This window comes from Talpa europaea, assembly GCF_964194135.1.
Source record: "Talpa europaea genome assembly, chromosome: 16".
Lineage (NCBI taxonomy): Eukaryota > Metazoa > Chordata > Mammalia > Eulipotyphla > Talpidae > Talpa > Talpa europaea.
In genome coordinates this window covers 47,151,538-47,280,836 of record NC_140084.1, presented here as the reverse complement: position 1 = coordinate 47,280,836, position 129,299 = coordinate 47,151,538, and the positions used below count along the sequence as shown (strand labels likewise).

Sequence of the window (129,299 nt, the reverse complement as noted above, 5' to 3'; positions counted from 1 at the left end):
TTCTGCCTTTTCAGGGAACTTCTGCTGCACTTCCTCTGCTTCAGGCTGTTCTCCCCGCCCCCCCCCCGTCCCCCCGCCCCCCCCCCGTCCCCCCGCCCCCCCCCCCCCCCCCCCCCGCGCTGGTTGCCCAGCTGGATCTAGGGACCTTGGCGAAAGCCATTCCTAAAGATCACTGCGGGGGGAGGTGCAGCAGGTAGGGTTTTGCTGTTCTCCCCCTGCGCGCTGGTTGCCCAGCCGGACCAAGGGACGGTTAGCCCTAAAGGTCACTGCAGGGGGAGGTGCAGCAATCTTTATATGAAGAGGTTTTATTTTATTACGTGTATTTATTTGAATATATATATTTTTACGCTGTTGTTCATTTTTGTATAATTTTTTAAAGATTTATTTATTTATGCATACAAGAGCTGGGGTGTGGGCCAGAGATGCGGAGAGGTGAGAGGATTCACCAGAGACAGAGTGGGGAACAGAACAGGCAGATCGACGGAAATACACTGCTGAGGGGAGCAGCGGGCGCGGCAGGAGAGGTCTGTGTGCCATGTGGGAACCTCGCTGGCAGCCGGGGATCGAACTGGAGTTGCAGAGGCTGCTGGCAGCTTCACAGGCCAGTGCTCAACCACTGCACCACTGGGGAGGCCCCCCCTTTTTTTTTAATCATTTTGGAAGCAAGGAGCCGAGATTAAGTAAATCTTTGTCTGGGTTTTTGATTCTTGGCTGCCACCCCAGTAGGTTAAATTCTCTGAAGTCAAGGTCCCTGTGTGTCTTGTTGAACGCATGTTTAAGGGTCGGCTGGCAGTAGGGGAGTCTTATGTAAAATGTCAAGGGTTTGGAGGCAAAAATGACGGGGAAGAACATCATTCTCCCCTCCACCCCCTCCATCCTCATGTACACCTCACTCGAGTGAATGAAGCAAGAGGATGCACCAAGCTGAAAGCGTGGCCTGAGCAATGGAAGCCGCTGCAGGCGGCAGGCGCGGGAATGAGTGGCGCATGCGCGGCCCGAAGTCGCGGGGGAAGAGCTGCGCATGTGCAGATAGAAATGGCGGCATCCATGGGAGAGTGGGGGCGAGGGCGGGAAGGGCCGCGCCTGAGGAAGAGCAAGGAGCGTCGCGCGAGGCAACCCGAAGGGCCCGGAAGTGGTTCCTCCCCTTCTTCACCTTCGTGTTCACCTGCCTAACCCGATGGAAGAGCCCTGGCCTTGAAGGTAGGTGAAAATGACTTGGCCTGGGGATCCCCGAAACATTCCAAGATGCGGGGTGTGTGAGGCCTCGGGGCCCTCCCGAGGCCTGTGGTCACTGGAGTCGCCACAGGAAACTGGCTTCAGCCCCTTCGCTCGCCGAATCTCCTTTGCAACTAACCCTCGCCTGGGCCTGCGCTGCCTCGCCCCTCGGTCCCTGCCCATCGCATTCGCTTCATGCTTCCCGGCGGTGCCAACGGGTGCAGACTCATCCCCGGCCTGTTCGGGACCGTTTCGTGCTCTTTGAGCAACCTGGACAGCTGCTGGCTGCTTTTTGGAAGCTTGCAGCTCCAGGGACGGAAGTGGACTGAGGGGAACGAGCACTTCTGGGGGATCCTGGAATCCCCCAGAGGCCCTGAACCTAGGAGGGCAGTTGCTGGGCATCATGACACGGGGTGTCAGGCGCTGGGCTCCCGTCAGCGCCCTCCAACCTCGGGGTAGGGTCCGCCAGGGAACCTGGGGCAGGCAGCCTTAGAAAAGGTGTCCAGGATGGCCAGTTCACAGAATCTCGGTGGCCGGTGCCCAGAACTTCGTCACACTGGAGCATGCTGCATACCAATTTCCAGTAAATTAGTTTTCAGGAAGACACCCCTTAGTGTGTTCGTGAAGGCGGTTGTGTTCTCAAGATGGCTTTCCTTTTTTTTAAATTGACATTTAGTAGCTTTTTAATCAATATAACACGATTTTCCTTTTTTAAAAAATTGACAGGGTTTTTTTTTTTTTCTTCTTCAATTGCGGTAACAGGATTTTTCTCTTTTTAAAGTGAAACAGAGAGAGTTTGTGTTTCACAGTGAATTAGGCGACTTGGAAGTTCTCATTGTTTTGAGATTTTCTACGGCAGCGCCATTCGGTGGTGAGGTCCTGAAGATTGTGTGTCTGTTCTTCAGCTGAGTGTTTTATCACGTCTCTGTGACTTTTCTGATGTTGCAGTCTTTAATTTCCGGATATTTGGAGTTGCCTCCAATATCTCATCATGTTTTTAAGTTGTTTATATTGTCCTCAGAGAACAGACTCTGATTTTGTCACTGGAGAAGGGAGTGTGCCTGGACCACCTCAGTCCCATCCTGACCTCCCCTGAAAGATGGGTAGATCCACTGGCAGCTGCCAGCTGCTGTGCCCTGCTCCAGCTGCCGGGAGTCAGAGGGATGGGCTGAGGGCTCCTGCCCACAGGCCTGGAAATGGGCTCTTGAGACCCTTGGTCAGGATTGAAAAGGGGATGCTCTGGACTCCAGTGAGGGCAGGCAAGGAGTCAGGTTTATGGATGAGGGAAAGAGCCAAGAGAGGAGCTGGGGGACACCTGTCTGGTTCACCAAAGACTCATTAGTCCTCTGCCTCAGTTCCCCTCCCAGCCTGCCCAGACCCTTCCTCTTCTGGGGACTTCAGTACCCTGAAGCCCTTTCCCATCTCTCCACAGTCAAAGGAGGTGCTTTGGCAGTACCTGTCATGGGCGCCGCTCTTGGTCATTACACCTGTCCCCGTCCCCGTGTACCTCATATGTTGTCTCATTCATGGGATTCCCTTCTACCCACCTGTGGGCCTATGATGTCCTCCAGATGCCTTCCCATTGAAAACATCCCAAAGGAGAGGCGCCTAAATGGTCATGATGAAATTTGGCGATCAACGTATCTGTGACTTCGTAACCTCATTCATTTGGCCGCCATCACACATACTTCAAAGCCCACCTCATGGGCAACTCTCTATACCAACTTAAAAGTGTTGATGTCCCTGAACCCTAGACTGTGTCTCTTCCCAAGGCAGGGGGCACTATTTGAGGGGGCTTATGGAGCCCCCTGCCAGGCCCTGTGGGTCCTGGTTACCATTGCCACTGTGGTGGTGTTACAGAGCAACCCCAGTATAAAACGGGTTGCCTGACTGTGGGTCTGCACCTGCGCGCTTAAAGGGGACTTATTAATGCTAAACTGCATACATAACACAGAAGGTTGATAAAAGGTTTATTTACAAGGGAAGGAGAAATGAATGGCTCAGGGAGAAAAAGAAGGAGATAAGTTTGTAAATGCATCCTACCCGTTCCACTGACCTGGAATCCCAGTGACCCTCCGAGCTGGTGAAAAACCGAGTATGCCCTGTGGTCAGTTAAATACTCAAACAGAGAACAGTTGCTTAACTCCGCCCTCTGGTCCTTTCAACCTTCCCTTTGGGATCATGGGGTTTGTAGTTCCCCGTGTTTTGATGGAGTGGGGGTGCAGTCTACAAAGCCTGTATCGAGTTTGCTCAGGACATCCTTTCCCCCTAACAGTGGCACCCCTCTTCCCAGCATACGGGCTCTGTGCTAGTCGCGGGCAGCCATGCCCATTGGGCTACCGGCCCTGGGTGGGCTGGGAGAGTTTGCCGGCCGGGAAACCGCAGGGACTAGTGTGCCGTGTGGGCAGATCTCCCGTTCTGTCTTCCTCTGAGAAGTCCTCCATTTTTTTGAGAGTCAGAATTCCAGCTCTGGCTTTCCTGCCCTTTCCTTGCTGTGGCCAATTCAGATGGGAATCACCTCACTTCTCCTCCAAGGACCGGCCATCAGCCAAGAGAGGCCCAGGAAGTGGGTGCAGCAAAGTGGACAGGATATTAATGCACATGCGAATGGAACGTGGTGATCCAGGCATGGGCTGAACATTTTTCAAAAGAGATTCCAGGACCCAGGCAGACTTAAGTGCGCCTGCGATCCACACACAGCGGTTGGGGAACTCCAGGCTCGATTGCTGAGCACCCCACTCTCCTGTGTCCGCCTGTTTTTACCACAGGGCTAAAGCTGATGAATTTGCCTAGTGGACAATAACTGAGTGGGTCTCTCAGAACTGTGTGTTTGTGTGGTGTCTGTATGGGGGGTATGACTCCACAACTGAACAGAACTTGCCAAAAGGAGAGGGGTCAGTCTGTTGGCAGCTGGAGAGTAGGAGCTATGGATAAGAGGTGACTGGAATTCCTGAAGACCCAGAAATGGGTTTCCCTTAAATGCTCAAAGATCCCAGGATTTCGGATTGCTTAGGGCCCACAGGGAGACCTGCTTAGGTGTGCGACAAAGGAAGAAAAAGCAGGCATGCCCACCCTTTGGGCAGAGGTCCCAGAGATCTCGGGACCTGTGAAATTTCACGCTCCTCAGGTTTAAAGACTGGGGGACTGGAGGGGGCGGGGCCTGACGTCGCCCCTGTGGTGTGTGGCCCCGCCCCCACGGCCATCCTGCCAGCTCCCCTTCCAAACGCTCTGCCTCCCGACCCCCGCGCTGTTGAGTCCGGTAAGGTGGGACTGGGGGTGGGGGCGGGGGCGGGGGCGGGGGAGGCAGTTGCCTAAAAGATCTAATCATCTGGGTTTTCCACCTCCTTCCTTTTGGGAACCGGGTGCCCCTCCTCCTTTGTGTTCCCCGACCCCCATCGTAGTTCCGACTTTGGGTTTGGACCCTGCGGGAGGGGGTTTGAAAAGTAGGGTCTTACCGGACCAACCGGTGGGAGTGGAATGAAGATCTGGGTGTGTCTCCGCCGCCTACTCTGAACGTGCCCTCAGGCCCCTGTTGACAGTCCTTTGGCACCCAACGGGAGGTGGTTTGCATCGGAAAACTCACATTTCTCTGGGGGTTGCTGATGAGAGGTGGGAGAAGGAAGAGGAGTGTCTGTAGCTCCTTCTCCGCAGTAAGGACTCTGGGGTCCTTCGTGTCTGAAGTCGGGTTTCCGCAGCGCCCGGGTGTGTGGGGGCAGGTTTGCTTGGGACGGCTGTTGGCCACCTGGCGGTGCTGACAACACGGGCCGGCCCGCGGGAGGTGCCCCGCACTGGTCACTTCTGTTCCCCGAAAGTATGCTATGAGATGTAGGTACTGTCGTCCTCAGTTTCTCATCAGGAGACCGAAGAGTGAGTCAGATGTACAGCTCTTAACTTGTGGCTTCTGGCACTTTTATGTTGGAGAGTTTCAAACATATAGGAAAGGACAGCACAATGAATCGCTTTGTCCTCAGCACCCAGCTTGGGTCCTGAAGGACCGGCGACCTACCTGGTTTCATCCCCTCCTTCCCACACTGCATAAGTCCCCATTATTTTGAATCATGTGTCAAATTTACCAGTAAGTGTGTCCGTACACATGTCTAAAAAAAACCCATAAAACTATCATTACACCTAAACCACACAGCGGTAATCCTTTAATATCACCAGATGAGCAGCAATATCCAAGTTCTGTTGGTGGTCTCATCATTTTTTTCCTGAAACTTTTCTCTTAACAGCTTTCCTGAGATGTCATTCACGGTACTATACAATTCAAACATTTTAAAGAGTACAAGTCAATGACTTTTTTTTTTTTTTTAAAGATTTATTTATTTATTTCTACAAGCACTGGGTACAGTCAGAAGTACAGGAGGTGAGACAATTCACCAGAGCCAGAGCGGGGAGCAGAGCAGGCAGAAGGACCGAAGTACACTGCTGAGGGGAGCAGCGGGCGGCAGGAGAGGTCTGCATGCTATGTGGGACCCTCCTCCGGTGGCCGGGGAGCAGCCGGGGATCAAACCGGCGCTGCAGAGGCTGCAAGCACTCCCCAAGTCAGCGCTCAACTGCTGCGCTACCGGGGAGGCCCAAGTCAATGACTTTTAGTACTAAACTTGTTATAGTGTTATAGGACAGGGAGAGAGGCAGCCCAAATCCCGCAAACCTGCCTATTCTAAATGGGTTCTGCCATCCGCCGCATCAACACAAAACATAGGAGACTTTAATGGGAAGGAACTTTAATAAAACTAGGAAACAATACAGGTAAGGCCAAGAGTCTAGTTTCTAAATGAAGCACCCAAAGTTACCCGTCCCCTCGTGGGTAAAAGTCCATCCATATGGGATTGGCCCAGAGCAAGGCCCCAAGGCCTGCCACAAGTCTAAAGCATCTTCCAGTGAGGACCCACAGAAAAGGATCACAAACAACCAAACAAGCCTGGAAGGAAAAGAGCAAAATCAACATCAAGATAAAAGCTGCCATGGTCACCTCTCCACGGGTCTCATCCACATCTGTGTCACCCAGTCCACGACCAAAAGACAAGCGCAGTTTCTTTACGTGTCTCTAGGCTCCATGCGTCTCCTCCAGGTCTCCTGGCTCCATCCTGCTTCCTTCCTCAGTCTCTTCTTCAGCTTCTCCTCTTCCTGCTCAGCTCCACCCTCCCTTGGGTGGGGCAGGGAACCTCCCCCTTTCCTGGGGACCACCCTATTACAAACTTACAGAGAAGTCCATCTCTCACCATCATCAATTTCAGCACATTTTTTTTTAAGATTTATTTATTCATGCATACAAGAACTGGGGTACAGGCCAGATGTGCGGGAGGGTGAGGGGATTCACCAGAGACAGACGGGAAACAGAACAGGCAGACTGACGAAACACACTGCTGAGGGGAGCAGTGAGTGCGACAGGAGACGTCTGCTGTGCCATGTCGGACTCTCCCTGGGATCAAACCCGTGCTTCAGAGGCTGCAGACTGCTTCACAGAGCTGCACTCAACCGCCTGCCCCACCAGGGGAGGCCCTCAGCACATTTTAATTACCCCAAAAGAAACCCTGCACTCCATTGCCATAGCCCTAACTGCCCTGCTCCAATCCCAGCCTTGATATTCAACTGTCAATCTCCTTTTTTTTTTTTTCCAGATTTATTTTTTATTTATTTCTGCATAGAAGAACTGGGGTCTAGGCCAGAGGTACGGGGTGGGGGGGTGGGTGGGTGGGGTGAGAGGATTTAACAGAGACATAGTAGGGAGCAGAACAGGCAGATCAACTGAAATACACTGCTGAGGGGAGCAGCAGGGAGACTGGAGAGGTCTTGATAGTCCTCAGACTTTAACCCCTTCACCACCAGGGAGACCCCTCAATCTACTTTTTTGTTCTGTAGATTTTGCTATTAATACTGGACATGTCACATGAATGGAATCTTACAATATGTGTAGTCAGTGACCTCTACCATGTAGCATGATGTTTTCAGGATCCACCCTCATGCAACATGTGTAGTACTTCATTTCTTTTTATTGCTGAATAATATTCCATTATATGGATATACTATATTTTATTTATCCCGTTACCAGCTGATAGACATTTGGGTTTGTTCCCACTTTGGGGCTGTTACGAATAATGCTATTACATGCATTCATGTACAAGTTTTTTGAGTGGATGTGTTTTTATTTCTCTTGGCATATACTTAGGAGTAAAACTGCTGAATCATTTGCTAACTGTTGAACTATTTAAGGGACTGTCTCATAATTTTTTGAAAGGTTGTTTCAACTGTCATCCAGCCAAAACTCATATATTGCCAGCTGTTGCTATCCCTTAATCTTTTTTTTTTTTTTTTTTTTTTTTGTGGGACCCTAGCCGGAGGCCGGGGATCGAACTGGTGCTGCAGAGGCTGCGGGCAGCCTCGCAACCCAGCGCTCAACCGCTGCGCCACCAGGGGAGGCCCCTCCTTAAGAATCTTTGAATCTGTTGGTCGCCCACCCCTGCCACCTTTTTTCCCCTTTGCAATGTATTTGTTGTTAAAACTGGGTTATTTGTTCTGTAGTTTCCAACCATCTGAGATTTGCTGGTTGCTTCGCTCTGGTGTCATTTATTTCTTACAAATTGATAGTTAGGTTAAGAGATTGATTAGTTCCAGGTTCAATGTTCTGGCAAGAATATTTCATGAAGCTCTCCTGCCCACCAAGTCTATACAAGCATTTCTTTTTCCTCTTTCTCTTTTCCTTGACGGACTGAGCTGTATTTTGTTTCTCACAAACAAGACTATATTATTCATTCGAGGCCTTTTTGCTTTTTATGTACATTTTAGAATTAATTTGTCAGTTTCCATACAGATTCTGCTGTGATTTTGATAGGAATTGCATCAAATTGGGGAGACTTGACATACTATGCTATTGAAACCTCTGATTCATCACCATGTTCTACCTCTTTATTTAGGGATTCTTTATTTTCCCTCATTAATATTTTAATAGTTTCGTACACGTGTGTGTGTGTGTGTGTGTGTGTGTGTATAAAGGCCTTGCTGATCGTTTGTTGCAATTATTCCTAGGCATTTGATGTCTTGCTCTTATTGTATCTGATATTGTTTTTAAATTATTTTCTGAAAAAAAAAAAAATTTTCTGAAGGCAGGCATATTCTTGGAGTCTTTTCCAGGGTGGAGATTCCATGTTCTTATTTGAGTAAGGATAGGAGGGTTGGGGAGGCCTCAGGGGTTCTTGTAGGATTTATCTTTCCTTAATTCTTATGCCTGAAGTCTGCAGTTCTTGATGTCCTTAAGGTCAGCGAGGAAGGAGGCCCCATCCCTGCAGAAGCGGGAACTAGCGTCTACCCAGGATGAAGGCTGTTAGTAAAACCACGAAGGCCCGGGATGAGAAACTCCAGATGACTGAATGTTCAGATTCCAAGTCTTCTCCTTCCCCCATCTCAACCCCCCAGGCCTCAGAGCCTAAGCAACCCCAGATGGCTAACCCTTCGGCCTGTAAATCCCTGCATGCCGTCAGTTCAGCTTCCTCAGTCTTGAAATCCAAGATGGTACCTACTGAGGAGGTGGCTGAGGTGGGCCACTATTATGATGATGATGTCTTATCATACCTTTGGGCTGAGGAAGAGAGTAAAGGATCGGCTGTGTCAAAAAAGCATGAAGCCCCTCCTGACCGACCATCCTGGGCCAATAAGATGGAGTACTTTCTGGCCCAAGTGGCCTTCTCTGTGGGGCTCAGCACCATCTGGCGGTTTCCCTATCTGTGTTTTCACAATGGAAATGGTAAGCCCGGGCTCCGGGAGGCACAGGCCGAGAGAGGATGATAAGGGCCCTGGCTCTTCTGGGCCCTTAGAGACAGGTGGGAGCTGAGGATTAGCAACCTTGCCTGAGCCAGGAACCTGAGCACCCAGGCTCTTGGGAGGGTCAGAATAGGATGTCTGAATACTTAAGCTCATTAAAAATGGTGGGGTGCAGGCGTGGGTTAGGATTGCAGGTGGAAAATAAGGTTCTGGGGCTTCCAGGATTTGGGGGACAGGACACAAGACAGCAGTGAGGATGTGGCGACAGTTGAGCCCTGATACCTGTGGCCTTGTGGGAGGTCCCTGGTGGGAACGTATTTTCCTGGGCCCCCAAGGAAGTCTAGGCACTGAAAAGCTAGCTGGTTCTCAGACCTCCTCCCTGAACCCCCACACAGGCAGTTTTGTCATCATCTACATCCTCATGCTGTTCTTGGTCGGGGTTCCTCTCCTTTTCCTGGAGATGGCTGCTGGTCAGAGGATGCGGCAGGGCAGCATTGGTGTATGGAAGGTCGTCAGCCCCTGGCTTGGTGGTGTGGGGTACAGCAGCTTTATGGTGAGGAGCCCCAGCTTGCCTGGGCCTGCCCGGGCCTGCCCTTGCACCCTGCCCCCACCCCAGCCTTTGTCCTGGAATGGGCCCCATGATTCCACCTCCACGGGGCAAGTCCCTTCAGTTCCCCAATCAGTAGGTCAAGTTCCCTCCCTTCTGCTGGTCTGTCTTTCTTCCCCTGCCTCCAGAATTTCCCATGGTCCCTAGGTGTGCTTGATCATGGGTTCCTACTACAGTGTGCTCACGGCCTGGTGTCTCTACTATTTGATTCAGTCTTTCCAGTCTCCACTACCTTGGACACTGTGCCCCTCACTGGGGAACTCCAATAAAACCGGTGAGAAGAGAACGAGGCAAAGGGGGAGGGAAGGTTGAGGAAAGGACCAAGGAAGGACCAGGGCAGGACCATGGGGGGCCGGCGGTGACTGGAGGGAGGGTAGGTGTGAAGCGCGGGGAAGCACCTGCCCTCGCAGCCCCACCATGCCAGTTCGCTTCAGATCCCGAGTGCGCGCGGACAACGCCCACCACGTACTTCTGGTACCGGCATGTCTTGATGACCACAGACGAGATCGAGATGAGCGGGTTGCCCGTCAGGCATCTCAGTATGTCCCTCTTTGTCACCTGGTCAATCATCTGCATCTCCGTGATAAAAGGCCCCAAGTCCATTGGGAAGGTGAGCCCGCGCTAACCCACTAAGCTGGCAGACTCCCCGCCGAGGCCCTCACAGGCTCCCAACATAGAGGCCTGCGGCCCCCACCTGCTTACTCCTTCTGGTCTGACCTTTGGTGCCCAGTAACCTTTGCGCCCGCTGTCTCCAGTTTCTGCCCGATGAATCCTGTTCTAAATTCTGCTTCCTGCTCAGATGCTGTACATCTCCCTGCTCCTTCCCTACATCATCCTCTTCTGCCTCATTATCCGGAGTCTCCTAATGGAGGGGGCACGGTTTGGTCTCAAGACTTTGTTGGCTACTCAGGTGAGGTCTCCCCAGTCCTCTAATCCTCTTATCCCAAACCCAGGTGTCGGGGCACCCCTGCTCCCTCTTTCACCCCCTTCCTACAGTCTTCTGTCTCCGTCAGGGTCTCCTCTCTCTGCCCTTGATGGCCGACTCCACACGGTTCTTTTCCTCCTCAGGTGTCAGCCCTGTACTCTGTGGAAGTGTGGCGCCGCACAGGGAACCAGATCTTTCTGTCCTTGGGCCCTGGCCTTGGCAGCTTCACCGCCATCAGCTCTTACATCCCTCGGTCCAACAACTGCGTCATTGATGCCTTTGCCGTGGCCATCCTGAACCTGGCCGCCTCAGGGACTGCGGTGGTGCTTGTATTTGCCCTAATGGGCCACTTGGCCACAGAGAACACCATAAAATGTCAGCTGAAGTGAGCCCCATCTTTCATCTGGAGAGCATCAGAAAGACCAGAGCCCTAGAAATAGCCCACAGGGCTCTAGGCTGGGCCCCGGCCCTCGGGGGTATCAGTGTAGTTAGTTAATATGGGGCCCTCAAATCAGAACACCCTAAACGTTAGAAATACCTCAATGTCTCCAACTTTATCTCTTTCTGAATGGCTTTTCTAAACCAGGGAAGCCCCAAACTTGAAGGTTTTTGAAGGTGTTTACACCATTTTTAAGTGGGAACAGCCATGAAACAATTAGGGGATACCCATTTGAACCATTAGATTAAAAAAAGAAAAACAAATTTTAAAGCCCATAGCACCAGAATCTCCACAGCCTATTCCTCTCCTGTGACACTCGTTCAAAAGCTAAGCATCAGACCACTTATCAGACCTTTCTGTCCGCCAACCCCCATGTTGCGGTCCAGACACCCAACCAGGGGTAAAGTAAACCAGCCTGCCCTCAGGCCAGTCAGTCTACTGAGGAGGTAGATACTAAGCAGATCATCACAATCTATTTATTTATTATGATTTTATTTGTTTTTGCATAGAAGAACTGAGGTGTAGGCCAGAGGTGTGGGGGGTGAGAGGAGTCACCAGAGACAGAGCAGGGGAGCAGAACAGTCAGACTGACTGAAATCCATTGCTGAGGGGAGCAGCGGGGAGACAGGAGAGGTCTTGCTGCGCCATGTGGGTAGCTCCCTGGCTGGGGATCGAACTCAGGCCACTAAGGTAGTAGCCCTGAGACGTAACCCCTATAGGTGTCAGGGAGGCCCAGATAATCACAATTTAAGTGGAAATGGGGCTGGCGGGGGGCTCTCCTTACTTCCTGGGCAGTCAGAGAAGACATCCTAGTGGTGGTGACCCTGGGTGGAGCCTGACTCCCGCCAAGTGACTGCCGCGAGTGTTCTCTCGCAGCCCGTCCGCAGACCTGTGTATAAGAACACTTCAGAAATTGTATCTTACTGCGGTTCTGCTTTCCTGAGGCTTGTTGGTTTTCCCTATGAGAACAGATCTCGGACAGCTCTCCCTGGCGGGTCAGAGAGCGGAGTAAGGACTTATAGGAGTTGCTGTGTTGGAGATAGGCATGGGGTTTGGAGGGGGAGGATAGAAGAGGAGCGGGCAGAGACTTGTAAGTAAAGAGGCTGAAGAGGCCAGCAGGTGACAAAGCTGCAAAGCTTGACTGTTACCCTGAATTTGGCTATTAAGGAGGTAAGGGGCCTCAGGGAGACTGTAGGGAAGACCCCACTCAGGGGTCCACTTCAGTCAGAAGTCCTCTGGCCTCATGCCGACACCATTTTGATCGTGGATGGAGGTGTCAGGCAGCGTGAACTGGTCCTGGACACTTAGGTTTCAGCACAGGCTCGACTTTAACATGATCAAAACCTCTAGGCTAGTGGGTGCCCCTTTTATCTAGGAGATCAGGAGGAAGTTATCTTAAAGAGCCAACTGGTTTGACAGTTTTCTACCTGCTGTCCCCAGGAATGCTGAGACCCTGATGAATCTGGTCAGGACTGGGGTTCTGCCGCCTGAGGCCCAGCCCCCAGAGAGTGTGTATAATGACGCAGGCTCCATCTACCCCAGGTGGTTCGACAGCCTCCCAGATCAAGTCAAGGGAGCCGCCCTTCCCCATTTGCTCATTTGCAATTCATCTAGGGAATTGGAGGAGGTAGGTAGGGGTTGGGCATGGGGCCCTAGTGTGTCCCCTCAAGGCCTCCAGGACCCCAGAAACGCCCGGCTGTCCTTAGATGTCTGTAGAATCCAGAAACGCCATTCTCAGCAGCTCCCTGGACAGCACAGACCAAGGTTCTCGGTATCCTTGTGTGATCAGGCGACTTGCAGCCCCCACACCACACTAGCGTCCTACACGCCTGTCCATCCTGGCCCGGAGGTGGTCACACCAGCAGTGTAGGAGCAGGTCCCCGCCTCAAGACCAGACGGGAATGGAGCTGCTCCCAATAGCGCGCTGCAGTTTCCTAGGGAGGGGCCGGAGCGCTGGGGCTCCAGCGGAGCTCAGGCTGCACCTCATTCCTCCCTTCTTCAAGGTCATGGAGGGCCCAGGGGTGGCCATTGTGGCCTTGACTGAGATCACCTGTGGCTTCACTGGAGCCCCCTTCTGGGCCATCATCATCTTCTTGTTGCTCTCGAACCTGGGGCTGAGTGCCATGACAGGGATCATGCAGGGCATCATCACCCCTCTCCAGGACACCTTCTCTTCCCTCAGGAGACATAGGAAGCTGCTCACAGGTATCGTGACCTATGTATGACCCCACTCCCACGTCTGGCCGCCTGGGATTCTCACACAGCCCAGCGCTTAAACTCTGACCTTGATCCAATGCCGGTGTTTCCCTGCAGTGAGCGTCTGTGCGCTCATGTTCCTGGGCAGCCTCGCTTACATGAGGCCTTCGGGCAGCTACTTTGTGAACCTGCTGGACGATTACTGGACATCCCTGCCTTTCCTCTTCATTGTCATCTTGGAGAACGTGGCCATGGCCTGGATCTATGGGGCCAGGAGGTGACGTCCCCCTCTCAGGAGCTCCTCCCATACTCCCACAGTTACACCCGCACACACTCCCCAGGGACCGTGGCCCCTCCTGGTCTCATCACAGGAGGGTGGGGTGGAGGAAGGCCTGGGCCGGTTTCTGGAGAAAGAAGCTGTGAAATGAAAGTGGCGAGCGGTCTGTACCAAGTCCCCAGGGCCCTGAGCCTGCTCCCCGTCAGAGCAGTGTGGGCATCTGGGCCCTGGTCCTCGAGTGCTCTGTGCACAGCAGTGTGGGCATCAGCCAAAAGCTTACTATAAACACAGACCCTCTCGTGTGTGTTCGCGTTCTGACAAGACCAGGGGGCGCTGGAGTGCCGTGGCGAGGCGCCATCCAAGGGTGGGCTGCAGCGTTCCAGGTGCTAGTGGTCATTCAGCCCTTACTCCTCACCCCATTACTTTCTGGGGCCTCCTGTGCACGCACAGGCACTATGGTGAACCCTGGGGCTGAGGGGCACAGTGTGTTTAGTTCCTGCTCTCAGAGTCCCAGGAGGAGGTAGGCAGGCCCTTGGGCGTGGCGGTAGGTCTCGGGCACTCTGGGAGCACAGGTGGTCAGCACGAGGAGACGGGGCAGGGGGACATCCCACAGGAGCGCATGCGCCAACAGTCCAAACAGATCAAGGGGAGTTTGCCAAGGAGAGAGAACATTTTAGGTTGAAGGAGCCTGACTTGGGTGAAGAAGGTTCACTGGAGGGGCTTCCCTGGTAGCGCAAGGGGCTAAGTCTCAGCACTGTGAAGCTGTCCGCAGCCACTGCAGCGCGGATTCCATCCCCGGCCAGGGAGCTACCCACATGGCGCAGCAGACCTCTCCTGTCTCCCCGCTGCTCCCCTCAGCAGTGGATTTCAGTGTATCTGCCTGTTCTGCTCCCCACTCTGTCTCTGGGGACTCCTCTCACCCCCCGCACCTCTGGCCTGCACCTCAGCTCTTGTCTGCATAAATAAATCTTTTTTTAAAGAAAAGGGGTCACCGGAGAAAGGTGGTATAAGCACGTCAAGAAACTATTTAGGAACTTGGCTGTTATCCTGAGGGTGATGTGGACGGAAAATTTTTTAAAAAGTCCTGGGGCTGAGAGAAATCAGACTGAAGGCATGACTTGAGGCAAGAAGACTAGCTGTGGAGGGGAACGGAAAGGGTGAAGGAATGTCCGGGGCTCTCTCCCAGACTAGGTTTGGACTAACCCCTTCCCCAAGGCCGGGCGGGGCCTGACTGGGCCTCCCGCGGTCTCATGGCCCCTTCTCCCCAGGTTCCTCGCAGATCTGGTGACCATGATGGGCCGCCCCATCTCCCCGGTCTACCGCTGGCTGTGGTGCTGCCTGACCCCCGCAGTGCTGCTAGTCCTGTTTGTAGTCACGCTGCGTAATCTGTGTGTGAACCCCATCAGCTACATCGCGTGGAACTCAAGCATTGTGAGCTGCCCCCCCCAACCCCAGAACCTCCTCGGGAGTGGGGACAAGACTCTCCAACCCACTCTTAACCTCAGGGACTCAGTCTTGTTCTTGGGAGCGCGGCTCTCTGGCCTCTTGTCGTCGCTGGTCTCCTCCGTCAGAGGGCCTGGGCGTTCTATACCTTCTGCCCTTTCTCCACAGTCAGACGAGGTGAAGCAGACTTACCCCTCCTGGGCTGGAACCTTGCTCGCCCTCCTCATCATCGTCGCCATGTTGCCCATCCCCGCCTACTCCTTGTACACTCTCGTTCGGACGAAGCTCATGGTCTCCTTGAGCCACAGCAGGGACACATGTCTCATCAGATTTGAATCAGCAAAGACCTTTCAGAGCTCAGTCCGTCGCTTGAGGAAGAACCTCAAGATGAGTAAGACAGATAAGTAAGCAGAGGCGGACTTTCTGCCATGTGAGTCATTCATCTTGGAAATAAAGACTTGGCTCGAGTCGCGTAATGGTGCTTCCTTTTCAACGTGCCACTCCCTGGCTGTCCAGTTGAAGCGGCCAATCTCACTGGACCCAGAGGCCTTTTACTTTCCCAGGCTGGGGAGGGTTGACACAGCAGCCGTCCCCCGCCTGCCCCTCCAGGCCGGGCCCCGCCAGCCCCAGCCGGGTGTTCTCCGACTTAGAGCCTGCATGCGTGCGGTGGCTGGCGGCTGCGGACCCGCCTTCTGCGTCACCTTCCTCTAGGAATCGGGCCTTGTGCGGGCCGGTGTCTGTGAAACGAGGGCAGAAATGGTGTCGGCACACGAATTCATCCAGTAGATCTTTACTTTTGAGAAACAGAATTTATCATAAAAAATATGTCCAGCTTTGCTTTGCCTTCCATGGGCTGTTGGAGTCAAGCCGCCCCAGGCCATTCTGCCTGGCATTCTCTGTAAATAAACTCCGGTAGGTGGAGACAATTTGTGCTCAGAAAGTGGTGGCCTCGTTGGTAATGGCAAAGCTAACTGGTGACCTCACGTACGTCTTAAATTCTTGGAACAATCGATTGCCAAGCGTGCCCGTGGGCTTAAAACTTTACATGACGGCATGCACGCCAGTGGTCTAGGAGCCCGGGAAGAGGGCGCTTGGCAGGGAGTGAGGGGGAATGGAGGTTGACCCGGAGAGCCTGAGGGACATCCAGAGCCACAATCAGTGGATATCACTGTCGGGTTTCACCCCCACCTCTCTGACATGCTTCCCCTCCGCTGGGCGCTTGGAGGTGACTTCAGGTATGAGGGAGACTGAGTTGAGTTAGGGCACATAGGGTGTACATGCTAGCTTCCTCAGGCAGTGAGGTCACTGCTGACCCCCCTTGCCTGCTCATCCTGCAAAAGAACCCTGAGGTAGGAGCGCAGAAGTCAAGTCACGCTATGCCCATGTCTAGCACTGACCCCCGTCCCCAAATATGAGGGTCGGGAACTAGGAAAGCAGTGTGAAATGCAAGGAGCAGCAGCCAGCCTCTAGAACATTCTTCTAATCATCAGGTGTGTAAAATTTGAAACAGAGCACTTGGATACCCCTAAATGGCCGGTGACCGTCCTGGGCTGGGTTTTGGATGTCTCGTATGCCCAGTTATCTGTGGGGTTGTTGGTCCTGTTACGCATCTTTCAGAGGCCTTGGCACATTCCGGAAGTTAAATCCTCTGTTAGAGAATTTGAGATCGTCCACAAGTTTGATGCCTTTTAACCTGGTTGGTTTTCTTTTTATTTTGCCTTCTACACTGAGGTTTTACTTTTACATAGTCAAACTTATCAATATTTACTCTGTGCATCCTTGACAGCGAAGACAGCCCTCCCTTCCTCTGCCAAGAGCATGGAACTGCTCCCCTCGCCTCGACCCGCCCCTAGTGGACTGTTGTCCTTTTTTTCACCTTGTGATCATTGACCCACAACATGCAGTGTCATTTGATGCAAGGGGCATATTTTCTCCTAGGCGTGTTGCCAGTTGTCAGCCCAACCCCTGGAGGTGGGTGCTTTGCTCCCTGTGGGGGCTGCCACTTCAGTTCTACACCCCCCCAGTGCCCGGGGCGCCTTCTAGATGATCCACAGTGGGACCGCCCTGTTTTGGATATTGAAACTGCGCACCATGTCTGTCTGTAGCATGGTGGTTAAGGGTGTGCATCTGAAAGGGGCGGGGGTCCCTATCTTGACTCTCCCCTTATCTGGATCCACAGGTGTGCTACTCACCAAGTCTGCAAGCCACACTAGGTAGGTCTGCCACGCAACTGGCTGGGTCCGGGAGCTCCCCAAAGAATAAAATTGGAGAAAAGATGCTCCAAGGACTGGACGCTGGTAGCTTGAGTGTGGTCAGGCTTCAGAGCCAGGGAACCGAGAGGGAGGCTGCACCCTTCAAAGAAATGGGGCTCAGGTCCCCATAGGGTCTGAGCGCTGCGGTGTAGCCCGGGGGAGTGAGTCAGCAGGGCCCGGCGGCTTTGCTGGGCGTGAGCATGGGTGGGGGGGAGAAATGGCCTACCTCGGCCTCCCGCTGAGCCTGCCCCTCCCCCCCAGCTCCTTGTCGCGCGCCCACACCTTATCCCCACCCCCCGCCAGCGCCGGCCGCAGCCACTGGTCTCGACTCGCGCGACAGTGGCGGGTAAACGCGGGTGCCGACGTTCTGCCCCCCAGATCCTGACTTCTTTGGGACACAGGCGTCTGTTCCCCCAGCCACCACCCCTCCACCTCTGGACCCAGACCTCAGGGATGCCCCTCCCACATACCTGTCTTTTCGGGAATTTGGGGGTCGGGGAAGCCCTGAGTGTCGGGGCGGGGCCGGCGGGGTAGTAAAGGCCACCAGGGCTGGTGTCCACTGGCCCCCCCTCGCCTCCCGGCTCTCCCGGCTTCTCCTCCGCGCTCAGGTCGCTGACGGCCCCGCACCCCACGCCAGCCGGCGGGGGGCGGGGGCTGAGGTGGGGGCAGGGTCGGGGTGCTGTGGGGCGGGCTTCCCGACCAGCGCCGCTGCAGGCGGGCGCTCGCCGGCTGGGGTCCGCTCTCCGCTGGCCTTCGGGCGGGCGGTCGCTCGCGTCCTCCTCCGAGAGCCTGGCGGACAGCGACGCGGAGCGGGAGGCGCGGGGGGCGGGGGGCGCCCGTGGGCGCAGGCCGGGGAGAGGCTTTCCGGGGCGGGTGGAGCCGAGCGCGTCGGCTCCAGGTAGTAACCGTGGCGCGGCGGGGAGGAGCTGCAGCTGGCGGGGGAGGCGGAGCTCAGGGAGCGCTGGAGGGGCCGGGAGGGGCCGAATCACTGAGGCCGGTGGAGAGTTAAGCTCCGCCAGGTTTATGCAATGGATCTGGAATATTAAGTAGCCTTCAAAAAGCATGTTTTAAAAGAAAATACTCATGACATTATATACAAATATAGCTCCAATTTGTAGGAAATAACGTTTTTTCAGTATATATTAGTGTATATTTATATGCTATGTTAATATGATACAAGATATTCTACCATGTCCAATTTATAAGGATTCCATGTATGAAGTGTTCAGATACACATCTGACGCTACCTGATTTCTAAGCTTGACCTCCCTCCAAAATCTAAAGGGAGCAAACATTTAAGATCATGGTGTCTTTTAAAATTGTGCAGGATTTGCAGCTAAACTAAAGCCTCCAGTTTAAACCAAACAGACCCACTTTGCACATTTGCTCTCCGCGCCTCTCTCAGGCGCGAAGGCTGGCGTGCAGTGGACTGTGTGCTGCTTCATGCAGACGCCCAGCGCCGAGGCCGCTGCGGGCGGAAGGGGTAGAAAGGCACCTGCAGGGAGGGTGACTTGTCCATCTTGCTGTCAAATGGGGTGGGGGTGGGGGCGGTACTAGGCGAGGCCACACATCCCCAAACTGGAGCTGGACACTGGTTCCCTGCGACAGCCTGGAGAGCCCCGCTCCTTGCCCTGCTGGGTAGCAGAGGCGTGTCCAGGTGATCCAGGTCGCCTTTTGGAGGAAGTTAGATCCGAGGAGAGACATCACCGTTGTGTTGTTGGGTGAGAGTGATGAGGAGGGTGTCAGTGTGATCGTGCAGCCAGCGAAGACTTCTCTGCATTGACGCGCATCTGTGGGAACACTTGTGTGGGTCTTGTTTTACCTAGTGATACCCAGTATGTGCTGTTGTCTGACTCCCTACCTAGCAGTGTGTCTTGGGAGACTGTGATGTTACTGCGTACAGACATACCTTTACTTATTTTTCTATAAACTTTTTGAAAAAGATTTTATTTTTGCATAGAAGAGCTGGGGTATAGGAAAGAGATGTGGGGGCTGAGAGGGTTCGCCAGAGACAGAGTGGGAGGCAGAACAGGTGGATCTACTAAATAAACTGCTGAGGGGAGCAGCCGGGAGACAGGAGAGGTCCGCTGCGCCCTGTGGGTCAGCTCCCTAGCCGGGGATTGAACTCAGGCTGTCATGGTGATAGCGCTGAGACATGATCAATGGGCCACCGGGGACGCCCCATGCCTTTTTTTAAATTATAAAATATAACGTGTATTTTATTTTATTTATTTATTTTTTTTTTATAGAGGCATGTTTAATTTATTTATTTGTTTGTTTGTTTGTTTTGTTTATACAAGCACTGGGTACAGTCAGAAGCGCGGGAGGGTGAGAGAATTCACCAGAGCCAGAGCGGGGAGCAGAGCAGGCAGAAGGACCGAAGTACACTGCTGAGGGGAGCAGCGGGCGGCAGGAGAGGTCTGCGCGCCATGTGGGATCCTCCTCCGGTGGCCGGGGAGCAGCCGGGGATCGAACCGGCGCCGCAGAGGCTGCCGGCAGCTTCGCAACCCAGCGCTCAACCACTGCGCCACCGGGCAGGCCCTAACGTGTATTTTAAAGAGTGTACAAATCGGAAATGTTTGGCTTAATTGGGTTATTACAAAGGAAACACCTCAACCATCCTAGTCAATAAAGGGAAACGCTGCCTACACCCTAAAAACACTCCCTTGGACCTTGCTCAGCCTCTAGATCCTCTTTCCCTCTGACTCTATAGTTATCATTCCTTTGGTTTATTTAGGGTTTTTCCACTTCAATATGCACACCTAAACTTTTGAGGTCTGTTTTTTTTTTTTTAACTTTGATATAAACATCCACATGCTGCACATTCTTTAGAATATAGCTTCTTTCACACAATGTGATGTTTTTGACATTTGTCTATGCCTCTAAGTGTAGCTGTAGCTATTTTCTTTGCCGTGTAATATTTCTTTCTTCAGGTTATGCATACTGTATCCGTGCTGCTATGATGGACTTTGGTGAGGGGGCTGTTGCAAACGAAAATATCGCCAGTGTGCATGCATGTACACACATGTTGGTTGCAGTTTTACCTAGGCGTGAAATTGTTGTTCACCTGTGTATGCCTTCAGTCTTAATGGATCCTGGTGGATCCCACTCTCCAAACATGTTTTGTCAGTTTCCATTCCCACGCGCAGTGCCTGACATTGCTCAGCTCCTCTTCCCCGCCGGTGTCTGGTGTCCTCAGCCTTTTTGTTCTGGCCATTCTGGTGTGTAGTGGCACCTCATTAGGGTTTCCCTGCTGTTCAAAAGGCCAAGCACTTTTTCAAGTTAACTGGCCATTTGGGGAACCCCTGTGGTGAAAGGTCTCTGCAAATTAAAGTAGTTGATTACTTATATTTTCTTATTTAGTTGTAAGGCTTCTCACAGATTCTGAGTCCCTTACCAGGTGTGTGGCATTTTTCCTTTCTATTCTGTGGCTTGCTGTTGACTTTTTGAATGGTGTCTGTTGATGAACAAAATGTTCTGAATTTTAATGAACTCAGTCAAATACGCCTATTATGTCCCCTGTGGTTAGTGCTTTCTGCATCCTGTTTAGGAAATCTTTCCTAACCTCCAGTCATGAAGATAGTCTCCCATATTGACTTTTTTTTTTTTTAAAGATTTATTTATTTATTTATTCATTCAAGCACTGGATACAGTCAGAAGCGCGGGAGGGTAAGAGAATTCACCAGAGCCAGAGCAGAGAGCAGAGCAGGCAGAAGGACTGAAGTACACTGCTGAGGGGAGCAGCGGGCGGCAGGAGAGGTCTGTGCGCCATGTGGGACCCTCCTCTGGTGGCCTGGGAGCAGCCGGGGATCGAACCGGAACTGCAGAGGCTGCGGGCAGCTTTGCAACCCAGCGCTCAACCGCTGCGCCACCGGGGAGGCCCTCCCATATTGACTTTTATAGAAGTTTTATGAATTTGACTTTATCTTTAAATATGTAGTCCGTGGATTAACCTTTGTATGATGTGGGATAATTATTAGATTTCATTTTTTCATCTGAATATAAATTTTCCCATCCTAATTATTTAATGCTGTCATGATACTCCCTGTTGACACCTGGGCTGTCTCCACTTACTTAAAACTTTTCTTGAGCCTCCCTGGTGGCCTAGGGGTTAAGTATCAGCACTATCACTGCCGTCTGAGTTAGATCCCTGGCCAGGGGGCTGACCCACCAGGGTGCAGCAGACCTCTCCTGTCTCCCCGCTGCTCCCCTCAGCAGTGTGTTTCAGTAGATCACCTGTTCTGCCCACACGTCTGTCTCTGGTGAATCCTCTCACCCCCTGCACCTACCCCCTCCTCGTCTACGCATAAGTAAATAAAATTAAAAAAAAAAAAAACTCTGACTTTTCTTAATAATCATTCATAGGTTTTGGTATAGAGGTCTTAGCTTTCTCTTTCATTCCTCAGCACTTCAAACATCTTCATGTTATTATAAATGTTTTGATTTTTTCATTCATTTCTTGTTGATACGTAGAAATGCTATCGTGTGCCACAGCATTTGGAATCCAGCAAACTTGCTAAACTTACTTATTAATATAAATACTATGTGTTTGTGAATTCTTTTTTTATTTTTGACATGCACAACTGTATCTATAAATAATGACAGCTCTAATTCTTTTCCAAACTTAATACTTCTTTAAATTTTATTGCACTTCCTAGAACCTTTTATCAGTTATCACCCCCAAAATGCTATTGAATGACTTTCATCACTAGTTTTGTTCTTTTTGTTTTTTTTTTCAATTAATACAAACATTTAGAGCCTTATTAAATAGGACACGATTAAGAAGTAGCGCTTCCTCCCCTTTTATCCAAATGCTGCTCCCACCACCCCGCTTCAGCGGTGCAGCCTAAGTCTCTAGCCCTGTAGCGCTAGTCAGTCTCTTAGAAGGGATGTGGTCTCATTCAGAGTCTTCTTAGAACATTGTGGTTAGCAGAGCAATGGTCACGGCCCATGGGGGAGCTGCTTCACTTTTACGTGTGCGCTGCTGTGAGCCCAGAGGTGGCTTTTGTTGGAGAAGCTGTGCTTCCTTTTTGCCCCAGGTAGGGGTCATCTAATAGACACCAAAGCTGTCATCATCAGCTTCAAAAACGTTATCTGTGTGAATAAATTGTAATCATTTGTGGTCTCAGTGGCTTCTTCCTCAAAGCTGTGGGAGTTTGAGTCCACATCGTAAGGGCTTCATAGGCCTGGGTGTTGTCTGAGTACCCCCCAGTAGGGGTTATTCTTTCACCAGGGGGGGGTGGGGGTGGGGGGTGTGGGGTGGGGGGGGTCTGTCTGAGTCAATGGTGGACTCTACGTTATCACTGAAGATTGGGGTCAGTGGTTGACTTTTTTTTTTTTTTAAAAAGATTTATACAAGACAGTGGTTGACTTTAGGTCATCAGTACCTTGTGGGTCAGTGATGATTTTGGGGATATGTGTGGGGAAAACCACCATTAGAACCAGGCCCAAAAGATGAGTGTCTGGGGCCTCCCTGGTGGCACAAGGGGTTGAGACACAGCACTGTGAGGCTGTCCGCAGCCGCTGTAGCACGAGTTTGATCCCTGGCCAGGTTGCTACCCACATGGCGCAGCAGACCTCTCCTGTCTCCCCGCTGTTCCCCTCAGCAGTGTGTTTTAGTAGATGTGCCTAATCTGTTCCCCACTGTCTCTGGTGACTCCTTTTACCCCCCACACCTCTGGCTTGTACCCCAGTTGTTGTTTGCATATATAAATAAATGTTTAAGAAAAAAAGATGAGGTTCTTCTCCGCATGATGCCTGGTGGGATCGACTGGGAGCACAGGAGTTCAGAAGTTTCCTAAAGACAGAAGGCAGACTGTTTATTGCAAGTGTTTTGCAATTGATTTTTACATTTTTTTTTAAAGATTTATTTATTTATTTATACAAGCACAGGGTACAGTCAGAAGCGTGGGAGGGTGAGAGAATTCACCAGAGCCAGAGCAGGGAGCAGAGCAGGCAGAAGGACCGAAGGACACGGCTGAGGGGAGCAGCGGGCGGCAGGAGAGGTCTGCGCGCCATGTGGGACCCTCCTCCGGTGGCCGGGGAGCAGCCGGGGATCGGACCGGGGCTGCAGAGGTTCCAGGCAGCTTCACAGCCCAGCGCTCAACCGCTGCGCCACCAGGGGAGGCCCAATTTTTACATATTGATTGTGCGTTCTGTAACCTCACTGAACCTTTTTATGGATTTGTAATTTTCCATAGATTCCTTCTAATTTTCTATACTTAGGATCCTATCATGTGGGATAGTATTATTTGTTCCCTCAATCTTGATGATTTTTTTTTTTTATTTTTGTGTAGAAGAACTGGGGCACAAGCCAGAGGTGTGGGGGTGAGCGGATTCACCAGAGACAGAGTGGGGAACAGAACAGGCAGATCTACTGAAACACACTGCTGAGGGGAGCAGCGGGGAGACAGGAGAGGTCTGCTGCACCGAGTGGATCACCTCTCTGGCCGGGGATCAAACTCAGGCCAGGCCATAGAGGTGACAGCGCCAAAACTTAAACCCTAGGCCACTAGAAAGGCCCAGTCTTGATGACTTTTATTTCATTTTCTTCCCTCATTTCCCTGGCCAGAACCTCTAGTGCAGTATGAGTAGAAGTGGTGAGAGAAACATGTCTTGTTTCTGATCTTAGGGGAAAGATTAAGTCTTTCACAACTAAGTAGCATTCTAGCAGTGGATTTTTGTAGATGCATTTTATCGGGTGAAGAAAACGTCCTCCTGGCCTCTGGGTGAGTGCAGTGCTGTGAAGCTCTCCGCAGCCTCTGCAGTGTGGGTTCGATCCCGGCCAGCTGGAGAAGGTTCCACATGGCCTGGCAGACCTCTCCTGTCACGAATGTATTTCGTCAGTCTGCCTGTTCTGTTTCCCCCTCTGCCTCTGGTGAATCTTCTCACCCTCCCGTGCTTCTGGCCTATACCCTGGTTCTTGTATAAATAAATAAATAAATCTTTAAAAGAAAAAAAAAAAAAAGAAAACTTCCTCCTGTTTATTGAGTGTTTTTGTCATCAAGGGGTTTTGGGTTATGTCAGGCGCTCTTTCTGTGTCTGTGGACGTGGTCACATGACCTTCATCTTGTTGATGTCTGACAAATTCACTGATTTTCAGGTGTAGAGGCAACCTTGCGTTCCTGGGTAAAGTGCACTTTTTTGAGGTGTCACTCCTCACCTGGCACAGCCTTATGTGTGCACTGTCACCTTGGGGTGATGGTGGTTTTGGGCGGGCTCTTTTTCTCTGGCCCTGATCACACCCAGATTTTAGAATCCAGTAATCTCCGCTTATTGCTCTGTTCTCAGCACTGCTCTGAAGCTTGCGTTGCTCTCATTAGATTTGGACTCCTTCACGAGAGTGGTTGTTGAAGTCAGTGTTAGAGGTTTGTTTTGATCGCAGTAGGGACCTGCTTTACTGCTTTCCCTCACTCTCTCTGGGGGGCACTAGCTGGCTGTAGGGTGGCCCGTGTCTCTCTCACGGAGTTAGCAGCCCCTTCCTCGATACCTCCCAAACCTACACTGTTTGCTTAAAAACAGATTAATTGGCATTATTGATGCCTCACCAGTCAGGAAGCATCCCTTCCAGCAAGTAGGATGGTACTTTCAGAAATGGTACCAAGTGGGGCCTCCCTGGGGCTCAGGGGTTAGAGACACAGCTGTCTCCAGCTACTCAACATGGCTTTGACCCCGGCCAGGGAGCTACCCACATGGCACAGCAGACCTCTCCTGTCTCCCCGCTGCTCCCCTCAGCAGTGTGTTTCAGTGCTCCTCACTCTTGTCATGGAGTTCTGTGGCTGACCCCTGAGGCTGGCCCCTCAAAACCTGCTGTTCTTGACCCCCAGGTGCCCTCGGACTCCGCGGGCCTGTGAGAAGAAACATGGATTCCCTTGAAAACCTGACAGAGGAAGAGGAGCCCAGAGTGGCCCAGACCTTAAAGCGCTCGACCTGTGGGCCCACGGCCAAGGCGGTCCTGGCCAGCAAGGCCCAAAACTACTTGGTGAAGATCAAGAGAAGGGAGAGCGCCCTGACCCACGCGGCCTTCTCTGTGGGGCTGGGCAGCCTGTGGCGCTTCCCCCAGCTGTGTTACAGGAACGGAACGGGTAAGGGTGGGCCCTGCGCCCCGAGTCACCGCACGGTTTTAAGGCTGGGAGCCTGGATGTCTGGGTCCTGGGGCGAGACTATGGGGGGGCAAGGTGGAGTGGGCCCCCAGAGCGCCTGAGGAACAGAGAGGAAGGGCCAGTGTGCCAGATGCTGAGTACAGCTCCTGCCCCTTTTCCAGGGAACTTCATCCTGATATATGTCTGCATGGTGCTCTTGCTCGGGGTGCCCCTCTTGTACATGGAGATGCTTGTGGGGCACTGGCTGCGCTTGGACAGCATCCGGATCTGGAAACAGCTCGCCCCCTGGCTGGGCGGCATAGGCTACGCTAGCTTGCTGGTGAGTGGCGCCCCGCCCCCACCCCTGTGCTCCCCAGCCCTGGCTCCCCCTCCCCTTTCTCAGGCCCCCATGTCCACCCCAGGCCTGCATCATGGTGACCTTGTATAACAGCGTCATCGTCGCCTGGAGCCTCTCCTACCTGGTCAGCTCCTTTAATCACCCCCTGCCCTGGGACCACTGCCCGGAGATCATGAAGACCGTCAACAGCTCAGGTGGGGAGCAGTGCGCCTAGGGCAGGGCGGGGATCAGGGGCTGAGAAGTGGGGTGGGGCCGGGCGGGCAGTAGACAAGAGCAGGTGCTGAGGACCCAGGGCCCCCCAGACCTCTCTTGTCTACAGACCGTGCCCCACCAGCACTTCTGGTACACCACCATCCTGCGCGCCTCGGGCCGCATGGAGGAGAGCGCCGGCGTGCTGGTCCCGAGCCTGTCCCTGAGCCTGCTGGTGGCCTGGCTCCTCCTCCTCCTGGTCCTGGTCTCCGGGTTCAAGATCTCCACCTCTGTAAGTCGCCCTCGCCTGCACCTCACCTTGCAGGTAGTCCCTGCCCCGCCCGCTACCTGTGTGCCCCTACACGTCCCTCTTGCGCGAGCTCACAGGTGGGCATCTCCCTCCCTCGTGCACTGTACAAGAGAATTTTATTGTCTTTTATTTTAAAGATTTATTTAGGCATCCATGAGCTGGGGTACAGGCCAGAGATGCAGGGGGTGAGAGGATCCACCAGAGACAGAGCAGGGAGCGGAACAGGCAGACAGACTGAAGACACTGCTGAGGGGAGCAGCGGGGAGACAGGAGAGGTCTGCCGCACCATGTGGGTAGCCCCTGGCCGGGGTCGAACCTGCTGCAGAGGCTGCGGACAGCTTTGTAGTGCTGAGACTTAAGCCCTGCACCATCAGGGAGGCCCCTACAAGAGAATTTTTTTAAAAGCCCCAAGATGCCTGTTCAGAAATGATGAGGTTTTTGGAGTCTGGGTTTGGAGCGCGGGGTCCGTGGGGTCAGGCTGGGAAAGGGGTCCCCAGAGCTCCCATTTCAGCGACGTGTGGCGAGTTCCCAGGCGAGTTTCCCCATGAGGCAGAGATGTTACTTACAGTTGAAGGGCAGGTGTGTTAGGGCCAGGGCCAGAAGAGTGACAGACACTGGCGGAGACCCCAGTGGGCGGGAGGAGCGGCCCCAGAAGCGACAGGTTCACTGAGAGGCCTGCGTGGTCGCAGCGGGAGGCTTTGAGGAGAGCGGCCTCAGCTGTGGGGTGTCCATGAGGAGAAGCCCCTGCAGGTGCAGGGCCTGGGCAGGCAGGAGGCCGCTGCCCTGCAGGATAGAGAGTGGGTGAGAAGAGGCCCCCTGCACCGGCACAGGGGGCAGAGGGACAGCGGCCCGAGCCAGGCCGAGACTGCAGGGACACGGTCCTCTTCTGATTGGGGGGCGCCACTCCTTGTGCGCCTTCAGTTTGTTGCTGATGTGGGATAACCATGCAGAATCCCGAAGGGGCTGGAGACGCCAGGGTGGGCCCAATCTCCACATCTTTACCCTCATGCCAGTGCCCCACTCCCTGTAGCCTCTGAGCCCGCTTGGGCCTCACGCCTTGCGCTAAGGCACTGGCGCCTGAGAGCCCGGCCTCTGCAGCTGGGTTGGTGGTCACGTTATTTCCCTTGCCACCCCCCACCCCCCTCCCTGTGAGTCAGGTTCTGATCTTGGCGCCCCGCCTCTCCGTCTTCCTGTTCTTGTCCTCCATCAAGACAAGTTCTGAGACCGTAGGCCCTCAGCCTGGGCACAGCCCCCGGCTCAGACTCCCCCCCAGACTGCCAAGGTTCTCCCATCACTGCGCCAGCAGCCAGCACTGGGAGGGGCTGCTTCCTCCAGCGCAGGGGTTCCTGCAGGTGCAGGTGGGCTGGTCAGGGTCCCCTGGGAGGAAGGAAATACACTGGGACACAAGCTGACAAGCTGGCCTCCCTCCCCTGCCCTCGTTCCCGAGCTGCTCTTTCTCCCCGCGGATCAGGGGCCGCTTTAAAGGCAGCCCAGAAGCTGCAGCAGCCAAGAGAACCTTAGCGAGAGAAGCCGCGCTGGCACTGCCCCTTAGAGGTTCTGCCCACCCCACTCCCGGCCGTGTGGGGCGCAGGGGGGGAAGACTAGGACCTGCTTGCCAGGCCCCGGGCCAGCTTGGGGATGGAGTCTGTGTGCCTGAGCAGGCCGGGCCCGGGCAGGCAGAGCAGCGGGTGCTGGCATCAGGCCCAGGCCAGGGGGCAGAGGGCGAGGACCAGAAACGGGTCCTGAGAAGCAGCAGCCCGGCCCTTCGGTGTTCCTTTCCCTTTAGGGGGGACCCCGCGGCCTCACGCGGCTCACGGAGTGGAGGAAGGAACAGCCGGGGCCGGGAAGGGTCTGTTTTTTAAGAAATATAGAAACATGGTAATAGAGAGACAGACGCCAGCGCCCAGAACCTTCTGTTGTTAACAAGGGGGGGGGCAGGGGGTGGGCAGGGGGCGGGGCAGCACCGGGCAGGTGTGCACGGCCTCACCCTGGCTGCTCAGACAAGGGTGTCCGGGGTTGGCCAGGCCCCAGGCCTGCTGCTCCAGGCCCCCAGCGGCTGTCGGGGTGTGGGCGGGGATGGACGGGCACCCACACTCACACCCAGGCGCAGCAAGTCTCACAAAGGTAGGTCCTCCTGGTCACCCTCCCCTCCTTCCCCTACCCCTCTCCTCCCCCTAACTCCTCCCTCCCCCTTACCCGCCCCATCCCCGATCTCCCCCACACCCCCTACTCAAAGCCTCCCCAACTTCTCAGCCCCCAACTCCCCCCCAACTCCCACTCTGCCTCCACCAACTACACCCCTCCCCAGCCTTCCCTTTAACTGCTCCTCCCCATCCCTCTACCCCCCACCTCACTGCCCTCCTCCCTTCCCTCCAAGTCCAGCGCCCCACACCCCCCACACCCCCGCACCCCTTCAATCTCCCCAACTCCCCCCCACCCAACCCACCCAGACCCTAACACTGCCCATCTAGCTCTGCTTCCCTCCCTCCCTGACCAGCCACCTGGCACCTGCTTCCCTGCACCCCGACTCCCCCCCACCCCTCACCCACTGGGCCTACTCCTCCCTCCCTGCCCTGAGCCCAGCACCCTCCCTCTAACCCTTCCATGCCTTCCTCACCCCTGCCCTCTGTGGCCCCTCTAGACCCTGACTCCCCGTACTACTGTTATAGGACAGGGAGAGGCTCAGCTCCACCCTCCCTTGGGTGGGGCAGGGCACCTCCCCCTTTCCTGGGGACCACCCTGTTACACTACCTGCAAGTGCTGCCCCCCTCCTCCCTCCCAGCCTGCACAGAGCTCTCCCCAACCCCCTCTACCTCACCCCTACTCCCTCTATCTCTCCCAGACCCTCTACTCACCCCAGCCCTCCCTACTTCTGCTCTCCCCTCCCCCTCCTGCCCTCACCCCTCCCCAACCAGCCCTTCCCTACCCTTCTTACACTAATGTCTCCCGTCTCCATGGTTCCTACCCTCCACTGCTCCCCTGCCCAGCCCTGCACAACCCCTGCCCAATCCCCTCAGCCCTGCCCTCCCAACTCCTCATGCCCTGCAACCTTCCCTTTCCACCACTCCCAGCCCCTTACCCAGAGCCCTCCCCTCCCTACCCCTCCTCCCCTCTACCCATCCCCTCCCAGCCCCTCCTCCCCCTAAGCCCTCCCTCCCTACCCCTCCTACCCTCCCAGCCCCTCCTCCCCCTAAGCCCTCCCTCCCAACCCCTCCTCCCCTCTACCCATCCCTCCCAGCCCCACCTTCCCCTAAGCCCTCCCTCCCTACCCCTCCTCCCCTCTACCCATCCCTCCCAGCCCCTCCTCCCCCTAAGCCCTCCCTCCCTAACCCTCCTACCCTCTATTCCTCCCCCTAAGCCCTCCCCTCCCAGCCCCTCCTCCCCCTAAGCCCTCCCCTCCCTACCCCTCCTCCCCTCTACCCATCCCCTCCCAGCCCCTCCTCCCCCTAAGCACTCCCCTCCCTACCCCTCCTACCCTCTATTCCTCCCCCTAAGCCCTCCCCTCCTAGCTCCTCCTCCCCCTAAACCCTCCCCTCCCTACCCTCTACCCATCCCCTCCCAGCCCCTCCTCCCCCTAAGCCCTCCCCTCCCTACCCCTCCTACCCTCTACCCATCCCCTCCCAGCCCCTCCTCCCCCTAAGCCCTCCTCCCCCTAAGCCCTCCCCTCCCTACCTCTCCTACCCCCTACCCTCCCAGCCCCTCCTCCCCCTAAGCCCTCCCCCCGGAATCCCTCCTATCCTCTACCCCTTCCCATCCTCTCCTCCCCCTAAACCCTCCCCTCCCTACCCTTCCCTTTCCCAGCCCGTCCCAGCCCCTCCTCCCCCAAGCCCTTCTCCAACCCCTCCGCCCTTCTACACCAACCCACCTCAACCTCTCCTCCTGTCACCCCACCCATTTCCTCCTTTCCCCTCCCCTTCTGTCCTGTAACCAGGCTTCCTAAGGACAGGTGGACCTAAGGACCCTCCTAAGGTCCTCTCCCCTCCATTCTTCCTTAGCCTTCCTTCCCCCCATCCTGTCCTCACCCTAACCCTCTCCCCGCTGCTCCTGGGCTCTGCCCTCTGCTCCTCACTGTGCCTTCTATCCCAACCCTCCCCACAGATGCTGTTTTTTTCCATATGCTTCCCCTGTGTCTTCCTCTTCTGCTTCTTCATCCAAGGCCTCTTCTTGGAAGGTGCTGGAGCAGGCCTCAGCCACCTGACCACCTTGGAGGTGAGGCGGCTTGCTTACCCCTCTGCTCCCCTGCAGCCAGCTTCTCTGCCACTTTCATGGGTTCCCCCCTCCGACCCCTCCCACGTTCTCCTCTCCCTGCCACAGTTCTCTGCCTGGAAGTCCCTGGACCTGTGGCGGCAGGCAGGGGGCCATGTGCTCTACTCCCTGGGCCTGGGCCTGGGCACCATCATCAACCTGTCGTCCTGTGAGGCTGGGGTTAGCAGCAGGGTCCAGGAAGCCGTTCTGGTGGCCCTGGTCAGCTTTATCACCTCACTGCTGGCTACATGTATCATCCTTACCACGCTGAGTTTCTGGGCCACGACCAGCGGCCCCAACTGCGTTAAGAAGTGAGTAATGCTAGAGCGTGAGCTGCCCACGTGAGCACAGTGCCACTGGCGGTTTGCCTCTGGGGGTCCATTTGGGTGGAGCAGGCTTGTCAGAGATGGGGAGACTTTGTACAAGCGAGAAGGAACCAGGAGCTTAGTGGTGGTGTAGGCTGACAGCAGGCATTGGGAGCTGAAGAGCCCCTGACACCCAAACAAATTGCTTGGCCCAGGAATTGTCCTCACTCTATTCCCAGAGCTGTGTTGAGGGAGCGGTCGAAGCTGGTGTGGAGATGGGGTGCACATGTCCTTAGGGTCCTCAGATTTATGGGCCCCAAGGAATTCAATACAGAGGTGACAACGAAAGCACACAAAGCTGCCGTCCAACCCGCTGCAGCTAAAATGATATCCAAGAAATAGTTGCAGCTGGGGTGGGGGGTGCCAAAAGGTGGGGACACAGCTCAAGGGCAAAGTGAGCCCTCCTGATCCCATTTAAAGGCAGAAAAAAAAAATAACAAAATCTGTAACAGCCGCGGGCTCAACTCAGTCCTTCAAAATAATTCATCTTCATCCTTTTTGCCTGTTGGAACAAAAGGCTTAAATACATTGAGACTAAACAAAATAAAACAAATACCTTTCTTCGTTGTACTTCAGTGTATAAAGTCCAGTATATAATGAAAGATCTCAAGACATCCCCCAAGCTAGGAAAAGGTAACCCATTGCACGGGGAAAAAAGGCCAAAGACCTAACCGTCCAGATATTAAAATGAGCAGACAGGAGCTTTCCAGTGACCATGGTCAATACGCTAAGACATTTAACAAAAAGATGAAGATGCGACTATAATGGAGGTATTTTAGAAAGGATATACAGGCTGAGAAAGAGTCCCATGAAAATTCTAGAACTTCAAACGTAGGTAAAACCCAAGTTGCACTGGTTGTATTTAGTATGAGTGGGGACCAGAAGGGGAACAGGAGCCGTGCAGGTGCAGACAGCAAAGCAGACGTTACAGCAACTATGGAAGGAAAGAAAAAGTCATGTCTAAGGCTAATGTCTCACTGGAACAAAATGGGAAAAAAAAAAATAGTGGGAAGTTTCCCCCCAAAGTTTATTTAAAATGTCAACCCAGAGAGCCCAGAAGCTCAGACAATCCTAAGCAGGTTCAATGCAAAGGACATCACACTTTGGCTCATCAGAGACACATTTCTAGACTCCAAATATAAATTGAAAATGTTCAAATAGACTGTGGAGTCCATCGCGTGCTGAGGAAAAAAGGCAGGCGGGCCAGCTTTGAAAAACAGAGGACGTCAGGAGACCGCGGGAGCTAGAGAGTGCCGGAGTCAGCAGACATCCCCTTAAACAGCGACAGTGAAATGAAGACTTTTCAGGTAAAGATGACCATCCATCACCAGCAGATCCACCCCTGAGGGTGCTAAGGGAAGTTCCAGAAAGGCAGGTTCACTGTGTTTAGCGAGGAAGGGGAAGAACACATGCACCAGCACAGTGGGGCAGAGCGGCCTCTGCAAGGCATAGGCTTGTGCCTCGCCCAGGGCAGCGGTACCACCCCCCCCCCCCCCCCCCGCTGCCGCGCCCCGTGTTCTCCGTGGGAGGCGCCATTCCTTTGTGGAAATGTGACTTCCAGGGTGAGACTAGCTCGATTTGTAAGGACCAGTGGTTCTCTGCGAGGCCTCCATCTTGACCTCCTCACCTCAGGTCTGCACCCCAGGCACTTTCTCGCAGTCTGACTGGCTGTGGCAGTTGGCATCCAAGGATTTTTCATACCTGGAGCTGCTTGAACCCCTGTGAATCATGTCTGTCCCCACCTCCAGTTTCTGCTCTTGTGACACCTCCATCCTAAACTGTCTACCTTTAGCCCCCGTCCCTCCCCCACCCCCGACCATATCCGGCCCAGACGCTCTGGGGGAGCTGAAGGAAGGTCCTTCTGTAGTGGCTTCCTGCTGGAGCAGGACATAGCGCTGTTCCTACCTGCCAGGCCTGGGATATGGTCTCCCTGAGGAGACCCCTGACCTAGCTAGTGCCACTGGTTCTGGAAGGAGGTGAAGGGGCGCCCAAGGGGCGTGGCGTCTGGGCGGCCGTTTCTCCTGGAAGAGGCTTTGGAACTTGAGCGGCCTAGGAGGCTGCAGGGAACAAGTTGGGCAGAGATGGAGTATGCGAGGCCAGAGGGCCAGCGTGACCTTAGCGAAGGGCCCCCGGGAAAGGCAGGTCTGGGGGATTCCTCCCCTCCCCCGGGCGAGACTGCTCTTCTCAGGCTGCCGTGGGCAGCGCGCCCTGAGGAGGAGCTGAGTGGTGGCAAAGTGCAGGGGCTGCCCTGGCGGGGGAGGGGAGGGGGCAGGAGAGACTGAAGCCAGAGGAACTGGTGTGGCGGCCCAGCGGGGGACCCGGCTGCTCCTCACTCGGGTCCCTGCGGCCAGTCCCTTTGGTTGCGTGTGAAGCGAGGCCAGGGAGCTACACACACGGGCGCCGCGAGGATTCCTGTGCGGAGAGGACAGAAGCAGTGGACGCAGTAACAGGAAGCCCCTGTTTTAAGGATGAAGCTTAATATGGTCAACAGCTTGTTACCAAGCCCCAAGTCTTCCCCCCCAAGAGCTTAACCAGTTGTTTGAAAAGGGGGGGCCGGGGGGCAGCATCGATGGTGACTGGGCCTCAGGCTGTGTCTGGGCGGCCCGTGCAGCTACTGTGCCGGTGTCTGCCTGGCCCCAGGCCACACGCGCCCTCCTCGGGGCCGGCCGTCACGGGCCGGGGGCGCTAGCGAAGTGGGCAGCAGGCCCCCCAGAAAGCTGCAGGGTGGTGGCGTGGGCACGGGGCCCCAGCGAGGCGGCCGGCTCCTGAGCGCGCACGGGCGTCTGCTCCCGGGCACCGGAGGGCAACACCTGGCTTGTGTTCAGCGTCCGTGAAAGGCCCGCTGCGGAGCAGCTTCCCGGCCCGGCTGTGCCCAGGCGCCTCGCCCAGTCTCTGAATATCCGGTGTTTTCAAATTGAAAAGGATGAAAGTAAAATGAGGAATCCAGTTCCTCGGTCACTGCAGCCGCATTTCCCCGCTCACGCGGTGCCGAGTCCGTTCAGGGGCGCAGACCGGCCGGCACAGCCCCAGAGCGCCCCCTGCTCAGGCAGCAGAAAGCACGAAAACAAAGGTCCCTACATGGCAAACTCCAGACAAGGCAGAAAAGGGCGCGGAAGAGACAGAAATAGCGAGAAGGCAGGCGCGGGGCTCGTTCCACCGAACACGCCACGGAACGTTCTCATTAAAAGGAAGCCGTGGGCAGGCGAGGTTGGCGGGCCCGTCACTGAGGGAACCCTGTGCCCAGGTAAAGGACGGAAAGCCAGGCCAGGCCAGGCCAGGCACGCCGGCACAGCCGGGAGGCACGTGCCCATCAGGCTCCCGCGGACAGGGCCTGCGAGGGAAGGGCCGGGAGCCGCAGCTATGCTGAATGGAAGAAAGAAACCCACGCAGGCGATTCCAGCGAGCAGCCTAGATGGACACCCTTGTCTCCCTGGACGGCGCCATCCCCCACCTCTGTGAGGGGAAACCCCCAGACCCCACCAGCCCGGCGTGGCCTTGGGGCGCCTGGAACAGGGGAAGGAGCCCTGTAGGGCCTACCACCCGGGGAAGGAGTTTCCAGTTTCTGTGCTAGTGACTCTGCACTGCAATCATCACGGTGCCGTGTGGACCCTCTGCCCTGGGCTAGAAGGGGCTTCTAGAACTCCAGAAGGCCCGAAAAATCTAGGATCCCAATTTGGAGCACCAGGCGGTGGTGCGGGGCCGTGAGGACCAGCGGGCTGCGCCCCACGGCGTGGCCTCAGGTGCAGGCGGGCACGTGTGCGCGACCCCAGGCCCCAGCCCAGGAGGTCTCAGCCGGGCGTGGAGGGTCCTCGGCCTGGCCTTCCACGAGGAGGGGTCGCGGGGAAATCAAAGCCGGCCACGGACTGCGCAGCGCGGGGGGAGCCCTGACAGCCCCGCGGGGAGTACCTGCAGCCCGGGAGGCGCTGCGGAAAGAACTAAGACAACTCTCGTTGGAGCAGGACCCCCGGCCAGGAGCCGACAGTGACTCAGACACCCCCTGCAGAGACGGGCAGTCTGTCAAGGCCACATGTGTGGGCCCGGGCCGCCCCCTCCACGCTGACCTGCCTCACCCGACCGTGTCCAAGCAGGGCCGCGTCCTAGGGCCCTAGGGAGGACTCAGCGAGCGGCTCTGGGAGGAGCGGAGTGGAGGGAGCCCCTGGAGACAGCGGAGGGCCTGCGCCCCGAAGGGCCCACCACCTGCCCCCTCCACTTCCCCCAGGAGCGTCCGGCAGCTGCTGGCGCTTGTCCGCAGCGGGATGCTGCCCTCCGGGGCCACGCCCCCCGCCCACATCCAGCTGCAGCACCCCCTGGACTACCTGGACTGGATCAGAAGCCTCCCCCACAACCTGCAGCAGCAGATTATCGTGCGCTCCCCGCCCTGCAGCGTCCAGCAGCTGAGAGAAAAGGTAAATGGGGGGGGAGGAGGGGCCCCCCAAAGGGCCCAGTGGACACTGGGAAAGGCACCTCCTGGAAGGCTGGAGGCCCCTCAAGCATCTCCCAGGGCAAGTAACCCTGGGGATTGGGCCCCCCCCCCCCCCCGTGGCGTCCGCAGGGGGTCCTTTGCTGAGCCCGTGCCCCACTCTGCACCGCTTCCTAGAGGAGGAAGGGGGTCCAGGAGGGTGAAGCGGGGGGGGGGGGGGGCCTGCTTGGGAAAGCAGGAAGGGCTGACCCGTGCAGGAAGCAGGAAAGGGCTCCGCCGTGCACCCCCACCGTGTCCTCTGCCCCGGCCATCGTGAGTCCCCCGCTGCACCCCACGCCTCAGCACCCTCCCCTTCTCCCCGCAGTTCATGGAGGGCCCTGGGCTGGCGCTCGTGGCCTTCTCCCAGGCCATCTCCACGTTCCCCGGGGCCCCCTTCTGGGCCATCCTCTTCTTCCTCACCCTGGTCACCCTGGGGCTGAACACCCTGGTGGCCATCTTGGAAGGCGTCGTCCGCCCCCTCCAGAGCGCCTTCGCCTCCTGCAGGCAGCACCCCAGGCTGCTCTCAGGTACTGTGGCTTCCCTGCCCTGCGGACCCCCCAGGTCCCCCCCAGTCTCCAGGGCTCGCTCTGGCACCTGCCTGCGTCCTCCGCGGGGACTCAGCGTGACCAAACCCACCTCTGCCTTAGTGGTCGTCTGCCTGGGAGGCTTCCTGGGCAGCCTCGTCTTCGCCAGCAGGGCGGGCAGTTACATCGTGGCCATGCTGGATGACCTCCTGGCCCCGCTGGCCCTCGCCGCCGTCGTGGCCTTACAGAACGTGACCCTGGCCTGGGTCTACCGGGCAAGCAGGTGATGGCCAAGCCCTGGGCCCCGCCCCATGGACAGGCCCCATCCGGGTCTTTGGAGAGTTGGGGTGCAACCTGGCCCCACGGGCCACCCCTGCGAGGAGTCCCGCCCAGAGCGGGGGTGCAGGGGAGTGGTCCGAGGGCAGTTGGGGTGGGGGCGCCCTCAGAGAGGACTGAGGAGCTAAGAGACGCGGCTCCCCCTGCCAGGGGCACAGGCCTTGCGTGGAGACAGGGCAGGTGTGGTGCTCCCCGGGCACAGGGAGGCCGCGGCAGCCCCTGAGCACTAAACACGCTCTGGGTGCCGGGACCCGCTGGCCCGAGGGGGCGCTTCCCAGACGCCCCGGCCTGTCGCCCGCTGCCCCCACCAGGTTCAGGCACGAGCAGTTCCGGGAGCTGGGGAGCCAGCTGTGGCCCCAACTCCAGTGCTTCTGGCGCTTCGTGACCCTGCCCGGGGTGCTGGCCCTGCTCGCCGCCTGCCTCCTGGCGCTCTGCGGGAAGGACGCGCCCCGCTACGCCGCCTGGAACAGCACCGCGGTGAGCCCCGCCTGCCCCCCCCCCCCCCCGGGGCTGCCCCTCTCTCACCCGCCCCCAGCTGTGGGCTCCGCGCACCCCGGGACCCTCGGCCTCCGCCCCCAGGGAGCCGCGGTCCGCCCGGGGCTGAGACTGCGCCCGCCCGTGTCCCCAGGGCCGCGAGGGGGCGCTGCCCTACCCGGAGCCGGCGCTGGGCTGGGCCACCGTCCTCGGCTTCCTCGCCTTCCTGCCCGTCCCGGCCCACGCGCTGGGCCGCTGGTGGCGCCTGCAGGACCGCGAGGCCGCCCAGGGCCCCGAGCAGCCGCCGTCCAGGAAGATGCCGCGGGCGGCCCCCAGGCCCCCGCAGTGGCCCAAGCACCCCGTGGCCCAGGCCGGCTTCAGGGCGCCCAGAAGCACCGGGAAGCGCGCGGGCTCCTCCCCCAGGCCCAGCCGGGGCCGGGCCCGGGCGCCCCCCCAGGACGCGGCGCCCCCCCAGGACGCGCCGTGGCGGGCCAGCCTGTCGTCCTCGTGGCCCAGCCAGAGCTCCTGGTCCAGCCTGCCCTTCCCGGCCTCCCCCACCTCCCTGCTGTCCCTGCGCTCCTTCAGCCTGTCCTCCCGCGGCCCCAGCCCCGCCCGGCCGCCGGCCCCCGCCCAGGGCAGCCCGCCCCGGGACTCCGCTGGGTCCCCCGGGGCCCCCGGCAGCGCCCCGCCCCCCCAGGCGTCCGCGCCCACCTCGGTGTGGGAGTAAAGCGGCTGCTCGGAGAGGAGAGGGCGCCAATGGCCTCATTGCACCCCGGGACGCGGGGCCGCCCGCAGCACGCGCCCCTCCTGGGACGGGCTCCCCGCCGGGATGGGAGACCCCAGGAAGCACCCAACTGGGCTGCTCTCGGGCACCCTGTGGGAAGTGGGGGTGCCATGACGCCGGGGGGCCGGCCTCCCCAGTGCGCGCAGAGACCCCGCGTCCTCTGGCCTCGGCCTGGGGCCTCCGTCCCCGAGCGGCCTCCGGGGCCCACGCGCTCTGCGCCGCGGCCTCTGACGAGCCGAGGGTCCGGCCCGGGAACCGAACTCTTGGAGCCCGGCCGCGGGGGCCTGCGGCAGCCGGGATTTCCCGGCCTGGAGAGGGTGTGAGCCCCGCAGGCCCGCGGAATGCACCCCAGGGCCACCTGCCCTCCTGCTTCGGGAGCCAGGGGAGTTGGGGAACTAGGAGCCCCCGTCTGCCTGGAGGGCCCCCCACTCCCTAAGTTCATGACCGAGAGGCCCCTGCCAGCTCCCCCCGCCACCGCCCTGGTTCCCCGTCACTGCCCGAACTTCCCCGCCGGCCCCGCCCTCGGTCACACGCTGCCAATGACCTGCTGTTGAGAAAACACCCGCAATGGATCTAGAAAATGGGGGCCGCCGGGCATTCTGCACACGGCAGCAGCGGGAGCCCGTCCCGCCGCCTTGGCGTAAACACAGAGGAAGTAGGGGTCGTCTCGCACCCCCTCCACCTAGTGGCTCTGCGACACCGTCTCGGGATCCCCAAGAAGCTCAGAGCTGCCCCCCCAGACAGCACACAGCCTGGCCTCCTGCCCCCGCCCTGGACCTCTGCGACCAAGCTCCAGGGGTGCACAGAGCCCCCCCAAGGCGGCTTCCTGTGCAGAGCCAGGACCGCGGGCATCGCCAAGGGCTGGGGCGGGGGTGCAGGCGAGCGGCACGTCGAGCTCGGGCTTTAAGGCTGCTTCGTGCAAAGGGGGGGTGGTGAGCAGCCCGCCCGGGGGGCGCAGCCCAGGAGACGCCGCCCCTCCGGGAGCCCAGCCAGGGGGCAGCGAGGAGGCGGCGCAGGGGCGAACCGAAGCCACCGCCACAGCGGGTCACCCCGCGCTGATGGGCGCAGTGGGGCGCATTTCCCTCTGCGGGGAGCGGGGGCCGGGGGCCTGGCGGCTTCCACCGGCGGGATGTGGCGGCTCCGAGAGCCACGGGCGGGTCCCTGGCGGGCCCGAGGCTGGAGGCTGCGCGGCCAGCAGGGTCTGGCCTGGGCGGGGAAGCGCCTGTCCGCGCCCGGACGGTTCTGGGGGGCGACCTGGGGGGCCGCTGGCCGGGCGGGGGCGGTGGAGGACGCCCGGGGAAGCTGCGCCGCGGCGGGCAGACAGGACGGCCGCCTCGCTCCCCGCGCCCCCGGCTCCCCGCGCCCCCGGCGGCGCCGCGGCTGGTTTGTGCCCGGAGATCTGGGGCCGTCGTTGAAAACCCCCCCAGGCGCGGACGGCGGGGCGGGCGGGGGCGGCCTGGGAACGCGACGCGGCCGTCAGGAGGTGGCGCTTTGCCGCGGATGCCCACGGCTGTGCCCGGGACGGGGCCGGGGGCTCCCCTGTTGGCAGGACAGGAAACCCCGCGCTCAGCGGGGCGGCGGGTGCAGAGCGGAAGGGGCCGGGCCGGGGGCTGAAGCTGAGGGGACACGGCGGGGGGCGCGAGACGCCCTCCTGGGACCCGCAGTGCTGGGAAGTAACCTCGATGGAAAGACGGGGGGTTGGCAGAGCTGTTCCGTCCAGGGAGGAACAAGGGCCCCCGGGCGCACGGGCAGAAGTTCCCGTCATCACCCCGGGCACGGCCCGCCAAGCCGGGGAGCCGCGCTCAGCGGGAGCCGAGGGCAGGCGCGTCGCAGGGTCGGCGCCGGGGTGGGGCGCGGGGGGCGCCGGGGTGGGGCGCGGGGGGCGGCGGGCACGCTAAGGGCGCCGCGGAGGCCGCAGGGTGGGTCGGGGGCCCGGAGACAAAGCCCCGTCACCACGGGCTCCCCCTGGCCGGTCGCCCCGTCGAAGGGTGACACCCGGGCCCGAGGCCTGTGGGGGCCGCGCCGACCCGTCCCGCGCGCCCGCCCCTAGTTAGCGGCAGGGGGGCGCGCGCCCCACAGGGAGCCCCGGAGCCCCAGAGCGCGCGGGCGGCGGGTGAGCGCGGCCGCCTCGTCAGCGCCGGCACCTGTGGCCGCGGCCCGCCCGCCCGAGGCGCCCTCGCGGGCTCTGGGCGCCCCAGGCGGGGCTTGCCTGCTCCGTGGGTGTTCCCGGGGGGAAACTCGCCCCGGGGCCTCGGGTCAGCGGCACGGAGCCCGGAAAGCGGGGGGCGGGGGGGCGGGAAGGACCAGGGTCGGCTCAGAGAGGGGAAAAGCCGAGCGGGAGTCACGGCAGGAGTGGGGCGCCCCGGGGACGGGTTACCTCAACCTGGAGCGGAGAACGCCTGGAAAGGGGGCGGCGGGCACGTCGCGGGCGTTCGTGGGGGGCGCCTGCGGTCCGGGGGGGCCGGGGAAAGCTGGGAGCCGCAACTCACCGCGGCCACCGGAGAGAGCGGCCTCCCGCGCCGCGCCGCGCCGGGAGCAAATGGCCAGCACCTGCCGCTCCCTCCGGCGCGGGCCGCTCTCCAGCGCCGCCCGCGGGCCGAGCCCAGCCGGGGCCGGCGCGCGCCCGCCTCGCCTCCAGGGCGGGTCGCGCTCTAGCGCCGCCCGCGGGCCGAGCCCGGTAAGGCAGCTGGCCGGCGGGCCCCGCCGCGCCCCGCAGCCGAGCGCCCGCAGGGGGCCGCAGACGCGGAGCCGAGAAGGGGCGCGGTGAGCCCGCCCGCCGCGGAGTGCGCGCCTGGGGCCAGGCCGCTCCTGCCGCTTAGAAACACCAAGTGGAGCTTTACGCAGGTTCTGGGCCCAGATCGCCCAGGTTTCTATTCAAGCGCAGCCACTTTCTAGGTGTGGGACTCTCTGAGTCGCTTATCTGTGCCTCTTTTTTTTTTTAAGATTTTTATTTTTTTTTATACAAGAGCTGGGGTACAGCCAGAGGCGCGGGAGGGTGAGAGGATTCACCAGAGACAGAGTGGGGAGCAGAACAGGCAGAGGAAACACTGCTGAGGGGAGCAGCGGGCGAGGCAGGAGAGGTCTGCTGCGCCCCGTGGGAATCTCCCTGGCCAGCCGGGAATCGATCCCGCGGTGCAGAGGCTGCGGACAGCTTCGCAGCGCTGCGCTCAACCCGCTGGGCCACCGGGGAGGCCCTGTGCCTCTTTCTTACCTGCAAAACGGAGGCCATATGAGCACCCGCCTCCCCGATAGGGCGGACGTGAGGGGTCACTGATGCGTGCGGGAGGCCCTTGGCTCCCAGCCCGCCCTCACGGGCACACGTGACAGTCAGCGCTGCTCGCTGTGGCTGTAATTACCATCACCACTGTCACCACGTGTCACTGCCACTATTGTTTCCACGGGGGCTGGGGAGACCTAATCCCGCAGCTTCCAGAGAGATCTGGTTGCCACCCAACACTTGGCAAAGTTCCAGGGTGACTCCGCACCCGAAGTGGATTCCTCCAGCTGGAGGGAGGACGTTTGGGTTCTGCTGTCGGGCTGTGTCGCTGGCAGCGGCGTCCTCGCTATTTAGCTAATCGTCGCTGTCCCTTCAGCCTTGTCATTACCGGCTTAGCCTGTTAGGGCTTGTTTGGTTAAACTGCTCGCGGCAGGGGGCATGTTTGCCTCCCTTCGCGGGTATGTGGCCTGCAATTTCCCGCTAATTCGGCTCTTCAAGGCCACATGTGCAGTTCGCTGCTCGGATGCGCGTCCTCTGTTCCCCTGTTGCCAAAGCAGATGCACACGGCCACCCCCTCTCCCCGGGGTGATGGGCTCACCCTCACCGTGTTGTTTTCCCGAGAAAGTAGAACCTGGGGGGCGGGCTGCACGTGGATGAGGCTCTTCGCCCGCTGGAGGGGGTGGGCCGAGAGGAGGGGAGACCGCTGACACCCGAGGTGCGGCGGCCCATCAACCCAGGGCCCCGGCCACCCCCGCAAGGACCCACACACCCACCGGCTTCCCAAGAACCGAGCACCCAGCCCCGGCTCTTGTGAAAGGCTTTATTTCCCCAGTGTGGGGAGCTGTGAGCGGGTCCGCGCGTCTCTGCCCAGCCCCGCAGCGTCTGTGCGGGCTGTGGCGCGGCCTTCAGGCCCGGCGCCGGGCCGGGCGATTCTCCCCGACAGGGCCGGCCCGGGAGGAGTCGGGGCAGCTGCGTCGCACGGAGACTCTCCCAGCGGAGGCACCTTCTCAAGGTCAGGGCCCCCAGGGCCGGGTCTTTCTCTGCAGGCAACCCCCGTGCAGGGCGACTCCTGGCATCCGCCCACAGGCTCAGTCTGGGGGAAGAGAGAGCAGGTAAAGGGACTGAAAGGGGGACAGAAAAAAGGGAGACTGGCAAAAAGGGGGGAGCGTGACCAGCTCGACGGAGAGCAAGGGAGAGACGCAGGGGCCGAAGACGGGGCGGCCAGAGCGGGGGAAACAGGCGGCGCCGCAGGCACAGGACCCCGGAGAGCACGGACGCGGGGGGGGGGGGGGGGCGGCCGAGCTCACGGTGGACGCTCCACACTGACCTCTGGGCCCGCGCGGGGAGGGGGGCGGCGGCCCTCCCGGGGGCAGCAGCGCGGAGCGGCTCAGGGCGTCGGCCACCCAGCCCAGGACGCGGCTGCAGTGCTGGACCTGTGGGGCGGGGGCGGGGGAATCAGGGGCTGCCCCCCCCCCCCGCCCGGCCACATTTCCCCAGCCTGGCCCGACGTCCTCACCTCCTGTTCCAGCCCCTTCAGACGCTGCTCATACTCGCGGATCTGCTTCAGGTGCTTCAAGGCCGTGTCCACCCTGGGCACCGAGGCCGTGAGGGCGGGGCCTGCAGCCCGCTCGCCCCGCCCCCGGGAAGCCCCGCCCCCGGGGCGCCACCTTCCGGCCGGGACCCGCCCCTCCTGGCTCGCCCGGGCTCTCCCACCCGCCCTCACTTCTGCGAGGTGCGCTTCAGACGTTCAGAGTCGCTCTCCCGATTGTCCCGCGCACGGGCCAGCAGGAAATTCTCCTTCTGCACCGATTCCCACGTCAGCAGCATCCGCTCGGCTTCCTTGGAGAGATGAACCCCTGCGGGGCGGAGTCAGTCAGGTCCGCCCCTTGGCCACGCCCACCCTCCGACCACGACCCGCGGGCCTAGGCCACGCCCACCCTTGACCACGCCCCGCGGGCCTAGTCCACGCCCCAGCCTGGCAGCCTCGGCCCTGCCCACCAGCCCCCCCCTTCCGGGCCTCTCCAGGCCTCAACTTTCTCCCCAGGTCCTGCCCCCCCCCCCACCCCCCCTCGCGTTTATCTTTCAAAGGCCAAGCCAGGCTCTCACGAAAATGCGGGGAGGCCGGGGAGGGCGGTGCGCTGTGCCGGCTCCTCCGAAGCCGCCTGACCAGGAGGCGCACGTGGGAGACGACGATGAGGGGCGGGGCCAGCGCGGGCCGCGAGTGGAACTCCCGGATGAGGCTGTAGCGCTGCGCCTTCCAGTACAGGTCGCTGTTGCCCTGAACTTTGCTGAAGGTGTGGCTGGGGGAGCAGAGGTGAAGGGTCACGGGAGTCACAGGGGTCAGGACTAGGGGTTCACAGTTAAGTATCAGGCAGAGCTGCGTGAGGTCAGGATCAATAAAGTCAGATTATTTGTAAATGTGGCTCGAAATTGAGTTAGGAGGGCCGAGGGTCAGAGGTCACGTTGGGGATGGTGTCATCAGTTAGGGGAGATTTTGGAGTCGGCCTCAAGAATCAGCCTGCACACAGGTAACTAAAATTGGACGTGGGGGCCTCCCCTGGTGGCGCAGCGGTTGAGCGCTGGGTTACGAAGCTGCCCGCGGCCTCTGCGACGCCGGTTCGATCCCCGGCTGCTCCCCGGCCACCAGAGGAGGGTCCCACATGGCGCGCAGACCTCTCCTGCCGCCCGCTGCTCCCCTCAGCAGTGTACTTCGGTCCTTCTGCCTGTTCTGCTCCCTGCTCTGGCTCTGGTGAATTCTCTCGCCCTCCCGCGCTTCTGACTGTACCCAGTGCATGTATAAATAAATAAATAAATCTTTAAAAATAAATAAATAAAATTGGACATGGGATTGGGGCCATGCTATAATACTGGCCCTATAGAAATTAAAAGGATTATAAGAGAATACTATCAGGTATATTCCAACAAGTAAGATAACCTGGATAAAAGGGTCAAAATCCTAGAAACACACAAATTACCTGAACTGACTCAAGGAAAAATAGAAAAATCTCAAAAGACAAAAAGATTGTAACAAATAGATTGAGTCGCTCATCAAAATGTTCCAACAAAACCAGCCCAGGACTGAAAGGCTTGACTAATGAATTCTACCAAGAACTAACACCAATCCCTCTCAAACTCTTCCCCCAAAGTGAAAGAACATTTCCTGACTCATTCTATGAGGCCAGCAGGACCCTGATCCAAAGGCAGATACAGGTGTCGCAGGAAAAGGAAACAGCAGACCAATATCCGGTATGAATATACCGGCAAAAATCCTCAACAAAGTAGGAAGCCTGACTCAGCTGCATATTAAAAGATTATACACCACAACCCGGTGGGGCTTCTCCCAGTGATGCAGGTAGTTCAACATATAAAAATCAATGTGATTTAATAAAGGGGAAAAGACACACGATCAACTTGGATGACACAGACACAGAAAAGTTATTTAACAAAATGAAACACCCTTTCAGGGTTAAAAACAAAACAAACCTCCGAAAAGGAGGACTAGAAGGAAGCTCCCTCAATATGAGAAAAGGTACTTATGAGGAACACCTAGGGACATCGCACTCCATGAAAAACTGAAAGCTTCCCCCTAGGACCAGAAGCCTGGCCAGGAAGCCCACTTTCACCACTACTCTTCACTGTGGTACTAGAAGCTCTAGCCAGAGCAATTAAACAAGAGAAAGAAAGAAAAGGCATCCAAATTGGACCAGAAAGAGTAAAAGTATCCGTATTCACAGATGACACAATTTTATACATAGAAAATTCCAGAGAACCCTAAGAAAGCTACCAGAGCTTATAAATGGAGTCAGCAAAATTGCAGGACACAAAATCAGCCAACAAAGTCAATTGTGTTTCTACACGATTGTAATGAGCAATCCAAAAAAAAAAAAGGGGGGGGGGTGGAGCTAAGAAAGCACTTCCACCTCTAACAGAATTTAAAAGAAAAAAGGACCCCAGGAATAAATTTAGTCAACAAGTTGAAAGACTTATTCATTGAAATTATAAAACAAAGAGAAACTCAAGACTCCTGAATAGATGGAAGGATATCCTGTATCGAGGAATACAGAGTTAATATCAAGATGTCAATACTAGCCACAGCAATCCACTGGTCTGACCCTGTTCCTGTCAACATTCCAATCAACTCTTTAGTAGAAATGGAAAAGAAATGGAAAAACACCCCAAATTCCTATGGGGTAGCCAAAATAATCTTGAAAAAGAGCAAATTGGAAACCTCACACTTTCCAGTTTCAGAATTTACTAGCAAATCAAGATGGCGTGGTGCTGGTGTCAAAGCAGACATATCACACAATGGCACAGAATTGAGAGTCCAGAAATAAAAGCATCCATCTATGAGTGTTCAAGGTTCAACTCTGTCCCCTCAGAAAAGGTACATTAAGATTCTAGGGGCCTCCCCCGTGGCACAACGGTTGAGTGCTGGGTTGCGAAGCTGCCCGCGGCCTCTGGACGCCGGTTCGATCCCCGGGCTGCTCTCGGCCACCGGAGGAGGGTCCCACATGGTGCGCAGACCTCTCCTGCCGCCCGCTGCTCCCCTCAGCAGTGTACTTCGGTCCTTCTGCCTGTTCTGCTCCCCGCTCTGGCTCTGGTGAATTCTCTCACCCTCCTGCACTTCTGACTGTACCCAGTGCATGTATAAACAAAAACAAACAAAACAAACAAACAAAAATAAATAAATAAATAAATAACTATGCCTCTATTTAAAAAAAAAAAAAAAGATTCTAACCACTAGTACAAATGAGACCTTATCTGGAAACAGGCTCTTCACAGAGGTGATCAAGATAAAATGGCCATCGGCGTTGTCCTCGCCCAGCATGGCCGTGTCGCTGCACAGGGGGGATCTGCACCAGGACGTGCACACGGTGGAGCAGGGGAAGATGGAGGAGGAGTTTGCAATGATGCCTTTACAAAGCAAGGGTTGCCAGAAAGCTCCTGAAATCAGGAGAGAAGCTGGGAACAGATCCTTCCTCACAGCCCTCAGAAGGAATCGCCCTGGCCATCACTTGACTTTGGAAATCTAGCTTCCAGAACTGTGAGAAAATACAGCTCAGTTATTTAAAATCATCCATTTTTTTGGCATTTTGTTAGGGACAACCTGGGGGACTAATACAATGACCAGTTGTTGTTTTTTTTTTTAAGATTTATTTATTTATGCATACAAGAACTGGGGTACAGGCCAGAGGTTGGGGGGAAGTGAGAGGATTTACCAGAGACAGAGTGGGGAACAGAACAGGCAGATCTACTGAAATACACTGCTGAGGGGAGCAGCGAGGAGACAGGAGAGGTTTGCTGCTCCATGTAGGTCAGCTCCCTGGCGGGAGGTTTGGATAATGAATTTGTGAATAATGTGAATTTGTGAATAATGAATTTGAACTTGTGCTGCAATAGGTTTGGATAGCTTCATAGTGCTGACACTTAACCCTTTGCACCACCAGAGAGACCCCAATGACCAACTGGTTTTTAACAAAGATGCCAAGTCCATTTAATAAGGGAAAAACTGATTCTTCACAAATAAGCCTTGAAAAACTGGGTCTCCATATGAAAAAGGAATGAAGTTGGATATTTCCTGACACCATATACAAAAATTAAGGCAAAATGGAGCAAAAACCAGAGCAGAAGAGCTAAATTCGTAAGACAGAAGAGTAAATAAATCTTCATGACCTTGGCCTTGGAGATGAGTCCTTAGCTATAAGAACAAAAGTACCACCAAAGGAAAAACAAACTGAATTTCTTCAAAATGTAAAATGTCTGTGCATCAGAGAATATTATCAAGCAAAGGAAAAGAGCCAGCAGAATGGGAGAAAAAAATGCAAATCATGTATGTGATAAAAGTTTAATATATAGGCCTCCCTGGTAGCACAGGGGGTAAGTCTCAGCACTGTGAAGCTATCCACAGCCAGCACAGCATGAGTTCGATCCCCGGCCAGGGAGCTACCCACATGGCACAGCAGACCTCTCCTGTCTTGCTTGCTCCTCCCCTCAGCAGTGTTTTTCAGTCAGTCTGCCTGTTCTGTGCCCCACTCTGTCTCTGGTGAATCCTCTCACCCCCCCCCCACCTCTGACCTGTACCCCAGTTCTTGTATGCATAAATAAATAAACCTTAAAAAAAAGAAGTTTAATATACAAAATATATAAAGAACAGCTGTAAAAAGAGGATGAAGGACCCAACTTAAAAAAAACCCACAAGTATTTGAATAAATAAGGACTTAAAAAAAAAAACAAGGACTTGAATAGATATTTTTCCAAAGAAGCAGCACAAACGGACAATTAGCAGATGGAAAGAGTCCCAACACCATTATTCATTAAGAAAACACAAATCAAAACCACAATGAAATACCAGTTCACACCCACTAAGATGCTATAATGTTTTAAAAAGGAAAACAATTGTTGGCAAGGACGTGGAGAAATTGGAACCTTCGTAGATGGCTACTGGGAACGTAAAATGCACTGCTGTGAAAAGAACTTTGGCAGGTCAACAGAGGGTTAAACATTAAATTCATTACCATCTGACCTTTCACTTCTAGAAATATAAACACACGCTCCAAGAGCTATACAAACACAACCTTCACGGCTGCCTCATGCACTGTCACCGGAAGAGGAAAGTGGCCTTTTTTTCCCTTGACGATGAACAGAGAACAAACTGTGGTCTGCTCAGGCCATGGAGTATTACTCAGCCACGAAAAAGGAAGTTCCCCTACAGGGGACAACATGCACGAGCACTGAAAACACGATGCTAACAAGTAAAAGAAGCCAGACACGAAAGGACAGACATTATATGGTTCAACTTAGAAGAAACGCCGGGAAGAGGCACCCTCAGGGAGACACAGAGGAGATGAGCGGCTGCCGGGAGCTGGGGTAAGGCCGCAACGGGGAGCTGTTGCTTGCTGAATGGGGACAGTCTTCCTGCGGGCGGTGATGAAATGATTTGTGCCACATGATGAACGTAATTAATGCCGCCGTCTCATACACCTCAAAATGGCCCAAAGGGCAAATTTTATATTATCTATCTTTTTTGTCATAACTTAAAATCTTTCACTGTTGGGCCTGGACTCAGGGAGACGACCAGAGTCCAAAGTCAGTGTCAGGAGCAGCGCCTGGCTGGGTGGGGGGCCCAAGTTCGGGGACTAGAGCTGGACGGGGCCAGGCAGGGGTCCAGGCTCAGGCTCAGCTTAGGGTCACGCTGGGGCCAGTCACCGGGGAGTCAAGTCAGGCTGGGAGACACGACCTGCGCGGCTGGCCTCACCTGAACATGGCGATGAGCAAGTTGAGCAGCAGGATGTTGGCCACCAGCAGGAAGACGATGAGCAGCAGCACCACCAGCCAGTTGGCGTAAAGGGAGACACAGGAGCCGGCCTGGGCGCCCTCGGGGCGCGCCCAGAAGCCGTGGTCGGACGAGCAGTTGACATGCTCCATGAAGACCACTGCGAAGGGAGACACTCAGGGCGGGGCCCGAGGCGGAGGCGTGGGGGGCAGAGGCCCGGGGGGAGGAAGACAGGGACCCAGGGACGCCCGGGGGAGGGCAGCCCCCTCCCTCACCGTCCATCTCCTGCTGGGGTATCTGCCCAAAGATTTGCAGGTAGGGCCGGTAGAAGACCCGGCGCAGGATGCTGGGCAGCTCATGGTCGCGGGGCCTGAGGAGCCCCTCGGTGGCCACCCCATAGGCGACCAGCCACACGCCCAGGAAGAAGAGGAAGAAGAACACGTCCTTCATCTGCGGGAGACGGAGGTGAGCCGGGCCCGGCCCCGCCCCTCCTGGCCCGGCCCCGCCCCTCCCGGCCCTGGCCCCGCCCACCCCGGCGACCAAGTCCAGGCCCCGCCCCAAAAGCCCCGCCTCCTCCTGAGCCCCGCCCACCCGGCAGGGCGAGACCGCCCCGGCCCAAAGGCCCGCCCCCCGCACCATCTTGTTCACGATGACGATCTTGGGGCCCAGCTGTTTGTTGACGGTGAAGATGTGCAGCAGCCGCAGCGTGAACACCATGAAGTCGAGGCAGAGCACGGTGCGGCCCAGATCGTACAGGCCCGGGATCAGCCTGGAGTGTGGGGAGACACGCGGGGCGCACCCGGCTGCAGGTGAGGCTGCGGCCTCCCGGACCGGAGCCCCGACCCTGAGATTTAGTCAGTTGCTGAGCTGGGCCTGCAGGGCTGGCACCCTCAGGCCCTGCTGGATGAAGGACGGTCTCAACAAAAAGCCGGGAGGCCCCTGCCTCGAGCAGTTTGGGAAAAGTGCCAGAATATTTCTCCAACCTATGAAAGGCCAAAGGTAGAGAGTTCCAGCCAGTCAGTAAGCGGAAGACGAGGCAACCAAAAAGGCGGGCACAACTCACAGCATAAAGTCAAATGGCCAGGGCCTCCCTGGCGGCGCAAGTGGTTGAGTCTCAACACTATGCAGGTATCCGCAGCCACTGCGCCATCAGTTCAATCCCCGGCCTGGGAGCTGACCCACATAACTCAGCTGACCTCTCCTGTCTCCCCGCTGCTCCCCTCAGCAGTGTATTTCAGTAGATCTGCCTGTTCTGCTCTCCACTCTGTCTCGGGTGAATCCTCTCACCCTCCCGTACCTCTGGCATACACCCCAGCTCTTGTGTGCATAAATAAACCAACGTTGGTGCCTCCCTGGTGGTGCAAGGGGTTATGCACTGCACTATGAAACATTCCGCAGCCTCTGCAGCACAAGTTCAATCCCCAGCCAGCCAGGGAGCTACCCACATGGCGAAGCAGACCTCTCCTGTCTCTCCTGCTGCTCCCTTCAGCACTGTGTTTCGGTCAGTCTGTCTGTTCTGCTCCCCACTCTGTCTCCCGTGAATCCTCTCAACCCCCGCATCTCTGGCCTGTACCCCAGCTCTTGTATGCATAAATAAATATTTAAAAAATAATAAAAAAAACCCAAATCTTAAAAAAAATCAAATGGCCAATAACATCAGCAAGCACTATGGGAAAATAAAAATTATATCCCTATGTTGCATCATTATGCGCTTAAACTCTGGATAGATTGAAAACCTAGAATAAAAAGCAAAGCATTGAAATCCTAAGACCGAGGTACAGAAGAGCAGCTTCATGTGCTCAAGGTAGGGGAAGACCTCACATTTTTTTTTAAAGCCTTGGCAACTCTCCTGCTCGCCTATGACTGCAGGGGCCTCTCTTTCTCTCTCCTTTTCCTGCTCCCCTCAGCAGTGTATTTTGTCGGTCTGCCTGTTCTCTTCTCCGCTCTAGCTCTGGTGAATTCTCTCACCCTCCCGCGCTTCTGACTGTACCCAGTGCTTGTATAAATAAATAAATAAAAATCTTTTAAAAAAATAAAATAAGGGCCTCCCTGGTGGCGCAGCGTTGAGCGCTGGGTTGCGAAGCTGCCCGCAGCCTCTGCAGTGCTGGTTCCATCCCCGGCTGCTCCCCGGCCACTGGAGGAGGGTCCCACATGGCAGGCAAACCTCTCCTGCCGCCCGCTGCTCCCCTCTGCAGTGTACTTCGGTCCTTCTGCCTGCTCTGCTCCCCGCTCTGGCTCTGGTGAATTCTCTCACCCTCCCGTGCTTCTGCCTGTACCCAGTGCTTGTATAAATAAATAAAATAAATAGATAAAAATAAATCTTTAAAACAAACAAACAAACAAACAAACAAATAAATAAATAAAATGTAAGGAAATAAAGTCTTCTGTACAAGCCACAAAATCACAATAAAGAAAAAGACTGAATACTTTGACTACCTTGAAATATAAAATTTCTGTGCATCAAAGATAAGGTGATTATGACGGACTGAAAAATGCAAAAGTTTGCCAAAAGAAATGCCAAACACACATCGCCTAAAATGTGACCACCAGGGGACAGCAGACAGACCCAAACTGAGGCAAATTCTACAGAAGAATTGGGCTGGGTGGCTCAAAAGAGCTAAGGTCACCAAAGCCAAAAAAGGGATGGAAGACGTGTCCCAGAGCAGAGAGATTAAGGTCTCACGCCAAGCAAAGGTGACGCATATCCTGGATTAGCTCCTGAACCAGAACAAGGTACCAGAGGAACAAGTGGTGAAATCTGAGTAAGATTTCCTGGTTTGGACATATAAGATGTTAGCATTGGGAGACCTGGGTGAAAGGTGTAAGAGAATTCTTTGAACCGTTCTGGCAATGTTGTTTATAAGTTGTGGGTTATTTCAAAATAAAAAGTTAAAGAAGGAGGATATACCAAAGTAAAAGCTGAAGCCTGTAAGAAGCACCAAAGGTTAGGATCCAGAGTGTAAGGAGACTGTCTACCAAGGGAAATATGGCACCCATATAATCTGGCCTACATGCAGATAGATAGAGGATATGTAATCAGGTAGGTAAGTAGGTAGGTACGTAGATAGACAGACACAGATGATAAAGATTTGTAGATATATGCAAGAGACCAATAAACACTACTTTTATTATTGGGGCAAAGGATATGAAAAGAGGGGACTCCCTGGTGGCACAAGGGGTTAAGATGCAACCTGTGAAGCTATCTGCAGGCACTACAGCATGAGTTTGGTCCCCGGCCAGGGAGCTGACCCACATGGAGTAGCAGACCTCTCCTGACTCTCCCCGCTGCTCCCCTCAGCGGTGTACTTCGGTCAATCTGCCTGTTCTGTTCCCCACTCTGTCTCTGGTGAATCCTCTCACCCCCCCCCCCAACTCCTCTGGCCTGTACCCCAGCTCTTGTATGCATAAATAAATCTTTTTTTAAAAAAAGGCATATGAAAAGAGAACTGACATAAGTACATGTGGTTATTAGGTATGAAAAGATGCTCAACCTAACTAGTGGTCGGAGATGCATAAATGAAAGTGAGCAGGTCGTTTTTACCCATCAGATTGACAAAAAAAAAAGAAAAAAAAAGGTGACAGTTAAAGATGTCAGGAATTGACAGACATGTCCTCCAGGGGGCACTCTCTTACCCAGCGGGTGAGTATGTAAATCAGTCAAGGTATTTTACAAGGAAATCCATCCTCTTCAGATTATGTGTACCCTTTGGCCCACAAGGTTAAATCTGGGATGTAAATTTTTACAACTTTGGAATACAAAAATCAGAAACAAACAATCGTGCATCGGAAGGTATTGGCCAAAAAAAAAAAAATAGATTCATTCATTCAATTCTGGAGAACATTGAAAATTTCTCCCTGGTAAACAGGGACCTGAGGATTTTTGTCCTGTGCAAAAATTCTTCCCTTGTGTAGAAGACAGTGAGTTTAACAAAATTTCTAAAATATCACTGGTATTCCCAGAGCTTGTTAGCACTTGGCCTTTCTTCCATCTCAAAAGACACTTAATACAAAACACAAGAGATAAACAGTTCTGCAAAACTCTCTTATTTTGATGCTGAATAAATTATTCATTCCAAGTTGCTTTGCAGCACTTCTAAAAGAGCTTGCAGGCATCAGCCTCTTGGTGAGAAGAGTAGGTACTCACAGCCATCAACTATCCAGATACCTTCCTCTAGATTGTGTCCACAAAGATTTATCTGCCCTCCTCCAAGGAAGGGTACCCCAAGTGTTTGGACTTTATTTAAAATGAAAGGAAGGCGGGCCTCCCCGGTGGCGCAGTAGTTAAGCGCTGGGTTGCGAAGCTGCCCGCGGCCTCTGCAGCGCCGGTTCGATCCCCGGCTGCTCCCTGGCCACCGGAGGAGGGTCCCACATGGCGCGCAGACCTCTCCTGCCGCCCGCTGCTCCCCTCAGCAGTGTACCTCAGTCCTTCTGCCTGCTCTGCTCCCCGCTCTGGCTCTGGTGAATTCTCTCACCCTCCTGCACAGCTGACTGTACCCAGTGCTTGAATGAATGAATGAATGAATAAATAAATAAATAAATCCTTAAAAAAAAAAGGAAGGGAGGGAGAGAGGGAGGCAGGGAAGAAGCGAGGGGATGAAAGGGAAGAAAGAAAAGGAGGGAGAAAGAAAGGAAGAGAAACCTCGAGGTAATATCTTTTGAGTTGATAATAAAAGAGGTTTTGTGGAGAAACTTTCTGCCTGATTTCTATCTTTTGAGGTTCAGAATCTTTGTCTCACCGCCTTATGAAAAGAATTAATCCATTCATTAAATTCTGGCAAGAAGTCTGTTTTGTCTGATCTTTAGCCAAAAAAAAGGCTAAGCCCCCTCCTCTGGAATGTGATACAGCATTTTCAAAGAAAAAGTATATTTGCGGGCCTCCCCGGTGGCGCAGCGGTTGAGCCCTGGGTTGCGAAGCTGCCCGCGGCCTCTGCGGCGCCGGTTCAATCCCCGGCTGCTCCCCGGCCACCGGAGGAGGGTCCCACATGGCGCACAGACCTCTCCTGCCGCCCGCTGCTCCCCTCAGCAGTGGACTTCAGTCCCTCTGCCTGCTCTGCTCCCCGCTCTGGCTCTGGTGAATTCTCTCACCCTCCCGCGCTGTGCATGTATAAACAAAAAACAAAATAAAAATAAATCATAAATAAATAAAAATACATGCCTCTTAAAAAAAAAAAAAAAGTATATTTGCAAATACTGTCATGGAAATGGCACGAGTATTGTAAAGGAAAAGGTGCCAAAGAATACATAAAATATGTCATTTGTGTAGCAAAGATGTACGTGTATCTGACCTTGTAAGTGCACAGAGAAAGAACATGCAGGATGCACCCCAAACTGTTGATGGAGGTAACTGATGAACAAGAGAAGACCCCTGAAGTGACTGAGGAAAATCACTGGTTTCTGTTCTGGGTCCTTCATTTGTTTGTTTAATCTTTTCAATGAGAGCATGCTTCTGTATTTCTTTGGTAATAGACTATGTTTCTAAGATGTTTGAAGCTGTCAGATGAGATATACGTGACCTGAGTTTATCATCTTGTGTGAGAAAAAAGAGGACGAGGTGGTCAGAAAATAATCTGCGGGCAGGGGAGTCCTTAGGATGTTAGGGGATCAAAAAGGAGGGATCCGGAGCTTGGGAAGGATAAAGGAAGAGCCAGAGACAGCTAAGCTGAGGCCTAAAGGAAGTACAGGAGTTGACTTGACCAAGGAGAAAAGGGAAAAGTATTTTGGAAAGTGGAACGGCATGTGCCAAGACAATTTATCCCGAAGGACATTTTCATATGCCCTTTGCTGCCCCTCTGGGGACTACACAGTGTGCTCTGGAAACTGCAAGAAACGAAACATTAGACAGCCCAGTCTTGGCAACAGAAAATATTTGAGGGGAATGCCTCACCATTTATTTTTTATAAATTAGCTAAGAAGTGAGCGGAGACAATCAAGGTGTTTGAAGGCTAAAAAGGTGATACTCCAGCCAAATGAAATTTGAATCTATGAAATTTGACCCGGAAAAACTAGTCATGACAGAAATAAAAAGCCACAAAATAAAATTCACAACACCCACCCAACATTCTGGCAACAATCCACATGGATAAGTGGATAATGAAGCAAGTATTTGTTGTAAAACTTAACTCAAATGATTATTAACCAACTGAAATAATTTCAGAGCCTGAAAATGAAAATAAGTGAAGCTAGTTTAATTGCCCTGCATGTAAAATTGATGAAGGAAGTTTCGATAAACTTAAATAGGTATATTTTATTTAATACTTCCTTGTTAAGAATTCCTCCACCCTGGCAAAATTCTGATTATAAATTTGAAATGACAGAGATTCAAAATGTCTAGGAAAAAACAAAACAAAACAAAATTTCTAGGATCAAAGTGCCCACCTCTGAGATGAAGGCACTGCAGGCAACTCTCAGAGATGGAAACAGAGGTAACAAAAAGAGAAAAAAATAGACAGACAGCCCGGTAGAAAATGGCGGGCCTGGACTGGGCAGCGCCGGAGGGACACTGGAGGCAGGAGGGACAGGTCAGCTCTGGTGTAGAAAGACCTTCTGGGGCCCTGTGGGCTTGAGGGAAGGGGCTGGGGTCCACTGCGCTGGGGCCAGGTGGGAGAGGTGGCCATGGGGATGGACTGGAGCCTGGGACAGAGAGAGTCAAGGTGTGGGGGGACAGCTGTCAGGGCCTGGGGCTTCCACACTGTGAAGGAAGTGGACGGAGAGGAAGAGGGTGGCGCCCAGTGTCTGGGAGAATAATGTAAACCCAGCAGGGAGACGCGTGCAGCGACAAAGTCAGGTTTGTCTATCTGTTCTCAGATAGACAACAACTGACAACAGGGTTCTCAGCTGAACTCTGTCACCCCCAAAGTAGACATCCAGGTGTGAGCAAACTACTTCCAGACTGATTTCCCATCTAAAAGGGCTTTTGTTATTGGCCTTTAAGAATAAGGGGAGGTGGGGCCTCCCTGGTGGCGCAAGGGGTTAAGTCTCCGCACTATGAAGCTATCACCAGCCACTGCGGCACGAGTTCAATCCCCAGCCAGGGAGCTACCCACATGGCGCAGCAGACCTCTCCTGACTCCCCGCTGCTCCCCTCAGCAGTGGATTTCAGTGGATCCACCTGTTGCGCTCCCTAGCCTGTCTCTGGTGAATCCTCTCACCGCCCCACCTCTGGCCTGCATGTCAGCTCTTGTATGCATAAATAAATAAAATAAATCTTTAAAAAAAAAAAACAAAAAAACAAGGGAGAAGCCAGGAGCCGAGGGCCGTGGCACCTGGCGGTAAGGGTCAGGGGTCCCACAGGTCAGGCTCCAGGCCTGGGGTGCTCACTTACCGGCAGCCCACGCCCAGGAGGAAGCAGGCCAGGGCCACCAGGTCGCACTGGTTCCAGGTGTCTGCGAGGTAGAGGTGCAGCCGGTGGCGCAGCGGGGCCCGGCCAGGGCTGGGCCCGGGCCCCCGCGTGGACAGGTTGCCCCAGCCGCCGCCCAGGCCCTGCCGGAACTCCTCGCAGAGCAGGGTGAAGGCCCAGAAGTAGAGCAGCAGCTCCAGGCCGCCGGGTGGCTCGGGCTGGAAGTCGATGAGCAGCACGCGGGCGAAGAGCAGCAGGAAGAGGAGGTAGCTGACCACATTGCCCAGGAAGGCCGTAACCGGAGCCCCCCAGAAGTGGTGCCAGCGGCGCAGGCGTGGGGAGCACCCCCCACAGCAGCCCCCCTGTCTGGGCTGGCTCAACACCTTCAAAGGCATCTTCTCAGGAGGCCTGGAGAGAAGGAGAGAAGGGGAGAGGGGTGAGCCTAGCCTGAGGGGAGGGTGCGGCCCGTCCCTGACGGTGCTCCCTGGGGTGGCTATCCTCAGCAGCTGAGAGCACTACTCGGGACCAAGATCGGGGTTCAGACCCCAGCTCTGCCACTTACTGGCCACATGGCCGAGGCTGGGGCTGAGCGGGCAATTTCATCTGGAGAACGAGATGCAGGAGGCCCTCTGCACAGCGCTGCTGAGAGAACTACAGGAACTGACTGGAGTGATCCGTAACCTCAGGCGAGGGCCTCTGAAATCTTTGTCTTAATTTTCTCCTCTATCTTGATGGATATTTTGTACTTTTTGTGCACAGTCTCAGAAAATACACACACACACATATAGAGAGTACGTCTGTTATTTATGTCTGACTGGCTTTATGGGGTATGGAGTCCATTTTGCAGATCTCTGACAATCTGATCATCTTTCTAACAGTTGGCAGAAAAAAATTTTCTTCCAGGATATTAGGGGGCAAGTTCCTCCCTTTCCCTATCTCTGTTGCTAAAGTGGACATAGAGGTATAAAATTGGGCCTCTTCCTCTGTTTCTCTATTGCCATCAATTTAGGCCCTTACACCTACGCACACACCCCCACTCATACACACACCAGTCAATAAGATAAGTAATTAATGTATTAATAATAGTAGTGGTGGCGCCTCCCTGGTGGTGCGAGGGGTTAAGACGCAGCCTATGAAGCTATCTGCAGCCACGGAAGCACCAGTTCGATGCCTGGCCAGGGAGCTGACCCACATGGCACAGCAGATCTCTCCTGTCTCGCCCGCTGCTTCTCTCAGCAGTGTATTTCAGTCAACCTGCCTGTTCTGTTCCCTGCTCTGTCTCTGGTGAATTCTCTCACACCCCACACCTCTGCCCTGTACCCCAGTTCTTGTATGCATAAATAAATAAATCGTTTAAAAAAATGTAATAGCAGTGGTATTAATAACCCCATCACCTGAGCACGTACTATGTGCCAGGCACTACGGCGCACATCTTACACACACTGTCTTCACAAGGTTCCCACTACTCCATCAGGCACTGTTCGCTAAATACTGTGGCTCCCTCCCAGTGCACCCCTCTCTGTGGAAGAGTCAGGCATGAAAGAATCGCCATATGACTTGACTCTGTCAATGGAATGTGGGCAAAAGTGACCCATTTCGGGCCTCCCCGGTGGCGCAGCGGTTGAGCGCTGGGTTGCGAAGCTGCCCGAAGCTTCCGCGGGGCCAGTTCGATCCCCGGCTGCTCCCCGGCCACCGGAGGAGGATCCCGCATGGCATGCAGACCTCTCCTGCCGCCCGCTGCTCCCCTCAGCAGTGTACTTCGGTCCTTCTGCCTGCTCTGCTCCCCGCTCTGGCTCTGGTGAATTCTCTCACCCTCCTGCGCTTCTGACTGTACCCAGTGCATGTATAAATAAATAAATAAATAAATCTTAAAAAAAAAAAAAAAGTGATCCATTTCACTTGCCCGTGGAAGCTTGAAAAGCCAGTACCTGGTCCACTATGTCTCTTCCCGCCATGTCTCACCGTGCAGTGAGCAGTGTGTGAGTTAGAGGTGCTCCCTCACCCCCACACAGAGACCACAGGCAGCAGAGCCATGGCCAACCCCCAAATACACTGTGAGAATGACCCCTTCCTAATGACAGCCGCTGAGAGCTGTGGATGTTATTATCACAGCACTGCTTGCCCTAACCTGACTAACTCTGGTGGAACCTTCTCTTTACCTTGGAAATCACTTCCAAGGTTAAAAGTCAGGATTTGATCCCAGGCCTGCGAGAATCAGAGCCAAGTCCCTCAGCACCTCCATGTTGCAAAAACTGTCAAAAGATTGGTAAATACTCTCTCATGCCCTTGGCCTGATTTTGAAAACACCTTTGTGGGCACCTTAAAAGTAAGGCCCTGGGTCAGAAAACAATAATAGGTAAAAGATTCCTAAATTCACCAAATCCACCCAGTTCCACCTGCCATATGGGATGGAAGTATATGTCACAAGAAACAAACTGATTTTCAGGGCAGACCTCCTTGGTGGCAGTGCCAAACTTCAACTAAGCCTTAAGCTTAGCATTTCTGGAAACTTCTTGGGTGTCTTCAGTGACTTTATGAAATCACTATCTCCTGAGGCCTCGCCTGCCCTCCAGGCTTGCTCGTAGTAACTGCCGCCCCTGGCGCCACCCAGAGAGCCCCGCCTCACACACTGCTCCGGCTCCAAACTTACCCAACAGGCCCTTCCCCGTTGACCACTCTGTCCATGTCAAACTCCAGGTCCTTCTGCGTGGACTCGTCATCTGACTTCCTGGGATGGACGGGAGCACAGAGTCATGGGGGAAGGCGAGCGTGAGAGAGGAATTCTGAGAACCCAAACTTCTCCAACCAGAGACAGAGTCACCCTCTAGTCACCCAAAGGGAGCTCCCTCCAGAGCCACTGCCAGAGGGCGGAGAAATTGCCCCTAGAGATCCACAGAGAGCACCCCCAAAAGCTCACCTCGCAGTACATACCCCCAGTCTGGGGGAGGGAAAAAGTTAACAGGAGAGGGAAGCACTGGCCAGATGGAGGAGAAAAGCAAGCAGAAGTAAACAGGAAGGACAAACACTGACCACCCCTACCCTCCCACCCCTCCCCCCTGTAGCCCCAGGGGACTGACCTGAAGGTGATGAGGTTGGTGTAGATGAGTGGGGGGCAAAAGAAGGCGAGGACCAGGGCCCAGATGGGAGTGGTGCTGTCCATCTCCCCCCACCATTTCTGTGTCAGCAGAGACTGTGGAGCGTGGGGAGGATTAGGAGCCTGAATCTGCCCCACAGCCTCCTCCCAGAGACCCCAGGCAAGGACTGGGCCCGGATGCAGAGACAGACCAAGTGCACAAGGGCGGGACCATAGCTGTCGGGAGGGGAAGGGAGCCAAGGCTGAGGACTGCCTGAGCCTGGATTCAGCTAGGAGAGTTAAAGCAGCCGATGTTTGTTAACACAGAAGCTGGGCCTTGAGCACTTCACAGAGACTTGCTCTCAGCCCTCACCACAGGCCCAGCAGGACAGGTAGGGACTTCCCTCTTCATGGATGGGGCACAGGATCCTGGGAAGGAGCCCAAATTGGAGTCACGAGTTTACTACTCAAAGCAAAGGACTCTGGGTAACCATTTGAAAAGTGCCCCCCATGATTCGACAGGTGAGGACAGGACTGCCCGTGGGGTAGGCAGGACTCTCAGTGGCCTGTCCCACTTAGATTAAGGGCACAGAGAAAGTTTTCAAAATGCCAGGGAGGTAGAATGGGGGAGGCTGTGGGGACAAGCAGGGCTTCCCAAATAAGAGGATTTCCTGTAGGAAGGGTGGGATTTCCTAAAGCAGACTCTGTTTGTGTCCCAAGCACTGGATAATTCGAATCCTTGAGTTCTGGACCTGCAGACTCTAGTGGAAGGGGAAGAACTTCCTATGCAGGGGGCGGGACTTCCTTGCGGGAAGAGGGGCTTCCTAGTGGAAGGTGGGGCTTCGGCCAAGTCAACAGTGGGCTAGGTGGCTTTAGGAAGGTGGGCTTTGCTGTGCAAGGTTGACATTCCTGGCAGGGGCTGGAGCTTCTGCAAACAGTAGCCTCTCTAGGCCAAGGGGTGGCCTCCAGGAGAGGGGCTGGTCAAGTCTTGGGCCACCCACCCCCATCTCCACAGCTTCACTTCCATAGTCCCCAGAGTCCACTTGGGGGCTGTCTGGGATATTGTTGTCTTAGATGCTCACCTGCACCCCATCCTGGGCAAAGAAGGACCGGGCGTCGGCCTGCATGGCAAGCTGGAGGCAGGTGGAGTCCCCCCAGAGCGGGCAGCGCCGGAGGAGGAGGCGAGCGGCCCGGCTCTCACTGCTGCGGTAGCACTCACCAAAGAGGTCTGGGGAGCAGGGAACGGAGTTGAGAAGGAGGAAAGGAGTAGGGTAGGTGGGGACAGATGAGGTTGCAGGGGGAGGAGGCAGAGTTATGAGAAGAGTGGGGAGATGCACAAGCACCTTGATGGCGTGGGGGTGGGGCCCTGCCCCCAGGCACCCATGCCCCACGCACCAACACCCAGCCCCTCGAACTTGGCTGCTAGGTCCTTCCTCCGAGCTGCCTCCTCAGCTTCAGACTCCAGGCGGGCCAGCACTCGGAGCAGCAAACAGGCCCCAAGGGCTGAGGCCACTGCATTGGAGCCCTGGGGGGAGAGAGATCGGGCCTTGGATAGGGTCAGGGTTTGGAGTGAGCTTCCCTGAAGGCTGAGGGAGGAGAGAAATCATATGAGCAAGGGAACGGGCAAAGCTGGGGTCAGAAGTGAACCCGGGTTATCAGAAGCCAAGAATGATGTAAGGTTTGCAGATGAATCTAGAAGAAAGTGGACATCAGCTGAGAGTGTCAGAAGTCAAATGGTTGCGATACAAGAGTTAGAACACGGACTGGAGTTAGAGTGACAGCAGAGGCCACAGACAAGGAGCAGCTGGAAGGACAAATGGCAACTCCAGAGCAGCAAAGATGCCAGTGGACATGTCCCCTAAGATGGCCACGTAGAGCGCTTCCAGACCTGTGCCTCCAGGAAAGAAACAAGCAAGCTAAAACTGTCAGAATGAACGTTTTCAGAATTCTGGGATTTAATATTTAAAAACAGGAGAATGCTTAATGGAAGGAAAGATTACTAAATTCGGGAAAAGAGCACTGTGACATTCCAACTATTCCGCCTGCCTTCGCCAGCTCCCCAGCTCGGCCTTAAAGGGACGGCCCACGTTTCTGGTGGAGGTTGTTGGTACCAGAGGGAGCAATTCAGAGCTCTTAAATAACTGTGGCTGGGTGTGGGGACCTGGCTGATGACTCCTTGAAAGAACAAGGCATGCGCCTGCCTTTGGCTTGCTGCTCTTGGCACTTCCCCAGAGTAGAAGTGGTTTCCCAAGTGTTTGAAGCACTTAAAGACAAATGTATTACCCGCAGCTATCTGTGGAAAAGAATAACAACGGAGGAGAACAGCAGATATACCGAAAAGCATGGGAAGGGAAGTGGCTAGGAACCGAGATACTTGGGGAATAATGGGTTTGAAAAATGTGTTTAGGGCCTCCCTGGTGGCGCAGTGGTTGGGCGCTGGGTTGCGAAGCTGCCCGCAGCCTCTGCCGGTTCGATCCCCGGCTGCTCCCCGGCCACCGGAGGAGGGTCCCACATGGCGCGCAGACCTCTCCTGCCGCCCGCTGCTCCCCTCAGCAGTGTACTTCGGTCCTTCTGCCTGCTCTGCTCCCCGCTCTGGCTCTGGTAAATTCTCTCACCCTCCTGCGCTTCTGACTGTACCCAGTGCTTGTATAAATAAATAAATAAATCTTTAAAAAAAAAAAAAAAAGAATCTTTAAAAAAAAAAAAAAGAGAAATGTGTTTAGGCCTCCCTGGTGGCGCGAGGGGTTAAGACGCAACCTATGAAGCCTGACTGCAGCCTCTGCAGCACGAGTTCAATCCTCAGCCAGGGAGCGACCCACATGGCACAGCAGACCTCTCCTGTCTCCCCGCTGCTCCCCTCAGCAGTGGATTTCAGTCAATCTGCCTGTTCTGTTCCCCGCTCTGTCTCTGGTGAATCCTCTCACCCCCCGCACCTCTAGCCTATACCCCAGCTCTTGTATGCATAAAAATAAATCTTTAAAAAGAAAAGAAAAGAAAAGCGTGTTTATGTACCAAGAAGTCTAGAAGGCTACATGCATGACCGAGACTGGATGCACACTCAGAAGAGACTAATGCAAACCCCAAGCGGTCACTTCTGGCTGACCATTAGGCTCTGCCAAACAGAGATAGAAGACTAGGCCAGAATTGTAAATGGCCTGTCTGAATGTTGACGGAGAAGGCCTTAGACAAGCGCCAAGCCCACATTCGTGTGCTGGCATCCAACTGAGATGAGCCTGGGTCTGTCAAGGGGTGAGAGCCCTTTGTGTCAAACACAAAATCAACTACATTATGTTGGTGATAACAAAAAACAAGGGCAATGGGTGGCCTTCTGTAAAACTGACTGAGAGGGGAAACCCTGTGAAATGGCTAGTTACAGTTGCATGGTAATGACAGACGATGGCAAAGAGTTTCATGCCAATGAGGCCTTTGAGGAATACTTCAAATGTAAGAAATAAACAATTAGAAAGTTGGCTACTGGGCCTCCCCGGTGGCGCAGCGGTTGAGCGCTGGGTTGCGAAGCTGCCGGCGACCTCTGCGGTGCCGGTTCGATCCCCGGCTGCTCCCCGGCCACCGGAGGAGGGTCCCACATGGCGCGCAGACCTCTCCTGCCGCCCGCTGCTCCCCTCAGCAGTGTACTTCCGTCCTTCTGCCTGCTCTGCTCCCCACTCTGGCTCTGGTGAATTCTCTCACCCTCCCGTGCTTCTGACTGTACCCAGTGCATGTATAAACAAAGAAACAAAGAAACAAACAAATAAATAAATAAAACATGCCTCTATAAAAAAAAAAAAAAAAAAAAAAAAAAAAGAAAGTTGGCTACTGTTCCTCAGGAAAAAAAAAAAAGCTGCAACTGGCAAAGTTTGGGAATTTTTCCCATCGGGTATTTAAGGAAACTCTTTCAAGTCAATAGCTGACCAGCCAGCTAACAGAATAGGACCAGGCAGTGGCCACACATGACAACGCAAACTTTACAAAAGGAGCTTAGAAACATCACTAACCAAACAAACAACAGTGACCCACAACAAGCCCTGGAAGGAGGGGGTAAGCTGATTTCCAGAGTTGTCATGTTATATTCTTCTAAATGTCTGGTTTTCAACAAAAAAATTAGGTGGCATGTCTTACCAAATAGAGAATATAAATAAAGAGAAGTTACAAAAAGGAATCAAATGGAAGGGGCCTCCCTGGTGGCACGAGGAGTTAAGCACTGCGCTGTGAAGCAATCCGCAGCCTCTGCAGCAGGAGTTCGATTCCTGGCTGGCCAGGGAGCTACCCACATGGCACAGCAGACCTCTCCTGTCTCGCCCGCGGCTCCCCTCAGCAGTGTACTTCGGTCAATCTGCCTGTTCTGTTCCCCGCTCTGTCTCTGGTGAATCCTCTCACCCCCCGCACCTCTGGCCTATACCCCAGCTCTTGTATGCATAAAAATAAAAGAAATCTTTAAAAAGAAAAGAAAAGAAAATCATGTTTATGTACCAGGAAGTCTAGAAGGCTACATGCATGACCGAGACTGGATGCACCCTCAGAAGAGACTAATGCAAACCCCAAGCGGTCACTTCTGGCTGACCGTTAGGCTCTGCCAAAACAGAGATAGAAGACTAGGCCAGAATTGTAAATGGCCTGTCTGAATGTTGACGGAGAAGGCCTTAGACAAGCGCCAAGCCCACATTCGTGTGCTGGCATCCAACTGAGATGAGCCTGGGTCTGTCAAGGGGTGAGAGCCCTTTGTGTCAAACACAAAATCAACTACATTATGTTGGTGATAACAAAAAACAAGGGCAATGGGTGGGCTTCTGTAAAACTGACTGAGAGGGGAAACCCTGTGAAATGGCTAGTTACAGTTGCGTGGTAATGACAGACGATGGCATAGAGTTTCATGCCAATGAGGCCTTCAAGGAATACTTCAAATATAAGAAATAAACAATTAGAAAGTTGGCTGCTGTTCCTCAGGAAAAAAAAAAAAGCTGCAACTGGCAAAGTTTGGGAATTTTTCCCATTGAGCATTTAAGGAAACTCTTTCAAGTCAATAGCTGACTAGCCAGCTAACAGAATAGGACCAGGCAGTGGCCTCACATGACAACGCAAACTTTACAAAAGGAGCTTAGAATCATCACTAACCAAACAAACAGCAGTGACCTATAACAAGCCCTGGAAGGAGGGGGTAAGCTGATTTCCAGAGTTGTCATGTTATATTCTTCTAAATGTCTGGTTTTCAACAAAAAAATTAGGTGGCATGTCTTACCAAATAGAGAATATAAATAAAGAGAAGTTACAAAAAGGAATCAAATGGAAGGGGCCTCCCTGGTGGCACGAGGAGTTAAGCACCGCACTGTGAAGCAATCCGCAGCCTCTGCAGCAGGAGTTCGATTCCTGGCTGGCCAGGGAGCTACCCACATGGCACAGCAGACCTCTCCTGTCTTGCCCGCGGCTCCCCTCAGCAGTGTACTTCGGTCAATCTGCCTGTTCTGTTCCCCGCTCTGTCTCTGGTGAATCCTCTCACCCGCCCACCCCCCAACCCCGCATCTCTGGCCTCTACCCCAGCTCTTGTATGCATGAATAAATAAATCTTTAAAAAAAAAAAAGGAATCAAATGGAAATTCTGGAGATGGAGCTACAATAGCTGAACTGACAATTTCACTAAAGGGTCCAACAGCAGACCTGAGTGGGCAGAAGAAAACTGGTGAACTTGAAAATAGATCAACTGAGATTGTCTAGTTTGAGGTACAGAAAGAAAAAAAATAGAAGAAAAATAAGTAACAGGCCCTAAGAGATCGTTGGGACACCATTTATAAAAGCAATATAAGAATAAAGCGATTCCTTAGAAGGAGTGAACAGGGAGAATATATCTGAAGATATAATGACTTTACATATAATGACCTCACACCCAAATCTGATTAGAGACAGAGAGGTATACCTCCAAGAAGACCAAGTAATTCCAAATAAGGCCAACTCAGAAAGATCCATGCTAAGATACATTATAATCAAATGGTTGAAAACCCAAAACAAGAATCTTGAAAACAGCAAGAGAGAAGTGACTTACAACACACACACAAATCTTAACAGATTGCCGTGTAAATTAAGACATATAATTATTAAACTCTAAGAATAATACGTAGATAAACTTCATGACATTGGGTGTGGCAATGGATTGGTTACTCAGATATGACATCAAAAGCACAAACAACAGGGCCTCCCCGGTGGCGCAGCGGTTGAGCGCTGGGTTGCGAAGCTGCCCTCAGCCTCTGCAGCGCCGGTTCGATCCCCGGCTGCTCCCCAGTCACCAGAGGAGGGTCCCACATGGCGCGCAGACCTCTCCTGCCGCCCGCTGCTCCCCTCAGCAGTGTACTTCGGTCCTTCTGCCTGCTCTGCTCCCCGCTCTGGCTCTGGTGAATTCTCTCACCCTCCCGCGCTTCTGACTGTACCCAGTGCTTGTATAAATAAATAAAAATAAATCTTTAAAAAAAAATAAAAAAAAAAGCACAAACAACAGAAGCAAAAATAGACAATTTGAGCTTCATCAAAATTTAAAGTTTTGTGCATTAGAGGTCATTATCTACAGAGTGGAAAGGCAACCCACAGAATGAGAGAAGATACTAACAACTCACATATTGACAAGGGATTGATAACCAGAATATACAAAGAGCTCTTACAAATCAACAACAGAAAGGAAACAACCCAATTTAAAAGTGGGTAAAAGATATTTCTCCAAAGATATATACATAGCCCATTAGCACGTGAAGAGAAACTCAACATAACTAATCATTAAGGAAATGTAAAGCAAAACCATGGCAAGATACCACTTCACACCCATTAGGATGGCAATTATTAAAAAAAAAATAATAATAACAAGTGTTGGTGAAGGTGTGGAGAAACTGGAATGCTTGTATATTGCTGGGGGGAAGGTAAAATGGTTTAGCCACTGTGGAAAATTTTGAGGTACAGCAGGTACCTCAAAAACTTAAACCCAAAGTTACCATATGATCCAGCAATTCTGCTCCCTTGTATGCACTCAAAACAATTGAAAACAGCAACTCAAACAGATGCTTGTGCACCAATATTCATAGCAGGATTACTCACACCAGCCAAAAGGTCAAAGTGACCAATGTGAATGGATAAATGATATGTGATACAGCTATACAGTGAAATACCATTCACCCTTCAAGGTAATTCTGACATATGCTATAACATAGATGAACTGTACCAGTATACTCAGTCAAACACAAAAAGGCAAATATCATGGACACTTCTATGAGGTACCTGGAGTACCTGAAGATAGAAATAACATGGTGCTTCCAAGGGCTGGGGGGCTAGGGGTTACTACTTAATGAGTATACAATTATAGTTTGAGAAAAAGTCTTAGAGGTGGATGCTGGCTGACAAAATTAACATATTTAATGCCAGTGAAATGCTTAAAAATGGCTCAAAAGGACAATTTTCCATTTTATATATATATATATATATATATTTACCATATTAAAAAAAAATAACAGAAAATAACAAGGGTCAAGAAGGATGTGGAGAACCTCCTGGGCTCTGCTGATGGGGATGTAAAGTGATGCCAGCAGTTGTAAACAGCCTGGTGGACCCTCAAAAGGTTAACTGGAACTACCCCATGATCCAGCAATTTCAACCCTAAGTGTGTTCCCAGATAACTGAATGCGGGATTCAAACACCCATACATGCATGGACATACCAGCAGGATTCCCAGCAGCCCAAAGCAGAAACCACCCAATGTCCGCTGCCTGATGAACGATGAAACAAATCGTGATCGTGCTATGTCCACACCATGGACCATCACTCAGCCGTGAAGGGGCTGTTTCTCGACATCCGCTCCGGGAGCCGTGGACACATGGTGCTAAGCAAAAGAAGCCAAATGCAAAAGGCCGCACAGCATGGGGTTCCACTGCTATAAAATGCCCAGAACGGGGAAATCCGTAGGCACAGATTACTGAATGCCAGGGGTTGGGAACGGAGAGGGGGTGACTCCTTAATGGATAGAGGGTTTCCTTTCGGGATGATGAACATAATCTGGAACCAACCAGAGATGGTGACAACATTTCCCCAAGGCCTGATGCACCATTTAAAATGGTTTAAAGGGCGAACTTTATCTCAGCGGAGGATATATCTACTCCACAGCCTGATGGATTGAACACAACCCAAGGCTGAAGGAGTCCCAGTGAGAAATTTGCACAGCACCAATAGGCCCCATCAGATCCTAGTCAAGTGTGGGCCTTTTTTTTTTGACTCTCAAATGCATCCCAACCCCTTGATTCATGCCCTCACCTGGGCTGCCAGTGGGACCCCATGTTGCCTTCTTTCCCAGCCTCCTTGCTTCCAGTTTGTCCCTTTCCTAGCTCTATCTCTAAAGTGCAAGTGTAACTACCTTTGAATGACTCCCATCAGCTACAGAATAATGTATCACTTCCTCATATATGCAACCCTTTTGGAAAAATCGGATTGATTTCTGTGTATGAACAAGGGAATACGCCCAAAATGTATTGTTAATGGAAAAGGCAAATTACAAGAAATACATGATGGGGGGCCAGGGGAGGAAGCAGCAGCAACTGGAGTCATATCCAGAATGAGGACAGGGTGGCACTGGGGTGAAGTCAGGTCAGAGGTCAGGGAACTCTCTTAAGCCAACACTGAAGTCCCAGAGAAATAAAGGCAGGGGTGGAGGCTCGAGAAAAATCAGAGCCCAAGGTCAGCGCTCACCATCTCCCAAAAGTACAAGGCCATCTGAGCCCTGTTAAGCAGCAGAGCCCAGAGGAGCAGGTCACTCCAGGGGGCCTGTCCCAGCACCGCATCCAGCCTGAGCTCCAAAGGTGACCCGTAGGAGAGCAGAAAGGCCTGCAGGCAAAGGAGGTGTGGTGAGGATGCCGGCCCAGCCTCTGGACCTTGCCAGGCCCTTAACCCCACCCCAGTCCAGTCACACCCACCCTACCCCTGACCCCGCCCCCGACATAGCCACGCCCCCAGGTCCTTCCGCTCTCAAGACCTCCCAGGGTCCTTACATCCTCCTGGCAGCTGTGGCCCTGGGGGACCACCGAGGTGTCTTCGACGCGGTACCTCGGCGCACACGTCTCCCCCAGCAGCATCCGCAGCAACTGCCCCACATTAGGGGGTTGGGGCTCCATGGAGGGTTTAAGGACGTGGGTTTTGGTGCCAGCACCATGGGATACTTGGTCCAGAAGGCTGCGGATGAGCGAATTGGGCGGTGCGGCGCTGTAGAGCTGCCCAAGGCGCTGCGGGGTCAGGAAGTGGCCCAGGCTGAGTCCGTGGGAGATGAGCAGGCGCACAAACTCTGGCCGGTCGTTCAGGAGCGCGTCCATGAGGGAGGCCTCCAGGTGGAAGGACTAGTGGGGTCGGAGGAATCGGAAGAGCAGAGACAGAGAAGGCCCGGTGAGGTCCGAGGTTAAGGACAGGAGATGAGGGGATGAGGTAGTGATGGATGAACACATGGACGGACAGATGGACGGAGGGGTGGGTGAGTGAATGGATGGAGGGATGGGTGCGTGGGTGGGTGGATGGATGGAGGGGACAGGAGAGAAGGAACAAGATGGGAACAGATGGTCAGTCAGAGATGGATGAGCAATTCAGAGAAGGCTGGGCCGGTCACATGGGAAGATGTGGCCAGATGCTGGAGAAGTCAGGGAGGAAGGAGCCTGCCTACCCCTCCTCCGGCTCCCCAACCCTCAGCCCCCAGCCTCTCACCCGCCACTGGATGTCTCCCCGGAAGAGTTCACTCTGGGCAATGTCCACACGGTTCCAAGCCACGGCCAGACGCAGCTCATCCAGGTAAGCTGAGGCCTCGGAGCTCCCGCAGGCTGAAAGAGTAAGAGGGAGGGGGCGAGAGGTCAGGGGGTAGGTGTTTTGCTTCTACCTGGGGTACCTGACGGTTAAGAGGAAGGAGGGGAAAGCCGCAGAAAACCAAGTGGGGGGGCGTGGGGGGGCGAAAATCCAAACATTTCCAAAGACTCTGGATGTCATTTTTTAAAAAGCAAGCAGCTCTGGTCAAACAGTTGAAACAGTGTGAAAACTTTGATCCAACAGTTTCGTGGATCTGAGTCCAGTCAACGGGGCCTGCGAGTCTGCAGCACCAGGGCTGCCAGGAGCAGCGCAGCAGAGCCGGTCCCAACTGGGGGTCTGAGCCCACGATTCCTGCCCCCTCCTGCCCCACATCTATCTCCAGAGCCAGGAGAGCGTTCACATCATTTTAGTTGCTCCAAAAAATTGCTATCACAGAATGAAGTGACCTGGTAGAGTGGAGATGGCCATGGGTCCTGAGACAGGCCGAGCCGGCTCCCAACTCCCCGAAGATGGAGGGGAGATTTCAGGCCACTGACCCTGGGAGACTGTTTCCTTGCGTATGAAAGGGGAATGACAGGCCTCCCTGGTGTTTCAAAGGTTTAAGACACAACCTATAAGCTCTCTGCAGCCTCTGCAGCACGAGTTCGATCCCCGCCCAGGGAGCGACCCACATGGCACAGCAGCCCTCTCCTGTCTCCCCGCTGCTCCCCTCAGCAGTGTATTTCAGTAGATCTGCCTGTTCTGCTCCCCATTCTGTCTCTGGTGACTCCTCTCACCCCCTGGTACTTCTGGCCTGTACCCCAGTTCTTCTAAGTATAAATAAATAAATTTTTAAAAAGTAAAAATAAAAGGGGAATGACAGCGGCACCCACTTTGCAGCAGCATTACCAATAATGACAGAAAGCAGGCCCGACGGGGAGGCAGCTGTGGCTTGACAGCGTAACCTCTACGGGGGACGGAGGCTTAGAGAGAGGTAGTGACGTCCTTAGGTTGATACAACTTTGTTTCTTATCAAAACCCAGAAGCAAATTCCAACAGAGGCTTTCGACAAGTCTGAATCTCCCCCACGGAGAGGGTTTGTCACCTTGTGTATTCTGCTTTAATATGTCACCGCGTGTCACCTGGACCTCCCAGTCCTTCAAGCTCACCATGGACCCTTCAAAGCTCACAAGCACGCTTCCCCTAGGTTCCCCACCTCAGCGACAGTTACTCTGTCTACCCAGTTCAGGAGGAAGAGGCCCTTGGTGCTGTCCCCTCTCCCCTTCCCTTCACACCCCACGGTTCACTGGTCCCCGAGTCCCATCTCTTCAGCCCCTAACTGTCCCCATGGCCCCAGCTCTGGCATCACCCACTCCCACCACCATCACGACTGTCTCTGCCCTTTCCTTACAGTCTCACCTCCTTCCCCTGCCCCTAGGACAAGGTCTCAGGTAAGGCCCTAGGGGTCTGGTCCTGCCACCTCGCTGGTTGCCTCTCCCCTCCCTTCATGGCAACTACTTGGGCCCATACCCATGCTGTGGACTTGGAGTCGGACACACCTGGCAAAAACATGGCTGCAGCCAAGCTTGCGTGACCTTGTCCCCCGGCCCCTCCAGAACCTGTTTCTGCCTCTACAACGTGGAAGACAGTTCTGGCAGCAGGAGGATCAGGGACAACAACTGGGCCAGCTGCTCAGCACAGGCCGCGCACAGGAGACCCAGGAGCACTCGCTGCCTGCCCCGGCCTCGCTCCCACTGAGGCCCCACCGGCCGGCCCTCTCCAGGGCCCCGCACTGCACGGTCACTTCCCCTTCTGCAGGCGAGGGACCTAACCGCCCCCACAACCACATCTCCCGGAATGGCAAGCCGTGGCCCGCCTCAGGAGGCTGGTGAGGTAACTCTGTGAAGTGAGTCAGACCAACTCACCCACTTCCCAGATTAGGGACGTGTCCCCAGGGAAGTGGGGTCAGTTAAAGAGCTCCCTCTGCTGCCGCCCCATCCTGGCTCTTGGGTTGCCTCTGAGGTCCTCTCTCCTTTTTCTTTTTCAAAGAGAGAAACTAAGACTCAGCGAGAGAGTCTCTTTCTCAAAGTCACACAGCACAGAAGGGGCCAAGCTGCAAATTCAGCTTGATCCAAAAGTCAAAGGAACTACTTTCCCCGCCACACCACTGCACGTGATGGATACGCTGGCGAGGGCGCGGGGCAGAGACACGCTAGACGTGCACACGGTGTCCCTTGTGAGTTTTTATCTAAGTGGGTGTTTTCTCTATAAAACGCTTCTGACACCAGAAATGACCCTCCCCACCTCCTCCCCACAGAGCCCTACCTCCCAGCACTCTCTCCCCCAGCTTCATCACAACTCAGTCCAAATTCTATTGACTATTCAAGACTCAACTTAAATGTCACCTTCTAAAATTTTCTCCCCTGGGGGCCTCCATGGTGGCGCAAGATTAAGATGCAACGTATGAAGCTATCCGCAGCCACAGCAGCACTGAGTTCTATCCCTGGCCAGGGAGCTACCCTCGTGGCCCAGAAGACCTCTCCTGTCTCCCCGCTGCTCCCCTCAGCAGTGTATTTCAGTCTGCCTGTTCTGTTCCCCACTCTGTCTCTGGTGAATCCTCTCACCCCCCCACACCTCTGGACTGTACCCCGGTTCTTGTATGCATAAATAAATAAAGAAATCTTTAAAATTTTCTCCCCTTACTGACAGATCCCCCACACTTTTGTCTTCAATTTTACTTAAGATTGTGTCCAAACAACTCTCATAGGATCTGGTGTCCTTGGGAGCAGGAAATGGGTCTGCTTTAATCTCTGAAACCTAGAATAATGTTTGTTGAATGACTAAATGAGCCCTATCCTGATCTCTGGCATCTACCAATGGTCATTCCTCTGGCCTTACACTCCCTACCTTGCTTTTCTTCATTCCTTGAGTGGACGATCAGAAGTCCTCACTGGGAGAGAGCACATTCGGTCATCTCAAAGCCCCCCAGCCCCCCAGTGCTTACCACATACTGGAGGCATGCAGGAAGGGAAAAAGAGTGAGTGGGCAGATAGATGGGAGAAAGGGTGGATGAATAAAGGTGGACGACTAGAATAATAATGAGTGGGTGGAACTATAATGGGATGTGGGGGTGAGAGGTAGAAATGGGTGGATGGGTGATGGAGGATGAAGGGTAGATGGAAGAATCAATGTATACATGGGTGGGTGGGTGAGTAGGAGGGTGGATGAATGATGGATCCAACAAAAAAAAAGCAAAGTTGGAACATAATGAAAGAATCTTGAGAAAATTGTCAAAAAACACCATACAAAGTCCCAAGAAACCCTGCAAAGAGGAATGCTAAAAGGACAGAGATGAGAAATGGCACAGACCTTAGATTAGAGAAGATGGATTCGTGCTCAGGCCAGGAAAGTTTTCCAGATTAAACTGAGAGAGAAGGGGAATGTGGGAGTCCAGGTTCTTACCCTTTACAAGGGCCTTCAAAACGATGGTCTCAAATTCCTCAGGGCCATCCTCAGACGAATAGACAGTCAGTAGCTCCTTCCGGGTCATGATCCGCTCCACCTGCAGAACACCAGACCCTGCAGCCCAGCCCACCTCCTCCTGGGCGCTGTTCAATAGACACAGAGAGCAGCCCATGCCAGGACAGGTGCCCAGCAGCCTCGAGTCCCCTAATCCCAGAACTCCAGTCCCTCTCCCCTCAGACCCAGGAGTTCAGGCCCCAGCCCCTCCTCCCCCATAATTCACAAGTCTGGGTTCCTGTCCCCTTCTCCCCTAGGATGCAGGAATCCAAGTCCTCAGCATCCTCATCTCTTAAGGCCCAGGAACCCAGGATATCTGTTGAGTCCCCAATGTCATACCTGGGCCTGCAGGACCTCAGGGTCCCCTTTGGGGAAGAAACGCCTAATCCAATCTCGGGCTTCACCGCGCCGGCCCCCTCCCCGCCCTGGAGCCAGAGTGTCTTCCAGGATCTCTGCCAGGCAATCTGCTGCTCCCCCAGACCCAGCCACCAGGAGGCAGGGGAGCTGAGCCTGGGTGGCATCCTCTATCCGCTACAAGAAGAAGGGAGTCGGGTCAGGGGAGGCAGGCATTCACCCCTCTGGGATGCCAGACCCCAACCCCTCTGAGGCTCAGCACCCAGGAGTCTGGGCCTCAAGCTCCCTCCCCCCTCAGACAAGGGCAACAGAGTGCATGTACCTTTAGCATCTTCTCATCACCATCAATCAAGAGGAGGAGGACAGGGATGTCAATTCCAGTCCCTGAGGAGAGAAGAGGACCAGGGAATTGGTCACCTCCCATCAGCCTTTGCTAGGAATGGTAAGAACCACATTCCCAGGAGTTCCTGGGGCAAGTGTCGGCTTCTTTCTAATCCTCTGGCCTGAGGCTCACAAAAATTGTCTTGTCTCTGAACACTTCAGGAGGGGCCAGATTTGGAAGACAGTTGTCAAGTGGGGGGGGGAGGTCTGGAGGCAGGGGCTCCTGGGTGAAGCAGGTATTTGTGACCCGCGTCATCATGTAATTGATTAACCATCCTTTTTTTTTTTTTTTAAGAGACTATTTATTTTTTAAGATTTATTTATTTATTTTATGGGTATAGTCAGAAGCATGGGAGGGTAAGAGAATTCACCAGAGACAGAGTGGGGAGCAGAACAGGCAGAAGGATCGAAGTACACTGCTGAGGGGAGCAGCGGGCGCGGCAGGAGAGGTCTGCGTGCCATGTGGGGCCCTCACCAGTGGCCGGGGATCTAACCGGCACTGCAGAGGCTGCGGGCAGCTTCGCAGCCCAGCGCTCAACCGCTGCACCACCAGGGGAGGCCCTGATTAACCATCCTTGAGCCAGGATAGAGGAAAGTTCAAAGGAAATTAGGAATAGGAAGGACAATCCAAACACAATACATTTGGCAAAGCAATATTTACCAATAGCAAAATCATGTAAGATAGTTTTATACTAACTCTACTTCCATTGAACTAGGAAACAGGACAACATTGTTACTATTCACTCTCACCTGGGAGTTTTGAGCTAATGTAATTGTGCAAGAAAATAAAATAACTTGGAATGAAACTGGCTTTTTTTTTTTAACACGGACACAAAGGTGTGTATTTGAAGAAAACATGGTTTATAGTCTCATAAAATTGGAAAGACTCCACTCAGAATAAATAAATAGTAATAAAAGAATTTGGCAAGAGGATAGATACAAGAAAAATACACAAAATTCAAGGAATTTTCTCCAAATTAGTAATAACATGTATCTGAGTCATGTTCTGATAACAATTATAAAATACATAAGAAGATCATTAAATTTTCCTTTATAAACCTTTGCATGATTTCATTTCTTCTAATGATAGCCAAGTTGTTATATTTTGCTGAAAGGAACCAGTCGCAAAAAGTTTTGTGGGTCTCCCTGGTGGCGCAGGGGGTTGGGCACCTCTCTGTGTGGCAGTCCGCAGCCTCTGCGGTGTGAGTTCGATCCCCAGCCAGCCAGGGACCAACCCACATGGCGCAGCAGACCTCTCCTGTCTCGCCTGCTGCTCCCCTCAGCAGTGTGTTTCAGTCAGTCTGCCTGTTCTGTTCCCCGCTCTGTCTCTGGTGAATCCTCTCACCCCCCACACCTCTGGCCTGTACCCCAGTTCTTGTATGCATACATAAATAAATCTTTAAAAAAAAAGTTTTGTATTAAATCATTCTACTTAGGGCCTCCCTGGTGGCGCAAGGAGTTAAAGACACAGCACTATCAAGCTATCTCCAGCCACTCAACATGAGTTCGATCCCAGCCAGGGAGCTAACCACATGGCGTAGCAGACCTCCACTGTCTCCCTGCTGCTCCCCTCAGCAGTGTATTTCAGTCAGTCTGCCTGTTCTGCTCCCCGCTCTGTCTCTGGTGGATCCTCTCTCTCACACACACACCCCCGCCCTGCACCTCTGGCCTGTACCCCAGTTCTTACATGCATAAATAAATCTTTAAAAAAAAATTCATCAAGCCGACCACATTTGTGTACTTTAGAATTCAGCATAAAGATTTTTTTTAAAACAAAAATTGATGGGAGAAGGGGCTTGGCTATAAGAATCTTTTCCTTGCCTGAAAAGCCAGCCTTTGGGCAGACTGCCCCAGCAAGCTGAGGCTGTGACCCTGGGGGAGCCACTCACCCGCCACGCCTGTCTTCTGCTGGGCCACGTAGGACTCGAAGCGCAGGCGGAAGCGGTTCTCGCCCCCCAGGCGGCCGTGCGTGCCGTCGTCCACCAGCAGGAAGGCCGAGTAGTTGTAGTCCAGTGGGAACTGCACGCCGTCCTCGGGGTCACCGCTCCACCTGTACCTCGCCGGGAATGAGCCCTGGGGGCAGGGGCCAGACCAAAGGGCCTCCCATCAGCGATGGGGCCGGTACCTACAACTCAGGCTCCAGACGCTGGAGTCTGTACCCCAACCCCTCTTCTGTCCATCCTCCTCCCTCAGACCCGGAGTCCAGGCCCCAGCCTCTGCCATCAGAGCCCAGACCCCCCAGCTCCCTCCTTTTCCAGGACCCTGGTTCCTACCTTGGCGCTGGTAAGGGAGTCTCTATTCCGAACCACACCCCAGGGGGCCACACCCATAGCCACCACCTTGGTGCCCCCGGTGCTGGCCATCTGGTGATCCCGTACAGCCACACCCACGTGGCGGCCAATGCCCGCGTGCAGCCCCCCAGTGACAATCCAGGCCCCTACACAAAACACAGAGTAGGGGTGAGGTGTAGTCAGAGAGAGCGGGCTAGAGAAAGAGACAGGAGTCTGCCCACCAGGGGGGGAGACAGCATCCCAGAGAGGTGGGGAGATGGGCGACGCCCGGCACAGGAGGCGCAGCCCCCCCAGTCACCTGTGCTCTGGGCGGCCCGCACCAGCCCGCGTCGCAGCAGGTCCTGAAGCCAGGTCTGGAGGACGGGGCCCCCCGACCCCCCCAGCACTGACACCACCAGGTTCGGGGCCCGGAAGCCCCATGTGCGTGTGACCAGATTATAAACTGTAGCTGGATCCGTGCGGTCAGAGAGTCGAAGGAACTGTGGACACACAGAGGAGGGGACACGGGGAAGGGGACAGAGACCCAGAGGGGGCAGAACAGAGACCCAGAGAGGGGGATAGAAACCGAGGGGGCGGGAATAGAGACCCAGAGACGGGGGATAGAGACCCAGAGGGCAAAGACAGACAGGGTGAAGGGACAGAGACGGGGGAGAGATGGAGATAGGGTGGGCAAATGGGGAGACAGTGCTCAGCTGGCCACCAGGCCCGGGGTCCGGGAGCCCCTGAGGCATGCAGCCCCCCTCGCCAGCCCCACCCTGCGCAGCCATGCAGGCCTCACATTGCTAGGCTTCCGGCTGGTGCCCGTGAAGTCCACGTCCCCGTAGGCATCGGTGGGTTTCTCCGTGGTGTGCAAGTCACTGTCCCACAAGGTCACCACAGCTGCCCCAAAGGCATCCTCCACAGCCACTGACAGGTGGGCACTCCGGAGATGCCCACACTGGCACAAGGTCCCTCTGGGGAGGAGGGGGGAGCATGAACCCCAGGGCTGTCTCCACCGACCGCAGGCCACCTGTAGAAGCAGCCCTGGTCCTGTACATCCCCCCCCACTCCGCCCCTCCCCGAGGCAGCCACAGTTCACGCTGGCCCTGGCACTGCTCTTCCCCGGCTCTGACCAGCCTGAGGGATAGATCGAGGCAGGAGGGCGGTGCCAGTCAGCTGCCCGACAAAAGAAGCACCAGTGACTCAAGTCAACCCGAGTTGGAGGTCATGGGAAGGGGTGTCCTGCGGCCCCCACTCTAAACTCTTCATGAAAAGGAAACTTCAAAAAGTGATTTGGAGAGCAAGCACAGACTGCAAACTGAGGCAGCTGTGTGACTCCGGGCAAGTGTCTTCACTTCTCTGGGCCCAAATTCCCTCCTCAAATGAAAAGCCAATAACAACACAGCTCCGAGGAGCCAATGATATAACCCGATGTCCCTGAAATGAGGCTCACATACCAGACCACGTCCAGGTCAGAACCTGTGCTCCACGCAGGCCACCCTGGAGCTTTAAATAACTTTGACTAACACAGTGAGAAAGTCACGCCTTTTTCAGCTCTGATGACTGTCAGCTGGGTGCCAGATTCTCTCCCCTGCCTGACCCTTTGCCACTCTCTCTGCAGAAGGGGGCTGGCAACACACACTTAAAAGGCAAACAAACACCTTCTTTGCTTTTCACTGCATTTGTCTTTCAGGACTTTTTATTTCTCTTTGTAGAAAATGGAACAGGTTTTCCAGTGATCGTATACACAGACCCTCAGGCCCAAAAGAAATGTACTAGTAACCATCTAAATGTTGATTGCGGGCCTCCCTGGTGGCACAGGGGTTCAAGATGGAGCTATCAAGCTATCGCCAGCCACTGCAGCACGAGTTTGATCCCCCGCCAGCCAGGGAGCTACCCACATGGCGCAGCAGACCTCTCCTGTCTCCCCGCTGCTCCCCTCAGCAGTGTACTTTGGTCGATCTGCCTGTTCTGTTCCCTGCTCTGTCTCTGGTGAATCCTCTCACCCTCCACACCTCTGGCCTGTACGCCAGCTCTTATACGCGCAAATAAATAAATCTTTAAAAAATAATAATAAAATAAAATAAAATCTATTTGGTCTCTGATTCCAGAAAGTGTTCAGATAGTGGGGAGACCTGCCTGCATTTACGTAAATGAAATGAGTTGCGATTTAAGGATCCATTTTACGGACAGATTCATGATACAGGAATAAGAGTGCTCACCAATCCACGCACGGCATGGACAGAACATACTCGGCCCAGCTCCCACCAGAATGAGAACACAGTCCACCTCCTTTCTGAGTCTGCTTCCAGGGCCCAGGTTTGCCTCAGTTTACCCACTGAAACCTTTCACTCAATGCAACCCCATCCCTGGCAAAACTTTTTCATGGACTGTTTCAGAATCTGAGCCATGCAATCTAGCAGCCCCTAGGCACAGAGGGTCTGTGAAGGGTAATAAATTAAAATTAAATCAGTTCCTCAGTGCCTGGGTCAAATTTTAAGAGCTCAGGATCCATCTGAGTCCAGAGAACATTTCCACCATCAAAGAAATATCTGGTGGACAATGACAGCAGACACTTCTCACCCTCTTTCTTCCGTGTGCCCACCGAAACTGGAATTGTCCCCAGAAGATCAGCAATCACCCACACGTCCCCACACAATGGCCTCCATTCAGGTCTCATCTGACTTTATCACCAAGTGGCTGTGACTGTAGAAGATCTTTTCCTGGCAGGGCAGCCCTGGCCCTCTGACCTCCCTCCAACCCTGACCGCTCTGTCTCTGGCACATCTGCAGCTTTCTCTTCCTCTGCACCTCCCCAGTGAGGTGTTCCCCAGAAGGGTGCCCCATATGGCTTCCTTACACAGTTCTCAAACTGCAGGACCAGACAGCTGACTTAGAAAAGAAGGTTTAGGGCCTCCCTGGTGGTGCAAGGGGTTAAGACACAGCTCTATGAAGCTATCTGCAGACACTGCGGCAAAAGTTCGATCCTCAGATAGGGAGTTGACCCACATAGTGCAGCAGACCTCTCCTGTCTCCGCGCTGCTCCCCCTCACAGTGTATTTCAGTGGATCTGCCTGTTCTGCTCCCTACTCTGTCTCTAGTGAATCCTCTCACCCCCCCCCACACCTCTGTTCTGTACCCCAGTTCTTATATGCATAAATAAATAAATCTTTAAAAAAAAAAAAACCTTAGTGGAAACGAAGTGGGTGCCTTTGAGGTTGTGCTGACTGAGGTGGGCCTGCATATTGAGGCATTCAGAGATGGGTTTTATAAATACTCCTGGGGCCTCCCGGTGGGTTGAGCGCAGTGCTGTGAAGCTGTCCAATTTCTGGCCGGCCAGGGAGATTCCCACAAGGCACGGCAGACCTCTCCTGTTTCGCTCTTCCGGTCCGTCTGCTCCCCACTCTGTCTCTGGTGAATCCTCTCACCCTTCCACGACTCTAGCCTGTACCCCAGCTCTTGCATAAATAAATCTTTAAAAATAAATAAAAATACTCCTGCATGCCAAAGAAAAAGAAAAGAAAGAAAAGGGCCATAGAATTGCCAGTTTGCAGCTTCCCTCTGATTATGAATTTTTCCCCCCTGTGACATCTCACCTACATCCACAGTTTCCATTACCAGGGCTTCTTGAATCCTGGATGGAAGTTCCAGTCTCAGCTTTCTATCAGTCCTGGTTTCTATGCCCCCTCCCTCTCCTCTGTGACTCCCCAAATCCATGTCCCTCCACACACAAGTTCCCGAGCTGGGCTCAGCAACTTTTCCCAAAAGTGCTCATCCTGCTGGGGTCCTCATCTCCGGACAACCCTACTGTGTCCCAGTCCCCAGGATGGATGTTGAGAGCCATCCTGCTCCCTTTTCTTTTACTCCCCAAAGCCCTTGTGCTGCCTGCATCTTCGCCCTCACCGCACTTCTCCGTCTGCATCCTGGCCCTGCCCTGGCCCAGCATCGTCCCTGTCACCTGGACCCTCGCCGGCTTCCTTCCCAGCTTTCTGAAAAACAACTCCTCCTCACACAGGCCCCAGACGGTCTTACCACTGCCAGAGCCAACCCTCCCCTACCCAGCACCCCAAGGTCCCCGTCCCTCTGAGTGATATTTGAGGCCCTGGGAGATCTGGCCTGCCTCCTCCAGGAAACTCTCTACTGACACTGCTCTTTGCACCCTGAACTTCGCTCCATTTTCAAGCCAGGGCCATGACTAGGAAGCAATTCCCACGTGCTGTCCCCACCCATGGGCTCACTTGCCTTCAACTATCAAACTCCAACTTCAAAAGTCACCTTCAAATGTCACCTCACTGCTCCCTCCTCCTGCAGAAACCATGAGTGACAGCCTGTGTCCCGTCCCAGCCTCAGCCAGATGTCTTTCTCAGGCCCATGGGCCCGGGGCCCATCCTCGGCAGTTCTCATCTCCGTGCCTTAAAATTGTCCTCAGCCCATCAGACCTGAACTTTCTGGACCATGATCCCATCAGTAAAAAGGTTGTGCGCACTCACCCCCGATAAATGCAGATCAGTTTATTTAACACAATGGCAAGCGGGTGCTGAGAGAATATGTTGCTAACAACACACACCGAATCAGGAAAGTTGACATTTCCCACGCCCAAAAGATTGTTTTGAGAACTCAAAGGTCAGAACCCCCGTGAGAAACTGCGGCTGAAGGCCCAGAGCTGCCCCAAAGTGGCAAACAGCCCCTCCTGGGCCTCGGGGTGTCCCCGGGGCGTGCAGGGGTAATTGCTAGCTTCCAGTGGGAATTGCGAATAATTTCCAGTGCTTAAAGCAGCGCAGAGCTGTGTTTCAGAATCATCACAAGCATTAACTTGTCTACGTCTCACCATAACCGAAGGGGTAGGGCCTGTTTGCTAGCTGGGACAGCAGATGAGGCCCAGAGAGGTGGAATGATTAGCGCAAAGCCACACAGCCGCACCCCTGGGTGAAAGCTGACCCCAGGCAGGGGTTGTGCTCCTCGAAATTAAGCTGCCTCCAGAGCACCGAGTGTCGGTTTCTAGGACGAATGAGTGAATGAATGAATGAATGAATGGAGACATGAAAGAGACAGAGACAACCAAAACAGAAAGGCGGAAAGTGACAAGGAGACGCAGACACGGAGGAGCCCCCGGGAGGGGAAGACACGGTGCGGCGCCGCGGGTGGACACTGGCCCTGAGTGGGGGCATGGGGAGCTGGAAGTGTCCGCACAGACACAAACCCACCCCGGAGGCCAGCGCCGCCGGGAACGCCCTTGGGGAGTCCGCAGTGACCACAGGGGGAGGGTGGGGCCGCGGGGCGGGGTTTGCGGCGGGCGGGGCCAGCGGCCAGGGGCCCCTCTCGGGTGGGTCCGGCGCGAACTCCTCACCCCGCATCTGTGGGGTCGACGATGAACGCCGTGCATGTCTTCTTCTTGAAGATCTTGGGGATCCAGCTCTGGGGACGGGAACAAGGAGGGCGGGGGCCCCGTTCAGGTGCAGGCAACACGAGGAGTCTCCCACCCCGCGCGCGACCCTGCGCGCCAGCAGCCCCGGACCCCAGGCCCTCCTGGCCCGCACTCCGGGTCCCGACCTCCCGGCGCCCCTTCCCACCCGCCCCCGGGAGACCGGGCCCCCCCTCGACCCCCGCCCCCCTTCATCTGCCTCAAGAATCTGGGCATCCCAAGAATCTGGGAGAGAGGAGGCCCGGCCCCGGCTCCCCTTCCCTCAGACCCGGGCGTCCGGCCGCTGTACCTGCTCCTTCTCGGGCCCCACCATGCTGCTGCAGCCGCGGGCACCTACGCCGCTCCCCACATCCCCTCCGCCGACCGGGGTTCCTGACTCGCCCAGGACAAACCGGATCCGCAGCTCCCCAGCCCAGCCTGGGGCGGGGCAAGGTCTGGGGAGGCGGGGAGAGAGAAGACGCCAGAGCAGGAGGCGGGCGTGGGGCGGGACCGGACTGCACGACCAGAGGACGGGGCGGAGACCCAGAGAGGCTGGGGACAGAGAAGGGGGTGGGGGGAGAGCTCAGAGGGGAAGAGAGAGAGAGGAGGGACAGATACCCCCAAGAGAGGGGCAGAGACCTATAGAGGGAATGCCAGATATGAGGGTGGGGTACACTGACTCAGAGTTGGGGGAAACAAAAGCTTAGGTGGGGCAGAGAATCAGCAATGCAGAGTCTGAGATCCGGAGGGAAGGGGACTGACCAGAGAGACAGACAAGGCTGGGTGTGATCCAGAAGCCCAGAGAAGGGTGGGACAGCGCAGGGGAGCAAATGGAGATGGGGGGAGGCAGCATCCTCCTGGGGGGAGGGAGGACCCAAGACTTTGATGGGGGCAGAGATTTGGGGAGAGGAGAGGGAGAGACCTGGGTGGCCCGCAGCACGCGGAGCCCGGCACAGACAGAGCCCTGCTGGGGCTGGGGAGTGGGAGGCAGAGGCCTTGCCGGCATGCGTGACCAAACAGTAGGGGTGAGAGCAGAACCCACGGCCGGCCGTGGGAGCGGGTGAAGAGATGTGGACACACAGGCAAGGCCACGTGTCTCCGCCTGCTCTCTGACAGGGACAGCTGCAGCCTCCGGGTAACCTGAGCCCCCTGCTTCCCCTCTCTGTATTTATAGCCCTGGCCTGGCTGGCCCCTGGCCCCCAAATCCGAGTTCCAGGGACAGGAGGTCACGGCTGCACATGCTGGGAACAGAGTTCCTGTCAGCCTCTCCAGGGTGGGCACCCCCTCCACACGAAGCTCCCCTGTCACGGCCCGTTCTTCCACGGGGCAGCATGGCCCCCTTCGGCCCCTCAGATCAGTCCTGACGGCTCCTCCCAAGGACTCTGGCTCCCCAAGTTGGCCCACTGAACGTCTAGCCCTTGGCTTCCGCTGCCTGATATGAACTTGCTGATAGTCCAAAGTCAAGGGTCTTGCTCCCCCCGCCCCCAGTCAAGGAGAGACCCCTTCACCCACAATGTCCCCAGATGGGAGGAGGAAGAGGAGCAGCAGCAGGAGGGGAGGGGCAGGTGGGGAGGCACCCAGAATAACTCAGGCCTGAGAGTAAATTTAGCCACGGGGAGGGGAGGGGAGAGACCCTATTGGCTGGGAAGTGGGGAGGGAGGACCTAAGAGGGAGGTCAGGGGGCTCCTACGAAGGCCTCGGAGGGTGTCCAGAGTTGGGCAGCAAGGGCCAGAGGAAGGCAGGCAGCGAGAGACAGAGAGAGAGAGGCGGAGAGAGACACAGCCAAGGACAGGCAGAGAGGAAGAAAGGCAGGAGCCGGAAAAGAAACGAGGACCCCACCCCTCAGCTACACGGCCGGCCAGGGGCAGCTGGAGCCAGCCCTGGGGGAGCTCTGCTGTGCGTCAGTCCCCATGGGCCACCGTGGGCCATGGCTGCACACTTGCCTCCTCTGGGCTGCCGTGGTCAGCCTGCTCCTCCCCTCTGCCATGACCCAGCAGCTGAGAGGGGCTGGGCCGGGCCCCAGCAGCTGGAACAATGCAGGAGTGGCCGGGCCCTCGGAGGACATGTCGGGGGAGTTTGGCCACCCCAGCCACAGCCAGCGAGGCCTTGGAGATGAGGAGAGGGGGCAGCACTTCCCAGGCCACACGGGCCATGGAGCGGAGGACGGAGACGTCTCCAGGGAATACGGGCATCGACTCCAAGGCCACGACATCGGAGATGAGAACGCCTCTGACGAGGTCTTCACAGAGCAGGCCGACGGGCACGGAGACCACGGGCGGGAAGACACGGAAGATTCCGCTGAGCACCAGCACCACCTTCCCAGCCGCGGAAGTCACAGCCTTGAGGATGAGGATGAGGAGGAGGAGGGAGTCGTGTCCAGTGAGGACCCTGGTCATATCATCAGGCGTGTCCACGGGGGCCACGGAGAGGAAGAGGAGGAGGAGGAGGGTGAATATGGACTCCAGGCCTACCAAGGCCACAGGAAAGAGGAAGACGAGGATGCCTCAGATGAACACCACCAGCACGGCCCCAGCTACAGGCACGGAGGCCACAGAGGAAAAGAAGATGATGATGATGGTGATGGTGACGCCTCCACTGAATATGAACTCCAGGCCCACAGGCACCAAGGCCATGGGGAAGAAGAAGATGAAGATGCCTCAGATGAACACCACCATCATGTCGCCAGCCACGGACACCGAGGCCACATAAAGGAGGAAGATGAGGATGTGTCCAGTGAACACTGGCACCAGGTTCCAAGGCTTAGCCACCAAGGCCTCGGACATGAGGAGGGGGAGGGAGAGGAAGAGGAAGAGGAGGAGGAGGAGAAACTGAAGTTCAGCCACCATGTTGCAAGCCACCAACCCCAAGGCCACAAAAGCACTGAGGAGGACTTCCTAGATGAGTATAAAGCAGCTGGCCCTGGGCATCACCACCACAGCACCCTCAAGGAGGAGGAAGACACCTCTCTCCAGCTTAGCCACAGGCAACACAGCCACAGAGACGAAGCAATGGGCCACAGAGGGTCCATCAAAGAGATTGGCCACCAGCCTCCAGAACACACAGAGATCGAGGACAGAAGCCATTCTAGGGAGACAGATTCCGAGGAAGAAGACCACGGGTCCCGTGAGGAAGAGGAGGAAGGCTTACAGCAGGAAGACACCCTCCAGGACAGCCTGGACCAGGAGGATGAGGAAGATGAGGAGGAAGCTCAAGGCGTCAGTCTCAGCCAGGAGGAAGAGGAGGAGGAAGAACAAGAGAAAAGGGAGAAGGCTGAGGTCCTGGTCCCACGGAGCCACGACCACCAGGAGGAGGAAGAGGAGCAGGAGGGGCTGGAGGAGGACGAACTTCCCTTCACCATCATCCCCAATCCCCTGGCCATGAGGGAGGTGGCTGGCGGTTCCTCCAGTGAAGAGGAGAGTGGTGAGGACCTGGGTGAGTGGCCTCGCTGGGGGACGGAGAGGAGTGGGATCTGCCCCCGTTAACTCAAGAGGTGGGTCACCTCCGCCCTCCTGTGCCCACAGGTCCTCAAGATGCCCAGGAGTATGGGAACTACCAGCCAGGGTCCCTGTGTGGCTACTGCTCCTTCTGCAATGTATGTTCCCTTCCAAATCCATCACCTAGGGAATCTGTCCCAGGGCCCCTGGGGTGCCTTGGGAGGGCCCTGAAGAAAGCAGGGGCAGGGCAGAAAGACACTTCAGAGGCCACATGGGGGACAGACTGGAGAGCAAGGTTGGGGCAAGGTCCAGCAGCACGGGAGGCCTGAGCTGCGCCTGCGGATATGAGGACAGGAAGGAGGTTCAGAGGCAGAGTAGGGGGCAGGAGGGATGGAACCGGGGGCTGACAGGCTGTGGGGAGAAGAGGAAGGGAAAGAGCACCCGTAAGTCCAGCCCAAAGAAGCGGGGCAGGGCATGGGGCCGCCTTGCTATAGGGATCAGAGTATAGGAAGAGAAGCAGGCTTGGGGACAGCGAGGACTTTGGGAAATGTCCAGGAGGCAGGGAGGACGAGTGGAGGGTCAGGGTTTCCACCTAACCACGCTCCGCCCGACCGCAGCGCTGCACAGAATGTGAGAAGTGTCACTGCGACGAGGAGAACATGGGCGAGCACTGCGACCAGTGCCAGGTGAGGCCTGCTCCCAACGCAAGGCTCCTCCAGGCCTGGCTGGTGCAGGACCCTCGGGGTGCTTTCACCCCAAACCCTGACCTCTGCCCTCAGACTAACCCAAGCCCTCATTGCCGATGCAGCTTTGCCTCCAAATCTAATCCGGCCTCTGCCCTTCACCTCACTAGTCTCTGGCCCCTGCAGCCCTGCCCCATCCTTACCGGCCCCTGACCAGCCCTACCGCCCATTCTCTCTCCACCTCCAGCACTGCCAGTTCTGCTACCTCTGCCCGCTGGTCTGTGAAACCGTCTGCACCCCGGGTGAGCCTGACCAGGCCCCAGAAACAACTGACGGAGGAGGGGGTTGTAGCGGGAGCACCATGGGGGCGGAGCCACGCCTGGGCTGCACGAGTGGGCGGGGTGAGCGCCACAGGGCGGGGCCTGGGCCGAGCGAAGTTGGGGGTGGATGCTGCAGCCCAGGAGACCCCAACCGTGGAGGTTAGAGGAGCCGGCCCAGCTACGAGTATGGGGAAATTAGAGCAAAGAGGAATTAGAACCCAAAAGGAATCCCAAAGGAATGAGTTCAGTTTGGGGACGGAATTAAGAAAAAGGGGAGGGGCCAGTACTGAGCGGACTCAGTGAAAAGTGGCTCCCTAATTTCTCCCGTGGAGTCCCCCTCAAGCCTCCTCTCTCCCACAGGAAGCTACGTCGACTATTTCTCTTCATCTCTATACCAGTAAGTGTGGGGGTGAGGGGGGGGCAGGTTTAAGGGTCCTTTTTAGAGAGGCGCCTCCCGCTGAGTTATAGGACAACCCTGGGGCTCCAATGAGTGGGTTAGTATCTCCAGGCGCCCTGACTTGAGCTTTAGAAACTTTGCTGCCCGCCCTCTACGTCCTCCTCCACAGAGCCCTGGCGGACATGCTGGAAACCCCGGAACCCTGACATGGCCGCAAGGCTGAGGCGCAGACTTAACTCCCTGGCCCTCCGATCCCTTTCCACGAGTCATATTTATTTCTCTGAATAAACGTGCTCCTTAAAACCTTACTGTCAGGCGTCTGGATGCTCGGGGCACTGGGGAACGTAGGCAGGGAGGGATTCGTGGGTCTAAGGGAACAGGGTTCCCGGGTCTTCGAGGTGGCTGATTTGCTCTCTACAGTCCCGACAAAGTAATCAGTCAACACGGGGGCTTTTTGAAACAGTTCTCTTTACCCGTGATCACTGAGAGACGTCTGGGGCAGGGAGGCCGACCAAGAGCCGGGGGCGAGGGCTCCCCACCGTCCTCCCCCTCCCCACGCCACACGGCCCAGTAGCATCGTGGAAAGAGGATTCTCCCATGCAAACCCCGGAGCCAGAGGGGAACGGGGAGCGCACTTCTGCGCCCCCCACCCCCGGGGCACGGACACGGCCACAGCACGGGGGGCGGAAGGGCCCGGGGGACACGAGACACTGGGGAGGGAGAGGGGACCCCGCCGGCAGCTGACCCCGGGCACGGGCGACCGGAGGGCGGCGGGGCGGGGCTCAGTGGCACAGGGGGCGAGGCTTGTAGCAGCGAGTCCCCCCTCCCCTCCAGACGGACGAAGAAGGAAGACTTAGGCCCCGCGTGGGGGGGAAGGGGGGCAGCCTCTCCCCGCATGCGGCCCGGGAGGGAAGCCCCGCCCCCCTCCCGCGAGGACAGGGCACCCTTCTCCCTTCGGAAACTCATCAATAAATTACAAAGTTGAGAAAAGGGAGGCGGGAGCTCGGGGCGGGTTTCTGCCTGCCCTCTCCGGTCCCCGTCTCAGTCCGGTTCGCGTGGTTGGTCCAGGCCCAGTCCGAGCGAGCGGCGGGCGCGCGCTCCCCGCTGTCTGTACAGATGGTTCGGTCCGCGCGCGCTCCCCGCCCGCGCTCCCCGGCGAGCCCACACCGGGCAGGAGGGGGCAGCCCCGGCTCTGGAAGGGTCTTCCATCCGCGTGAGGTCACCTGCGCGGGCGCCAGGCAGCGTGTGGAGCAGCGCGGAGCAGCGCGCGAGCCGCCCGCCCCCCGCGCGCCCGCTCCAGCGCTCACCTGGCGGCCGGCACTAGCAGGAGTAGGTCCGGACCGAGACGCCGTCTGCCCGGGAGCTGCCGGAAGTCTGGCCTGCAGGGAGGGCGAGCAGCGGCTCAGCCCCGGGCTAACCCCAGCCCCAGCCCGCCCTGGCGCCTCGGGGGGTTCTCCGAGCCGCGGCCCGAGCTGGCGCCCGCCTCGCCCCGCGCCGGCTTCCCTCCCCGCCCCGCCGCCGGGGCTCCTCCCAGGCGGCCGGGCCTGCGGGCGCGTTCACCTCCCACCCAAGAGGCGGGGCGTGGGTGCCGCCCTTCCACGCCCCGAGGCGGGGAGCCGGCTCACTGGAGCGACCCGTCCGTCCCCGGGAGGGGAGAAGGGCGAGGCCACAGGAGAGCCCGGGGGGGAGGGAGGCCGCTGGGGCGCCGGCCGCCCGCCCCGCCCCGCCCCGCCCCGCCCCGCCCCGCCCGAGACGAGGGAGCGGAAGGTCCGCCGCGCGCCGCCCACCTTCCGGCTGCAGCTTGCGGAGCGGGAGCCCCGGCGAGCCCAGGGCGCCTGCCGCGGCCGAACGGAAGTTGGGGGGCAACATCTCGGCCGAGTCGGGGGTGACGCCTCGGAGGTCCTTCTCCCGGAACATCTTCCGCCAGGACGGGGAGCGGCTGAAGGACTTGGCGCTGTCCTGGGTGCGGGCCGCGGGCCGCGTGAGGGAACCGGGTCACGGCCCGCCCCTCCCTTCAGAGCGCGGCCTTCCGGTCGCACCTGGGGCTGGCCCCGCCCCCGACGGCCCCGCCCCCGACGGCCAAGCCCCGCCCCGACGGCCAAGCCCCGCCCCGACGGCCAAGCCCCGCCCCGCCGGCTACGCCCCCAGAGACGCCTCCCAGCTGCTTCTGGGCCCACCTCGTCCAGCCGCCGGTCTGTGCCCAAGGAGATGAGGTTGCTGAATTCTTTTTCCAGGAGCTGCCGGGCCTGGGGAGGAGAGGTGGGGGCGGGGTTGCAGCGAGCAGTCTGCCAGGTGGGGACGCCCGGCCTGTCTCGGGCCCAGCGGCAGCTCACCTGCGCATTCTGCGTGGGGATCTGCAGGAGCAAGGCCAGGTCGGAGTAGTCGAAGGTCTCGTCCAGGGCAAGCAGCGCCCCGTGCACCCCGCTCTCCGTGAGGTTCGTGGCGAATTCCTTCAGACCCAAACCAGACACCCAACCCATGACCCGCTCATTGGACCACACCATCACGTCTGTGGAGAGAAGCGACCCTCAGCAGCGCCCATCCCGGCGCCAGAGCTGTCCGAGGTAGCCCGTCCCGCCGACACCCCCCCTCTCTCCTGGCCACGCCCCCAGGCCGGCATCTCCCCAACCCCAAACCGGTGGGACCCCCCCTCACCCCTAACCTGGCACCCAGTGAAATTCACAGACACTTCTCACCTCGGATCTGGGTCTGACTCTCTTCCCGCCTCCGCTCCAAGTCCTTCCGGTCGTAGTTGAGCCGTTTCAGGCACATGATCCCGTAATGCAGACTCACCCTGAGCAGTAAGGGAATTGAGGTCACAGAAAAAGCCTTCACGACCTCAGCGACGGCTGCTCCTATTGGGCCCTCCCCACTGACTGGTCTTCCCGAAGAGGTTGGGGAGATGCTCCATTGGGTGAGTTCTAGCAACTGCTCCTTGACTTGGGGGCATTTTCAACAGGCAGTTCTTACTAGCCCGCCTAGCTGCCATAGCAGTGTGGCATCTGCTAGTCCCGTTGCCTCAGGATTTGTCTTATGGGCCACTGAATTGGTGAGAGGGGTACAGGAGTGAGGGTTTCCTGAGAATCCAGGTTAACGGGCCACAGTGTCCAGTCCCACAGGTCAACGACTGTCTAGGAATGGGGCTTCCCCTTGGACCATCCCCACTGGCCAAGCAGCCCCCACCTGTGGAAGCTATCCACCATCTTGAGCTGGCCCCGGAGCTCCTTCTTGTTAAGATGATCTAACATGCGGGCGTCCACCAGCGACTCCATGAAGTAGCTGCGGTACTGGGGCAGCCCCAGGCTGGGCAGCCAGTCGTTCCCCACCCACTCGTGGTTCATGTCGCCATATGCCAGGATCTGGGGCCACGGGTAGGCAGGAGAGGGTCAGGCCCTCTGACCACTTCCCGTGTGTGTGTGAAAGAGGTACAATCCATCCCCCAATCCAAAGTTGTTCTCTTTCCACCCCACAGAAGGACAATGGCCATCTCTGCTCAAGAGCACGGCCCTGTCGACATGGTCTCTGCTCCTTCATGACACAGTAAACTCCTGTGTGTTCAGAGCGTGGTCCTTGGGCCACAGCACCACCATCGTCTGTGAATTTGCTGGAACTGCACAATCTCAGACCCCACCCTAGGCTACTGAATCAGAACCTGATTCTCACAAGATCCTCAAGTGATCTGACCTGGCCATTAAAGTTTAAGAAGCACTAATCTAGCTCGTCCTAACTCGGGACAATGGATCCTTCAAATATACCCTCCCCCCAACAAAGGCTAATGGACCCATTCATCACTCCTGCACTGTCCCCCAAATACCAGCCTATTCCTGTGTCTGGCAGCCCAACATTTCCTCCACCTCAGGTGAGTTCATGTCTCCCCCTTCTTGAAAATAAAGCGTAGCTCCACCTCCCCAAGTGTTTCTCCTTCCTACTCCCCTCCTCAAACCATAGGGATAAGAGGCTGCTCAGAGTCTCCCTCTACTACAGCAATGGAACAGCCCCCTGCGCCCCGCCACCCACGTTAATGGAACGGCCAGTGCCCCAGGCTAACAATGGAACAGCCCGGCCTTCTTCACCCACCCCCATCAAGCCACAATGAGACAGCCCCGAGCCGAGCTCCGCGCAGCGCCCCCCGAGGGGTGATGGAATGCTCCGGCGAGGGGCGGGGCGGGGCGGGGCGGGGCTGGGGGGAGGGGCGTCCATGCAGCGTGCACAGCCTATTCATGCGCCCACGCCCCGCCCCGCGCCCCCTACCTGCTCCCAGCTGATCTCCTTGGTCTCCTGACCCGTTAGTGGGAAGAGGGAGAGAAGGGGTGGGTTAAGGGGCAGGTGGAGGAGGACGGGAGGGACGGACAGACGACAGCCAGCCACAAACTCGCCCCCGCTCCCCCCCACCCAGAGTTAGTGCCACCCCCGTGGCCGCCGGCAAGGGGCACTCACAGGCTTGGTCGTGGCCGTGAGGGATTCCATCTCCTCATGCGTCATCCACACGTTTCCTGTGGACTGAGGGGCAGGGGATGTTATGGAGGGTCTAGAGAGTCGGAATAGGGAGGGCCCGATTCCGGGAGGCCTCGGGTGATGTGCATTTATGTACCTTCTGCTTTCTGGCCCAGAACGGCCAGTCGCAGCTCTGGCCCAGTGACAGCAAAGACAGGGTCATTTATTAAGGACCTGCTGTGTACCTGGTGAAAGATCCTGGGTTTTGGGGTTGGAAAGTTTGAATCGGGGCCCTGCTGGGCATTTTGCTGTGTGGGTCTGTGCAAATGTCACCTATCCAACAGAATGAGGGTTCTTAAGGAGATGGCCGATATGGCAGTAAGGGAAGGGGGATTTATTTACATTTCTTGAGTACCTGCTCCTAGCAACCCCAAGAGTCAAGAACTCATACACTGACTGAGGCATTTATGCGGCTCCTGCAGGGTGTTTAGGCACAGATGTAGTGACTGGGAGAGTTGAATATAGACTGAATACTACATGAAATTAACAATATTAATATTCTTAGTTATGTCAAGGGGGTGGCTGCTACATAATGTGAATAAATAAGGAGAATGTCATTTTTAGAAAATGCCTGCTGAAGTAATTTTTCCAGCTAACCTGTTGTGGTGTCTACAAATTACATTCAAGTGTTGTACACACAGGTAAACAGCAGGCATTACAAAGGGTTAACACGCGCTGAATTAGACATGGGCACACGCCATTTTCTGCATGGAGCCACAGGATAAAAAGGCAGTAAATGCTATGGGGGAAATTAGGTGTTAATGCACTGGGGTGATGCAGGGGTGGCGGTGGATAGTCTAGCTGTTGAGTTAGGGAGGGCTTCCTGGAGGTAGTGTCATTTAAGCTGGGACATCAGCGAAGAGAAGAAGCCGGCCTTAGGGAAAACAGGGGTGGGGTGCTCCACAAAAGGGAGTAGCCAGTGCCAAGGAAGGAGGAAGCCAGAGAAGAAGGTGAGCAGGGTCCCCCGCATTGAGGGCTTTACAGGGAATCTCGTGGATTAGGCTTTTTCTCTGGGCAGGAGCAAAAGAGGCCCCCTAACTAGAGGTGGAACTAAGACAGGGTTGGGGGTAGTGAAGCAGGGGAGGGGGGGGCGGACTCCACTCCCCAGTGATTATCCAGGGGAGAGATGATGGGGGCCAGGGTCTCTCCAACTGCGCAGAAGCGAGCAGGCCCGGGACTGGCCACTCTGAGGACGAGAGGCGGGGCTGAGGGCCGCCGGGGCCGGCATTGGCCGCTCGGCGCTCACCGTGCGGGAGGAGGCGGGAGCCGAGGGGGAGGTGAGGGACACCATCTCCTGGATGGCGAGGCGCAGCTTGAGCCGGTGCAGGGGGTTGCTGATGCCGATCTCGCGCTGGATCTCCGTGTCCGACAAGTTGGCCATGATGGCCCCGCTCTTGACGTTAGCCCGACAGGCGGCCACGTACCAGGCTGGCATGCCTACCCACAGCTGGCCAGGAGGGCCGGAGGAAGGGGAAGAGAGAGACAGGGAGGAAATTGGAGGCGAAACGGCAGAGATGGGGCGGGACAGGAGCAAAGACCATGGGAGAGACGGGTGGGGAGACCCAGAGACATGGGAAGAAATATGGGGAGTGACAAAAACACAGACATGAGCAGAAAAAGAGAATTCCAAAGACATGGGGAGAGTAGGGGGGGGGGGTGACAGGACCAGCGTGGGCGTGGTCAGAGGGGCCGGGGTGAGGTAGAAGGAAAAAGAAGCTGCTTAGATCAGCTGGAGGACCATCCCCCCACGCCCACCTCTGGGCTAGGAGGAGGGGGCTCAGAGGACAAAGCCAGCCCTCGTGGTGGGCTGTCACAGGGGTTGGGGACCAGGAACGGGGTGTCTGGGCCCCAGTACCTCGAGCCAGGAGACCACAGTGGGACCATCCCAGGCAGCGAAGGGCAGGCCCTGGCGGCAGGCCTCTTCCAGGAGCTCGTGCCTGGGGGGACAGGGCAGGCAGGGGCTCTGAGGGGTGGTGGCCTCCCCCGTCTCCCCACAACAAGGTACTTTTAATGAGGGTAGAAGACATAGCAGAAGGTTATGTGGATTCTCATAAACCCTACCCCTTCCTCCTCCATCTTCTCCCCAGCCCTCCACCCCTATCAAGAAGGAAAGTGAAAACCCCAGGAGCTCCCCAGTGCTCAGGCAAGCAAGTTCAGGAGGACTGACACCCCCTCGCAGCATTTTCTTCTCACTTTTGACCACCAGCCCTACCCCAGCCAAGCACATGGACACACTCACTTCCTCTTGTTCCTTCGGTCCTTGTCTCCTGGGCCAGTCAGCTTGGCTAGCCCCAGAGGGTCCGTGGCCAGTGTCTCGTCTGAGGGTGTTCCCGCTGGAGGTGGGAGGGACCAAAATTTGGAGGGTCTCAAGGGGGAGGCAGAATGATTCATGTGGGGATGGCGAGAAGGAGGCCAACAAGGCAGAGGCCCAGAGGGAGGAGTACGTGAGGCCAGAGAGAGGGTGGGACAAGGCCAGACAGGGACCAATGTCCCCTCCAGGCACTGAATTCGAGACATCCCCCAAAGAGGGCTGTGTTCACTGCGCTGGCCTTGGCAAGGGAAGCCTGTGTGGGTTTCACCGCTGCCCTGATGTGTAGCATTTGCTCACTGCAGGTTAGAAATAATACCCCCCCCCCCCCCCCCCGCCCAATTTCAAGCTACCAGCGTGGTATCCAGCACCTCACAACATTCCTGCAATTGTACCTACTGGCTCTCCCAAGGCAGCCCCAGCAGGCTCCATCCAGCCCCCCAGTGGGAGGTGCCCTGCCTTAGGGTGCTTCTCCCTCTTTATTTCAAAAATAGGCAAATGAAATAACAAATTCCTCTGGCCACCCTGTCACGCAGGGGTAGGCTCCAAAGGGCCTTTTTCTTGTCCCTTCTCTTTCCCTCTATCTCTGCCAAGCACTGTCCTTCCACATTCTAAGTAGTTAGCAAATGAATGAATACACACAGGAATCTCAAGTGCATCTATAAAGAAAAAAGAAGGGAAGACGGGAGGAGGGAGGGAGGGACAGAACAGCCAGCCACAAACTCGCCCCCCCCGCTCCCCCCCCCGCCCCCCGCAGAGTCAGTGCCACCCCCATGGCCGCCGGCAGGGGGCACTCACCCAAAGAAGAGCTGTCCCGGCCTGGTGGTCCCATTCGCCCCTTCTCCTTCTTGCCAAAGAGACGGCCTATGGATGACTTGATACTCTTCTTTTTGGGGGCTTTGTGCAGGGAATCTGGGGTGCCCTCACTGGGGGAGCAGGACAGAGTGAGGGCAGACCCCCTCTGGGATACCCCCTCTCCTCCCCAGTGCGCCTCCACTGCCGTCTCACCCTCCCAAACAGCCTCTCTCTGTCCCGCCCCTGCCCCTGCTGACCTTCCCCGAGAGGGTCCCCCGTCTTCCAGGGATCCTGCCTGCAGTGCCAAGGCCTGGGTCATTCTCTCAAGGCGGGCAGAGCGGGGGGTGGGAGGTGGGGTATCCCCCGGGATGGCTGGCCCCTCTCCTCTTGGAACCCCAGCTTCCTCCTTGGGGACATGATTCTGGGGACAGAGAGGCAGAGACACCAAATGGAGTTAGAGAGTTTGTGTTGGGGACCCCTCATTCATTGGAGTGCCTACTCGGGGTGTCTGGGAAGGCGCTGGTTTGGGGCAGCACTTCAGAAGGTCGTCCAGGGAAGAGGGAAACACAGACACGGAGTTCAGGGCCCTGCAGCAGAACAAGCCGTATTCATCCTGTTCTCAGCTGTGAGTGTCAGGAGTGGGATCTCCTCGGCTCCACCAAAGCTAATGAGTTGGGCCTCCCTGGTGGCGTGAGGGGTTAGGACGCAGCACTAAGAAGCTATCTGCTACCACTGCAGCGCGAGTTTGATCCCTGGCCAGGGAGCTACCCATATGGTGCAACAGACCTCTTCTGTCTCCCCCCTGCTCCCCTCAGCAGTGTATTTCATTGGATCTTCCTGTTCTGCTCCCCACTCTGTCTCTGGTGGATCCCCCACACCTCTGACCTACACCCCAGCTCTTGTATGCATAAATAAATAAATCTTAAAAAAAAAAAAAGCTAACAAGTTACAGGTTCTGGAAGCAGGAAAACTGGGTTTAAGCTGGGTTTAAGTTGTATCTCCCTCACAGGGCCATTCTGAGGCTCTAACGGCAGTTCTCAAATATGTTTAGTCACAGACTAAACATTATTTTAAATCCTATGCAGTAGCTTCATGAGTAAAGGTAGATCAGACCTGTCTAAGTTGCAAATTAGGATTGAGTTACCCAGCGGCTCACCCTCCCCTGTGCTTTTTTGAGCTGGACTTTTAGGGAAAGCTGGGGTTGCTTTTGAAAGCCACTGGTTGAGGGGTTCTTGTTGCTGTTTGTCAGGAAGCCCTGTTTCTGACCTCCCGGCCCACCCACCACGCTGAGGAGACTCAGAACACTCACAGCTTTGTCGGTGCCCTCACGGGCAGGGCTCGGGGGTGCCAGGCGGGGTGTTGAGTGGCCAGAGCTGGGAGGGGAGGGGCTGGCAAGGGTCGAGGTGGTGAGGGAGGGCGGCAGGGAGCAGCTGCTGCGGTAGCGGCCCAGCGAGTCCAGGCCAGAGCCAGACACCCGGCTCTCCAGCTCCTCTGCCCTTTGTTCTGTGGTCTCCTTCTCCTCTTGGATTAGCCTGAGAAGGAAAAATGGGGCAACTGGTGAGAAAAGTGAGGCGGTTACAGGGGAGACAGTCTGGGCTGGGAAGGCTCGGCGAGGCCTAGAGGGTTCTGGGGAAGCGCGATGACTCCAGAGGGTCATGGTGGGCGTATGATGCCTGATGGGATCAGGGGGAATCAGGGATCAGGATAACTCAGGAAGTGTGTGTTGGGGGGCGGGGAGGGGGGCGTTAAGGGGAACAGGAGAAGCAGGGTCTGCATCAGGTCAACCCTGATGAGAAACTGGTTCTGGAAACTCGTAAAGGGATTACTATGGACAGGAAGCCAATTTCCAAGGAGGAGAGCAAGAGCAAGGTAGGAGTAATTGCAGGGTGAGATCAGGGGCTGCTTGGGGTCTGGGAAGGTCATGGAGTCACTGGGTATGTGAGTCAATGCCTCAAGTCAGATGGAGTTTGAGTGGAGGGTCACCGGGGCGCGAGGGAGTGTCCTTAGAGAATTGCTAAATGGGGCCTTGGCTGCAGAACCGAGGCAGACCAGTCCACGGGCGAGTCTTAATAAACTGAGGCTTCTTGTTATATGAGGTAGAAATTCTTGGTATCTAGAGTTGAGGTTCATGATGTGTTGGGCAAGATTCTTGGCATTTGGGGCTGGGGGCCTTGTATTGTGTTGAGATTCTTGGGGTCCTGGAAGGCTCTGGTGGGGTTATGTGACACGCGGAATCCATCGTGTGCTGGACGATCCTTGATGTACTGGGCTGAGTCTGGGGATGCGGCCTGGCTGAGGGGTACAGACAAGGCTGTGTCTCACAGAGGAGGCTTCTGGGAGCTCCCTGTGGAACTGGGGGAGCCTTAGGCTGGGAGAACACCTTGAGGACGGTGGAAAAGGAAATGGGCCCAGGCTGCAGATAGGTTTCCGGAGCCAGAGGGGCCCTGGGGTGCAGTGGGCCCAGCCAGTGCTCACTTGATCTCCTTGTTGATGGCCTCCAGCTGCTCCTGAAGCATGATGGCCAGCGTCTGCACATCGGCCTGCCCGCTGGGGGAGAGCAACTCAGCCCCAAACATGCCCTCGGCCTCCTCCTCGTCGGAGCCATCCAGCTCTCCAGGGAATGGGGGTGGGATGGACCCCGCAGGGGCAGACCGCTCCCACTCCTGTCTCTGTGTGGGCCAGAGGGGCAAAGGTGAGGGTCGAGGTAGGCACTAGGTCCCTCCCTTACCTCTCCTCATCCTGTTGTGCCCCCTGATGTGGACTGGCCTCCCCATGTGACTGAGCCCCCACATCGCCCCCTGCCCAGCTTTCTCTCTGGACAGGTCCCTTTCCCTGGTCCTCCCTCCCCCACCATCTCCAAACCACAACCACACCCAAGGCCCCCCACCAGATTCCAGTTTCCCTTGTCCCAGGCCACTCCCTTCCTTCACTGGGCCCCACCCAGGCTAGGAGTCTACCCCACATCCACTGTCCCCCCCCACCCCCCGCCCCATCATTCCTTGAAGGTTCTCACCAGGCAGCAGGACAGCCGCATGAAGAGACATCGAGGCGAGGAAGATGGAGTTGCGGAGGAGAGAAGACAGCGTGGGTTCAGAGACCCTGCTTCTCCCCACCAGCCCCCTTCCAGAGCCCTGAGTATTTGGCTTTGTTGCCCACTCTGCCCCCAACCCCAGCCCTGCTCATTTCATGGCCCAGAAGTGGCAACTGACCTTGGAGGACTCGTCCTTGACCCCTGACCAGCGGCCCCTCTTGCTTGTTCGGCCACTGCCAGCCCCATAGGGGTCCAGGTGGGCACCAGAAGGTAATGTGGGTGCCTGGGAGTAACGGAGCTCCAGGGCACTGCCAGGGAGAGACCTGGATGTGTGGAGAGGGGAGTCAGAGACCAGAGGGTCAGGGAAAGGGAACAGAGGTCATGGGTCACAGGGTAAGGCCTACGGTCATTAAACTGGGAGAGAGATCTGGAGTCACAGGTCAAGGAAAAAAAAGTCTGGGGTTGGGATGATGAAGTCAGCAATCAAAAATAATAGGAGTCGGGCCGCCCTGGTGGCACAAGGGGTTAATTCTCAGCACTATGAAGCTGTCCGCAGCCACTGCATCATGAGATTGATCCCCTGCCAGGGAGCTGACCTACATGGCACAGCAGACCTCTCCTGTCTCCCCGCTGCTCCCCTCAGCAGTGGATTTCAGTAGATCTGCCTGTTGAGCTCCCCACTCTATCTCTGGTGAATCCTCTCACTCCCCACATCTCTGGCCTGTACCCCAGCTCTTGTATGCACAAATAAAATAAATCTTTAAAAAAAAATAATAGGAGTCAGTGGAAGTCTGCTGAGGGCAGGGAGTGGGGGAAGAGGGGAGCCTAGGGATCAAAAGTGTGGCCAGGGGCCTATGTGGACAGAGGTGGGACAGGAGGTCTACTGTCACCTGGAGTACGAGGAGGGCGGCCTCCCCCGCAGCTGATCGATCTCCATCTGCATCCTTTCCATCTCCGCCAAGAGCTGCTCCTGTGGGGAGCGGATTGGAGATGTCAGGTCAAAATTTGTCCCCACTGAGGAACATCCCTCCCAGCCTGGCTGGTTCCATCCTGCCGCCATGCTAGCGATCAGGCTCCTCCTTACTTTGTTGAGTAGCAGCTCATCCTGGAGCTTCTTCATGTTGGCAATCTCCTCACTCAGGGAGTTCTGTGGGGGCCAGGGGGTTAGTGAGGTGGAAGGAGCCTCAAAGCACATACCCAAGGGGCAGGGCAATAAGCAGCCTTCATTGCCCAGAGACAGTCCTCAGGGGGACCCCAGGGGAACGAGTTAGGCATGAATGTTGCTCTGGAGGGAGTGGGGATGGTGCGTCAAAGATGGACTTGAGGAGGGGGGTCCCAGAGGACCCCAGAATTTGACTTTCTGTGTCCAAGGTTTCAGAATTGGAGGGTACACATACACAGGACAAGAGGCTTAAGAAAAAGTCAAGAACTCAAAACATGGGGGGGGGGGGTCCAGAATCCAGCTGCAGCAATAGAGCAGCCTGTCAAAATGGCATACCCAGGTTTTTTTTGGGGGGGGTCTCAGATAATGACTCTGGGGGGAATGGCCTGGGAACCCGAATTCCAGGAAGAGGTAGTCCAGGAAGAGGGTAGGTGGAGTCCCGGGCTGGGGTGCACCTTCTCCTCCAGCGCCCCCATGCGCTCCTTGAGGTGAAGCTGTAACCGTTCGTTGGACTCGCTCAGCAGCTTGTCCACCGTCTCGGACAGCCGCTTGTTGTGGTCATCGTTCATCTTCTCCCGCTGCCGGGCCTGCGCCAGGGAGAGCAGAACCATGCTCGAACCCGCCTGGCCCAGAGCTCCCGCCGCACTGAGCTCCACCCACGGCCAAGGCCAGCCCGCGCAGGCCTCTCCTCTCACCCGCTGCAGCTCCTGGTTCTTCTCCTCCAACTGGGCCTCCAGCTGCCTGAGCCGCTCTTCAAAATTCCCATGTCGTTCCTCTGCCTGGTGGAAGGAACCCATGGCACCTGACTTTGCCTCCCCAGGCCCCAGTGAAATCCAGGCTCCACATCCTCCAAGGCTGACGCCAGGCCCCAATGCCAGTGCTTCAGGCCGCTCCCCTGCAGGACTCCAGACCCCGCACTAGTGACTCAGGGCCTGCCTCCGTCTATAAAGCCCACAGGCCCTCTCCCCATCTCCCTTCCTCAGGATCTGTCCTGATCTTTCAAGTTCTAGGGCATCCTTTCCACCCCAGTAACCTCCTGGCCCCATCCCACTCTAACCCCCACCCTATGCCCCCAGAATCCCTGCTGCAGGTCTCCTTACCCCTCCAAACCCTAGCCGCACCCCACCCCCCACTCAGGGCCTGGCCCCAGGCGTCCTCTCACCTTGTTGAGAGCTGCCACACGCTGGGCCAGCTGCGCCTCTATCTCAGGCAAGGTCTCTGCCTTCTGCAGCGTTTGCTGCAGCTTCTGTTTGGCGTCGTCCAGCCACTCGGCCAGCTGCCGGCTCTTTTCTTCACTCTTGGGAACGACAGAGGGAAGGGCGAGACTGGGTCATGCAGGCCCAGTCCTGGGCCCCTTGCCTGGCCACGCCGCGCCCCCACCTGCCGGTACAGTGAGTCCTTGCTGGCCAATTCGTTCTCCAGCTTGTCGTTGGCGTCGTGCAGAGACGTTGCCTCTCGCTGGGCACTTAGATAGCGCTTCTCCAGGGTTGTGATTCGTTCCTCCATGTCCTCCCGCTGTGCCAGCGCCTGCGGAGAGGGCAAAGGGCCACGTGGACTACAGCTCCCAGAAGGCCCAGGGGCCACCTGGACTTACAGTCTAAGAACAGGCACCTCAGTGTATCCTGGGAAATGAAGTCCCTTGTTATTCCTAGCGCTTCTAGGGCAGTGCTGGCTTAGACCCTCCTGGGAGGGATGACCCAAGGCTAAGGAGTCTCCACTCTTCTTGCCCCACTTGCCATGAAAACTCAGGCCTTAGATTTCTCAGCAACTCTGACACAGTCCAGACTTGGAGTCACAGAGCTGTGTGCTCTAGGGGCCGGTGGAACACTATGTTCCTTCCATCTGGGAGGCCACATCTCCCAACAGCCTCAGGATAACAGAGGCTTAGAACCCCAGAGGGGGACTCCCAGCTGGGAGCCCGGGTGGCGGCACCATACTTCCCAGCAGTCTCCAGGGCTATCCAGGCTTAAAATCTGAGGTGAAGGCCCTGGTAGATCATGAAAAAAAAAGTGTTCACTCTTTTGCTCATCCACTGGCTTCAAGAATACAGGCCCTACATTTCCCAGCAATCCGTGGGGCATGAGAGTTAGGATGCAGAAGCCTAAGCCAGGATGGGGTGAAATGCAGACAATGGAATTCAATTTAGAGGCAGGGAGAATTTCCCAATGAGTACATAATAACTAGGGCCCGTTACTGAGTGCCTACCATGTGTGTGCCATGTGCCAGCCCTCTGACGAGGTTCAGAGAGGAGTAGAGTACACACAGCTTGTGTACTGAATGCAGGTGTCACCATTTGTGAGCTCTGTGGCTCTGGGAAGGGGGAATGGGTAGGGTTGTGGGGGGGACAGAGGGCAGCCCGCCAGGGGCTGCGGCCTCACCTCCTTGAGGTCGCGCTGGAGCTTGGCGTTAGCTTCCTCGGCCTTACCCAGCTCGCGATGGGCGGTGCCCAGCTCCTCCTCCAGCTGGCTCATTTGGCGGCACAACACCGCCAGGCGCTCCCGCAACTGGCACACCTCCGCACGCTGCCGCTCCAGTGCCTCCTCCAGCTCCGCTGTGCGCCGGTTCGAATCTCCACCAGGACCCAGGCCATTGGCAAGGGTCTGGAGAGGAGACAGTGGGCAGGAAAGGGACAGAACCCAGAGTGGGGAACACAGAAATATGAAGAGAACAAAGAGAAAGTTGATGGGGGAGAGAGGGGGGAAAATAAAAAATCAGTAAGGGTCATGGAGGTCACCGAAGTTACCTAGGTGAACTGAAGCAGAGGTTAAAGTGTCATAGGGGTTCAGATGTCTTAGGGTCAGTGAGGATCAGACCAAGCGTTAAAAGGGCCATCACAAAATCAGGGATGGGGAGCACTGTAGAGCAAGAGGAGGGAAGGACCTCTCACCTGCCCCTCCCCATCCTTGCCAGGCTCCTCCAGCCCCGACCGGCGCCGAGACAGCTGCTCTCGAAGGTTCAGAGTCTGGCAACGGGAGAGGGAGATCAGGAAGCGCTCCTAGAACCCCTGCTGTGCTTTCCACTGTCACCGGCCCTGATGGGCTCACTCCCACCCAATGTGAGGTGTCCTCTTTTGCACTGACTTTCCCCATCTAACCATTTCCTAGTCAGTTCTTTCCCTTAGCCCCAGCGCGGGGTTCACACCTGGATCGCACACTCACTGGGCAGTTCTCCCCTTGGCCCTGCTCAACGAGTTCCTCCACGGCCCAGTCCCATTGGTTCTCTGCCCTAATCCCACCCCCAACCGACTATGGAGTCCCCATTGGTGGCTCCTTGGTCGCTCCGCCCTTCTTGGCCATGCCCCCACCTCCTGATTGCTCAGCTCCAACTCTTCCTCTAGTACAGCCACCCGTTCCAAAGCCATCCGCAGCCGCTCCCGGACCTGGTGATGGGGACAGATCGGAGTTTGATGAAGATCAGACCCAATCTAAGACAGCTGACCACTTGGCAGAACACAGCACCCCTGGGAGAAGCCTGACAGGGCAACATTAGGATTCCTCTAACTATATTGGGTGCGCAGCCCCACCCACTGGTAGTCCAAACACACCCCACCCCCAAGTTCAACTTTCAATCATCGATTAGTCGGAATCCAGTCCTCATAGCCAGTCCCAATCCATCACAATCGACATTGTCCCCACTTAGGACATCTCCAACCAATCAGAGCCAGAATCTCTGGCAACCACGACAACCCCGGCCATCCACGGATTTCCATTCTGCATTCAGGATGTTTCGATTCTCATACCTTCTCATCCAGGGCCTTGTGGTGCTCGAAGAGGGACTTGAGAGCCTTGAGCACCTCCACCTCGGAGGAGACCCCGCCCGGGGACTGGGCCTGGCGCTTCACCACGGTCATGCGCAGTGACCGCTCGTGCCTGGATACCAGGCACTCCAGGTGTTCCAGGAGAAGCTACAGGGATAGGCAGCCAAATCAGGAAAATTAAGCAGGGTCGAGGAAGAGAGTAGTTTAGACAGGTGCGGTGGGCAAATGGAAGAAGAGGTGGAGCCAAGCAAAAGGGGAAGGAGGCAGCGGCAGGGCAAGAAAAAAGAGAGGGATAACAGAGATGGGGATAACAGAAATTGGGGTCAGGAAGGAGAAGACAGGAAGGCGAGTGTAAGGGGGGAAAAGACTGATCAGACCCCAACACCCCGAGGTCCCGCCCCCCACGCCCCTCACCCTGGTGTTGTTGCGCTCCGCCTTCAGCTCTGCGATCTCTTCCTCCCGCTCCAGCAGCTGCTCCCGACATAAGTTCAGCTCCTTCGTCAGCGCTGCAAACTCCTGTCCAGATGTGGGCAGGACCGGGACAATCAGATCAAATCCTTCCCGCATGTCCCTCATTCAGCGGGGCTGGAAAATTAAAGGCCCCGCCCCTCTTCGATAAGCCCCGCCCCCACCTAGCCGCTCTGGTCCCGCCTATCACCGGCAGGTCGCCCTCCCTCGGGCTCCGCCCCCCGGGCGCTAAGCCCCGCCCCTTCCGGGCCGCCCTCGCCGCCGTCTCAGGCCGAGGCCCCGCCTCCAGGTGGCCCCGCCCCGGCCCCGCCCAGACCTGGGGCAGCGCGATGCTGAGCTGGCGCTGCAGCGAGTCCTTTTCGTGGCCCAGTTCGCGCAGCCGCAGCTGCGCCGTAGCCAGCCCGTCCTGCGCCTCGCGCAGCGTCTCCAGCAGGCGCTCCCGCTCCGTGAGCATCGTGACCATGAGGCGCTCCAGCTCGCCGCCCGCCTCGTCCGGGCCCAGCGCCGAGCCCCGCCGGCCATCCTCGCTGATGGTGGGCATCACCTCACACATCATGGCGGCGGTGCTGGCCTGCGGTGCGGGGAGGGGGCAGGGAACAGAGACCGGCCTCGTCAGGGCACAGGCGGAGAAACTGAGGCACGGCCGCTCGGATGCTACCTAGGGAAACCGAGGCAGGGCCACGCAGGCATTGCACAAAAGAAACTGAGGCCCGTCTAGTCAGGAGATACTGACACCCATTGCTTAGGAAACCAGGCTTGCTCCTTGCGCGAGAGCATTGGGGGAAACCGAGGGCAGGCACCAACGGGCATTGGCAGTAAATCTAGGCCTGGTCTCCTCAGAGGCACTGAAGCTGGGGAACACATGTGTTCACCTAGTGAGTGTGAAAAAAATCAGCCTCTGAGTGAGAAAACTGAGACCCAGGACTCCACCAGGAAGCCACAGGACCGGTGTCACAGAATGAGGTCACTAGTCCAGATTAACTATGGTGGCACAGGGAGGGTCCTCACCTCCTATCCAGCCCAATTCTTGCCTCCTTCAATTTCCCAGATATCTGGATTCCAGCTCCAAAAGAATCTAAAGACCCACTTCACTGGGGAGGGAGAAAAAAAAAAAAAAAGCAAGGCAGGGGGCTGTGTTAACCATCTCCCTCTTTTCCACCCTGGAGTCCATGACCCAGCTCCCTCCTCCCTGGGGTCACAGGAGTCACCTCCCCCAGACCCTGGAATCTGAGGCTCCAGCCCCCTCCCTCTTGGGACACTTGAGCATCTGGCCCAGAAATCCTAGCCTTTTCACCCCTCCTCCCCCAGAACCCTGGTGTCCAGGCTCCAGGGACCCAGGATTCTGGTAGCTTGAGCTGTGGGCAGAGAGGAAGCCGCTCCCTCCACACACATCAGGTCAGACAGGTCCAGCCTGCCCAGCCTAAAGCAGGAGGGACTTTCACTCAGTTCCCTCCTTTCCCTCTCTCCCTTCAGGGGGCGGTCTAACCGGTTCTGAGAAGGGATAATAACCAGCCTCGCCCAGGGCTCCGACTGTGTCCAGAGCCTGGGACTAGGGCCATGGTCCTAGGAGGAGAGAAGGGAACTGAGGGCCCTGGCACCTGGCACCTGCCAGAGCAGGTGCCTGTACCCTTGGGTCTTTTAAATAAGACCTCTCATTTCCAGCACACCAAGACCAGAAAGGAAAATGTTTTTAGGGGGCAGGCCAGTCTTGGGTCCCAAACCAAGATGGGAGCCCAAACCCAACATCCAGTCAGGAGAGGTAACATAAGGATGTTGGGGGCGGAGTTGCTTGGAACCTCCAGTTCACTGAGAAGGAAACAAAACAAAGCAAGGCCAGGCACAGAATCTAGAAAACTGCTGACATGAAGACACAATCCCGAGCAGAAAGGAGATATGCGCCCACACTTACAATGTGCTTTGGGGGAAGACCACCACAGAGGGCCAAGTAAAGGGAGGCACATTCTAGAATGCAGATCTGGAATCTTGAGCCATCCAAGAGCAATCACATAGCTTAGTAGGTGGGTCACCCCAGAACTCCAAACATAGAGGGGAGCATAATGACATCAAAGAACACACCTAAGGCAATGCATGGAAAACCTAGTCAAGAGACACAATCTGGAACTCAGGACCTACCAGAGGTGAAGGTATAACCCAGAATACAGTAAGGGTCACATTTTTGGCTGTATCCTGTGCCCCCATGATTCTAGAACATGGCAGAGGATAGGTTCTAGATTTCAAAACGTGCCCTGGAGGTGAAGAAAAACCTAGAAAGTAGGAAGGAGTTTGCCTGGAACTCAGAAGTGCCTGGGGGAAGAGGCAAAAAGGATGCATGCTGGGAATTGAGAATTTACTGGCATAAGGACTGAGCTGGCACAGGGGGGTGGGGTGTTCTGGAAATGAGAACATATCTAGGCTGAAGACTCCAGAAGAGGAGAGAGCCTAGAATATGCTCAGAATGCTGAAGTGGCAGATGGAGAAAGAGCCCACAATCCACCAGGAGACAATTTCTAAACCAAGGTCATGCTGAGGAAAAGAATGACAGAGAAGGTGGGAATGGAGGGGTCTAGAATGTAGAATCTGAGGAAGGAAGATGTAATGTAGAACACTGCAGCTTCTCTAGATTTAAAACTGTCAATTGGATGGAACCTGAAACAGGGAAGTGCATTCTAGAATTGATAACACAATTTAGAGAAAGGCTCCAGCAATTCATTAAAATCCACACGTTTTAGAACTTAGGATACTGAACGAGAATGAAATCTAGAGCAATGCCAAGGAGGTGGCTAGAACCTAGAACACATGTAAAATTTTTAGCAGAGAATAAGCAAGGACTGTTTTCTAAAATGTTGGAACTGATCTGAAGAGATGCTGGGATCAGGATTTGGCTTAGGGGGCATTATCTAGATATTTGAATTCACCTGGTTTTGAAAAGACATGCCTAGGATTTAGCATCTAACTGAGACTTTAGAATATGCCTTGGATGAAGATGGAATGGAGATATTGGCTGGGGGTTTTAGAAAGAATCCAAAACATGGAACAATGGAAGGGCATATGTTTAACTGGAAATCTGGAAGGCAGGGGGTAGGTTCTAGATCACCTAATGAGCACGGGCCACAGAACACATCTGGAGGAAGGCATGTATATTTGTCTCATGGACCTGGGAGACTGTATTCAGAGGGCATTATATGAGCCTCAGGAGGCAATGGGTACAGGAAACACCTCAAGAAGCTGGGTCACAGGGGAGGGAAGGGAAGAGAGTCCCAGAAAGCCCAGCACCTAAGATGATAAGATGATATGGGGATAAGGCAGGGGTTTGTCAGGTCCACCAAAGGTTCTGAGACTGGTGGGGATCTGGGTCCCAAAAAGTAAAATATGGAGGTGCTAGGTACCTGGGGTGGCGGGCAGGTCTGAGGACCTGAACTCCTGAATCTTTGTGGAGGTAAAGGACAGGGTAGACATCTGTAAAGGCAGTGGGCAGTTCAGAAGCTGGGGTCTGAACTCTGGGGTCCCCGAGTGGGTGCGGGACTGGGGACAAGGCAGGTATGTGCCCAAGGGGGAAGGGTGGGCAGAAGCCAAAGAATTGCATTGAGAACTGCATTCTGAGTTCCTGAAAGGAAAGAGTCATGGCGTCTGAATCTCTAAGGGGGCAGCTGCTGGGGTGTGGGGAGGCTGGGTATATTTGTCTAGGGGGCACAGGGGGTGTTGAACTGGATCTCTAAAAGGCCCCAAAGCTGGGAAATTAGTTTTCTAGGTCTTAAGGGGTGAAGGCTTCCACTTGGGTCCTTTAGGCAGCCAGAAGGAGCACTAACAGGGGAATCTGGATCCCCCACGCCAAGGTCCCTAAGGTGGACCAGGCAGGAACATTTAGAGGCTCTGACTCCTCAAGAAGAGATGAGATCCAAGGAACCTCGCTTCTAAGAGGATGCGACCGGGGTGCTTGGCCAGGGGAACCCAGAGGCCCCTGGTACCCGGGTCGGGGAGGGCCCGGGTATCCCCGGGTCAAAGGCGCGGCGGTGGAGGGAGGGGGATCCCCGCGCCACCGGCGCCCCCTCCCCGGCGACGGCAGCAGAGGTGGGGGAGGCGAGGCTACCGAGTGCTCTGACCATGGACAGCTCCAGAGCGGGCCTGTGTCCAAAGCTGCCGCCGAGCCGGCCTGGACGATGGCTGGCCGTGCAAGCCGGAGGGCAGGAGACGGGCAGCCGGGGTGCGCGACTGGGGGACTATGCGGACGCGACGGGGGGCGGACGGCCCTCGCTGGGGGAGTCTGACACAGCTGGAGCGGGTATCAGGAGCTCCCGGGACTGGGTGGAGGAGGAGGATGTAGGTCCAGAGAGGGTCCCCAGGGCTGTACTGGGAAATCCAAGCTGCTGGGCCCTATAGGAGGCGCAGGGCGGCAGTAAGCCTGGGATTCTAGGGTTCGGTTGGGGACTCTGAGAGCCGGAGGGGCACGCTCGGGTGTCTGGGGTCGGGCTATGGAATCTGGGCGCTGGGCTCCTCAGGCACGAAGAAGGGAATCTAGGGTTTCAGAGAGGCGGGGGAGGCTCGGCGAGGGGTCCCCGGGGTGGGCGCTGCCAGGCGGGCCTGGCCGGGCTCTTACCTACCTGGTCCGCGGCGGCTGCGGGCGGAGCTGGGCTGCAGGAGGGAAGTGGGGTGGGGTGGGGGGACCGGGCGGGGCCCCTGGCGGCGGCCGGGGCCCAGATTTGAGGTTCCGGAGCCCTGTCTCCGCTGCTCGCGCGGGCTCCGCGTCTCTCGCTCCGGCTCGGGCGCTGGGGACCCCCTCCCCTCACGGTCTCACAGCGCTCTACCCCCTAAAATAGCCCCCTGCCCCTGTCACCGTCCAGCCTCCCCCCCGCGAGGCCGCAACAGCCAGATCCAGGGGTGCCCACCAGCGCCCCCCAAATCCCACTTTCCCCCCCAAAAAAATTCCTCCTCCCTCCCCCCCAGCCGTGGGGCAGTCGTGGCCCCTTTAACAGGAGACTGACAGACGGCGACGAGTGGCCAATGGGAGGCGGTGTCCGTGCCGGCCGGCGACTAAACCCCGCCCCCGCACGGCCCGGGAGGGGTAGCGCGGGCGGCGAGGAAGAGGCGGGGCTCGAGGAACGCCAGCCAATAGGCGCGCGGCGTGCGGCGGCTGGGGCGGGGGGCGGAGCCCGGCAGGGGGATGATGTCACCTGGAGCGAGTGGCGCGCGGCGTGGAACGCAAGTCGCGACCCCGGATCCCGGCGGCAGCGCGCGGCGGCCCTCGTGCCGCACGGGACTAGGCGGGCTGGGTAGGTGGCGGGTGGGAGTAAAGGTTGGATCTCGCTCGGGGGCGTCTCCGGGACAGACGCGCTCGGGGTGGAAGGTGGGGTGAGGGCCGGGTCGGCGAGCGCACTTTCATCTGCACCCCGTGCGCCCGCCTGGGGAACTGCACGCGGCGCCCCACCCCCGCCCCCCGCGCTGCTGATAGTACGGCCCGCGGGGCTCCCCCGGAGGACGAGGCGAATGGTTCGCTCCGCCCCGCCCCGCCCACACTGAGCCGCCCACTGTCTCCGGCTACTTTCAGGGTTCCCGGGTCCGACCAGCTCCAGAGGAAGGGGCTTGGCCTGGGCTTCCAAGTTCTCTTAGGGGTAGGGGGCGTTGTCTTCAGTTTTGCCGCCACCCCCAGCCCCTCCACGCTCCCCGTCCCCCGCAGACCCAGCCTCAGCCCAGGGACTTCGCCTGGGAAGCCGGCCAGCCTCCGCCTTCAGACCTGGGGAAAGTCTCTGCTCTCAGACTCCGAAAACGACTTCAGGGCCTGGTCGCGACCCCGGTTTCTCTCCGTTCTCCCTCCCCCTCATCTCAGAACTCTCTAAACCCCAGGACGAGGACAGACACACAGACACTCAAAGAGGGTGAAAGATCTTTAAATAAGGAGCCGGTGACAATAAATACTGTACAGGGGAGGGGTTAAGGGGGGGGGGATCCAGATCTGTGGTTTCAGCCTCGAGACTCCAAGGACCTGCAAGGATGAAGAACAGGGAGCCACCTTCAGGGGAGGGGACTGCAGAGCCAGGACTGGGATTCCAGAGCCAAGGGCCCAGGGATGTGGGCTGTGGGGCCCCAGAGAGAGCAGGAGTTAGGAGTGCCCCCCAAACCCTGGGAGGCAGTCAAGGTCCCAGAACTCGTTGGCGTGGGTTGGGAGTGTGGGGTAAGGGAGGCAGTGGGGCCCGAGGGATGTGGTGGCAAAGGGCTCACGAGTAGCTCTGGTGCTGCTGGCGCCGGCGGGCCGAGCGCATCTTCTCAAAGCGGGCCTCCATCTCCTCTAGCACGCGTGGTGTGTAGCGCACCACCAGCTTCACCGAGCCCTGGGCCGCCTTCAGCAGCTCCACGGCCTTCTCATGCTGCTCACCCTCAACGCTCTGCAGGGTGGTGCACAGAGAGGAGGGCCTGGGGTCCACTGCCCAGCCCCAGCCCCCACATGAGACCAAGCAGTGGTCAGCCTCAAGATGCTCAGGCCTCCTGTCCTCATGGGAGAGTCTGTAACTCTTGGCTCTGGTGCTCCCCTTGAGCCTCCCATGTCAGTGACAGCCCCAGAAGCCCTCGGTCACTGAGCACAAGTAGGTCCCAAGTACGTCCTGTCCCTCCCCAGTCCCATCTATCCCTCCTGCTCTGACTCTCTTCTATGTCCCTGGGGCCCGAAGCCCAGCTCAGTCCTTGTCTCTCCGACATTAGCCTCCTCCCTGACTTTTGGGTCAGGCTCTCCCGTCAGTGCATCCCACACAGAGTCCCAAAGGGGTCTTTCAGTCCCCTCAGGCTGAGTCCCTTCAGGCTATCCCTCTCCTAGTCACTGTCCTCCATGGTTCCCCAGAACCCTTAAGACAAAGTCCAAGGTTCTCGCCCCACCACCTATTCAGTTATGCCTCCATCTTTGCTAACCACAATGATTTTAATTATCTCCACTGGAACCAAGCTCATTCTCTTCAGCTAAGAGGAACGCGTCACAGCTCCTACCCACAAACATCTTGCCCCCGCCAACCCCAGCCAGTAACACCCTTGTCCACCATATTTTCCTGGCGAACTCCTATTCATCCTTCAAAATCCAACTCCAATGTCCCTCCCTCTGCAAACACATCCTTCATCTACACTGGTCTGGTGCCACATCTGGGTTCTCACAATTCTTTGTGCCTTCTCATCATACTCTGATTCTACTTCCCTCGCCAGAAAGAGTGTCTTTGAGGGTAGTTTGCTGTCATCAAATACTCTCAGGGATTGCAACAGTGCCAGGCACAGGGCTGGCCACAGAGGGAGTGCTCAGTGTGTATGTTGAAAAAATGTCAAAAACTGTGACCTCAGCCCCACTTCAGCCTGTCACTTACCACACCATTCACAGACAGCAGCTGGTCCCCACGCTTGAGGCCTCCATGGCGATCAGCCACGCCTCCAGGGATGACACGGGAGATGTAGATGGGAGAGTTCTGCTCCTTGCCCCCCATAATGTTGAAGCCCAGGCCCTCATCCGTCTTAGGCAGCTCCACTACCCTTGGATGTGCATGACCCTCACTAGCGGTGAAGGCGGCAACCGTGGCCTAAGAGAGAGGACATCGGGAAGTGAGAACCCCTCCGGGTGGGCACACAGATGTAGCTGGAGGGTCTGGGCCAGACAGGGATTCAAGGCAGATGCCTCCCCTAAGCACTGGGCCCCTGGCACCACTCCTCACAAGGTCCCTCTGTAATGAGGGCAGGTTCGCTTTGAATGCTTCCGATATATCAAAGTCCCCATTTGATGCAAATGTATCTTGAATACTCAACACCTGTCAATGTCTCTTTTTAAAAAGGGGGAGAAGTCATGGAAGGAGCTGAGAGCCTCCAGGAAAGAAAAAGAAGTAGATCTGGATTTAGTTTAAAAAGACAGCAGCGTTTAATGCTATTTCCTTGTGTAGATGTTTCAGGTGAGCTTCCGTAGGGCATGGGGTCCTAGTTTCCATTTGGAATAATTAAAAGATGCCTGTTCATGACATTTAGGTCTAAAATGAGAGACTGTAGACAGTAGGGTGATACACAGACTTGGCAAAGATCACGCGGGAGGATACAGGACTGGCATTAGAAAGACCCTGAGTTAGACCCTATAGCTCAGGAGGTATCAGGAGCATCGGGGTGGGGGCACCTACCTTGGCTGTGGCGTGGGCCCGGATCTCAGCGCTGCCGGTGATGTCCAGGGTATCATAGAGCTGCTCGTACACCTGGTGAGGACGCAGCAGCATCAGAGAACCTCCGACCCTCTCCTTTTTCAGGTCTAGGAGACGAGACCCTCCCACCCAAGGACCCGCCCCGCCCCCGGAGCCCGAGGAAACTACAACTCCCAAAGGACCGCCAAAGACCCGGCACCCCAAGGCGAGCCGCCCCAGGCGCTGCCGGGAGGCGTAGTCCCTGCGCTCGGGGCGACCGGGAGAAGGACAGCGGCCGCCCGCCCTGGCCGCGGGGCCCCGCAGCTCTCACCTCTCGGATGGCGGAGCAGAAGCGGCTCTGCAGGACTCGCTGGAGGGCCTGCAGCTTCTGCGGGGGCAGCTCCCCGCTGCGCTGGAGCCGCTCGAGAAGCTCCACCGCCCGGGACACGTCTGCGGGGCGGGGGCGGGGCGCACAGACACCGAGTCAGAGACACCAAGATGCAGCGAAGCACCCCCAGATGCGACGGGAGACCCGGGAAGGACAGCCGAGCCCCGTCCGCGCCCGCAGAGGAGCCGGCGGCAAGGAAGAGACTGCAGCCGGCCGGGCGCCCCGCGGCCCCAGAACCCCCTGCACTCGCAGGCGGGGCGCGCAGGGGCGCCCCCTCCCCGGCCCGCTCGCCCACGGACCCTCCCACGCCCACGGCCCGCCCGGCGCGCCCCGCCCCGCCCACCCCCGCCCGCCCGCCCACCCGGCGGAGCCGTGCCCGGGGAGGGCCGGGGGCCGGGGGCCGGCGCGCAGGCCGCAGACGCGTGGGCAGGGCCCCCTCGTGCCCTTACCCCGCTCGAGCCCCAGCGGCTCCACCAGCGCAGCCATGTCCGCGCCGCGCCGCGAGCCGCCCGCCTGCCCCGGCGCCGGCGAGGAGGGCGGGGCCGCGGGAGGCCACGCCCCCGGGCGGCGGGGCGTGCGCGGTGCTCCCCGCGCGGCGCCGCCCACCCGCCCCCGGCGCCCGCGGGCCCGGCCCTCTGCCCCCAACCGGCTGTGCTTTCCGCGACCGCTCGCTGCAGCCTCGGTGAGACCCTCCTTCCGTCTCGGTCTGCCCTGGTCCGCAGCGGTCTGTCCTCTCTTCCCCTTTTCCCCATTCATTGGCCAAACGTACGTTAAACATCTGGGCCCAAGGCGATGGCAGGAGGGTGAGCCTGGAGGTCAAGCCCACTGCCCTCACCGAGCTCAGTCTGGCGGGGAGGGAGGGCAGACAATCCACTAGGACGACTGTGATAGGAACCGGGGGTGCAGAGGTGACAGCCTAGGAGGGACACTGGCCTAGAGCCCTTGGCTCGTCCAGAGGTGGGGGTGTGGGTCACTTTCCAGGCAGACGGAGCCCCCATGGCTGGGCAGCAGCGTGAGGGCCGGAATGGTGTAGGTGGTGAAACCTTGGCAGGATACACCTTACGCAGGGTCTTCTGAGTTGACATAAACATGTTTAGGAGTTTGGACTTCATGCTAGCTCCTAAGAGTAGTATGTGATAATCGAGTTTGTGTTTTTAAATCACTGTGGCATGGATGTGAGCAGGAGCAGGAGCTGGTGGACTGGTTAGGAGACTGTCCCCATAGGCCTGGTGGTGACTGGAACTTGGGCAGAAGCAGGCATGTCTGCACAAGTGATTAAGTGTATACGAGGGAGGCCTGAAGTGGAGAGGGGGTGTGGAGGTGCTTGTGGTATTATTGCTAAGAGGCTCTGTGCTAGAGGAGAGACTGTTGGGTGTTCTGAATTTGAAGAGTCTCTGCAGTATGCAAAAGGAGATACTAGACGAGCCTCACCCCCAGGCAGTTTTAATTTGGGTGAAGGTGTTAATAAAACTGTAGAGGTGGACAAAAATGCTGGGGCAAGAGAATATAGAAGGAAGAGGACCTAAGATCCAACCCTCCAAATATTTAAAAGTCAGAAAGAAGACAAAAGACCAGAATATTAGGATAATGAGCTGGGAAAGAGCATGAGAGTTTTTTGTTTTTTTTAATGGAAGATGACAATGGTATCAAATGTTCTATTGGCCAGAGAAATAGAACAAGACTTTGGGGAAGCCTGGCCACCGCCCCACCATTTTTGGGTTCAGCTGGATGGGGCTATGGACAATGGGGTTCTTTCACTAGAGAAAGTTTGTCTGCCCCTATCTTTCATAGTATTTCTTGTTCTCTTCTTTATTTTTTTTTTAAAGATTTATTTATTTGTGCATACAAGAACTGGGGTGCAGACCAGAGGTGTGGGGGGTGAGAGGATTCACCAGACACAGAGCTGGGAACAGAACAGGTGGACTGACTGAAATACACTGCTGAGGGGAGCAGCGGGCGAGTCAGGAGAGGTCTGCTGTGCCATGTGGGTTGCTCCCTGGCTGGAGGCTGCAAATTGCTTCATAGTGCGGTGCTTAATCCCTTGCGCCACCAGGGAGACCCCTCTTGTTCTCCCCTTTAAAGATATTTAAAGGAGAAAAATGAACACAGAGGGGATAACAGAACACCAGTCTCTGTGGCTGTCTCAACTCTCCCCCTGCAAGGGGCTCTTAGCTGCTTCCGCATGTAACAGGCTCTTTCTCCATTTCCCAGTGTTAGATGTTAGCAATACCTCACATACTATGTTACATTGATCTACTCTCACCATTCCCCTCTCCCTGCTTAGGTCAACCAATAAAATGCTCCATTATGTCTCAGCACATAGTGTTTATTCGAGAACAGAGTGTTCTGGGATTAGGTTCCCTTCTCAAACAGCTTAGATTCTTGCCCCTGTGACTTCTACCTTTGTTTTTTTTCCATCGCATTCTCAACAGCTTTCCAACTCTTCATCACAACAGACAATGTGAACCTTTTTATCCCCAAACTTCTTGGAAACGTCACTCCTCTGATGCCCATCTGGACTACCTGCTCTCTAGAAATTGCCATCCTGGGTCTTCCTTCCACTGTTCTGCTGAACCCTAACCATCTTCACCTTTTTTTAATTTTTATTTATTTATTTATTTTTTTAATAGAGGCATGTTTTATTTATTTATTTGTTTGTTTGTTTGTTTTGTTTATACATGCACTGGGTACAGTCAGAAGCACGGGAGGGTGAGAGAATTCACCAGAGCCAGAGCGGGGAGCAGAGCAGGCAGAAGGACCGAAGTACACTGCTGAGGGGAGCAGCGGGCGGCAGGAGAGGTCTGCGCGCCATGTGGGACCCTCCTCAGGTGGCTGGGGAGCAGCCGGGGATGGAACCAGCGCCGCAGAGGCCGCAGGCAGCTTCGCAACCCAGCGCTCAACCGCTGCGCCACCGGGGAGGCCCTTCACCTTTTTTTTAAAGCCCTCACTTTGATGAAGCTTGTCCTCGTTAACTTCCTCAGTTTTTTTTTTTTTTTTAAAGATTTATTTATTTATTTATACAAGCACTGGGTACAGACAGAAGCGCAGGAAGGTGAGAGAACTCACCAGAGCCAGAGCGGGGAGCAGAACAGGCAGAAGGACCGAAGTACACTGCTGAGGGGAGCAGCGGGCGGCAGGAGAGGTCTGCGCGCCATGTGGGACCCTCCTCCGGTGGCCGGGGAGCAGCCAAGGATCGAACCAGTGCTGCAGAGGCTGCGGGCAGCTTTGCAACCCAGCGCTCAACCGCTGCGCCACTGGGGAGGCCCAACTTCCTCAGTTCTTTCAACAAAGTCTATCTATTCTTTTTTCCCCTAGCACATCTAACGGGGTTTGCCTCAAGTGTCTAATCAATTACTAAATATGTAATTTGTTTTCTAGTTTAAAATTTCTACATGAACTTTGTTATGATTAAAACAGTGAAAATTCGGGCCTCCCCGGTGGCACAGCGGTTGAGTGCTGGGTTGCAAAGCTGCCCGCAGACTCTGCAGTGCCAGTTCGATCCCCGGCTGCTCCCCGGCCACCGGAGGAGGGTCCCACATGGCGCGCAGACCTCTCCTGCCGCCCGCTGCTCCCCTCAGCAGTGTACTTCGGTCCTTCTGCCTGCTCTGCTCCCCGCTATGGCTCTGGTGAATTCTCTCACCCTCCCGCGCTTCTGAGTGTACCCAGTACTTGTACAAATAAATAAATAAATAAATCTTTAAAAAAAAAAAAAAAAATAAAAAAATAAAAAAAAAAATAAAACAGTGAAAATTCTTCTCCTCACCTTGTGAACATAACAGTAATTCAAGTCCTTCTAGCATATCTGATAGCAGCTGAGCAGATCCCAAGCATCATCTTTCTCCAAGCAGGGCTGTTTCCTTTCTGCAGACAGATCAGCTTGGGCCTACGAGGCCTGACCTGTCTCTCGGGGGCCCTACTCCAATGCTGCGGCCCTCTAGGCATCTCTGGCAGGCCCTTCCACTTTGGTAGCCCTTGACTCTGTGTCCCCTAGAACTGCATGGTGCGCAGATCTCAACCTGGCTCTTCAGCCTTCCAGTTGTTGCTGATGATCCTCTTGGGAGTCCAGCCTGAGTTGGCAAATGCCTTGAAAGAAGACTGCATGTGGATTTGGGGGCTCAAAGCCCCTTTGGAAATTTCACTCCATTCCTGGCTCTCTGGTCCAAAGTCTAAATGCAGCCAGGGGAGTAGCTCCCTGAGTACCCACCCATGCTAGTAAACTGGCTAATGCCCAGAAAGGGGGGGGGGGGGGAGGGGAAGCACAGTTAAGAGGAAAGCTGTGTACTTTTTCTTAGGGATCAGACCCCAAAGTCTGGCCTACACTGCTTGCTCCCTACTGGCTTTAAGTTGCTTTCCTGTCTTTGTCCAGCTCTGTGCTAGGTTAGTCCAAAATAGGCTATTCTTCAGTCAGTGTCCAGTAGTCTCATTGTGCTCAGGGACATTTGTGGGACTAGAGGTATAATTTCTCCTTCATCCCCTAAACTGTTTCTTTCAGACCTGGTTTTTCTGTACTGTGATCTCTTCAGGATTTCTCAAATGCCTATGACCCAGGGTTCTCAGTGCTAGTGAAGACTGAGGCAGGTCAGAGGCATCCTGGCTAGAATGCTCCTGCACGTCAGCCCAATGAACTGCCTACCTGCCTCTGGGTTATCAGGCCAAGTCTGCCTTCAGACAGAAACTTGAAATTGGGTTTTGCATTTGCTTGGGCAGCAAATGCCTAGCAACTAGGCATCCTGAAAGCTGAAGGTGACCGCTCTGTGAGTTCTGCCTCCAGTCCTGCCCGGTGTTCACCTGGAGTCTTGGGCGTCTGAGGTTTTACACTGTTTCCTTCTCAAGAGCTGAGTCACCCAACTGAAGCCTGTACCATCTTTTTTAACCCAGTCCAGAATTTGCTGAAACATCAACTGCAGGTGGACCTTTCTTCCGACTCTTGTGCGCATGCTAGTCCCCTAAGCATGAAATGGTGAACCTACCTACTTTCAGGAACTGTCAGTCTTTCTCCAGCCTGGCCTGCCTGGAATTCCTGCTCTACCCCATCTTCTCGCGTGCTTACTTCACTCCCTTGTTCTTTCTCTTGGTCTTGAACTCACACAACAGCTTCCCCTTCACACATTCAGTTGTCACTTCCTTGAGTAATCTAGTGCCCCCCCGCCCCTCACAGGGCATGAACTGAGGACTGTGAGGGGAATATTAAAAAAGGGGCTCGGGCCTCCCCTGGTGGCGCAGTGGTTGAGCGCTGGGTTGCGAGGTTGCCTGCAGCCTCTGAAGCGCCAGTTTGATCCCCAGCCACCGGCGAGGGTCCCACACAAAAAAAAACAAAAACAAACAAAAAAACCCCAAAAAACAAACAAAAAGGGGCTCCATGGTGGCCTAGGGGTTAAGTCTCAGTGCTATCTTGCGAGGGCCTGAGTTTGATCCCCGGCCAGGAAGCTGAACCACATGGCGCAGCAGACCTCTCCTGTCTTCCCGCTGCTCCCCTCAGCAGTGTATTTCGTTGGGTCTGCCTGTTCTGCTCCCCACTCTGTCTCTGGTAAATCCTCTCACCACCCACACACACCTCTGGCCTGCACCCCAGTTCGTCTATACAAAGTAAAATCTTTAAAAATAAATAAAAACGACGAAAACCACAAGGGACCAAGGACTCTTACCGGGACTTCCTTACTCAGCTTAAACTGCCCTGGCATAGTGGGAACCGCCTCAGTCCTAGATCATAAAGCTCAAGTTCAAGGCAGGCCCTGGAAAACAAGCCAGCGTAGGGCTCGTGACAGACAATCTTGGGAGAGGCGACACGGAGCAGTGAAGAAACCAAGGGGCCCTTTATCAACAGGAAATTAATTTTATTTTTAAATCCAAGGGACCAGAACAAGTAAGGAGACTCCTACCCTTGGCTGGCGAACTCAGAAGGCCAAGACTGAGGGAAGAGGATGACAGCAATGGGGCGGGGAGGGACACGTCCAAACAAACAGGTGACAGGTGAGACGCCGTCTTCACTCTGGCGCGGCCTCCATCAAGTACCCGTTCTCTGGAGCCAGATACCCGTCGCCTCCCTCGGACTCCATGTACATGTCTCGGCTGTCGTTGCCCAGACCCTCCAGCCCGTTGTCCTGACCGCCGCCGCCGCCGCCCCCACCTCGGGCCTCATCCCTGCCCCGCTCACCACCCCGCTCCCCCCGCTTGTGCTCTCGATCCCGATCCCGGTCCCGGTCCCGGCGCCGCTCCCGCTCGCTGCGGTGGCTCCGACGTCGATCCCGGTCGCGATCCCGACCCTTCTCCTCTGGACCATCAGGGCCGTCAGGGCCCAGCTCCCCAGGAGGCCCGTCGTCAGGAGGCGCGTCACCAGCCTCAGAGGGCTCCGCCATGTCGCCGCCACCGCCGCCGCCGCCGCCACCACCACCGCCGCCGCCACCTCGCAGCTCCTCCTTGCGCTCTCGCTCCCGCCGCGCCCGCTCCCGGCTCCGGCTGCTTCGCCGCTTGCGGTCCCGGTCCTTGTCCTTGCTCCTCTCCCTGGAGCGCCTCCGCTCCTCCTTGTCTCGACTCCTGGAGCGCCGCCGCCGGTCCCGAGAGCGGGAGCGTCGCCGTTCTCGCTCCTTGTCTCGCTCGCGGCTTCGTTCCCGGCGCTCCCGCTCGCGGTCCCGGTCCCGGTCCCTGTGGGGAAGCGGGGAGGGGCCCGGCCTGGATGAGGCGGGCAGAGGTGTGTGGCAGGGCTCCCCCACGAGACCGCCCCCCGTCCCAGGAAACCAGCTGCCCATCTTACCTCTCGTCATAGCGGGACGTGTCGTCCCGGCCCGAGTGCCGGATGTTCACGTCAGCCCCGCCCCTCCTGGTGCCTCCGAGGCCACCTCCTGCGGGAGACGGCGGGAGATGAGGGTGAGCGCGGGCAGGGCGCGGAAGGGGGGAGATGCGCGGCAAAGCGCACAGGCGAGGTCACCGACGGCCTCTGCTGCAGTCTGTGGGGCGAGGCCATGAGAGCACCCAAGGCCCTGCCCACACCACAACCAGGCATGTGGCGGCGAGGTGGCCTCCCACAGGGTGAGAAACACCTGCGGCCAGTCTCCAAAGCGCCTGGGCTCACCCCGAGGGGCACCACACTGCCTCCTCCAGACCTGCCCTTCCACCGGAGCCCCGGGACCCCTGCTGAGTGCAGGCAGTCTCTCCCGCCCCTGCCCCGCCTCCAGACCAGGGCCCTGGCTCTCCCTGGCCCAGGCACTTTCCAATCTCACCCTCTCCTCTTCCGGCCAGTTACTGGGATCATCATCCTTCCCTTGGGATCTCATCTTCTCAGCCTACTTAGCCCCACTGCCCCCCACAGCAGACAAGCGCGGTCCTCAGAAAGCCGGCTCTGACTTCCCACACGAAGTCACCCCCCCACCACCACACAGATTATAAACATTCCTTCCCTGAACTTCAAACACAATTTCCTACTTTCTGCGAGAAGGTCTCCCTCCAGGACACCACAATGCACCCACCGGAACACGCCACGTGTGTGCAGGGCACCCAGCACATGGTACAGCACCCAATATGTAAATGTGGGTGTGTCGGAGACAAATGACTGGACAACCCCGAGGAGCAGCCGGCACAGTCATGCTTCAGATGGGGGAGCAAACTCCAAGTCACCTGCCCACAGTGACTCAGCAAGGAAGGTGCAGAGCTGGCTGCCGCCAGAACCTGCCCTCCCCTCAGAGCCCGGCTGCCTTAGCGCCTCGCCGGGAAGAAGCCTCAGTGAGGGAGGCTGGGCTGCACACAATGAGGCAGGAAAGTGAACGAAATGCCCAGATACCAGAGAGACATTCCCACAAGGCCAGGTGGCCTCCCAGTAACCTGGAGGCTCCAAGCCCTGGCCAAATGCCTCTCCCAACACGGTGACGGACGCCATCGCTAACTTGGTGACAATCAGTACATTACAACGCAACACAAGACACGACACTAGCACGTGCTGCCTGTAGGAAACATAATCACTCTGTCACAAAAACTTGTGTTTGGGGTACAGCAGTTCCCCTTATCTGTGGGGGACAAATTCCAAGACCACCCTGTGCATGCCTGAAACCAAGGCCAGCAGCAAGCCCTATACACGGTTTCCTCTGCAGGCAGCTGTAAGATTTAACTTATAAATTATGCGCAACGAGAGATGAACAGGAATGCAGTAATGCATGCCGGGACGACTTCTAACAGTAACTGTAGTGCAAGTCATGTGAAGTGCCTGTCTCTCAAAATACGGTACTGTACGCAGCATTCTGGACTGTATCTGAGAGCAAGTAACAGGAACCCCTGACTAAGCAGCAGGGGGCCAGGTACACCTGCAGTATTTTTGCATATACACTTGGCGTAAAGATCGATCTGGTCTCCACATCGGAAGTCTGAATGCCAAATGAAGCAGAAACCTCCGAGCTTCTGCAGGAAATAGTAGACTCTGAAGAGCCCACTTAACCCCAAAGAAACCAGAGAGCAAGAAAGTTATTATATCCAGAGACTTAGCAGGAGAGGATGCGGTCTACCCTGCAAAGACAGGAACGAGTTTGGCGTGCAGAGACACATGGGACTGAGAGCAGAGGGGACTTGTCCCTGCCTGGGTGTCTGCCCAGGGAAGACCACCTTGGCCGAGCCCCGTCGCTCACTCTGACAGGAGCGTCCTCCACAGGTATGTGTGGACAGCGAGGCAGGTCCAGGTCTAACACTGAGCCAATCAGCTTCCCCCAGCCCGAAACAGAGACACCTCTAAGAGAGGGTGCAAAGCAGGGAGCTGCGGCTTGGTGCACCAGGCTAGGCCAGGCCGACGGTGAGCAAGGCAGAAGCAAACTGCAGAGGTGCCAGAGATGCTCCTGACATCAAGATCCAGCAGCAGCTCTCAAGGCCCACTGGCATCACACGTCTCTGGGCTCCAAAAAATAAGGCCTTTGTGCTTTAAGCAGCTCAATGTAATTGATACTTAACAACCAAACCGACCCTTTTCTGAGATGCTGAAGAGAAAGCCGCGGGGGGCTGAATGGGGGGGCTGAATGGGAGGGCTGGGGGCAGAGGCTGTCTAGCTCTGGGCCACAGCAGGTGATCAAATAGACTGGCTGCTGCATCAGGGAAAGAATGACCAACCGAGCAAGCAAGAGCAAAGCGTAAGATGAGAAAATGACGTTCACAATCCCACTAGGTGCCCCCTGCCTAGTGGGCACCCGACAAGCTGAGCCCAGCGAACTCTGAGCTTGTTTCCACTTTACAGGATAAAAGAAAACAAAGCTAGCAGTTCCTAAGTATGCAAGCAGCCCTTGATATCAGACTGACCTCCCCAGGCCAGTGCTCCTGGCTAATGACCGGCAACCCCAAATGGGCACAGATGTCAGGAAGCCAAGGGCAACAGTGCCGAAGGTCCTGGTGCCGAGGCGGCGCAGGAAAGAAAGGAGCGCCCTTATGGCTGGCGAGGGGGACAGGGCGAGGAGGCAGACGGCTGCAGAGGGTGGAGGACAGAGGGAAGCCACAGGCCCCCCAGCCCAGTGTGGGCAGAACGGGCTCACCTAGCCGCCGGGGCCTCCAGCCCTTCACAGTTCGGCCCCTCTCCACGTCCACAAGGACTCTTCTGCCATCAATCTTCTTGCCGTCTGCGTGTTTGTAAGCGGCTGCAACAGATGTGGGGAGGGGGGAGGGGAAGAGTCCCCAGAGGGTCCTCTAGTCAGGACAGGGCCCAGCTAGGCGCGTCCCCACCCCCCACTCGTCCCCCATCAACACACTCGCACACGCACACATGCCCACCAGACAGCCAGGCAACTGACAGCCAGACCAACCCTCTCCCCGATCAGGGAGGGGCCTGCTCCATCTCAGCGCCTGCTCCCTATCACCCCCCCATCACTACTGGGGGGGCCAGCTGTCCACCCCAACACCCCCCCACCCACCCCCGAGCCCTCAGGCACATCCTCCACGCTGGATAGAGCAGCCCCCTCCTGCCAAGGCGGCCAAAGTTGCTGCAAAGAAACTGGAGGTTAACTTAAGGCTGGATTCTGCTGTGGGGGAGGGCTCCTCCACAACCCCAGGCATGCACCCTAAGACATCATGCTGAGGGAGGAGGCCCAACTGGGCCCCTCTGCACCCCAGTTCACACCGGTTTTCATTTTGTTTTGTTTTTGTTTTAGTGGGAGGAGGGTGAGAGTAGGGGCAACAGACATCAGAACAGAAAATGAACCAGAAGGGGGTGGGAGAAATCTTTAGGCGATGGCAGGGAGCAGAAGGGCGGGTTACGGTGCTCCCAGGGGCCCTGGAGGGGCCCCCTCCAGCAGATGGGGAGAAGGGGAGAGGCAAGGGAGACGTGCGGTGCTACTGCAAATCCCTGCCTTACCTGAGACGACTGACCGCCACCCCATCCCAGCTCCCCTTCCATCTCCCCCTCCAAACCCCAGCTCCATACAATGCCAGGAGGCTGTGCCCAGCTGGAGCCTCTGGGAGAGTGAGGAATAGAAGGGGAGATGTGGGGAGGGCACGTTCCTCTCTTGGGTAGAGCTCAGCGAAGGGCCGGCCCCGTCCCCCGCCTGTCTCATGTGGGGCTGTCGGGAAGGCCAAAAGGTCCCCGTTTCACCACCCCCAGCCCTGGTCTAGGGGGCTGTCCTCAGCCAACCACAATACCCTGCCCCGCCCCAGCCCGCTCCCCCCCAAATAACAACCAGAGGAAGAGAAAAAGGTGCCATTTACCGATGCCGGCCTTGCGGGTGTCCAAACCGAGCGGGATGGGGGGGGCTCGGCAACTCCTGGGGGCCTGGCGAGGAGGCGGGCTTCCCGGGGGGGGACACGGGACCGCTTACCTGAAGCCCCCAAGCTTACCTGAGCACGCGCACAGACCCCACACCCACCACCAGGGGGTCAGCTAAAGCTACAGGGAAGGGAACGGGGGTTCTAGGGCGCCACAGAGAGGGAAGGAACCACATCTCCTGCACCACCTGGAGACAGGCAGAGGAAGTGGTGGACCCCAAAGAAACCTCATGGAGGCCTTGAAAGATGGGAGACAAGGGTTAGCATCGTCTGGGAGCTGCAAAGCTCGGGGACAATCCTGACTGAATTTAAAAAGAAGGCTGGGGAGGCCTCAGGACACCTGTCCGCCCTCACCTCTCCCACTGTGGTCAGATCCACGAGGCACAAGCCCACCCCCTCGGCACATGGAATGACTGCTGCACCTCAATCCACACACCCGCCCCCCGTCTGCTTCAGCCCGCAGGCACCACAGGGGACAGTCTGGGGGTCCAGGAGATGGAGTGCGGCCTGTGATCTGGTGAGGAGGGGCCGCGTGGCCCCTGAACCCAGAGGAGGGCAGTGGGGGGAGGAATTTAAGGGCTGGGAACACAGTCAAGCAAAGGAACCCTGCTCTGGCTCAGTGTCCCAAAACCCAGAAGAGGCCCAACCCGGGAGAAAACAGCAGAGAAAACATGTGATGTGTGTCGTCCTAGGCTTCTCTCTCCCTCGCCTGCATGTCTAGACAGTGGAAGGGTCTTAAAACCTACCGCACCTCCAGCTGCGCGCGGCCTGCCTTCTGACCCCTCCCACACCCCAGCTCCCGAGTCCATGCACTCTGGAGAGCGGCAGGGCACCACAGCCCCTCAGCAGGCCTCAACCATGACAGGACAGAGCACTTCCAATCTAGCAATCAGAGAGTCGCGTCTCCAGGGTCACCCGAGTGGCAGCCCCACAGAAGGCACAGGGGCAGGGGCACCAGGGTGGAGGGCTCTGCCTGGAGCCCTGGCCCGAGGGCGCCCGTCTGCAGTTTTCCTGCCACCCTGCCACTGACGTCATGAAGCCAGGTGAGTCGGGGGCTGGGCGGCCCAACTGGAGAGGCCAGCTGCCTTTCCCTTCAGGGTGCACCCGTCCCCTCCTGGGTTCAGCAAGATTATCGGAGAGCGGATGGATTGGGGCACAGGACAAAGGGCACCCAAACAAGGAAAGGGCTCCGGGTGCGGGGAGGCTGAGGGGTGCGACTGGGGGCGGGAGAAGGGACACCTCGCTAATCCTGAGCTGCCTGGCTAAGCTGGGCTGGTGTGCGGTGCTGAGTGATCTTACCCATGATACAAACCCTTATACCAACCATACACTGAGGTGTTGTAAGGGGAGCGTAAGCATCAGCTGCAAGCCAGCTGCGTGGTGGCTGCAGTGACAATAAGAACAGTCAATTAATACGGCGGCCCCTGGACACGCCGCAGCCCTGCCCACCCCCACCCACCCATCCCTGCCCATGTGGACGCCGCCGCAGCCTCAAAGGGGGCTTGGAAGATGTGGGGGCAGGCGCTGAACACGCCTACCAGCCCACTGCCCGCTGAGGAACAGGGTGGGGGGCTAGGGGTGGGGAGGCAGAGGGTCGGGTGGCCCAGCCCCAACTCTGCTGGGGGGAAGAGAGGGCAAGTTCAAAGACCAGGCCTAGTTCCAACCTGGCCGCCCCCAAACGCCAGTGGGGGAATTGGGGAGTAACTCCCCCAAAATCCGACCCCTCCCCCCACCTCCAGCTGGCCCCAGCCCCCACCCAGTTCCTTTCTTGCCCCTGAGGTTCAACGTGTGACACTTACCTCCCCGGGTTCACACACACACACACACGTTGTGGGGGATTTTGGTTTTTGTTTTTTAAAAAACACGTATATAAAAAAAAAAAAGATATATCAGAAACAGAGGGAGAAGGAGAAGAGACATCGCTAATGTCAGGTCTGGCGGGTGGGGACAGACGACGGGAAGGGACGGGGCAGCAGAAAAGAGAGGGTCAGAGACCGGGCGCGGGGGAGGTACTCACAGTGCATGTCTCGCTCGTGTTCGTACTCGATGAAGGCGTAGCCGCGGGGCTTCCCCGACCGCTTACTGTAGACCATGTGGATCTGGGGGCGGGCAGGGCAGAGGTTAAGTGCTGATACAGGGAAGTGCCACCCCATCAACCACACAGCCCACGAACCAGGTGCTGGCCTGGCTGATGCCGGTGACAGATGCCTCAAACCCCGTCTCTCCTCCTAGAGCCGTGATAACCAGGAGCCCGTCAACTCCAAGGGTAGGAGGGTAACCAGAGGGGCTCCCTGGAGGACAGGAAGTGATACTTCAGCCAAGACCTGAAGAACAGAGCGGGTTGAACAAGAGCACAAAGCGCCAGCTGGCCGGATCTCGGAGAGGCGGGGCTCCGCAAGTACTAAGGCTTGGCTGGGGCACAGGAGCTAGAGGCCAGGGGTGCGGTTTGGTTTGGTCGGGATGGATTTTAATGAGGAGCCTTGGGAGACAAGGCCAAAGAGAAGGGCAGGAGCCAGGTCATGAAGCCAACGGGAGGCCAGGAGCATAACCTTTAAGGAACTGAGAAGGGTTCTGAGCAAGGAAGGGCCAGCATGGGGGTATGTGCAGTCAGACAGGATGCCAAGCTGTGGAGACGAGAGGGAGCTCTGAACACCAAAGGGCAGGGAGTGCGACGGTCAAGGAGAAAGAGCGATGCAAATTCAAAATCTATCAAGTGCAAATTGGTCTGCAGGGCTCAAAACCATGGCAGCATTCCAGGGATGGAGGCTACCAAGGGGGTGGGATGGCATACAGGTAGAAAAGGGCACCGAGGTGGGCAAAGACCAAATGGTAAATGCCCCAAAATACCAGGCTACAGCAAGCACATCTGTCCTGCCTGCTAGGTAGGCCTAGGGGGCTATGAGCAGAGGAGAGGCCGGCTCAGAAAGCGTGCTCACTGACCACACGGCAGACTCTGCAGTAAGAACAACGGTGGAGCAGAGCTGCTGGGACAGAGAAAGGCTCTGGGGAGGCAAAAGCCTTTGAGCTGGTGCCCAAAAGATGGTCTGTTGCCCACACACTCTACAACCACTCCAGAGTGACCACCCCGTGGCATGGCTGGGTGTGGCCAAGTCCACAGGGTCCAAAAGCCAACTGAGACTCCAAACTGTGACACAGTGGGATCACAGAACAAGAGAGTGAAGACGACATCGCTAGTCTGGACTGGGGGAGGCCAGCACGGCCCTTTCAATGTCTGTCCCTGGGTCAGCCATTTACCTGCACGGCAAACTCGAGCCTCAGTACTGCCGGAGCCCGCAAGGAACTTCGAAACTAAACGAGGAGGCCTCCCGAGGGGCCCAAGGGGTTAAGCACAGCAGCAGCCTCTGCAGCACTGAGTTTGATCCCCGACAACCAGGGAGCCGCCCACATGGTGCAGCAGACATCTCGTCTCGCCCGCTGCTCCCCTCAGCAGTGTGTTTCGGTCAGTCTGCCTGTTCTGTTCCCCACTCTGTCTCTGGTGGATCCTCTCACCCCCGCACCTCTGGCCTGTGCCCCAGTTCTTGTAGGCATGAATAAACAAATCTTTAAAAATAAATAAGCTAACCGAGGAAACGCCAGCCAAGCATAAAGGCTTGCTGGGAAGCGGTGCCAGCACTCGCTCTCTGTGACGGCCAGAGAGCACCTCCAGCGCTGACATCCGCCTTGAGCAAAGGTGACGAGATGTGTAAGGAAGCAGGCCTCGTTGTGGACCAGCAAAGCTTTATGTATAAATAGTACACTCGGCTGCCCCCTGCTCTAAAATCAACTAGAGACAGACTCCTTACGTTTACTTCTGCTACCTGAAACCTGCGGCATGAGGCGCAGTCAGCACGTTCACCCAGACCAGAGATGCTCAAGTCCTGAAATGATCCGTGTCCTCAGGGCTCGGCGCCAAGCCTCCCTGCTCCCTCCACATACCCCCAATTCAAATTCCCCGTCCCTCTCTACGCACTCTTTTGATGGGTCCGTACACCTCAAACTCTCTCCGGAGCTTGGATTCTGTTGTGTCGTAGTTCTGCAAGGAGACAGAGGCAAAGTTTAACGGGAGGAGTGAATTGTCCCAAAGCCCCCACAACACTCCCCAGGGCCCAGCCTATGATCCCAGCCCCAGACTCTCAGCCGTCCAGGATGCCAGGGGTTGGGAACCAGAAACTCACCACTCTAGCCACAAAGAGAGTCTTGAAGGCATCCCCTTGAGCATTGGGATCATTGTGAGGGTCCCCTGTGTAGGAAGAAGAGGATTTATAAGTAGAACATGCCAACGGTTCTATGGAACATGGCAGGCAGCAGCGCATTAGAGGAAATGGTTGGTGTCGGGACCTTCTCCCTTTACCTAATTTGATAGGAAAAGGATGAGATGGATTTCAAGCTAGACAGGATGAAGCAGGCCTCTACCATTCCAGAGCTACATTTCCTAAAGCCCTGGTCCCTCGGGTGTGAGTAACACACAGCCAGGCTGGCACCTCTGAAGACTCTGATCCCTTCAGGACCTGACCTTTGTCAGCGGCAGAGCCACACTGCCACCCACTGGCCCAGTCTGTAACTACACTCCGCCGAGGAGAGTGATGAAGCAACCCTAAGGTCGGGGAGCTGCAGTGGAGAGTCCAAGCCTCCCCTTCCCCCCAAAGCCGTGGCCTTGGGGAGGAAACTGCACTGGTGCTAAAGCTCACGGAAGACCAATCAGCACCTTGCTCCCAACCTTGCTAGGACAAGGGCACCGAGTAACAATCTCCCCAGGCAGGAGCCAGCACTGGTACAAAACCAGTACCACAGGTGATTCGGATGGTCAGGCCTGGGAAGATTTTTCCACCAAGTATGACAGCCTGTGCGCTCATGTTGGCCTGAGTCCTGCCAGGACCCGAGGAACTGCCCACTACAGCAGTGGTGTTTTTGATAAGTGTCCTTACTCGGAAGAGCTGACTACATTCTGAGAGAATCCCAAAGAAGGAGTAATGTTAGTAAGTGACTCAACATATATTATGATTGTAACACTGCGCTGGGCGCTGAGAATTCATCATCACATCACACATGGAAACGAAAGCAAGCCCTGGGGCATGGAAAGACTTGTCAGAGCAGTAGTGTAGCGTCCAGGCTAGCCTCCCAGCCCAGGCATTCTCACCACCTGTAGCCACAGGGACCACTTCCAGGAAGACAGTTTGGATGTTGCAAGAAGCCAGAAAGATAATGCTGCAGTAGTGAGTGAGGTTTGGCTATAAACATAAACTAAGTTCAAGACTGCTGATCACTGGTCCTGATCAGAAAATTTCTTTAAAAAAAAAAAAAAAAAAAAGGGCCTCCCCGGTGGCGCAGCGGTTGAGCGCTGGGCTGCGAAGCTGCCCGTAGCCTCTGCAGAGCCGGTTCGATCCCCAGCCACCGGCGAGGGTCCCACATGGCGCACAGACCTCTCCTGCGGCGCCCACTACTCCCTTCAGCAGTGTGTTTCTTTGTTGGCCTGCCTGTTTTGTTCCCTACTCTGTCTCTGGTGGATTCTCTCACCCTCCCGCGCTTCTGCCCAGTGCTTGTATAAATAAATAAATCTTTAAAAAGCAAAACAAAACAGGGGCCTCCCCTGGTGGCACAGGCGGTTAGGCTCAGCGCTGTGAGGCTGTCCGCAGCTTATGCTGCGCTGGTTCAATCCCGGCCGGCCAGCTGGCAGGCAAGGATCCCACATGACGCAGCAAACCTCACCTGTAGTGCCTGCTGCTCCCCTCAGCAGTGTATTTCGCCAGTCTGCCTGTTCTGTTCCCTGCTCTGTCTCTGGTGAATCCTCTCACCCGCCCCGCTCATCTGGCCTGAACCCCAGTTCTTGTATAAATAAATCTTAAAAAAAAAAAAAAAAAAAAAAAAGATGGCACAAGGGGTTAAGACGCAACCCATGAAGCTAACACAGCCACTGCAGCACAAGTTCAATCCCTGGCCGGAAGCCCACATAGCACAGCAGACCTCTACTGTCTCACCCGCTGCTCCCCTCAGCAGTGTATTTCAGTTAATCTGCCTGTTGTGTTCCCAACTCTGTGTCTGGTGAATTCTCTCATGCCCCGCACCTCTGGGCTGTACCCCCATTCTTATATGCATAAACCTTAAAAAAAATAAATAAATAAATAAAAGAAGAAGATTGAGCCCACGTGAAAGGAAACAACTATCAGGCCACCCTGGTGGCCAAAGGGTTAAGCACAGCACCGTGAAGCTATCTGCAGCAGCCTCTGCAGCACAAGTTTGATCCCCAGTCGGCCAGGGAGATACCCACATGGCACAGCAGACCTCTCTTGTCTCGCCCGCTGCTCCCTTCAGCAGTGTTTTCAGTTAATCTGCCTGTTCTGCTCCTCACTCTGTCTCTGGTGAATCCTCTCACCCTCCCGTAACTCTGACCTGTACCCCAGTTCTTGTATGCATAAATAAATCTTAAAAAAAAAAAAAAAAAAAAAAAAAAAAGGAAACAACTATCTGGAAACTGAGGCAAGCCTCTGGCGACAGCACCTCTGTATATTCTCTGTGTATAGCTCTCAACCTGCACTGGATTCTTCTCATCCATACACTCAAGAAATACTTATTGAGGGCCTCCCCGGTGGCGCAGCGGTTGAGCGCTGGGTTGCGAAACTGCGCGCGGCCTCTGCGGCGCCGGTTCGATCCCTGGCTGCTCCCCGGCCACCAGAGGAGGGTCCCACATGGCGTGCAGACCTCTCCTGCCGCCCACTGCTCCCCTCAGCAATGTACTTCGGTCCTTCTGCCTGCTCTGCTCCCCGCTCTGGCTCTGGTGAATTCTCTCACCCTCCCGCGCTTCTGACTGTACCCAGTGCATGTATAAACAAAAACAAACAAACAAACCAGCAAACAAATAAATAAAGCATGCCTCTATTAAAAAAAAAAAAAAAAAAAAAAAGAAATACTTATTGAACACTCTACATACCTGCAAGTGAGGTAAGTGTTGGCAATTCAGCAGCACATAGAAAAAAATCCCCCTATCCTCTTGAACCTCACATACTAATGAAGGGCGGCCAACTTCATGATAAAAAAGAATTTCACTGATTCTATCAGATGACAGAGATGGGAGGAGAGTTTAAATGGAAAGGCTGGGAAAAACCTGAGATGGTGACATTTGACAAAAGACCTAACGGTGTCAGGGCAACAGGAAATACACCTCCCAACACCAGCAGCAGGTTGTCCAATAGCTAAGGTGGGAAGCCTACTATGGGGCCAGTGAACAGGCCTGGTGCATGGACAAAGTACAGCAGGAGAGCGCTGAGCTCCGTGAAAGGTGGAAGAGAGTGCCAGCAGACCAGAAGCATGCGGGCACACTGCAACATTTTCTGTAGTTTTTGGACCCCCAGGAGTCCAGGAGCGTGACTGAAGGTAGAAACTAGTGCAGCTGAGTCAAAGGCACCCTCACGTCTGAAGAAAGAACAAGTCAGCTGACTGAGGGTGGCAGTGGACAGAAGCTACTCAGCAGTTCGCCAGCCAACATGGCTACATACATACCCTGCCACTGTGCAGGTAGAAGATACTCGGATGAAGTGCTTCTCCAGACAGTGCAGAACAGGCTCAAAGGACTGGGGTGACAGAGGACCGGCGGGCTTTCAGATGGCAGAGAAAGTACCTTGGAACGCTCAACCTTTGCTAAGCATCCTAAGTGTAAACAAGCCTCCAGGTATGGTCTTAAAAATAATCCCTGGGCCTCCCCTGGTGGCGCAGTGGTTGAGTGGTGGGCTGCGAGGCTGCCTGCAGCCTCTGCAGCACCGTTTCGTTCCCCGGCCACCAGCGAGGGACAGACAGACAGACAGACACACACACACACACACACACACAAAATCCCTGATGGTGGGCCTCCCTAGTGGCGCAAGGAGTTAAGTCTTGGCACTATGAAGCTATGCGCAGCCACTGCAGCATGAGTTCTATCCCCCGCCAAGGAGCTACCCACATGGCCCAGCAAAACTCTCCTGTCTCCCCGCTGCTCCCCTCAGCAGTGTATTTCAGTAGATCTGCCTGTTCTGCTCCCTGCTCTGTCTCTGGTAAATCCTCTCACCTCCACAGCTCTGGCCTGTACCCCAATTCTTGTATGCTTAAATAAATCTTTAAAAGGGGCCTCCCTGGTAGCACAAGGGGTTGAGACGCAACCCATGAAGCTGTCCAAAGCCTCTGCAGCACGACTTCAATTCCCCAGCTGGCCAGGGAGTGACTCACATGGTGCAGCAGACCTCTTCTGCCTCGCCCGCTGCTCCCCTCAGCAGTGTATTTCAGTCAATTTGCCTGTTCTGTTCCCTGCTCTGTCTCTGGTGAATCCTTACACTCCTGCACACCTGGCCTGTACCCCAGCTCTTGTATACATAGATGAATAAATCTTTAAAAAAAAAACTTAAAAAAACAAAAACAAAACAGGATCCCATTTCTAAAGTGTGGAAAACAACTTTCATGGGAGAACTTATCCAAGGCCATTCAGAAAAGGGCCAGGCTCGGGGGTAACTCATCGGGTCAGACAACAACGGCTGTATGGCCAGGCAGCAGAGCTGAAAGACGCTCCGGGTGAACTGCCTTGACTGCTGCCGACACCTGTGTGTGCCACGTCCTACGGGAGCCAGGGCCACAGTGGCAAGCATCCCATCCACACCCTGCCCTCTTATGGCAACTGCACCTACCACAGAGAGGTGGGTATGCATCAGTGACTCCCTGCAGACAGCGTGACAAACTGCAGCATACTCAGGGATCTCGGCGCTCAAGGGGGCTCACACTGAGCATATCAGAGGGGCTGTTACACGTAAGCCAAAGTAATGTTTCCAGACTAGGGGGATCAGGACAAAAGCCCAAGGGCTGAGACCACGGGCAAGGATGAGGCATGCTCTGGTGGGTGTGGTCAGAGCAGGAAGGAGCTCGAGGCAGGAGAGTCTGGAGTAGTGGTCAGGGAAGGGACTCTGGTCTTCCTTTCCTGAGAGCAAAGGAATATGCCAGCAGAGAAAGGCACAAGCAGACTACACTTTAAAAAGGCCCACAGGACTTAGTGGGGACAGAAATACACAAGCTAGTTCGACAGCTGTGTGGTGTAAAGGCAAGAGGGGACCTGAGTGGTAGCGGACACACAGTCCGTCAGAAGAGTCAGGTCGGTGACATTTATAGATTAAGGGGGACAGTTTTAAACTGGGTGTTAACTGAGGTCATGGCCGACAGAGATGAATGGCCTCATCCCAGTAAAGGACACATACAAAGGAGCCCAGGTTGAGGGGACAGGCAAACCCTAACTGGACGCTGCATCTGCAATGCCACTTGAGAAGACATCTGAAAGGATGGGAAGGGAGCTGGAGTGAGACGCAGAGCTCAGAGCGCTCAACTAGATGCCCAGGGATTTGGGCGTCTGGCACATATGTAAT

At 56.0% G+C, this 129,299-nt stretch overlaps 7 protein-coding genes across 9 annotated transcripts in view; 3 read left to right on the top strand and 4 right to left on the bottom strand.

Annotated features, from left to right (window-relative positions):
- Positions 1–8,724: 8,724 nt before the first annotated feature.
- Positions 8,725–15,271, top strand: LOC311186098 (orphan sodium- and chloride-dependent neurotransmitter transporter NTT5-like; the record flags this gene model as incomplete). Its single annotated transcript, XM_084256986.1, has 10 exons — positions 8,725–8,959; positions 9,372–9,529; positions 9,731–9,857; positions 10,018–10,193; positions 10,383–10,493; positions 10,652–10,893; positions 12,388–12,574; positions 12,951–13,152; positions 13,261–13,420; positions 14,689–15,271. 10 exons carry the CDS (start codon positions 8,725–8,727, stop codon positions 15,269–15,271), a joined length of 2,181 nt encoding a protein of 726 aa, XP_084113112.1.
- A 9,705-nt stretch (positions 15,272–24,976) lies between these two features.
- On the top strand, positions 24,977–37,183 carry LOC311186097 (sodium-dependent neutral amino acid transporter SLC6A17-like; the record flags this gene model as incomplete). Its single annotated transcript, XM_084256985.1, has 11 exons — positions 24,977–25,199; positions 25,379–25,536; positions 25,619–25,735; positions 25,874–26,035; positions 30,152–30,262; positions 30,368–30,609; positions 34,883–35,069; positions 35,448–35,649; positions 35,770–35,929; positions 36,294–36,459; positions 36,611–37,183. 11 exons carry the CDS (start codon positions 24,977–24,979, stop codon positions 37,181–37,183), a joined length of 2,301 nt encoding a protein of 766 aa, XP_084113111.1.
- Positions 37,184–41,304: 4,121 nt separating this feature from the next.
- TRPM4 (transient receptor potential cation channel subfamily M member 4) lies at positions 41,305–80,180 on the bottom strand (the record flags this gene model as incomplete). Its single annotated transcript, XM_084257940.1, has 25 exons — positions 41,305–41,550; positions 41,785–41,890; positions 41,974–42,046; positions 42,181–42,313; positions 42,564–42,757; positions 47,713–47,890; positions 48,006–48,180; positions 48,367–48,499; positions 55,052–55,474; positions 57,717–57,794; positions 58,144–58,256; positions 59,222–59,367; positions 59,535–59,664; positions 66,849–66,983; positions 67,148–67,489; positions 67,848–67,960; positions 71,385–71,484; positions 71,781–71,972; positions 72,118–72,179; positions 74,066–74,249; positions 74,450–74,613; positions 74,766–74,946; positions 75,246–75,420; positions 79,793–79,860; positions 80,157–80,180. 25 exons carry the CDS (start codon positions 80,178–80,180, stop codon positions 41,546–41,548), a joined length of 3,627 nt encoding a protein of 1,208 aa, XP_084114066.1. The 3' UTR covers positions 41,305–41,545.
- A 1,576-nt stretch (positions 80,181–81,756) lies between these two features.
- Positions 81,757–84,886, top strand: HRC (histidine rich calcium binding protein; the record flags this gene model as incomplete). The annotated part of the gene is made up of 6 exons (XM_084257719.1): positions 81,757–83,278; positions 83,368–83,438; positions 83,898–83,966; positions 84,211–84,265; positions 84,644–84,680; positions 84,850–84,886. The coding sequence occupies 6 exons, from the start codon at positions 81,757–81,759 to the stop codon at positions 84,884–84,886; spliced, it is 1,791 nt and encodes a 596-aa protein (XP_084113845.1).
- Positions 84,887–85,850: 964 nt separating this feature from the next.
- Positions 85,851–101,251, bottom strand: PPFIA3 (PTPRF interacting protein alpha 3; the record flags this gene model as incomplete). Its single annotated transcript, XM_084257168.1, has 29 exons — positions 85,851–85,903; positions 85,988–86,059; positions 86,468–86,639; positions 86,858–86,926; positions 87,014–87,189; positions 87,377–87,474; positions 87,864–88,039; positions 88,932–88,958; positions 89,118–89,180; positions 90,421–90,621; positions 91,030–91,111; positions 91,414–91,507; positions 92,281–92,408; positions 92,535–92,698; positions 93,587–93,809; positions 94,753–94,940; positions 95,487–95,631; positions 96,199–96,278; positions 96,393–96,455; positions 96,926–97,057; positions 97,166–97,249; positions 97,633–97,767; positions 97,851–97,997; positions 98,849–99,070; positions 99,358–99,432; positions 99,775–99,849; positions 100,210–100,374; positions 100,642–100,743; positions 101,012–101,251. 28 exons carry the CDS (start codon positions 101,249–101,251, stop codon positions 86,001–86,003), a joined length of 3,585 nt encoding a protein of 1,194 aa, XP_084113294.1. The 3' UTR covers positions 85,851–85,903; positions 85,988–86,000.
- Positions 101,252–106,587: 5,336 nt separating this feature from the next.
- LIN7B (lin-7 homolog B, crumbs cell polarity complex component) lies at positions 106,588–109,692 on the bottom strand (the record flags this gene model as incomplete). Of its 2 annotated transcripts, XM_084257127.1 has the most annotated exons (6): positions 106,588–106,672; positions 106,909–107,072; positions 108,030–108,239; positions 108,822–108,893; positions 109,150–109,268; positions 109,656–109,692. In XM_084257127.1, 6 exons carry the CDS (start codon positions 109,690–109,692, stop codon positions 106,651–106,653), a joined length of 624 nt encoding a protein of 207 aa, XP_084113253.1. In that variant the 3' UTR covers positions 106,588–106,650. The 2 variants fall into 2 exon arrangements, with proteins under 2 accessions (XP_084113253.1, XP_084113254.1); XM_084257128.1 differs by lacking the exon at positions 108,030–108,239.
- Positions 109,693–115,066: 5,374 nt separating this feature from the next.
- SNRNP70 (small nuclear ribonucleoprotein U1 subunit 70) overlaps positions 115,067–129,299 on the bottom strand; it is a 16,402-nt gene continuing 2,169 nt past the window's right edge. The window contains exons 4-9 of one of the 2 annotated variants that reach the window (XM_084257717.1): positions 124,101–124,165; positions 123,896–123,958; positions 121,943–122,024; positions 118,704–118,805; positions 115,958–116,045; positions 115,067–115,875 (exon numbers count right to left, since the gene is read on the bottom strand). In XM_084257717.1, the coding sequence (XP_084113843.1) occupies positions 115,191–115,875; positions 115,958–116,045; positions 118,704–118,805; positions 121,943–122,024; positions 123,896–123,958; positions 124,101–124,165 (1,085 nt within the window). In that variant the 3' untranslated portion in view covers positions 115,067–115,190. The remainder of the gene's footprint in view (positions 115,876–115,957; positions 116,046–118,703; positions 118,806–121,942; positions 122,025–123,895; positions 123,959–124,100; positions 124,166–129,299) is intronic. The other variant, XM_084257718.1, reaches the window with a different exon arrangement.